We start from the raw sequence: 132,585 nt of genomic DNA, 5'->3' as shown, positions 1-132,585 counted from the left end.
AAGGCATAAAAAGCCCCAAAAACGAAAACAAAGCCATGTAAGAGAAAAACTAAAACTGTCCCTAAAACATTAAATTAAATATTGGTTCAGAATCACCACACGAAGCCTAGACGTATGTGTTACAAAGTCGGTGGACACTTCCGCATTACTCCAGAACCTGGCTCTCAAAACAAAGGCTCATGTGAGTAAGAGGTTGTGTTTGAACTCATGGTTCTCAAAGTGGGGTTCATTTTGAAACGTTTTAACAACACAAATCTTCTCTTATGAGGGTCACCTGGCACAAAATCTTTTAGGATGGGGGTCCGGGCTCCTTCACATGAAAATGTTTGAGAACCACTGCTCTATCCAACTGAGCCACCACATTCTGCTGCCCTCTGGATGCAAACACTTTCAGTTAGCTTGTAAGTTGCAACATGTAAGTAAACCCATTCAATACGCATCTGTGTAATTTTAGATTTTAGCATTAACCATTATTTTATACTTTGGCTATTCAAAAATAGCAGATATACAAGCTCATATGAGCTCATCTATGAGTTTTTTTGCTCAATTGATTTATTCTGTGATTCTGCTAGACCTAAGTTTTCTGAAAAAACTCAAATATTGATAAAATAAAAGTTGCTATATACTGCACATAGCAACAATTACCCCAAAAGGGGTCCCGGATTGAAAGTTATAGTTGCGTATAGGGGTTCCCGGTCTAAATGGGTTAAATGCAAAGGGGGTCCCCCGCTAAATAAGTTAATATAGCGTCACAATCATTTTAACCACTTCAACCATATTAAAATAGCAGATATACAAGTGCTTGAGCTTGTAGATCTGCTATTTTTGAAAAATCCCTGGCACAAATATTTTTTAGATGACCGGGGGTCCGCAGCCAAGTACATATCATTTTGGGGGTCCTTGACATGAAAAGGTTTGAGAACCCCTGACTTTATGGGACCTGAACCTTGTCACAGCCCTTTGGCCTGCATAGTATACTCCCCTGCGTGTGTTTCTCCCACAGAGGCTATAGGCGTCGGCCAACCTGGGTGCACTCAATTAGGTGCATTGGGAGCACCTGATCAATGCTCCCTGGAGCCCTATAAAACAGTGGGTGCCAGCCATTTCCGGTGTTCCTCTCCAGACGACAGCACCCTTTTGTTTGCCTTATGATTGAGTTGACACACTCTACAACACCCCACACTACAGTTATCATACAGCCACACATTGCCGACATTACTGATCTACACACCTCACACCTTATTGTAAGCATTATTTAAGTTCTTTGTTAATAAATTATTGTTACTTTTAAGCACTACCACTGTGTCCTCCTCAATTTGTCATGGCCCCACGTGCCGGGTTGTGACAACCTGCAAACATGGACACCACACAGCCTACGAGTGTGCATGAAAATACCAATGCACAACGACAACATCTAACCAATAACGCATATAAATAGTGGTTGTAGGCTAGCTAGCTAACTGTAGCCTATATGCCTTCTCTGCTCTCCCAGGGCAAAAGTTACATAGAGAAAGTTCACAAAAGTTGGAATGTTTATTAGTGGTGTCATTGTTTACAGCCTTAAACTGTCTCTAAACTGGACCATCAGTTTGATATGCAAAGCCCATACAAGCCCCCATTTCATAGATACAAATGTTTCCATCTCTGGAACCCCAATCTCTACTGTACAGTGTACACATGGAACCAAATGGGCAAGGGTCCATTTGGTTCCATTTGTACACTTGTCAGAATTACAGACCCGTATTAGGGTCCACGTGGACCCCTGGTGGTCCCCGGACCCGATGTTGAGGAACAATGTGATAGACAAATAAATACAGAGAGACAGAGAAGATTCACAAGTGAGAGTGTTTGGAGAAACAGTGAGTCAGTATAGAATCATTGACAATGTCCCAAGACACTTGCATTGCAAACAGGAAAAAATCATTACGCAAAAAGAAACGATATAAAGAGGATATAACACTATCAATGCATCAATGGTGAAGCTCATGTGAAATGTAAATGTAACACATTCATAACTTCCGACTCCCTTCATTCATTCATGTGCCACATGAGCATGTAGGCTCATGTTATCACTACCAAAGGGCACGTATTTAATCACAATTCTCCTTAATCACAATTCTCCTAGCATTAACCATTATTTTATACTTTGGCTATTCAAAAATAGCAGATATACAAGCTCATATGAGCTCATCTATGAGTTTTTTTGCTCAATCAAAGTTTTCTGAAAAAACTCAAATATTGATAAAAGAAATTACTACAAATATATGTTGCTATATACTGCACATAGCAACAATTACCCCAAAAGGGGTCCCGGATTGAAAGTTATAGTTGCGTATAGGGGTTCCCGGTCTAAATGGGTTAAATGCAAAGGGGGTCCCCCGCTAAATAAGTTAATATAGCGTCACAATCATTTTAACCACTTCAACCATATTTTATACTTTGGCTATTAAAAAATAGCAGATATACAAGTGCCGCGCTATGAGCTTGTAGATCTGCTATTTTTGAAAAATCCCTGGCACAAATATTTTTTAGATGGCCTGGGGTCCGCAGCCAAGTACATATCATTTTGGGGGTCCTTGACATGAAAATGAGAACCCCTGACTTTATGGGACCTGAACCTTGTCACAGCCCTTTGGCTTGGCCTGTGCTGTCTGTGCCTAGGATGCTCCCCTGCGTGTGTTTCTCCCACAGAGCCTATAGGCGTCGGCCAACCTGGGTGCACTCAATTAGGTGCATTGGGAGCACCTGATCAATGCTCCCTGGAGCCCTATAAAACAGTGGGTGCCAGCCATTTCCAGTGTTCCTCTCCAGATGACAGCACCCTTTTGTTTGCCTTATGATTGAGTTTACACACTCGACAACACCCCACACTACAGTTATCATACAGCCACACATTGCCGACATTACTGATTTACACACCTCACACCTTATTGTAAGCATTATTTAAGTTCTTTGTTAATAAATTATTGTTACTTTTAAGCACTACCACTGTGTCCTCCTCAATTTGTCATGGCCCCACGGGCCGGGTTGTGACAACCTGCAAACATGGACACCACACAGCCTACGAGTGTGCATGAAAATACCAATGCACAACGACAACATCTAACCAATAACGCATATAAATAGTGGTTGTAGGCTAGCTAGCTAACTGTAGCCTATATGCCTTCCCTGCTCTCCCAGGGCAAAAGTTACATAGAGAAAGTTCACAAAAGTTGGAATGTTTATTAGTGTGGTGTCATTGTTTACAGCCTTAAACTGTCTCTAAACTGGACCATCAGTTTGATATGCAAAGCCCATACAAGCCCCCATTTGATAGATACAAATGTTTCCATCTCTGGAACCCTAATATCTCTACTGTACAGTGTACACATGGAACCAAATGGGCAAGGGTCCATTTGGTTCCATTTGTACACTTGTCAGAATTACAGACCCGTATTAGGGTCCACGTGGACCCCTGGTGGTCCCCGGACCCGATGTTGAGGAACAATGTGATAGACAAATAAATACAGAGAGACAGAGAAGATTCACAAGTGAGAGTGTTTGGAGAAACAGTGAGTCAGTATAGAATCATTGACAATGTCCCAAGACACTTGCATAGCAAACAGGAAAAAATCATTACGCAAAAAGAAACGATATAAAGAGGACATAACACTATCTGCATCAATGGTGAAGCTCATGTGAAATGTAAATGTAACACATTCATAACTTCCGACTCCCTTTATTCATTCATGTGCCACATGAGCATGTAGGCTCATCTTATCACTACCAAAGGGCACGTATTTAATCACAATTCTCCTGTATAGGCCCCCAGAATATTGTGCTTCAAAAGGATCTCACTTGGAATTAATAAATACATACATACATACATAAAAACATTAATTTATTACAAAGCTAATACACAGATGCCTCCTCACCCCCACATACACTAGCAAAGACAGAGGCCTGTACGAAAATGCTCAGTAACAGATTGTTTACCATCCACCATGCCCCCCCCCCCCCCCCCCCCCGCATACCGCATGCCCTGACTGCCTGCATGCATGTCTTATAAGGTGATCGTACGGCCCACAGACCTATATATCCATCCAGCCTATAATAAATAACGCACGATGAATTGAATACGCACACATACGCAGGACCCCCAATGCAAACAAGCCATACGCGCTTTCTTGGGTTTTTAATCCTTATAGCATTGTAATTGTATTAAACTGTACTTTCTGTGCTTTTTTTTTTTTTTTTTGCAAACTGTTCCAAAAAAGTATTCAATCGATCAAACGAACGCACGACGGAACAGACGAACATCGTTTGATCCACGACGATAGCACATTATGCACAACAATGCCTGTGCCTTTTGCAGCAAAAAAAAAAAACAATAATAAAAAAGATGCTCACCTGCAGAAATGGGGGAAACTAGGTGCTCGGCATCATGGTGATCGGCGGCCCTCCCTGAGTTATTATTTCACATCTAGCCGACGATCAGAGGGATTGGATGGATGCTGGAGGGTTTGCAGACAGTCAGTCCAAATACCAATACCGACAGATGTCTGGTCCTTTGGAGCCCAAACCCCCCTCCTAAAAGCAGCAGGACCCGGGTCTGTGTGGAGCTGTTGATGCTTGCGGTGTTATTAATGGGCGTTGCACCCTGTGCTGCTGCTGCTGCCTCCTCCTCCTCCTCCTCGCTGTGGATGGATGGATGTTTTTCTGCTGCTGTTGCTGCTGATGTGGCTTCATGCACGACCATATGACAATACCAAAACAACAATAGGGGAAAAAAAACTGATGGAGGAAAAAATGTATATGTATTTATTTATTTTTTCACTCGAACTGGAAATGCAATCTGGAGAGAGAGAGAGAGAGAAAAAAACAAGGAAAAGAAAAAAGAAAAGCAAGGAGGTGTGAAAGAAGAAGAAGAAAGGTGGTGGTGATGCTGCTGCTGCAGAGCGCTCAGAGAGAGAGAGAGAGAGAGAGAGAGAGAGAGAGAGAGAGAGAGAGAGAGAGAGAGAGAGAGAGAGAGAGAGAGAGAGCAGCGTTGCCATATCTTGTGAGAGAAATAAGCAACCAGGTCTAGGAAAACAAGCCCAAAAAGAAGCATTTTTGGCCACATGAGCACTTTTAAACCTATATGCGAAAGCCTATATGCGAAAGCCGATCTACGTGCTTGATCTCCTATTTTCAAAAACTCTTGTTAAAATGGGGAATATTTGGAATATATATTTTTGAAACATTCTAACAACACAAATGCTCCCCTGGGCACAAAACTGAAAAAATGAACATATTTGAGAACCACTGGTTTATAAAATAGTATTTTTGGGGGGGAACAGAGCCTAAAAAAAAGCAACCCGCAACTAACCAATATTTACGAGCAACTTTACAGAAAAAGAAGGCCAACGTCGCTTATAATAAGCCGACATGGCAACGCTAAGAGCGAGCGAGCGAGAGAGATGGAACGTCGGGGTACGTACCACGTCGTGATGACGTCGTGGTGACGTAGCGCCACGCTGCTCGCGCTGATGCTGCAGTTGCTAGGGCGCGTGGAGCAGATGGTGGAGAGGACCACTCTACACACAAACATGATGGCAATTTGGTGTAACAGCGCCCTCCATAGGCCTATCGGTGTGGGCCATTTATATATTGTGGTATTTAAATAAATAAAAAACACTGGGCTCATTTGGAGGATGAATGAAGCACAGGACAATGGCGCTCTCCTGTGGTGATGTTGAGCACAGCATGTTACAGTGGTTGTGTCCCAAGTAACCAAACCATCTCCAAACCTCTCCATCATGTGATCGTGAGTCGTGACCCATATTAAGTGGGGTCTGGGGACATCCAGGTGTCCTTGAGGGTTCCCCAGCAAAATAATTGATAGTTGGGGGGAAATATTTTGTAAAAAAATACCATTACAACACAGTCAGACAGGCCTACAGCAAATCACCAACATTTATGTCCTGTTTGTAGGCCTATCTATGATTCTGAAAGCCAAAGACAATATTTTGGAGAAATAAAATTTACAAATCATTGATATCCAAATAGAGAACACTTTTTCAGTTTCCGTATGCATTGTACAAGTCACTAGCAATGTACCTGGCGTTGCATGAGTTAAATAAGCACAAAGCAATGTTTGAGTATATATATATATATTATATAGGGTGCGTTCAGATATATAGCACTGAGCGCACTGGCCAATACAAACTAATACGTGAGTGCGCTCCCGGTGTGCATATGCGAATATATATATTCTCAAATGAAATCTCACACGTGTGAAGAATGCACATATAGCAGGTCTCTCTTGTGTTATTTGTTTGTTATTTACTGACTTAAAGCTGGAGCAACTCATTGATAGCATGGCCTGGGTTTTGACCTGCCCATTACCTTCCTCAGATCCTAACATAACGCTATGGACATTTTCATTGTTCAGCGTTCATCATCGAACACATACACAAACAACTTTTTATTATAAAGACCTTTTATTATAAAGATGTACACAATCAACCACATCTATAGACACATCTTAAAGCTTTTTGGAGAACATTTCTACATTTCAATACTTTTGAACAGTATGTTTAACGCATGTACTTTTGAATAGTTTAGTATTTTGAAAAGCAACTACTTGTAGTGGACTATTGGACTGTCTTCTGTGAACTCAGGAGGTCCATGGTTCTCAAGTTGTACTAAAAAGAATAAACACACACACACACACACACACACACACACACACACACAGAGTTGAGTGTCGCAAAGCATATGATGTACAGTACAACTAAAACACTGTAAAGCAAGCTACACAGTGAAAGATCAGCAACAGAGATGGAGGGAAAAGATGAGACAAATACAGAAATAGAATCAGAGAAAGAGAGAGGAACAAAGGTGTATGTAAACAAAGAGAGAACAAATATGTATTTAAAAAGAGGGAGAGAGAGAGAAGAAAAATGGATGTTAACAGAGAGAGAGAGAAGAAGATGGATGCAAATAGAGAACGAGAAAAAGGATTACTAACTGTAGTCGTCATCCTCTGGAACAAGTACTTCTGGTTCTGTGTAGTTGACAACATTGGTCCGATTTCGGAGCTTTCTGACACTGGTAGACGCTGCTTCGGTCTCCATTACCTGATGATCTGACACACAGACACACACACAGACACACACACACACACACACACACACACACACACACACACACACACACACACACACACACACACACACACACACACACACACACACACACACACACACACACACACACACACACACACACACACACACACACACACACACACACACACACACACACACACACACACACACACACTTTAGGGGTGCGGCAATTGGTAAATTCTTGGCCAGATGCAATTGTAGCCCCTAGAGGGAGGCATAGATTATATGATGTCATAAGTGACACAGGTATATAAGGCCTTTCTGAACAGGCAGGTACGAGGCTGCCAATCTGTGGGTCCTCACAACACCATGCCGGTTACTGTGTTGTGAGAGGAGGAGGTTTTGTTTGAGTGCCAACTTGAAGAGTGGTAAGCCTGTTTGGTGTTTTATTGTTTTTACAGTGTGTTGGTTTACTTTTGTTGTTATACATGGAAAATGTTTATTATATCATCAGGTGTGTACCATTCATGTGTTTGAGACATGCAAGGAGTGTTTTATCTCCAGGGAATTGTGCATGTAAACTGGATATGAAATGTGAGTATAATTCTATGTACATGGAAAAGAGCTTTATACATTTCTGCATGTGATGTGTGATTCTGTGTAACATTCTACATGTTTGTGCTGACATTCAGTGTACAGCTGCAGTTGATGAAGTGTGGCAATTGTGAACCAAGTCACTCATGCAACCTTACAGAGTCACATGGTAATGTAGTTTGTTTTATCTGTACTTTTAATATCACATGTTATTTGGATACAGTATGTGTGTATTATGAGTTAACTGTGTTTGGTATTTGTTTGTAGGGTCATGTGGAGTGAGCGGCCTAGGTTTGACCGCTGTTCCTTTTTCTTGATAGTGTTTCCTTTGTAGTTTCAGTACATGGCACAAATCAGCTGGCCGGCAACCGCAATCGAGCATGGTTTTGCTCCTAGAGTTAGACTTATGGTGATAAGTAGAGTGTGGAGCTGGTTGGCTGGTTTGACCAAATTTCTATTTGTTTATTTGTTGTTTGAGAAACCATCTTCCCCATCGTAGCTAACACACGTAACCCAGCTCTGCTTGAACTCCCTTTGTATTAGGCTGCCATACAGGTGAGGGGCTTTGTACACTATTTGGACTGCCGTGTGCAAAGAGGGCATTGGGCCTTTTCGTTTGTTGTGCTCTATAGAGTTGCAGTGTTGGCCTTGAGGTCAAGTGTAAGGTGCTGTGTTATCGTGTGATTTCACCCATTTGATTCCCCTCTCTAAGCCTGCAGCCATCAGGAGTGGAGCACAAGCAAGCTGGTTTTTGTGGGAAGCATTTGGGGAAATGTTATGTTGTATGTCATTGCTCACTTCAGATTTTAAATGAATTTGGAATAAAACTATGTTTTATTGAAATTCCTTATTTTTACTAAATGCTAATAAAGATTGTATATTTTTCTATTATACTTGAGTCCTGCCTGTTGATCATTATAGCGGGGTAACAATGTTTAAAATAACAATTTGGCCGATAGCCCAATGACGGTTTATTTTTTCATTTGTCAGGCTGGTATTAAAGATGAGCTGAAATGGCTTTCCACAAGTGTCTAACTCCCGTGTTGTGACGTATTTCCATGTGAAACACCATTGTAGGGCCAATGTGACAATCTTCGCCAGAATACGTCTAAACGCGCTCACAACACTTGGACTTGGGCTGTCTCTTGTTACTCACTGTTTGATGTTGATTGTTGTATCTTCATGGATTCGAACAGGTTGATTTTATGGCCGGAGTTGTGTAAAAGTTTCAAATGGGGGCGGGGTGCAAACAACGAAAACAAGAAACAGGCTCCAGACTTTAACTAAAAGGGTTTCAAAACAAACAGGCGCAGCATAAAGGTTCAAAATAAACTCAAAGTGATTCAATTCAAAGTCTTTCTTTCATGATCTGCGCTGTGTGTGTGATAGAGTTAATCTCTTATCTTGATTGATCCTAATTTGTCTAGGGTCCATTAACCTGGTTAAAATGTCCTATTAATAATGGTGTTATATGGGCCTAAATCAGTCATGTTTAATATTGCTTCTGTACTCTTATTCTGCCTGTGTCTATGCAAGCCAAGGTCAAACTAGCTGCAGGCTTTTTCTGTGGCTATCTATGTTTTGAGAACACTATATCGGTGTTCTTTTCCACGCTAATCCTTTCTTCAGTGTCACCAAATCATCACTGACCAGTGACAGGTCAGAGCCGGTGTCAATGTGTTGACCCAGACATGGGGACGCTGTTTTTCCAAAGAAACTGTCACACCATCATCATCATCTACCATCATCATCCTCATCTGACGACGACGTAATCATCGCTCTCATCCAATCCAAGAAGTCCACCTTCGCCCGGAACCTCATCTATGTCACATCCTATGATGTCATATGTTTATGTTACTGGACACTGTTAAAGCCCAGTGCTTTCTCTGTTAAGCACAGAGAGACGCCGACCGATGATGCGGACCATACCTGTGACACTGTAACCTTCCTATTCTCTCTGTCTGAATACAAGATCTTTTATTATACCCATGGCTGCCTTGTGTTCTAAGTCTGGTTTTTCCTTTGTCGCCTCTTTATGAAGTATCTGGTACTTTGTGTGAGTCATAGGGAGAAAACAACTCTTATTAGAGTGCGAACGAGCGAGCGGTTGAAATTCTGTTTCTCCACTGGCGTCCTGCTACACACAGCTGTGGCCTGATTAATAGGGAACCATGGTGCCATTTTCCAAGGCGACCAGTGGGGGTGCCATTTAGTCAAAAAACTATGAAATCAAATGAAATGGCTCCTACAACCATAGTATTAGTGTATACTGTTGTTCTGTATTTATGGTGCTTATCGTTATATCTTGCCTTTGTATTGCTGTGTAAAACAGTACTTTCCTAACTCTGTACCTGTAACAGTAGCCAATTTTAACATAGGATGGAAATAAGGTACAGATTATTACCACTTCCAATGTTGGAACATCCAACATAGCAGTGAGCATGTTGTGACATTGAGGTTTATGGGTCTGGGTTTTGGTGTGGTCTTGGCATGCAGTTTTAGTACATGGCATTTTAGGGGGGCTTCACTTTTATGCCAGTATGGCCTGGGTCTTGACCTGCCCATGACCTTCCTCAGATCCTAACATATCGCTATGGACATTTTCATTGTTCAGCGTTCATCAAAGACACACAAACATAGACACACACTTAAAACTTTTTGTTGGGGAAAATGTATACATTTCACTACATTTCAATACTTCAGTATGTTTAAAGCATCTACTTTTGAATAGTTTAGTATTTCGAAAAGCAACTACTATTGTACACTTGTAGTGGAGTAATATTTTGACCAGGAGCATCTTTACTTTGACTCAAGTACTGGTGTTGAGAACTCTTCACACATCTGAAAGCACCATTCTTAGAGAGAGAGAGAGAGAGAGAAGAAAGATTGAGGAAGAAAGATTGATGAAAACAGAGAACGAGAAGAAGGATCACTAACAGTGGTAGTGGTCATCCTCTGGTACTTACTTGGTTCTGTGTAGTTGGCAGCATTGGTCCGATTTCGAAGCCTTCTGTCACTGGTAGACACTGCTACTGTCTTCTTTACCGGAGTAACCGGATGATCTGGAACACACACGCACACAGTGAATATAAAATATCGATGTTGTTTATAAAATAAGTACAATAGATAATAATACATTTAGGGATGCGCCAATTGGTGAATTCTTGGCCGGATGCAATGTTTAAAATAACAATTTGATGATTATTTTCTTCTTTCTTTTAATTTTTGTCAGGTTGGTATTAAAGATAAGTGACTTATTTCCATGTGAATAAAATGTGTTAAACTTGTATTTGAACATTGTGTGTGTATTTCTCTTTGAGACAAGCAGAGAAAAGGAGTTGGAATACCAGACTCCTCGTCAGAAGGAATCCAGTCCTCATCTTCATTCTCCTCTCCTCTCCTCTCCTTCTTCCTTGGCTGAGGTGCGGATGTCCCCTGATCAGTACCGTCTGTCTTCATAAAGTGTGGAGCTCTAGACTTCAGACCTGATATGGGGGGGGGGGGGGGGCAACCCCACAGACAAAAGAACATTTAAGGGATATATAGCGAGGAAGACAGAATTAGACACAGATCAACATATTCCTGGGACACTGTTCCAACACTTATTATCAGATTTTTAGGGAGTGTTGAACATCTTATCTAAACTAACTATTATAGTTAAAACGGCCAAGCCATTGTGTTCGTCAGGGGGTCTGCCAGCACACAAGCACTCTAACTGGCTCAAAACTTGGCACACAATGTGGTCTGGCTATTGGGTAGGCTTCTTTCCCCACATTGAATGTACTTACACGTTGTACAGTTTACATTTTAATATAATTGTTTTTGCCCCATATATTGCCTAGTAGGTGGTACGCATGCACAGTACATAGAAACATCACTTCAGTAGTGTTTGTGCTTCTCAAGTGTAGCCACAATGCAATAACCTTTTTTTTATTATTCTACCAAATAATATCCTATAAATAACAATATTTAGAATTAGTCATGTTGAACAAGCACAAACTATGTCACAGTTCAATCCTTTTTTCCTAGTGCTACATTGTTACGTATTACATTACCAACAGAGAGCTTGAACAGATGGTTGCTCTTTTGGTTTAAGTATATTATCTTCTCCACGTCCTTCAGCTTGTTCCACTGCCTGTCAGAAAAATGAACCCTCAGGTCCTCAAAGTCCTGTAATGGACGGAGACACAGCGAGGAGGGAATATCAATTATTGCTATCCACTGTTACCTTACAATAATGTATACCTATATAATAATACTAATAAACTGGTTCATTAGTATTTCATATGGTAACTGGAAGAGTGGGCATCTAAACATTGCGGGCCTCAATGTTAAATTCTTTATTTTTTTCAAAATGTAAAAAAGAAATGAAAGAATTTGGAGTAATGATGATTTGAACATGCTTGAACATTTGACATTTAAGGCCTAAAACTTATACAGTTTCTACAAGCCATTCATGTTGGGCATAAAACGAGAAGTTGAAGGGTAAATTTAGGAAAAAAACAGCCATTAATCATAAGCCTTCAATGTTTAGGTGCCCACTCTTCCTGAATCCTTGCAAACAATGAATGTAGACTAATTTATTCAATCAGTCCTTTACAAAAATACATGAGTTCATCTCTATCAAACACCAAGCAGATTCATGTTAATACTGAACAGTGGTGGAAAAAGTACTACATTTCTTTGCTTATGTAAAAGAACCAATACTGCAACGTAGAAATACAAAGTATTGGCGTAAGAATATACTTAAATTACCAAAAGTATAAGTACTCATTATGCAGAAGGTCCCATTTCACAAGTTTTCAAATGTATACAAATCCTTTGAAAATAGCAGATCTCGTCGCTTGAGCTTGTAGATTAATTGAGCTCGTGAGCTTGTAGATCAAATTTTCTGATTTCCAAAGATTTCCAAAGGTCTGAAGTGGTTTTGTAATAATAATCAAAATCAACAAAGTAACTAATAACTAAAGTTGTAAAATAATTGTAGTGGAGTAAAAAGTACAATATTTGCCTCTGAGATGTAGTGGAGTAGAAGTAGAAGTACTTTGAAAATACTCCAAAAAAGTAAAAGTACCTCAAAATTACAGTACTTGAGTACATGTACTTAGTTACTTTCCACCACTGATACTGAATAACTTTACAGACACTATAAATTGTTCTGTCTCACCTTTTCTTCTAGACAACTCATTCTGACTGCAGTCGTCTCTGTCACCACTCACCAGTGAGAAACGAAAAAGGTTTTAACTTTTTTTTCTTCCCCCGATATCGTTTAGTTCCTGTTTACATTGAGTGCAATTTCGTCTTTCACCGGATGCGCCCCGTCACTACTGAACTTCCTACTGACAGAATCGGCCACAGACGGGATTAAAACACTTCTTTATTGAAACATATGGACTAATACGTTGCACAAAGACTGCGCTGCGCTTGTTAACATTTGGGGCAACCGGGTAAGCACCGTATATTTAGCATTTGTACATGTTCGGAGAAATATGGGCTTTACTGGTGAAAGTCCAGGGCGCACTGGGTGGATGGTCGCTAAGACTCGTAGATATAAAAATGTCAAAATCGAAACAAACATATACGATAGTCTTCTTGATCTAAGGCTAGTTCAACTCTGGTCCATAGCGTTGGAAGAAGGATCGAGTTCTCCTTAATTGATTGATTGATTGATTGATTGATTGAATGAATACTTTATTTAGAAGTTTGCAGAGGAAAAAGCACATAGAAGTACAGTTTACAATACAAGGTCAACTAAAATGGATTGCCCAGGAAAGCCGCAATAGACCATATTCACACGGCGGCCATGTTTCTATGAAGTCAATGAAAGTAGCCACCCCGGGTGGCGGCACTTTCAATGTTAAATTCCAATATGGCCGCCGTGTGAATATGGTCTATGGCTTGACGCTATGTGACTTTTTAGGGCATTGCCCACATACCCCATAGAGGTGGCATACCCCCAGTAGCACAGCCTCTCGGATGTAGTCAAAATAAAAAATACACTTTCGCTACTCACCAAAACAAAGACGGTTTTAAGCAAGGGATAATGTATGGGGGAGGTATTCATTATTGAAATGTAAAGCCCGACAGGGTGATTATCCACCGACGCAATAGCGGAGGTGGATAATCACCCTGAAGGGCTTTAATATGTTTTAAATTACACTTTTTGGCCAGAAAATAAAATATTCCACCGGATGGAGAAAAAAAATGTGTTGCTCCACTGCGCCCCCTACAGATCTGGTCAATGGACATTTTGTATTGACCAGATCTGTAGGGGGCGCAGTGGAGTAACTAACACATCCGGTGGAACATTTTCTTTTCTGGCCAAAACGTGTATTTTAGACCTGAGGTGGGGGCCCCGAGTGTTTCCACTAAGGAGAGTAGGCTTTCAACATATTAAAACCGTCTTTGTTTTGGTAAGTAGAGTTGCGAAAGGCCGGTAGCTCACCTGGAGTGCTCTCTCCAAAGTTGCCTATATTTTACTTATTTGCAGTTATTTTTTTATAGTACAGAACAATGCTAGCCATGGTTCACATGACGTCATGTGAACCATGTCATGGTATGACAGTCATGTTTCAGGGCTAAGAACACTGCAAGACATAAAATGACAGAAAAATAAGATTAGTACATACAGAAAAAAAAACCTACTTGACAAAAAGGAACAAAAGACACAAAAAAGGACACATGGGTGGGATAGATGACCATCAGAAAGCAAAGAGTCCACAATGTGAAGGATGCACAGTATTTGCAGTTATTGTTGACATATCTTTCTATCTTTCTATGTTGTTATTAAGTAGCCTACAGCATATGATATATATATATATATATATATATATATATATATATATATATATATATATATATATATATATATATATATATATATATATATATATATATATATATATATATATATTATACAGCATCAACAGGATATTTAAAAAATATATTGACAAGGTTTGGGAACTTTCTGGCCAATTTCTCATAAGTTCACCTTATGACCTAAATCTGTCACAGAGGTAGAAGGGCAGAATCATTATCATCACCATTGTATGATTTATTGTAAAATTTCCCTTCACTGAACCATGGGCCCCAGAGTCCCAGACCATTATTCCTCCTCCACAAGACGATTTAAGTGCTATTTTATATTTAGTTGTAAATAGCCGATTTACAAGTGGGCTTATTACATCTGCCATTTCCGCAATCAAAAAAAAAAAGATTAGCAAAACTTTCACTTAGGGACGCCAGGTTGAAAGTGGTTAACAGGCATTCGGGCTGTAACATTCACACAAGACACACATGAAGACTCTTCCTGTGTGTCAGAGTAGCATCTTGGCTGAAACTTTGTTCATGTACTGTACAGGCAAGAGTTTTTCCCTGTATGAGTTCCCATGTGTCTCTTCAGCTTTTTATTTTGACTGAATCTTTGTTCACATACTGTACACGCAAATGTATGAGTCCTCATGTGCTTCTTCAGGTGTCCATTTAGACTGAATCTTTGTTCACAAACTTTACAAGCAAAGGGTGTAGAGTCCTCATGTGTGTCTTCAGATCTCCAGTTCGACTGAATCTTCGCTTACAAACTTTACACGCAAAGGGTTTTTCCCCTGTATGAGTCCTCATGTGTCTCTTCAGAATTCCAGTATTACTGAATCTTTGTTCACAAACTTTACACGCAAAGGGTTTTTCCCCTGTATGAGTCCTCATGTGTGTCTTCAGACTTCCATTTTGACTGAATCTTTGTTTACAAACTTTACACGCAAAGGGTTTTTCCCCTGTATGAGTCCTCATGTGTGTCTTCAGACTTCCAGTTCGACTGAATCTTTGTTTACAAACTTTACACGCAAAGGGTTTTTCCCCTGTATGAGTGCTCATGTGTCTCTTCAGAATTCCAGTATTACTGAATCTTTGTTCACAAACTTTACACGCAAAGGGTTTTTCCCCTGTATGAGTCCTCATGTGTGTCTTCAGACTTCCAGTTCGACTGAATCTTTGTTTACAAACTTTACACGCAAAGGGTTTTTCCCCTGTATGAGTCCTCATGTGTGTCTTCAGACTTCCATTTTGACTGAATCTTTGTTTACAAACTTTACACGCAAAGGGTTTTTCCCCTGTATGAGTCCTCATGTGTGTCTTCAGACTTCCAGTTCGACTGAATCTTTGTTTACAAACTTTACACGCAAAGGGTTTTTCCCCTGTATGAGTCCTCATGTGTCTCTTCAGACTTCCAGTTTGACTGAATCTTAAATCACAGACTGTACATGCAAAGGGTTTTCCCCCTGTATGAGTCCTCATGTGTGTTTTCAGAGCAGCATTGTGGCTGAAGTTCCTTTCACCAACTGTAAAAGTAAATGTTTTTTCTCCTGCATGTGTCGCCATGACCTTTTCCAGATCATCCTTTTGACCACAGACGTTGCCATTTTGTGTCTTGTGTGATTTCAGTGTGTCATGTGATGGACCTTCCCTGGTCTCCTCCCAGTCCCAATCATCACTGTCTTCAGTGATGTCAGATTCAGAACAATGTGAAGAGAGGGGCTGGACATCACTAGTTGGTTGTGATGTTCCACAGTCCTCTATATCAGCTTGTGTTTTCATGTGTTCAGTTGATGTGCTGGCTAGAGGCTTTGTGTCTCTATTTTCACAACCGTCTGACCCAATAGCCTCCTCTGGTCTTTTAAGTTGGTCCTCCTGTTCCTCTTCAATCTGAGGTTCTAGTTTCACCTGGACCTCACTGGGGCACTTCTCCTGCTGTTCCTCTTTAATCTGTGGAGGTTCTAGTTTCACCTGAACCATTCTGGGACCCCTCTCCTGCTGTCCCTCTTTAATCTGTGGAGGTTCTAGTTTCACCTGGACCTCACTGGGACTCCTCCTCTGCTGTTCTTCTTTAATCTGTGGAGGTTCTAGTTTCACCTGGACTATACTGGGACTCCTCTCCTGCTGTTTCTCTTTTATCTGTGGAGGTTCTAGTTTCACCTGGACCTCACTGGGACTCCTCCTCTGCTGTTCTTCTTTAATCTGTGGAGGTTCTAGTTTCACCTGGACTATACTGGGACTCCTCTCCTGCTGTTTCTCTTTTATCTGTGGAGGTTCTAGTTTCACCTGAACCATTCTGGGACTCCTCTCCTGCTGTTCCTCTTTAATCTGTGGAGGTTCTAGTTTACAAACTTTACACGCAAAGGGTTTTTCCCCTGTATGAGTGCTCATGTGTCTCTTCAGAATTCCAGTATTACTGAATCTTTGTTCACAAACTTTACACGCAAAGGGTTTTTCCCCTGTATGAGTCCTCATGTGTGTCTTCAGACTTCCAGTTCGACTGAATCTTTGTTTACAAACTTTACACGCAAAGGGTTTTTCCCCTGTATGAGTCCTCATGTGTGTCTTCAGACTTCCATTTTGACTGAATCTTTGTTTACAAACTTTACACGCAAAGGGTTTTTCCCCTGTATGAGTCCTCATGTGTGTCTTCAGACTTCCAGTTCGACTGAATCTTTGTTTACAAACTTTACACGCAAAGGGTTTTTCCCCTGTATGAGTCCTCATGTGTCTCTTCAGACTTCCAGTTTGACTGAATCTTAAATCACAGACTGTACATGCAAAGGGTTTTCCCCCTGTATGAGTCCTCATGTGTGTTTTCAGAGCAGCATTGTGGCTGAAGTTCCTTTCACCAACTGTAAAAGTAAATGTTTTTTCTCCTGCATGTGTCGCCATGACCTTTTCCAGATCATCCTTTTGACCACAGACGTTGCCATTTTGTGTATTGTGTGATTTCAGTGTGTCATGTGATGGACCTTCCCTGGTCTCCTCCCAGTCCCAATCATCACTGTCTTCAGTGATGTCAGATTCAGAACAATGTGAAGAGAGGGGCTGGACATCACTAGTTGGTTGTGATGTTCCACAGTCCTCTATATCAGCTTGTGTTTTCATGTGTTCAGTTGATGTGCTGGCTAGAGGCTTTGTGTCTCTATTTTCACAACCGTCTGACCCAATAGCCTCCTCTGGTCTTTTAAGTTGGTCCTCCTGTTCCTCTTCAATCTGAGGTTCTAGTTTCACCTGGACCTCACTGGGGCACTTCTCCTGCTGTTCCTCTTTAATCTGTGGAGGTTCTAGTTTCACCTGAACCATTCTGGGACCCCTCTCCTGCTGTCCCTCTTTAATCTGTGGAGGTTCTAGTTTCACCTGGACCTCACTGGGACTCCTCCTCTGCTGTTCTTCTTTAATCTGTGGAGGTTCTAGTTTCACCTGGACTATACTGGGACTCCTCTCCTGCTGTTTCTCTTTTATCTGTGGAGGTTCTAGTTTCACCTGAACCATTCTGGGACTCCTCTCCTGCTGTTCCTCTTTAATCTGTGGAGGTTCTAGTTTCACCTGGACCATACTGGGACTCCTCTCCTGCTGTTTGTCTTTAATCTGTGGAGGTTCTAGTTTCACCTGGACCTCACTGGGACTCCTCTCCTGCTGTTCCTCTTTAATCTGTGGAGGTTCTAGTTTCACCTGGACCATACTGGGACTCATCTCCTGCTGTTCCTCTTTAATCTGTGGAGGTTCTAGTTTCACCTGGACCTCACTGGGACTCCTCTCCTGCTGTTCTTCTTTAATCTGTGGAGGTTCTAGTTTCACCTGGACCTCACTGGGACTCCTCTCCTGCTGTTCTTCTTTAATCTGTGGAGGTTCTAGTTTCACCTGGACCTCACTGGGGCTCCTCGCCTGCTGTTCAGAGGAGACCTTCACTTGACACACTGTAAGGAGTGGAAGATCTAGGATGAGAGAGGAAGTAACATCAGTAGAGAGCAACTCATTGTGTTTTCTGATTGGATCAAATTAATTTCTTTCTTGTTTTTTCATTTACAATCTTGTTTTGAAACAATCTGTTTTGTTTTTATATCATTTATATTGTTTTCACTGTGCTGATCTTGTTCGCTCAACGTCCTGCTGTACTGTATGTGCAAGGGTGTATATTAGACACAGCGGGAATTGCAAGCAGCAATTGCAAGGCCATGCATATGTTGTACACTCTATAAAGTACTCCCACGCCAATTGCTCGATGTTTGCACTATCCTAGTTAGCAAGCCACAGCACAGTGGACGGAATAGGTTATCACATGAACCAAAACAAGCAATCCCTCCGCACATCCTGGGGAACAGTAGGCCTAGTCGTACTCTCTCTCTTATCTCTGCGGTCCGCCCTGCACTCTGAAAGCACTTGAACTTGAACCTTTGAAAGGGGTAGGCTACGCAGACGTCACCAGCTATAGCATATAAGTGCAAAGGCGGGATTACTGTAGTTTCACAGACTAAGAAGAGTAAGGTGCAGTAGCCTACAGTGCATGAGTTGATCATTTAATTTGATTGCTTCATTGATGAGGCGCCAGTGGAGAGTGTGTGTGGGTGTGTGGGGGGGTGTGTGTGTGTGTGCGCACGCTCGTGCGTGCATTACTCACTGTGTGTGTGTGTGTGTGTGTGTGTGTGTGTGTGTGTGTGTGCGAGCATTACTCACAGCCTGCCTTATTCTCAGTGCACTTGTTGTCGTCCTCCAGGGGGAAGAGGGGCATTGAGGGTGGGCAGTGCAGAGGAGAGTTCATCTCCTGACTCAGGGCTGCTGAGTCATAGGAATGCATGTGGTCCTGTGCGGTCATGTTGTGACTGGATAGACGGCTGTCACTGTTGGGCATCTGCTTTATAAGCACACGCACACACGCGCACGCACACGCGCACGCACACGCACACACACGCACGCGCACGCACGCACGCACGCACGCACGCACGCACGCACGCACACACACACACACACACACACACACACACACACACACACACACACACACACACACACACACACACACACACACACACACACACACACACACACACACACACACACACACACACACACACACACACATACGTGCGCAGTTGGTTCAAGGGACAGCTGAGTGGGGAGAGGCCACCTGGGAATCGGAAGGTAGCTGGTTGGGGGGGGGGGGGGGCATCACTGATAATTCCCAGACTGCATATTTTTAATTACCTGGTACTGTTGGTAGTTGTAGAGGTTTGTGTAGTAGGCAGAGGAGTGGGAGGACTGGTATAAGTTGTTGTAGGAGGTACCCATCATCAGCAGGTCTGCAGATGACTCAGTTTGACTCTGGCTGCTGGTAGAGGGGCTGGAGGTCAGGTTGGAGCATCCCCCTGAACGCAAGACGACATGATGTTTAGCAACACAAACTCTTCTACAGTCCCATTCACTTCCCAAGAGATATGGTGATGTCCGAGAATCAGTGGTTCTCAACATGTTCATGTCGAGGCCCCCCACATTTATATGTACAACAGTATTTGGCCGCAGACCCCCATCTGAAAGGATTTTGTGCCAGGGACCCCCATAAGAGAAGATTTATAAACATTATTTAGATCTCTAATTAGCCAGAAATATGGTTCTTCATTTTGATGGGGACCCCTTTACTTCATTTTTAACCGACTGTACAGCACTTTTTTTTATAAATAGAGTTGGATTGGACTTACTTTCTATTGATGCTGAATATTACCCAGCCTCATACACAGCACCAACCTTGCTGCATCACACATTGTAACAAAACCCTGCTGTTCAAATGAACATTATTAATCAGCCACGGTGCTTTCCACATCAGCAAGGCCACATAGTTCTCAGACAGCTCCCTGATCCGGTTTTCGTCTTAACTGAGATAACAAGGCCCTTTGGACAGAAACTGACATTCTTATCCTTGTCCTTGATACTCTGTCACAAGTTCAGATGCCAAAGCTCAAACACACACAAATCAAGTGACCTTTATTCACATTAAATAGTCATCTTTATTAGATGTGCAACGATGAACGACCTTCATCAGGTAACCATACTTGATGAAGGTCCAAGCAACCGAAACGTTGTACCTCTAATTAACCTCTTTTGGCTGAAGACATCGTGCAGGATTCCCCCCCTGCTCCGACGCACCTGTCCATTGAAGAAGATGTGCAAAAGGATTTTTTAAATCTGGTTCTAACTAATCTAAAATCAGCCTAAATATAACGTCAGTATCTTTATGAAAAAGTCTACTCTTTTTCAAAAACTATTTTTCACTGCATGGAAAGTCCAGTCTGCTATCATCAGCCTTGACTGTTCTCAGTGACAGTTTCTCGCACACACACACACACACACACACACACACACACACACACACACACACACACACACACACACACACACACACACACACACACACACACACACACACACACACACACACACACACAGATGATGTTATTGTCAGTATTTCATCTCCTGATGTTGCTGTATCTAAGCTGCAGGCAACAAGGTGTCCCTCGCTCCATGCCGGCTGTGCCAAGAAGCAATCACCTGACCACGGGACTGTAAGGCCTTCACAATCTTACACTGTTCAAATTCTTTCAAAAAAGGCAGATCCACAAGCTTTTTCAAATATCTAAAGTATACTGTATAACAACAACGGCTTAACAACTTGAACTCTATAGCGTCCCTATTGTGGGGCAAACATTCGGCGAAACTAGCAGATCTACAGGCTCACAACACGTTGTGCTGTGACGCATTGTGAGCTTGTAGATCAAGTTGAGACATTTGGTGTTGAGAGAAATACTAGCTCACCCTGCATGGGGGAAGTATGGGCTTTAGGATTTAAGTGGTTAAATCCTAAATACCAATCATTTTCAACATTGTTTTCACATGTCTTTAATACACCTTAGAGCTGTTGTGTGGAAACAAGAAAAAAGTCCCCCCCGCCTTCTATGTTGCCTAGAACTGGATAATTGATTGAGGTCATGTGATCAGTGACATACGCAGGGTGTACTTTTGGTTCCGCCAAAATGGTATTTTGGCTGAGGTTTGAAATGGCATTTCAAAATGTCTGTTCTTTTACTTCAACTCCACTATATCTCAGAGGCAAATATTGTACTTTTACTCCACTACAATTATTTGAAAACTTTAGTTACTAGTAACTTTGTAGATTTTGATTATCATTACAAAACATACATTATCCACTACAGCCCTATATACATTTCGGCCATTTGAAAATAGCCGATCTACAAGCTCACAATGCGTCGCGATGTGACGCATTGTAAGCTTGTAGATCTGCTATTTTCAAAAGATTATTATACATTTTATACATTTGAAAACTTTTGAAATGGGATATTCTGCATAATGATTACTTTCTACTTTTGGTACTTAAAGTACATTTTTATACCAATACTTTTATACTTTTACTCAAGTACATTTTTAATTCCGGACTTAATAATTTTTTTACTTAAGTAAAACATTTGAGTAGCCTACTATGTCCACCACTGGTGAGTGAGTGAGTGAGTGAGTGAGTGAGTGAGTGAGTGAGGGAGTGCTCACCTGAGACAGAGGTAGAAGAGCTGGTGGTGCTGGGTGTTGTTGAGGAGTGTCCCACCGCAGACAACTGGCAGTGTGTGCCCTCATTCTTCACCAGCACATCGGGGCCAGTCAGAGCCACAGGGTTAAACAAGCCCATCTCGTTCTCCTGAGCCTGCTGTTGGCGGACGGCAGCCTGGCATGATGATGGGAGTTCAAGAAAGATCACATGCCATTTACAATTTAGGAATTTATAATTTGGCCATTTATCCACATTGATTGATTGAATACTTTATTAGCCAACACAAATGCAAACAGCACAGCGGTACAGTAAAACATTTAGGCTGCATAACACAAAAACGTCCTGGGGACTTGTCTCCATTGTGGTCCTATTTACAAGTGTGTGATCAGAGTTGCCCAGGAGGTGGAGCGGCCGGTTCGATCACCGTCTCCCCCCTGTGTTACTATCGAGTCCTTGAGCAAGAGACTGCACCCCTAACTGCTACTGATGAGCAGGTCTGTTCATTGCATGGTTTCCTCCGCAGTCTGTGTGTGAATGTGTGAGATAATGGGGGAATGTAATGCACATTGTAAAGCACTTTGGATAAAGGCACTATATAAATATAGCATCTATCCAAAATAGGTGACAATAAGATGAAGGCAATGAGTAATGGCAAGCTATGTGGTGATGTGAAATGTGTTCTGAGTTTTTGGACTGCAGGGGAAAACAAGGAATTAAGTCTGTATTCCTGACTGGGGGGGGGGGGGCGTTATTTCACAGCTTAGGAGCCAGCAGGGAGAACAGTCTACGTCACATGGAGCGTTGACCACACAAGAAGGAGGAGAGGTGAACATTTTTGGGAGGTTGAAGACCAGGCCAGCTACAAAATTCTGGACCTTTTTAGGAGTGTTTTACATGTCAACAACATGGAGGATGGGAAATCACAAATGAATAACCAATATGCCAATATGAGTGTCTGACTGTCTGGATTTCAATTTAGTATGAAAACCTGCTAAATGCAGACTGGCATATAAGCAATTGAATGTCACTCAAAGACACTATACCTTGCTTCATACAAGGTAAGACCATGTAAGGTAAACTTTATATTATTATCCTGGATTGGGAAAATCTGGTGGGCAAGGTGCCGAAAGATCACAAAACAATCACCAAACAGATATAAATACGCATACACACAGCATGCAGTCCCCTCGCCTTCCACTAAACACACACACACACACACACACACACACACACACACACACACACACACACACACACACACACACACACACACACACACACACACACACACACACACACACACACACACACACACACACACACACACACACACACACACACACAGACAGAGAAAGAGAGAGATCAGCATCATTGCTCTAGCAACCACTGACACACATTTTAATATAAAAATAGGTCAATCAATGCTATACATTGCATTAGGATTTTAGGATTAACCATTGCATATATGGCCCAGACCGTAAAACCATCAGATCCTGTGTAGTGCTGTCCATCTCCATTAAACAATCTAATGGCTGAAGTGACAAAATGCTTGCTACTGTAAACATGTCTGTTATTTTCATTTCTAGAAAAGTAACACAATATACACTAAATATGTTTCAATCCAAAACTAGGTACATTTTACCTTTGCTGCCATAACTCTGTATCGCTCTGAAAGCAGGTTGCATTTCAGACACTGGCAGTCTCTCCATCTGCAGCAATGTTTGTGTCCCTTCGACAGTGACACGACGCCGTGGTTCCTGCATCGGGAACATTTTGGCATTCTCGGGGGCTTCTTGCCTTCTTGAGCAGACGAGGGTCCAGGGTAGTCCATCTGCTGCAGCTTCTGGCACTACTGACATACACTTGATACTTGGCCCTGAACGCCGTCGAAAGACAAAGGTCTTATACGGTCCACGGTCAAACAGAATACTTGAGTTACTTCCTTGCTCTCTCTGGTCATTCTGTGAGTGTGAGAAGTCACAAACTGGATGTGGGAGAGGCTTCTCCTCTGGTAGTGCACTAGCCTCTAAACTTCCTGCGCCCACACACATACACAAGACACATTGTTGCATAAAGGCCAATAGATAACATTTTGGGCCTGTACTCTGTAGGCTACCTGTTGTTGAAAACTAATTAAAACACACGCACGCACACACGCACACGCACACACACACACACACACACACACACACACACACATAGGACTAAGGGGGGGCCTGATGCAGTTTCCTGTTTTTGGAAAGAAACAAGAAAACCTTGAATAAACTATCGCAGTTTTAGTCCCCCTTGTTTGTCCAAACCAGTGGTTCTTAAAGTGGGGCCCGGGCGGGGCCCCCCAGGGGTCCTTGAGGGGGTTCGAGGGGGCCCCAGCTAAATTATTGATAGTTATGAGCCAAAATGTACCCTTACAGATCTGTAACTCAACTCGAGTGTACAAATGGAACCAAATTTAAACCCTAGCTATGTTTTGTGTGTGTGTGTGTGTGTGTGTGTGTGTGTGTGTGTGTGTGTGTGTGTGTGTGTGTGTGTGTGTGTGTGTGTGTGTGTGTGTGTGTGTGTGTGTGTGTGTGTGTGTGTGTGTGTGTGTGTGTGTGTGTGTGTGTGTGTGTGTGTGTCAACCCTGTGAAATGGAACTGTGGCCTACAAAGGAGAGGATGAGGCCATTCTTATAGTCTCTTATATTCAGTAGAATTAGGTCAAATATGAACATGCAGAATTTACATACAAAATTAATGGTTTGAAGGTCAAACGTGTATGACAAGAAGTATTAGCAGCATTCACTTGTAAAACCAGTGTCAGTGTTTGTAAAAACAACAGTTTACACCAACAGATGGAGCTAGTCACAAGTAAATGGTCAGTCAGGACAGTAGATCACAGATTCTGGGACATAGGATATTAATGATACAATAAGTTTGAGGAGAATATTAATTTGTTTCAGATTTTAAAATGTTACACCACTGCTTTGAAGAGTTTGGCCTGTATTTATAAATGTGAGGTGCAACAGAGCTTGACTTGCCCTCCACAATGAATGCACCATGAAGTCCTTTCCTGGAAAGAAGGCCTGTGACATGAGCTACAATGATTTTCTGCAAATTAGTTTTTGAGAAAACACATCACTGATATGAATGAGTAAGCTAGGCCTACTTAACTACTTTGATTGATTGATTGACTACTTTATTAGCAGTTTACAAAAAAAGCACAGGAAAGTACAGTTCAATACAAGGTCTGCTATTTAAAGAGGATTTTAAACCCAAGAAAGCCTATGGCTTGTTTCCATTGGGGTCCTTTGTACTCAATTCATTGAAACATTTAATGACAGACAAATATACAATACTATGCAAAACATGGGGGGGGGGGGGGGGGGGTTGGCATTGACTTTTTACAGGGGCCAGTTTCGAATTGCAGCCACCTGTTAGTGCAGTTTTGATGAAGAGTGGGGATTTACGCTCCTTTATGACTGTTGGTAGGGCGTTCCACATTTTTGTGGCATAGCAGGAGAACGAATTTAACCCCTTGTTTGAGCCAAATCTGGGTTGAACCTGATTAGTGGAGCTCCCTCTGGTGTTGTGCTTGTGGACGCTATTGACGTTTTGGAAGTGGTTTGACAGGTACATGGGTGTCTTTGTGCTGTAGCATATCTTGTAGACCAGGCCCATTGCAAGTTACTGTACTCTGTCCTCTACCCTGAGGCCTGAGCCATCCGACCCTATAGCAAAATGAGCAAGGGGTTAAATTAGTTGTAGATGTAAGGCCAAGCAGTAGCCTGACCAGTTTGTTTTGGGATGTCTGGAGCCTTGTTTTTAAGGCCTTTGTGGTGCTGTGATGGCCACATGTGATGCCCACACCAGCAGCCACACAAAGTTGGTAAAACATGGTGGACACTTGTCTTTTTTGGTTAATTCATTTAGTTTATATTTATTTTCAGCAATACATTCTACAAACATAAAGGACTACACACACACACACACACACACACACACACACACACACACACACACACACACACACACACACACACACACACACACACACACACACACACACACACACACACACACACACACCGGTTAAAGGACATAGTGTTTATTGCTATATAAGTTTGACTTTGATGATAAAGTTACTGACTGGAGTGCACATCCATTAAGTTCTTTTGCTAGGGTAAAGTTGTTTTATCAGGAGTAATTTAATTTGTATTAAAGTTTATTTTGTTTTTGTTAAGTTTATCAGTTTGGATGAGTGCTGGAGTTTAGATGGCTGGCCTTAGAAAGGACCAGCTGCTTCAGAGGTGCTTAAAGGGAACCGATTGAGTAATTGGACTGCACCATGTCCCCTGTGCATATGGGGAAGGGCAGGGGTTTAATATAAGTTGAATTTATTATTACAATTGTGAATAAATCTATTTTGATATTTCAGTTGTATGCAATGTATTTATTTAATATGAGTTAGTGCTGTAGTGAATTATGTCGTAGTTATGTGTAGTCTGTTTAAATGTAATTTTTTGTCTTCCCCTTTGTGTTAAGAGTGGTTTGATCACGCACTATATTTGTTCCCCTCATGTCTAAGTTTGGTTAAGTTAGTCTTGATGTGAAGTTCAGTTTGTCCACGTTTGTTTTGGGCCTAGGATTACTGTCATGTTTTTATTGGAGAAACAAAAGACAGAAAATGCAATTTTTAAGAAACTACACAAGTCTCCTGGTGTCTCTCTTGCCAACCAACTCTGGTCCCTGACAGGTGCTATGGTACCATGAGGTGCATGCATAGTCGAAGTGACTTTGGATGAGTGCTCCTGTTAGGAGTCCTTATTCAATGTATTCTTACTGACCAGTGAGGAGATCCTGTACAAAAATCTTGTGATAAAGCCCTACTTAGTTCATTGTTAAACGAATAGTGAAAATAGCTGCTCTTCAATCTGTAGATAGGCTAATTTAGCTTTTTCTTTTAAAAGTTCTTGACTATTTTTGACAACGTAATGAAAAAAAGGGATGCCAGGTAACAGGAAAGTGGTTGATGTAAGTGATCTTTCTGTTAACTCTTCACTTGGTACACTAATGGCTTGTTTATACTTTGTCAAATGACCTTGTATGACATTAGGTTTCTCAGTTTTTTTGGTTGAAAATCAGATGGCAGTTAAAATGAGACAGGGTTGTTCTGCTTCAATGAAACTAGACATCTGTGTTTTCATCCTGTTCGTCTCTTCTGCGTAGTGGTCTGATCTTCATACTGATAAGACTTAAAGGGAATACGTGTAATCTTCCCATGAATACCACATATACACCACCAATATAACCACGTATGTCATCATTTGCATAAAGATAATGTCCATCGGGATTTGAACTAGTACGACCGCCGTACCAGTACCCACCCCCCCCCCCCACAACAGTTTCTGCATATTGTAAGGTGAGATTACAGTGAAATAAAGATACATGCATCCTGCAGGACACTGAAATATTCGTACTGTCCATTTCCCTCCATCAGTGTCCACGTCACAGTAGACATCTACAGCAGTATCATCATCAACAGGATATAGATGTTGTGGACTCCACTGGGACCACTGCTGTTCAGGGAGTAAACATCATGACAGTCCAGGGGCAGCAAACTCACAACCACCGAGGTAAGGAGAGACAGCACGAACACTACTTGATATAATGACTAGGATAACAAATATACATATATCTCCTCAAATGAAATCTCACACGTGTGAAGAATGCACATATAGCAGGTCTCTCTGGTGTAATTTGTTTGATATTTACTGACTTTACCAGCTGTACCAAATCATGTAACAACTTCAAGCTTCCAGCCAGAAAAATGTGAGAGAAGAGAGAATGTGGTGACATTGAGGTTTATGGGACAAAGTGCAGGTTTTGGCATGATCTTGGCATGAAGTTTTAGTGCATGGTGTTTTAGGAGCTTGACTTTTTGACCTGCCCATGACCTTCCTCAGATCCTAACATACCGCTAGGGCCATTTTCATTGTTCAGTGTTCATCATCAAAGACACACAAACAAAGACATGCAGACTTTTTATTATATTATAGATGTACACAATCAACCACATCTATAGACAAATCCTAACACTTTTTGGGGAAAATGTCTACATTTCAATACTTTTGAACAGTATATTTAAAGCATGTACTTTTGAATAGTTTAGTATTTTGAAAAGCAACTACTTGTAGTGGAGTCATATTTGAACAGGAGCATCATTACTTTGACTCAAGCACTGGAGTTGAGAACTTTATCCACCACTGACTGCTCTTCACACATCTGAAAGCACCAGGCTTAGTTTCAGTCCAAGGATGTAGACTCAACATGAACGTATGAACATAACATCTGTGGCAAATGAAAAAGGCCTTAAGTGTGGTGAAACAACACAGACAGATTTACATTATATTTAAATCGACATTAATGTCATTAACATTGCTTCGCTTAGCGACGTTCCCAAGAAACATCAGTTGATACTATGGCAGTCCCCAGACAAGCATAATCGAACACTAGGGGAACAAACATTCATGGTGTATTGGTTTCTGTTGCGTCTCCAGCAGCTATTGGACTGTGGGAGGTCCATGGTTCATCTAAATCATCTAAAAACACACACACACACACACACACACACACACACACACACACACACACACACACACACACACAGACAGAGAGTTGAGTGTCGCAAAGCATACTGCATGATGTACAGAACAACTAAAACATTGTAAAGCAAGCTACACAGTGAAAGATCAGCAACAGAGATGGAGGGAAAAGATGACACATACAGAAATAGAATCAGAGAAAGAGAGAGGAACAAAGATGTATGTAAACAAAGAGATGACAAATATGGATTTAAACAGAGAGAGGGGAACAAACATGTATATAAACAAAGAGAGAACAAATATGTATCTAAGATATGTTTTGGGGCTTTTTCTGCATTTATTTATAGTTTATAGTGGAGATGGACAGGAAACAGGGAGAGATGGGGAGAGACATGCAGTAAAGATAGTCGGGAACAGGACTCAAACCCACGATGCACTGTCAGTGCCCAGAGAGAGAGAGAGAGGAAAAATGGATGATAACAGAGGGAGAATGCAAAGGTGGATGCAAACAGAGAACGAGAAAAAGTATCACTAACAGTAGTGGTACCATTCCTCTGGTACTTCTGGTTCTGTGTAGTTGACAGCATTGGTCTGATTTCGGAGACTTTTGTAACTGGTAGATGTTGCTTCTGTCTTCATTGCCTGATGATCTGGAACACACGCACACACACAGTGAATATAGGTTTTTATAAAATAAGCACAATAAATAATTAAAGCTGCAAGCAGCGATGACCGGGCCCTGGCACCTCTGTCCACGTTAGGGGCAAATATCGAGCGATCAGTGAAACCGTATTGTTCAAGAGACCTTTTTGTAAGTCGGGACATGATACAGGCCTCAGCTCTAAATGGATTAGTAGTAAATATTAAAGTGAACACTACCTCTAGGTGAGTACAACTTCAGGAACACTATTAAGTACTGTAGTATGGTAATAGTGTTGGAATACCATACGGAGAAGGAATCCAGTCCTCAATCTCCTCATCTTCACTCTCCTGTCCCTTATAGAAAAACGTCTTCTTCCTTGGCTTCCTTGGAGGTGCGGATGTCCCCTGATCAGTACCGTCTCTAGCTCTAGACTTCCGACGTGATGGGGGGCATAGGGGATTTTTGAATCTGCCACCTGGGGGGGCAAAGAAAATATATGAACATATATGTTTTTATATATGCAACATGTATGTTTATCATATGTGACATATAAGAAATTGGCCGCCTGCATATATGTCTCTATATATATGTATGTATATGTACATATATATATCCATATATGTGGACATAGAAGAGACATATATTTCCTATATATCCACATATATGCACTGTACAGTCAACGAGCATTGACCTTTTCTTTCACCTGAATATGGCATATATGCAGCATATATTCTGCATATACTTGACATATATTGGCCTCCCATGCCCCCCCCCCTAAAATGGTGATGATGGGGGGGTAAACCCCTAACACAAAATAAAATTAAAACGATATATACAGTAGCGAGGAAGACAGAATAAGACACAGATCAACATATTCCTGGGACACTGTTCCAAAACTGATTATCAGATTTTTAGGGAGTGATGAAAAACCTTTGGGGGAAAATGTCAAAATTGTAATACATTTGAACAGTATGTTAAATACATGTACTTTTGAATAGTTTAGTATTTCAAAAAGTAACTAGAGAGAGAGAGAGAGAGAGAGAGAGAGAGAGAGAGAGAGAGGGAGTGAGTGAGAGAGAGAATTAAGATGGCTGCTAACAGAGAAAAAAGAAGAAAGATGGAGGAAGAAAGATTGAGGTAAACAGAGAACGAGAAGAAGGATCACTAACAGTAGTAGTGGTCATCCTCGGTGCTTACTGTGTAGTTCTGTGTAGTTGACAACATTGGTCCGATTTCGGAGCCTTCTGTCACTGGCAGACACTGCTACTGTCTTCCTTACCCGATGATCTGGAAAACGCATACACACACACAAGCACGCAGCCACGCACACACAATATATAAACTTTATGTCGTTTATAAAATAAGTACAATAAATAATAAAACATTTAGGGATGCGGCAATTGGTAAATTCTTGGCCGGATGCAATGTTTAAAGTCTGATAGCCCGATGACGATTTTTTTCCCCCTCATTTTTGTCAGGCTGGTATTTAAGATGAGTGACGTATTTCAATTTTTTTAATTTGTTTTTGAACATTGTGTGTGTATTTCTCTGTGAGACAAGCAGAGAAAAGTGAGATCATCCTATTTTATATATTATCTTTATCCCATATACAGTTATTAGCACCTTCAATCAGGACAGCATCCGAGTCATTTTAGATTAGGTTTATCAGACAACTGTAAGGCGTTTTTAGAATCAGCTTCAGGTCGAAATGGCTTAGTAGTAAATAGTAACAGTAAAGTGAACACTACCTTTAGGTGAGCGCAACTTCTCCCCCTCCTCTACCTCACTTGGCTGAGGTACGGCTGTCCCCTGATCAGTGCTGTCTGTCCTCATAAAGTGTGGAGCTCTAGACCTCAGACCTGATGATAGATAGATAGATACCTTTATTGATCCCGTGGGGGGGGATTTCAGTCGCCCAGAGGCAGCACAGCAGTTAAGAGTTACAAAGCTACAGGTACAGAGTAAGGAAAATACTGTAGTATACAGCAATACAAAGGAAAGATACAGTATGTATAATAAGAAGCGCCATCAATACAGAACAGTATACACCTATACATCTATCCTGCACTATGCAGAATAACAACAACACCAGGTTACAGTGTCCTCACAGTGTCCCGCCCCAAACTAGTTAAGTGCCGGTGTCAACCGTGCAACCATTACAATCAGTGCAATCAATGCAAAAGGAAAGTGACAGTGTCCACAGTGCAATAAGTACAATATCCAAAGAAGCCTGAAGTGTCATTAGAGGTCAGAGTGCTTGGTACATCTTTTATTCCAAGTCATGTGACAGTTAGCCTCGGAAACCCATGCCTTTTTTTTTGTTACAAAAGAAAAAAAGTCTGCGGGAACCATGCGGGAACGGTGGTTTATATAACAATATTTAGAATTAGTCGCGTTGAACAAGCACATACTGTCGCAAATTTTGTTTAAATCTCATTAAAAACAATGTCACAGTTCACTCCTTTTTTCAAAGTGTTACATGAATGTTTTATTGTATTGTTAAGTATAAATGATAGTATTTATCTACTGTCACAACATATTACAACCACATGAAGCCCTAAGATTCACTCTGTCGTGTGTGGATTCTAACCATACAGCAGTAGAAAAATATCTAATATATGTTTACGTTTTTTAAATGCGGTCTATGTCATTATTCTCTTATTTCATGTCATTACTGTGTTACCATGTTACGTATTGCATTACCTAAGGAGAGCTTGAACAGATGGTTGCTCTTTTGGTTCAAGTATATTATCTTCTCCACCTCCTTCAGCTCGTTCCACTGCGTGTCAGAAAAATGAACCCTCACGTCCTCAAAGTCCTGTAATTGACGGAGACACAGCGAGGAGGGAATATCAATTATCGCTATCCACTGTTACCTTACAATAATGTCAGCTATATAATAATACTAATACACGGGTTTATTGGTATTTCATATGGTAACTGGAAGAGTGGGCATATAAACATTGCGGGCCTCAATGTTAAATTCTTTATTTTTTATAAAATGTAAAAAATAAATGTAAGAATTTGAAGTAATGATTTGAACATGCTTGTTGCTACAAAACCTTTGGATAGCCATTCATGTCAAGAAGTTGAAGGGTAAATTTTGGTCTGATAATGATGTACCGTGCATGTTCAAATCATGCATATTTTACATTACTTCAGACCATTTTAAAATTCTATTTTTTTTTTACATTTAGGTTAAAAATATATGCCAATAATCATTGAGGTGCCCACAATGTTTAGGTGCCCACTCTTCCTGAATCCTTTCAAACAATGAATGTAGACGTATTTATTCAATCAGTCCTTTACAAAAAGACATGAGTTCATCTCTATCAAACACCAAGCTAACAGACTCATGGTAATACTGAATAAATTTACACCCGATAGTGTAAGCTTAGTTACTAGTTACTTTGCAGATTTGGATTATTATCACAAAACATACAGTGACCACTTCAGCCCTATATACATTTCGGCCATTTGAAAATAGCCGATCTACAAGCTCACAATGCGTCATGATGCATGCATTGTGAGCTTGTCTGCTATTTTCTAAATATTTTTTTGAACACTTGTGAAAATGGGACATTCTGCATGATGTGTACTTTCTACCTTTTGGTACTTTAAGTACATTTTGATGACAATACTTTTGTACTTTTACTCAAGTCAATTTTGAGAAGGCCTATTGATATTTGAGTATTGATACTTTAACTTGGAGAAATGTGAGTACCGGTACTTTTCCACCACTGTGAGTTTATCTCTATCAAACACCAAGCCAACTGACTGGTGTTATTTAATACTGAATAACTTTACACCCACTGTAAATTGTTATGTGACTCTCACCTTTTCTTCTAGAGAACTCATTCTGACTGCAGTCTCTCTGTCACCTAGCGAGAAAAAAAAAGGTTTTAACTTTGGTTCAACTAGCAGCAATCAGAGCCTTGTATTAGTATAGACCAGTGGTTCTCAACCAGTGGTCCTTGAGGGGGTTCCAGGGGGTCCCCAGACAAATTAATAGTTAGGAACCAAATTGACCCCTTGTGTGTGCAACTCTGAGAGTGTACAAATGTCCATTTGTACACTCTCAGAGTTAAATGAACACTAATGATGATGACACAGTGTAGATTGGGACCCCCCAAGAAATCAAAATGGTTGAGTCCCTGGCATATCTTTTCAAATTGGGGTCAGTGGGCTAATATGTGTCAATTTGGGGGTCCTTGACACGACAAAAGGTTGACTCTATGGGGTCTGGCATTTAATTATAATAATGAAAGGTAATATAAGTTTAGCTTAAAGACTATGGATTAGCTGGAGGTAGCACTAGCATGATAACATAAACATTCACTTCATTACTAAGACAAGATGAAGTATTTTGATTGTGTTTTCTGGGCACCACTGGACAAGAGGGCTGTCTCAACCCTCACCCCCTCAGAATTAAACAAAGGTTTAAATAAATATAGAAATATTTTATCTAATGATATGTTAAAATTGATAGTTTTCAAATAAATCTTTTAACAAAGTTAGAAACTCTACCTGCACCACTTGTCTCTGGCTTCAGTCACACTTGTCTTCTTCTAACACAACCTTCAGCGTTGCCAGATTGTGTGAGAGAAATAAGCAACCAGGTCTATGAAAACAAGCCCAAAATAAGCCACATGAGCAATTTAAATCTATATCCATCCAAAATAATAATAATAATACAATTTTAAACATTCTAACAACACAAATTTGGTATGGGAGTCCCTGGCACAAAACATTTTCAGATGGGGGTTTGGGGACAAATACATTAATTAATTCGGGGGTCCTTGACATGAAAATATTTGAGAACCACTGGTTTGAATCATAATACATTTTAGAATTGTTTTAAAGTTTAGAAACAAGCTCCAAAAACCGCAAACCCGCGATTACACATTTTTACAAGCAACTTGACATAAAAACAAGCCCAATGTCGCTTATAATATGTGGACATGGCAACACCTTGTAGATGCAGAGGGGCGTGTCCCACCTAGATCTTAAATTAACCTATTAGGTTCCCCCCTTCTCTCTCTCTCGTCAACATCTGTGTGTGTGTGTGTGTGTGTGTGTGTGTGTGTGTGTGTGTGTGTGTGTGTGTGTGTGTGTGTGTGTGTGTGTGTGTGTGTGTGTGTGTGTGTGTGTGTGTGTGTGTGTGTGTGTGTGTGTGTGTGTGTGTGTGTGTGTGTGTGTGTGTGTGTGTGTGTGTGTGTGTGTGTGTGTGTGTGTGTGAGAGAGGTTATACCAAGTGAATGCAAACCATTGAAATACTGCTGTCAACTTGCAAAAGTTAAACTACTAATTCTGACAGAAAATGCACCATTTTTATAGTTAAAGATAGTCTTCCCTCAAAGTTGCAATGTAACACAGCTCTGTTTACACTTTTATTTTATTCCTATTTATATTAAATATTTATTTTTACATAGATTGCTTTGTTTTGATTCTTATGTTTTCTCATAATGAGAGAGAGAGAGACAGACAGACAGACAGACAGACAGACAGAGAGACAGAGAGAGAGAATCCTGTGCTGGTTTGTTTTGGATTTGGTGCCCTCTACTGCTAAGACTTTGCATGACTGCCTTCTACTGATGAGACACTGTATGATACCTTTGTGTGACTGCATGCAGTGCCTGCAGTGATGGAAGAAGTACTCACATGTTTTACTTAACATGGGTAAAAGTATCAATACCCTATGCAGTGGGGGGGGGGGTCTCTAAAAATAACGAGGCGTTGTGAGCTTGTAGATCTGCTATTTTCACAATATTTATCTGTGGAACTCCTACAATTCCAAGTGTTTGTCAGGGTGGGGAGTCTCCAGTTCAAATATATTCGCTGCCTGAAAAGATTGAGAACTACTGCCCTATTGTAGTGACCTTTTGTCCTTGTGGTGGTTGATTGAGAGTATTCCTTTTTGCACTGACTTCAAATATGATTATTTTGGGGGGTCACGGTCTGAAAAGGTCAAGAACTACTGCTGTAGAGGGTGACAAAGCACACTGACAGGGACATTAGACATGGCGTGTGCATGTGTTTTGTGTGTGTGTGATGAAAACAGCCGAGTGATGTTGTCCTGGAAAAATGCACACGCACACGCACACACACACACACACACACACACACACACACACACACACACACACACACACACACACACACACACACACACACACACACACACGCGTCAAGAAACACAGGCGGATCCATACATGTGCACACTTTGAAAAAGCCTCTCTCTCCCTCTCCCTCTCTCAGCTGCTTAACTGATACATGTAGTACAGTAATCCCTCTTAAGCAAATGGGATTAATATTGAATTCAAGAAGAGCCTTTTATCAATACAGTACTTTGCTCTGCGTCCATTGTTCGCTGTTGAGGGTGGCTTTAACCAACTCCCGGCTAAACGAGGAATGGAGAGAATACTGATGTGTTTTTATTCGGGTTACAATGAAGAAATCACCTTTCTAACTTCTTGAATCCTAGCATCCCTATTCTGGGGCTAACATTCAGCAGAAATGGCAAATATACAAGCTCATTGACGTATCGCAACGCGACAGGTTGTGATCTTGTAGATGGGCTATCTTTGGTGAAGATATTTATTAGAGTGGAGCGCAAACAGGCGTATTGAAAAGGGGATTGACACCCTCAGTCGATACTGACAATAAGCCACTCCAACCTACTTACTTACTTAAACGGATATTTCACTTTCAAACCTGCCTGGGGTCATTAACGTCTACTCAGGCTTTTGTGAGCCTCCCAGACAGTTTTTAGTTACTTTTTGCATTAATTATTTACATTTTTTTTCTTTTTTACCAATAATTTTTAATAAATAAAAGAAAAAAAGTAATGGAAAAAAACAACCCCCTCACGTAAGGACAATTATCTGTGACCAGAACCAAGGACGGGTGTTTTCAATTAATCTAACACGGTTGGAAATGGAGTTTAAAGTTACAATGGTTTTGGGGTGCTCACAAAAGCCAGAGTAGACGTTAAAATGACCCCAATCATGTTTGAAAGTGAAATATCCCTTTAAGTGAGGCGTTACAACAATAGGTCAACTTCTGAGATAGGCTATGCAAGAGAGTAAAAGTAGGTTTTAAGATGAGTTTTTAAAAGGTTAACAGTAGCTGATGTGATAGGTTCAGGGAGACTATTCTACCATCTCATGGCTGGTACAGAGAATGCCCTGTCGCCACGGCAACCCTATGGGCTGGCTAGTGGCCTATCAGAAATACAGCAAGGGGATGAGATCAACAAACAAGACTATTACAACATGAACCCTAGCATCCTTCTTCTGAGCATGTCATGATGGACAAACAGGTGAAAACAGGTGAAAATAGGCCAACATTCACCGATCTAAGCTTGTGGATCGGCTATTTTAGGCAAAGAGATTTGGGGTAGAGGGGAAAAAGGAGGGGTCCAACTAATAGACCAATGGTGTATACAGGGTTTAAAGCGCCATTCCCACCGCGCACGATAACTATAAAGATAACTATAACTATATCGTTCACCATTGTAATTTTTTTTTGTCTGTGTGAACACTGCCATCCACTACTTGTATAGTCATAGTTATAGTTATAGTTCTCAGTGTGAATGGCCCTTTAGTGCTTAAAGTTTATTTTTGTGTGTGTAAAGTTATGTTCTCTCTTCAAGGGATTATCAATTATCAAGCACCTCTCAAACCACCATTGGGTTTGAGAGAGAGAGAGACAAGTGTTGCAATATGCCTGCTCGGTATGAAATACTTGGAAAACGAATAGCCGTTAGTGGCGGTTGCATTATTAATGTGTATATACAGCACGCAGTAGATGTCTACACTCTGCTACTGCAGGGCAACTCACAATCACTACTGTAGCACAAGTTCATAACAGTGAATGTACACCACCAGTGGTGTCTGATCATGTACAACGGCCTACTAAGAGCTGGGAAATCTACGACAGCAGCTCTTTTCACAAATTAGGAAGCTCCATGCAGTTGTGTAAATTAACTAAGTATATGTACTCAAGTAGCACTGTACTTCACTACGTCTCAGAGACAAATATTGTACTTTTACTCCACCACAATGACTTGAAAACTTAGTTATAGTTATTTTGTAGATTTTGATTATTATTACAAAACATACATTAATCACTTCAGCCCTGTTTAAACCTTCATGCTCACGTTGTGAGATTGTAGATATACTATTTTCAAAAGAGTTTTACACATTTTAGACATGATAATGATATGATAGACATGACAACTTGTGAAATGGGACATTCTGCATAATGAGTAATTTTACTTGGTACTTTAAGTATATTTTGATGCCAATACTTTTGTACTTTTACTCAAGCAAATTTTGATTACCGGACTTTTACTTTACTATACATTGCAGTATTGATACTTTTACTTAAGTAAGAAATGTGAGTACCAAAATGAGAAGATATTGGGTGTAGAGGGAAAACAGGAGCTGATCAATGAAGAAAATGGGGTTAGGGTTAGGGTTAGGGTAAGGGTTCTAAAACCAGGAAAAGCATCTGTGTCCTTTTAGATTTTAACCACTTTAACCATTATTTTACACTTTGGCTATTCAAAAATAGCAGATATACAAGCTCATAGCGCGTCACTTCGTGCCGCACTATGAGCTTGTAGATCTGCTATTTTTGAACAATTGTGAAAATGTGTGCAAATCTTTTAATATATATATATTTTTTAAAGCAAGTTTTTTTTATTGATTGATTGATGTACTTTATTTAGTAAGAAAACAGTACATGGAAGTACAATTCACAATACAAAGGTCTACTAAACTGGATAACTCATAAAAGCAATAAGCTTGTTTAAAACGAGTTCCCACGCACACAAATCATAATGACATACTGTATAAGAGACACAGATATACACTACCTTTTTACACTACGACAGAGTACAGCAAGTTGCTGTACTCTGTCCTCAACCCTGAGCCATCCAACCCTAGCAAAATGAGCAGGGGTTAGATGGGTTGTGTGTTTGAGGCCAAGAAGTAGCCTTACTAGTTTGTTTTGGGATGTTTGGAGCCTTGTTTTTAAGGCCTTGGTGGTGTCGTGATACCACGAGGAGCATGCATAATCGAAATGACCTTGTATGAGGGCCCCTGCAAGAATCTTCAAAGTATTCTGTACTGACTAGAGGGGAGATCCTATACAATCCTATACAATCCTATATAATTTGAACTCAAATCTTTGCTTCTGGGGGTCCCTGGAACAAATTATTTCGAGAATACATATGGGGGTCCTTCCTTGACATGAAAAAGTTTGAGCACCACTGATATGGCAAAATTTTTCAGAAAACTGTTAAGATTTAGAAGACATTGTAGAATCGGCCTCAGGTCTTAATGGGTTAAGTGTATAAAAGCGAGGAGCACCAATGGCTGTCTACATACATTCATACAGAATAGAAACAAGCCCTTAGGGCTTTTAGTGTTATCCATTTCCTTAGCATCATTGTATAATCGTACAACTGTATTATTTGCAAACTGTTAATAAAGTATTCAATCAGATGCAACACAGACAACAAGATTCAAACTAGAGTTCTTCCCCAGGCAGCATCGCTTGCCAGTAACCTCAGACCCTAGAAATAAGAACACAAAATAAATGATGAGGAAAGGACAGAGCGATGCCAAAAATAAATAAATGAATATATCGTTGCGGAAACCTCTTATCTCCAACTTTTTGTGTTTTTTCGTAAATGAACGCCCTACTTCATCATACTACAGCGGCACACAAAGGTATCAAAAGTATAGCAGATATACAAGCTGGAGCTTGTAGATCTGCTACTTTTGCTGTTTTTGGATTTGAATCCTGAAAAGTAACAGTTTTGGACACATCCACCCGTCAGAGACGATATACACATACTGTATGTCAATCAACCCGAACACCGACCCCAGTAATATCATAAACACAGCAAAACCATACAACAAGTCATAATCACTATATGGCGGTTACAAAAACTAAATATAAGGACAAAAGATATAGGAAAAAATACACAGTCCTTCCCGAGCACATGATAAATATGTTGTGTGTCGGTCGTGTGTGACAGTATTTATACAATAATTATAGAAATCAGTCAATACATAATATGAAGAGTTGGAGACATGAGAGCAACACAGAGCACAAGGCAAACAATAATGATATTGCACAGATCTGATTACTGAAATTTGGCAGCGGACCCCCACCCCGTCTGAAAACATTTTGTGCCAGAGACCCCCATAAGAGAAGATAATGTGTTCAAAATGTTTAAAAATAGCACATCTACAGTTGCTCGCCAAAGGCTTCTGTGAGCTTGGAGCCACGATATCCACAATGGATAGATCCTCAGTCTGCAGACATGATTATATTAGGGTTGGATTTGCGGGGGGGGGGGGAACATGGGCCTAAACCTTAAACAACTGAACAAAAGAAAAGATCTTTGGCGCTCCCCCTATAGAGCGTCGCAGTTCCCGCCCACTTCCTGTTTTTTTTGGTGCCGGAAGAAAAAACTCAATGCATTTTTCCATTGACATTTCCAAAAATATTTATATCTATTAATTTAAGCCTCGAATCAAGCCATCATGAGATGACATGAATCATGACCATAAAACGTTTTTTTCTGTGATTTTTTTTTATTTTATATTTAATTATATGATATACTATATTTAATAAATACCCTTTGTTTTGCCGTTTTCACAAAAAAAAAATCACAGAATCAAACGTTTTATGGTCATGATTCATGTCATGTCATGATGGCTTGATTCGAGGCTTAAATTAATAGATATAAATATTTTTGGAAATGTCAATGGAAAAATGCATTGAGTTTTTTCTTCCGGCACCAAAAAAAACAGGAAGTGGGCGGGAACTGCGACGCTCTATAGGCAAGGGTGCCGAGCTATGAGCTTGTAGATCTGCTATCTCGTGAACATTTGTGCAAATCTTTGAATATATATACATTTTATTTTCTTAAGCGGACATTTTCAACTCAAATCTTTGCTTCTGGAGGACCCTGGCACAACATATTTTTGAGATGGGGGTCTGCAGCCAAATGCATAATAATCTTGGGGGTCTTTGACATGAAAAAGTTTGAGAACCACTGCCTTAAACTGCTGAACAAAAAAAAAGAACACAACCAAGAACCAAATGTAGTTGAGCTCTATTGTGATACTAAATTAGTTGCTGAATTAGAGTGTTATACGAAGGCCTAGGCTACAGTAGAAGCGACAGGCAGTGGTGTAAAGTAACTAAGTACATTTACTCAAGTACTGTACTTAAGTAAAAAATGTTGGTACTTTACTTGAGTATTTCCAATTTCCAATACTTTTATTTCTCCATTACATCTCAGAGGCAAATATTGTACTTTTACTCCACTACAATTATTTGAAAACTTTCATTACTACAGTAGTTACTTTTCAGATACAAAATATTATATTATAAAACCATACATTTACCACTTCAGCCCTATTTTATACCTAGGCTATTTGAAAATAGCAGATCTACAAGCTCACAACATGTCGCCATGCGACGCGTTGTGAGCTTGTAGATCGGCTATTTTCAAACATTTTTGTACTTTTACTTTTGGTACTTTAAGTAAATTTTGATGCCAATACTTTTGTAATGTTAATCAAGTACATTTTTATTTCTGGACATTTACTTGTAACAGAGTACTTCTACATTGCAGTATTGATACTTTTACTTAAGTGAAATATCTGAGTACTTTTTCCACCACTGGTGACAGCAGGTAATATGGAGACAAAGTAATTACAATCTGTGTGCGTGAAATTGGGCCCCGAGTGTACATGCAGTGACACCACCTCCTACAACCCCAAACATCCAATAATGAAAACGTGTAATTACGCTCTACCTGGTTATACTACACTGACACCCGCTAAACAAAACGCCCTCCCAATAACCATATGAGTTACAGGCAGTAACACTTAATTAGCAAGGGACTGGAAAAAGGAGAACAGTAATCACATACACAAGGCTCTGTTACTATACACTGTGTGTGTGTGTGTGTGTGTGTGCGTGCGTGCGTGTGTGTGTGAGATATATAGAGGGGGAAGTACATTATGCATGCATACTGCACATACGTAAAGAGTCCAGCAGAGGGCGAGAAATGCCCAACAATTACATGATATAGTGCTGTTGAGCTGAATAGGCTCATTGTGCAACCAGCATTCTCCCTTATTCTTCCTGCAGCCCCTGTCGTCATTGCTCACTCAACAAGCAAGCACTAAGATTTTAATGAAAATATACTGTAACATTATTTTATTATTTTAAATAAGGATTTTTCTCCCTTTAAAAACAGAACAAACAGCGGCCACACATTCAAAACACTGTGCAGATATCAGAGTCTAATGCAAGCTTTGGGTCGTGTGACCTTCTTCAGGCATACAAGGACTAAGTGAATGCAGCAGCAGTACATAAGGTTTCGAACAGTGTCATCACCTGAAGACACATGTGTCCAACACATTCCAGTGACTAGATAGACATCAAGGGAATTGTAGTCCCAAATGTAGTGTGCACTACTGAGGCCATACTCAACATCAAGGTAATTGTAGTCCTAGACCTAGTAACTACAACAACAGCCTTAGACACAAGTGTCTACTGAGGCCGGAAACACCAATACATTGAAATTGTTTACAATACATATATATTTTTAAAGCACAAACACACAATAGAGAAATGCTACAATATCTATGCAGACATCAGGTAGTAGATATCATATAGCAGAGCATAGAACCTTTTGTAATTTGTTTAAAGTAGTCTACAACACTCATGTCATCACCCCAATCCTCATTAAGTTTTAGGTCTTAATGAGGATTTTGACATGAGTGCCCAAATATAGGGATAATGTGGTTAACATACATAACATTTTGTATTTAATTGTTGAATTGTGATATTATCAAACATAAATATCAAACATATCAGTCTACATTTCCTAAAAGGAAATATTTTAATTCAGTCTGAACAGAGGCAGAGATAAAACATAATTCCCACCTGCAAATCATCTCTGTCGGGTGGAAATGTCATTATGTCCAAAACAGTTACCTTTCAGGATTAAAATTCAAAAATAGCAAAAGTAGCAGATCTGCAAGCTCTAAACTTTCAAGCTTGTGGATCTGCTACTTTTGATACTTTTGTGTGGCACTGTAGTATGATCAAGTAGGGCATCAATGTACGAAAAAAACACAAAAGGTTTAGAATATGAAGATACAAGGTTTCTGCCGCACAGCAACGAAATAAACAGTGTGTAAAAAAAAGTGTCAGCGACCCCCAGAACTGAGTCTTCAAACGTATATGTCACAGGGAAATTGGCATTCCAGGGAAATTGAAAGGGGAGCGCTTGTTTTTAGGCGCGGGGCTGCGAGACGGGGCTTTGATGCGAGGACGAGAACGACAACAACAACATAGCAAACAGGAAGCCTCAGTGGCGCACTTCGATAATCATTGGACTCCTCATCCACCACCATTGAGAGTCTGGGTTTGACTCCCGCTTGGGACATTACTTTTTCAAACAACTGCGGACTACTTTTTTTCGCCGATAAAGTATAGTTTTGGACCATGACGGAGGCGCGCCGACTCAGCAGACCTTGAGGCCGAGGAGTCGTGCCCGAGCGCCTCCAGGCGCGAGGTGCCTGCGACGACCGGCCGATGGTCTGCTAGTCGACTAAGCGCCGTCCGAGTTATGTACCGATAGGCACAGAATCGTAAATGATGTTGTGGGGACTGCGTTTGCCCCAACTGCCACTCACTGCACTAACCCGCCAGCCCCGCCCCCTCGCCCCCTTGTGCTTCAACTGCATGGAATAAGGCTGTTTGCGCGCGTGCGTGTGTGTGTGCGTGCTCGTTTGTGCGCGTGTGCATGCGTGCGTGTGTGGTGTGGGCCCGGGGCTCATGTCTGGCTTGCATTGCCCTCTAGCGTTGATTCTACAGAATTGCCTGGGGGGCGGTGAAAACAAGCGCTCCCCTTTCAATTTCCCTGGAATGCCAATTTCCCTGTAACATATATACTGCTCTACTGCTCAGTCTGAGCAAAAGAAAGCCTTTTCTATAAAGATATCCTCTTAACACTTACAGTACATGTCTTCACCTTCACACCTGTACACATGCTGTTTATACAACGCACGCACGCACGCAAACACATACACTCCCTATAGCATCTGTGCAACATATGAAAGCTGGCTTTGAAGGTGTAACCAACCACCCCCTCATAAGCATCTATAGGCGCACACTCAGAACTCTGATCTGATTGACGTGGTGTGTCGGACAGATGGAGGCGCAGTAGCCTCACAAATTGCTTTCTTCGTGTCAGGAAGTTGATGATCCACAATGACAGGTTGTTGTTTTGGAGGTTGGCTATTATACAGCTACTGTATCTTCACGGCTTGTTGCGTTGAAGGCGGAGCTGTAATCCACCAACTTGACCCCAGGAGGATGTGAGGTGAAAAAACACCAGTATTATCACTGAATCCTTCACTGAGCGCCTTGCTCTATAAGCAAACGAGGGGGTCGGTGATGGACTTATATCTTTGAACCCTATCTTTTAACTCTCAGTGAAGAGATTTGGTGTTCAAAAAAGAATGATCCTTGTAGAGCACGGGGGTTACCGGTCAAGTAAGTATGGATTGACCGGAGTCCCTCAGGGCTCTATGCTAGTGTATTTTCTGTTATTGTGGGGAAAGCTTTTGCAGGAAAATAGTCGATATTTTCTGCGAAAGCTTTCCCCACAATACGGATGCTGGGGTTTATTTTTTATCTTTATTTTTTATTTTTTGGGGGGCTTTTTGCCCTTGATAGATTACATAGGCTGACAGGAAATGGGGGAGAGACAGGGGGGGGTGACACGCAGCAAAGGTCGTCGGGATCGGGAGTCGAAACCCGCGACACACTGTTAGGCTGGATTACCAGCCTATAGGTGCCCAGATGGCTACACCAACCGTCCGGGCCCAGAGGCTGGGGTTTAAGTGGTTAAGTTTTTAGTTTTTTTTACCAACCACCGATGTCAGAGCTAGTGACAGTCCTGATGTATTCAGGCATGTGACCTTGTCCTTCTCGGAGACTGGGGCGTTGGTGTACAGGGGCCAGTTGCACCAAACCTCACACTAAGTTCAAACTTAGCCTAGTTATAGCTTAAATGGCTTTTAAAAAAGCCATTTAACCCATTTAGCCGGGAAAGTATGTGTCATTTTTAGATTTCTTTGGCTATTCAAAAATAGCAGATATACAAGCTCATAGCGCGCACCGAGTGCCGCGCTATGAGCTTGTAGATCTGCTATATTTTGTTTTTTTATGTGAAAATGTGTGCAAATCTTTAAATATATATATATTTTTTTAATATATATATTCAAAGATTTGCACTCATTTTCACGATTTTTCAAAAAATACCAGATCTACAAGCTCATAGCGCTGGCACTCGGTGCCACGCTATGAGCTTGTATATCTGCTATTTTTGAATAGCCAAAGAAATCTAAAATGACAGAGATGCGTCCCCGGATTGAATGTGTTGGGTTGAGCTATAACTAGGCTAAGTTTGGATTTAGTGTGAGGTGGTGCAACTGGCCCCTGGTGTACAGGTGTGTAGCTGGTACTGTAGCTCTACACACTCTGAAGCACTCTAAGACTAAAGCATTTTCTTTCACCCTCTCTGTCTCGCTTTGTCTTTCACACACACACACACACATGTACACGTACGTATACCACACGCACGCACTCGCACACGTACGCACGCACACACACACACTCTCACAAGCACCTGCGAAGACAGACGCAGAGGGCTAGGGAGACAAATGAACAAACAAGCGCTTTAAATGATGTAATGACTTGACTTCACTGCAGTTATTGACTGTCTTGTTCTGCGCTTCTGTTCTGCGCTCTCGCTTTTGTTTCAGCGCTCTGGTTGTTTTCCTGTGGCTTTACAGTATGATTGGCATTATTATAGCTGTGAGATCAATTGGATGCAGGTTGAGTCCCATGTGGTGTTGTGTTGTGTTGAGGTGCAGGGAGGGATGGATGTTCCAGGTTCTGTTTAACGATGCCACAGCGCCATTAGAGTCGCGGGTTAACCTTTTGGAGATGTGTGATGGTGACATACAGACCATAGATACTCTCTCTATATATTCTCTCTCTCTCTCTCTCTCTCTCTCTCTCTCTCTCTCTCTCTCTCTCTCTCTGTGGCAGCTGCAGCTCACTTTGTTCTCCTCATACTCGTGTCAATTGTGGATAGATGAGAGGACAAGAAAGCATCTCTCTCTCTCTCTCTCTCTCTCTCTCTCTCTCTCTCTCAGAACAATAGATTCTATATGCGCTGCTATACCTGCTGTAGACTGTGATATTCTGCCTCTTTTTTGTGTGTGTCTAATTTGACCATGCACCTTATAGTGTTTATCGTTGCTGTTGGGCACCTCTTATCTCCATAGTTAAGAATCAAAAACATTTGAATCCTAACAGTTTTGGACATAATGGTTCGCACCCGACAGAGACGATATTTGAAGATGTGTTAATTGAACAGGTGCCAGGCAGCAATCATCTATAACCCAGTCGGTTTAAATGGGCATTCAACAAAAGTGACCTGCGATATTTTAAGATCTTTTGCCACGGGGGAAAATGTAGATCACCCCATTAGCAGGCTTTCCCCCTGATTTTTTTTAAAGAAACGTGATGTTGTAAGAGTGAACACAGTACATGGAGCTGTATGAAGCAGATGGAGTGGATTGTGGGCTAATTGGGTTCAATGCTAGAGGGCTTCTGGTGCCACGGTGGACATTGGGGCCAGCCTGAATATTTTGTGGAATATTTTTATGCCCAATTACATGGAAATTCCCCAAAGCAGACCCAAATATATTATCATTTTATTTAACTTTAACTATGCTTTAAAGCGGCACAATGTCACTTTTTTAAATGAATACAATGTAAAATGTGTCCAATCTGTATGGTAGAGTATGTTATACAATATAACTTACAATACAATTGGGGTGGTTGTATTTTGTCTCCCTGCTCTTCTATTGAGACATTTAGATCCTTGTCAAAGTCAATTTTGACCTGATGGTCAAGATTCAATTCATCCCCCTGAGCAAGCGGCCAGGCTCTATTAGCTCAGTGATAAATATTTCAGCACTTGCGCAGAAACCGGGTTCAAATCCGGGGTAGAAGAGGAAAGTTACATATAGTGCAGCTTTAATATGCTGCAGGGCTTTCCCTCTGATTGTGTTCAGACATATAGTAGCCTCATTAACACAGCTTTACGTTTTAAAAATGTCCTTGAAATAGATATAAAGGAGCTGTCTAAACATTTATGAATGTTGCAATACCAGCCCAAATATCCATATGTTAGCAGTAACAAAAAATAAATAAAAACTAGAAAAAGTGCTCCTCGGAGCACAGGTCTCCGCCAGGTTAGGTAGGTTATTGTGGCCTCCTGGTGGCGCTATAATAGGCCAATGTGAAAAGGGTGCCATTTATTCTTAGGCCTTTCACGGCAATCAGACCTTGCATTCATGATTTGAGGCATTTTGTTCTAAAAATGTGTTTTGCTAAATTAGACCTGCTGGTGGCGCTATAACAGGCCAATGTGAAAAGGCTGGCATTTCTTCCTGGCCTAATGGGAATTTGCGTGTGAAATTGCACGGAAAGCGTTCATGATTTGAGGCATTTTGTTCAAAACGGACCAATCCTGCAAATTTTGGAAGCCAACCTTAGCCAATGAGGATGGAATATGGACAATCGGACAGATCCGTGTTGATCACATGACTATAGAGATACTGTGTACCGATTTGCATGACGTTTGGATACAATCTGTAGGAGTAAAAGGGTTTTGCACAAATCGGCCTCCTGGTGGTGCTATAACAGGCCCATGTGAAAAATTTGGGGCAGAGGTTCTGAATTGGCATCCAGGGAGTGTGCGTGCACAGTTTCACAGCGACCGGGCCAACGGTGCCTGAGATTAGCTGTTCACAGACAGATGGACGGACACACAAACGGACACACAAACGGACGGACGGACAGGGGGTAAAACATACTCTCTCGCCATGCCTTTCGGCCTGGCGGAGACATGCCTTTCGGCCTGGCGGAGACAATAAATAAATCATTCTTATTGTCTACAGCAGTGGTTCTCTTCCCATTTTCATCCCAAAATGATATGTATTTGGCCGTGGACACCCATCTAAAAATATTTTGTGCCAGGGACACAATTATTCAACATGTTCCAATATACTTTTAACATTTAGTTTTTAGTTAGCGTTCATTTCCAGCTTAGACTTTTGTGACTAAATAGTAACCAGATTGGATCCATTGGGACGCAGGTTCTTTTTCCCATTCCCTGAAAAGCAGTTTAGGACATACTATACAAGGTTTCCACCCGACAGTGACGTGACGTCATGCTTCCTTTCATCTTCTTTTGCTTCCTTTCCACTTTCCCATGCTGTCAAAACCTTTCATTCACAAATTACATTAAGCATGAGCACTCCTAGCCAATCAGACTCTTTTGATTTGCGGTCAGCCAATCAGGCGAGGGTCTCCATTCCACAAGTAGGCTACCCTTGCCCCCTGCCTCTCCATGTGTATCTATACTGTATACCAGAAAGCCTTAATAAGCAGTGGTGGAAGAATTACTCAATTTTTTTTACTTGAGTAAAAGTATCAATACCACAATGTAGAAATAGTCAGTTACAAGTAAAAGTTTGATATTCAAAATTTACTTGAGTAAAAGTACAAAAGCATTAGCATTAAAATATACTTAATGTACCAAAAGTAAAAGTACCAATGTCCCATTTCACAGGTTTAAAATGTGTAAAGATCTTTTGTATAATAGCCGATCTACAAGCTCACATGTGATGCAAGGTGAGCTTGTAGATCGGCTATTTTCAAATAGACAAAGTTTAAATAGGGCTGAAGTGGTTAATGTATGTTTTGTAATAATCAAAATCTATAAAGTAGTTGTCAAATAATTCTAGTGGAGTAAAAATATAATATTTGCATCTGAGATGTAGTGAAGTAGAAGTAAAGGTACTAAAAATTGGAAATACTCCAGTAAAGTAAAAACATATCTTAAAATTGTTCTTAAGTACAGTACTTGAGTAAATGTACTTTACATCAATGTTAATAATCCCTTCCATTTGACAGAGCAAAACTGTTCAAGATTCCATCTAACCACTATCAACCTGGTGTCCCTCAAAAATGTAAAAAAAAAAAAGGAAAAAAAAGCTGATCTACAAGCTCACAACTGTTCAAGATGCGATGCACGCTGAGCCTGCAGATCGGCTATTTTCACCGCAGGGCCACCATCGCACGACAACGTGCAAAATAGAGCTTAAGTGGTTCATCAAGCTCCAATAAAGAACCCAGTGTTCCTTGATGCTCATCTCAGTGGATGTGTGGTGAGATACGAGCCACTGGTTTCTAGGTCATAAATAATGGGGTGTGAGCTTATCCTCCACAGCATTGAACACTTGGGGGAAATGCTCCCAACGTTTTGAAAAGGTTACCGTTTATTTTACCATTTGTATTTAGTCAAGTACAATTTTCAGGTACTTTTACTTTACTTGGGTATCTCCATTTTGCAATACTTAGTTTATATACTTCCACCCCACTACATCTCGGGGGGCAAATATTGTACTTTTTACTCCGCTATACAATTCTTTGACAGCTTCAGTTACTAGTTACTTTGCAAATTAGGTTATTATTACAAACATACAGTTAAGCCTCTATTCTTCAGCTATTCGAAAATAGCCTATCTACAAGCTCACAAAGTGCTGTGAGTTTGTAGATATTGTTATTGATGGAGCTATATTTTCAAAAACGTTTGACTCATGTTAAACATTGGAGTCACTTTTTTTTATTTATTGTGGTACTGTAGCTTTACTGCAAGTATATTTTGATACCAATACTTTGTAGTCTTACTCAAATACAATTTGGTATTCAGGACTTTTACTGGTAAAAGACAATGAATGGTGTAAAGTAAAGTAAAGTACATTTACTCAAGTACTGTACTTAAGTACAATTTTGAGGTACTTTTACTTTACTGGAGTATTTCCAATTGTCTATACTTTTACTTCTACTCCACTACATCTCAGATGCAAATATTGTACTTTTACTCCACTACAATTATTTGAAAACCTTAGTTACTAGTTACTTTGCAGACATAAATTATTACATTATAAAACATACATTAACCAGTTCAGCCCTATTTTATACCTAGGCTATTTGAAAATAGCCGATCTGCTATTTTCAAACATTTTAGTACTTTCACTTCTGGTACTTTGGTAAATGTTTAATTCCAGACTTTTACTTGTAAAAGAGTACTTCCACATTGTTGCAGTATTGATATTTTTTACTTAAGTAAAACATGTGAGTACTTCTTCCACCACTGGTAAAAGAGCAGTTTTCTATATTGTTTTACTGTTACTTTTACTCGAGTAAAACAAACGGGAGTACTTCTCCCACCACTCCAAGTGATGAGCCATTACCACTGAAAGCCCCTTGAATACTGAGCCTGCCAGCTGCTATAAGGATGAGTGTGTGTCATCCGGTATGAAAGGCAGGTTATAATGAGAGACAAGAGAGAACATGTACAGTACATACAGTATATAGTAGGATACATGCCGTGCTCTGGATGATGCGAGCCGGGGGGGGGGGGGGGGGTAGACAGAGAGATACGTACAGTATGGAGATAAAGGAACGGGAGGGCAAAAGATTGACACAGTTTATTAAGGTATGGAGGTGAGGGGAGGGGGGTGGGGGGGCAGTGGTGGAAAGTAACTAAGTACATTTACTCAAGTACTGTACTTGAGTACAATTTTGAGGTCTTTTTTTTTAATATTTCCAATTTTTAATACTTCAGTACTTCTACTCCACTTAAGTTAAAAATGAGTATTTCTTCCATCACTGGTGGGGGGGGGGGGCAGACAAACCACAGAAAAGGGAGCAGGAGAGAGGCAGAGAGAGGCAGAGAGAGAGAGAAAGAGAGTCTCAGCTAAGGGCCTGCTGCTGTTGTGTGTCAGTAAGTTAATAAAACAGAAAGGCCTCATCAAAAAGCACATTGAAAAGTCAATGTATTCCCCTCAGTCTCCAAGGGAGCGCCTTTTGATGGTGAAACAGATTTCTCTGTGTCTCTCTCTCTCTCTCTCTCTCTCTCTCTCTCTCTCTCCCTCTCCCACGCTCCCTCCATTGCCGAATTATAAGAAAAGTGTGTCAGTTGGCATCACTTGGCAGGCAAGGATGGGAACGGAGGAAGTAAAGACATCAGAAGGAATTCATTCAGTGAGTTTCCTCACAGAACCGCACAGTGCAGACATTATTTTTTTTCACGGGCCGGCGCTGGTATTAGCAAGTTGTGTGAAATGAATGACATTTCAGGGGCTAGAGCCATTGAATAATTGGGTCAACGGCGATACTGTAACAAGGCCAAATGTATTGATTATCAGAGCGCATGTGTGACTCCCAGACACCTTGTGCTGAATTTTCAGCTTCCCTTTCTTCCCAGGGATCGATAGAGTTAGCCAAATATACTGTACATAGCCTCTGGCTGGGTGATCTGCGAAATGGCTTAAAGGAGTAGTTCACCCAAAAATGACTTATTTTCTATCAATTACACACCTCATGAAAGCCTTGAATTCATTGAGATGTTTTTGGTTTTGTCGTATATTCCTAAGCCAATAATTTGATGACTGGTGGAGTCTCCGGTAGAAGACTTGCAGAGTCTTCTACTGAGTCTCCTATTGACCGATGGCCGGGTCATCAAATTATTGGCTTATAGGAATGCGAACAAAAAAAAAAAAATCCATGAATTTAAGACTTCATGGGGTGTGTAATTGATAGAAAATTTGTAATTTTTTGTGTTTTTTTCCTGTAACCTTTTGAGTTTTCATGATTTATTTCATTTTTGGAGGATTTCGTGTGCAAGCTTGCAGGAGAGAAAAGACACAGAGACAAAGACACACAGACAGAGAGAGAGAGAGAGAGAAAGAAAGAGGGAGGAGACCAGCAAAAGAAGGAGCTTGTTTATTTGTTTGTAGTTCCAATAAAACCGTGTGTCTGCTTATGGTTTATTGCCCTCTCGAGTGCTTTTTATTAGTGACACGGCATCCTTTTAAAAGCTTGGTGGTCATCCATCACAGTCTGTCAGCAGTCCTCTCTCAGCGACACTCTTGATCCAAGGCTCTGGGACCAAACTACGAAACCCCACAGTTGTTTTTATTTCGTTTCATCCTCTTGGACACTAGTGTTGATTTTGACAGCAAATTTTGATTTAGTTTCAGTCATAGTCTTTTGAATAAAATTCCAATTAGTTTTAGTCATATTTTAGTCATCTAAAAAGTTTTACTTGACTAAATATCATAAGATTTTAGTCGACCAAATCTACAGTTGAATTTGTCGACTAAAATGTATTTTGGCAGGCCTTGATGGCGTCGTAATGCCTGATTTTACACTTGTTTGCATGCTGAAAATAGCCGATCTACAAGCTCACAACGCGTCGCGCTGAGACGCGTTGTGAGCTTGTAGATCGGCTATTTTCAGAGCGCAACACCCGAGCGCAACAAACATAAAATGACTCGTCTTAGTTCAACTGGATCTCTTCTCCATTAGTCTCTCCCTAACATTTTAGTCTAGTGTTTATTTGTTGACGAAATTGTCAGTATATTTAGTCATAGTTTTAGGCATCATGGCTTAGTTTTTATTTAGTTTTCATCAGTGAAAAAAGGTAGTCGACAAACATTTTTCGTCATAGTTTCAGTCGACGAAATCAACACTGCTTGACACTCACAGCCGTTTCTGACACAGCAAACATGACATGACAATGTGTGCAGGGGGACGATGAAGTGTTTCCCCCGACTCATGGTGAACATTATAGGGTGACCTTTGAGCTAAAGTTGAGGTCAGTCGGTCTCTGAGCTAAACACCCACTGTAAACATGTTAATACATCGTGCAACTTTATTCGGTGCTTTCCTGGAAGGGGTTGATTGTTTGAGGGGAGAGTTAGCCCCCGACCGACACAGTCATGGCATATATGGCCTCTCACCTATAGGGCCTGGTTCTGCTCGAGGTCCTTGCCACGGTCGTCAAATGCTTGCTCTGGAGGGAAAACGTCAGGTCTCTGCTTTATATGTGCTGTGAGACAACGTTTTGTGATTTGGCACTATAATAAAATGTAATGTAATGTAAATGAAGTGTATACAGTAAAGTATACTACCTGTCTATCTACCATAAGTAAGTAGTTAGTTTGCTATGTAAGCAAACTAGTATCTACTTATATATGTACTGTAGGTGCTAGGCGGCACAAAGTTAAGATAGATCAATCTAGGAGTGAATGGGCCTTGGCTGGGCTCACATGCCTTGGCTGGCTCCTTCATTTGTGCCTGTCACACAGAGACACCACTGCCCAGATGTTTCTCAATTTAGGAATCAGTGACTTCACCGGCACAAGCCCCCACTTTAACCAATATCAACTTGGCGTAAAACGGCGTCACGCCACCTTGTGAGCTTGTAGATTGGCTATTTTTGTATATTTCTTTACTACAAGCCCCCCCCCCGCGCATACACACACACACACACACACACACACACACACACACACACACACACACACACACACACACACACACACACACACACACACACACACACACACACTGCACTGCACTGCCACGATAAATTCAAAAACACTCAATAAAGCCCTTCTAGGGATAAAACAGTGCGTGTGTCTGATTCTCAATGCAGGATTGAAGCAGAAGGAAAAAGCAACCTGGCCTTCTGTTATCAGCAGCCCCCCCTCCTCAAACTGCTGAACAGTGATATTCTTTAACGATTACCTTGATGATAAACTGTAGGCTCTACCTCAGGGTTGGGCCCCTATATCGTCTCTGTTGGCTGGAAACCTTGCATCTCCATATTTAAAATTATGTTTGTTCGTAAATTAATGCTCTACGGCTTCATCGTATGACAGCGTTGTACAAAAGTAGCAAAATAGCCCAGATACGAGTTCACAACTTGTGAGTTTGCAGATCTGCTATTTTCCCTATGTTGTATTACTTTTTTTTTTAATAGTGAAAATGGTTAAGAGTGTCTGTTGGTTTTAAACATATTTAACCAATGAAAAGTATTAAAGGTTGTGTAAGTGATATTGGTTAAAACAACGTTTTTGTGAAAAGGTTAAAGCTCTATATTCTGACAGTAATTGCTATAGTGTTTGTTCAGTAACAGGAGTCTCCTTGTCTCTCTAACAGGAGTCTCCTCGTCTGTCTAACAGGGGTCTCCTTGTCTCTCTAAAAGGGGTCTCCTTGTCTCTCTAACAGGGGTCTCCTCGTCTCTCTAACAGGGGTCTCCTCGTCTCTCTAACAGGAGTCTCCTCGTCTCTCTAACAGGGGTCTCCTCGTCTCTCTAACAGGGGTCTCCTCGTCTCTCTAACAGGGGTCTCCTCGTCTCTCTAACAGGGGTCTCCTCGTCTGTCTAACAGGAGTCTCCTCGTCTCTCTAACAGGGGTCTCCTCGTCTGTCTAACAGGGGTCTCCTCGTCTCTCTAACAGGGGTCTCCTCGTCTCTCTAACAGGAGTCTCCTCGTCTCTCTAACAGGGGTCTCCTCGTCTCTCTAACAGGGGTCTCCTCGTCTCTCTAACAGGAGTCTCCTCGTCTCTCTAACAGGGGTCTCCTCGTCTCTCTAACAGGGGTCTCCTCGTCTCTCTAACAGGGGTCTCCTCGTCTCTCTAACAGGGGTCTCCTCGTCTGTCTAACAGGAGTCTCCTCGTCTCTCTAACAGGGGTCTCCTCGTCTCTCTAACAGGGGTCTCCTCGTCTGTCTAACAGGAGTCTCCTCGTCTCTCTAACAGGGGTCTCCTCGTCTGTCTAACAGGGGTCTCCTCGTCTCTCTAACAGGGGTCTCCTCGTCTCTCTAACAGGAGTCTCCTCGTCTCTCTAACAGGGGTCTCCTCGTCTCTCTAACAGGGGTCTCCTCGTCTCTCTAACAGGGGTCTCCTCGTCTCTCTAACAGGGGTCTCCTCGTCTCTCTAACAGGGGTCTCCTTGTCTCTCTAACAGGGGTCTCCTTGTCTCTCTAACAGGGGTCTCCTTGTCTCTCTAACAGGGGTCTCCTCGTCTCTCTAACAGGGGTCTCCTTGTCTCTCTAACAGGGGTCTCCTTGTCTCTCTAACAGGGGTCTCCTTGTCTCTCTAACAGGGGTCTCCTTGTCTCTCTAACAGGGGTCTCCTTGTCTCTCTAACAGGGGTCTCTCTAACAGGGGTCTCCTTGTCTGTCTAACAGGGGTCTCCTCGTCTGTCTAACAGGGGTCTCCTCGTCTCTCTAACAGGAGTCTCCTCGTCTCTGTAACAGGGGTCTCCTTGTCTCTCTAGCAGGGGTCTCCTCGTCTCTCTAACAGGGGTCTCCTCGTCTGTCTAACAGGGGTCTCCTCGTCTGTCTAACAGGGGTCTCCTCGTCTCTCTAACAGGAGTCTCCTTGTCTCTCTAACAGGAGTCTCCTTGTCTCTCTAACAGGAGTCTCCTTGTCTGTCTAACAGGAGTCTCCTTGTCTCTCTAACAGGAGTCTCCTTGTCTGTCTAACAGGAGTCTCCTCGTCTCTCTAACAGGGGTCTCCTCGTCTGTCTAACAGGGGTCTCCTCGTCTGTCTAACAGGAGTCTCCTCGTCTCTCTAACAGGGGTCTCCTCGTCTGTCTAACAGGAGTCTCCTCGTCTCTCTAACAGGGGTCTCCTCGTCTCTCTAACAGGGGTCTCCTTGTCTCTCTAACAGGGGTCTCCTTGTCTGTCTAACAGGGGTCTCCTCGTCTCTCTAACAGGAGTCTCCTCGTCTCTCTAACAGGGGTCTCCTTGTCTCTCTAACAGGAGTCTCCTTGTCTGTCTAACAGGGGTCTCCTCGTCTCTCTAACAGGGGTCTCCTTGTCTCTCTAACAGGGGTCTCCTTGTCTCTCTAACAGGGGTCTCCTTGTCTCTCTAACAGGGGTCTCTCTAACAGGGGTCTCCTTGTCTCTCTAACAGGAGTCTCCTTGTCTCTCTAACAGGAGTCTCCTCGTCTCTCTAACAGGGGTCTCCTTGTCTCTCTAACAGGGGTCTCTCTAACAGGGGTCTCCTTGTCTCTCTAACAGGGGTCTCCTTGTCTCTCTAACAGGGGTCTCCTTGTCTCTCTAACAGGGGTCTCTCTAACAGGGGTCTCCTTGTCTCTCTAACAGGGGTCTCCTTGTCTCTCTAACAGGAGTCTCCTTGTCTGTCTAACAGGGGTCTCCTCGTCTCTCTAACAGGGGTCTCCTCGTATCTCTAACAGGAGTCTCCTCGTCTCTGTAACAGGGGTCTCCTTGTCTCTCTAGCAGGGGTCTCCTCGTCTGTCTAACAGGGGTCTCCTCGTCTGTCTAACAGGGGTCTCCTCGTCTGTCTAACAGGGGTCTCCTCGTCTGTCTAACAGGGGTCTCCTCGTCTCTCTAACAGGAGTCTCCTCGTCTCTCTAACAGGGGTCTCCTCGTCTCTCTAACAGGAGTCTCCTTGTCTGTCTAACAGGGGTCTCCTCGTCTCTCTAACAGGGGTCTCCTTGTCTCTCTAACAGGGGTCTCCTTGTCTCTCTAACAGGGGTCTCCTCGTCTCTCTAACAGGGGTCTCCTCGTCTGTCTAACAGGGGTCTCCTCGTCTCTCTAGCAGGAGTCTCCTCGTCTCTCACGCAAAACACATTTTCAAGGGGGGTCACCAATTTCACCCAATCAGGAGAAAGTGCCCATTTATCAGCTTAAATTGCATAGTGTTCCGAATGCAAATTTGTCTGCTCATGTATTTATTTCACCACTTCCAATTTACAGTTTATTCTGTATGCTGATCTCTCTCCTGTTTCGGTGAAATTGGTATCCTGACCTTTTCACTAAAGAGCTGGAGAGACGGAGAGACCCCTGTTACTGAACAAACACTCTATAGCCAACTACTATCATACTAAAGACCTTACTTTCTCACTTATATCACTTACTTTAACAAACAAACAACACATACAGAAAGTACCTTTAATAATAGCATGGGACTAAATAATAACTACATTGGATCCATCCAAAACAGGATTTTTTCCTTCCCATTTCTTGGAAAGCAACCGTTTTGGACATGCAAGGTTTACACGCGACAGTGACGATATATTCTAAAGACTCAGAGTAGGGAGAGATTAAAAATCCATCACAGCACCCTCCGGGGGCTCATATAATATGGAGGTATGGGGGGGCTATTGGAGGGGTGGGGTGGGGGTGGGCGGTAGCCAAGCTCAGCATTTTCCTAAGTCATTATGCACAGCGTGGGATTTTTTCCCCCTTTTCTTTTTCTTTACCTGAAAAGGGGGGAAAAAGTCTTATGCACACCTGATCGGCTCAGAGACGGGTGCCTAGGCAGGGATCAACGTATGAGAATAAAATGAAATGACCCGCACACCGTCTGCACTTGCACAATAGGAACACTTTTATTATGTAACAAGCAACGTTTCGGTCACATAGATCTTCTTCAGGCATCTGAGAGAGATGCCTGGAGAAGAACATTTCTCAAATAATAAAAGTGTTCCTATTGTGCAAGTGCAGACGGTGACGTGCAGTCATTTCATTTAATTATAGTTTTTTTAACCTGAAACAGAGTGCAGAAGCATCCTGTTCTGATGGTGTGCGCGCGTGCGCGTGTGCGTGTGTGTGTGTGTGCGTGCGAGTCAGAAAGAGAGAGAGAGAGATTTATCACTATTGATTTTAGAACCATATAACTTTTAATGATAGCAGAGTCAATGTGTTTTTTGTTTTCTACCCGCCCTGTTACAGTAATGTCAGCTTCTAGGCTGAGTGGACGTACATAGCTATAAAGTGGAGGAGGACAGTAATAAAGTACATTTACTTGAGTACTGTACTTAAGTCAATGGTTTGAGTATCTATACTTTACTTTACCAGTTCAAATATGATTATTTTGGGGGGTCCCCAGTTTAAATATGATTATTCTGAGGGGTCACGGCCTGAAAAGGTTGAGAACCACTGCAATAAAGGGACACGTCTTTTTTAGCTTCCAAATAAGGGAGAGATTTCCTCATTTGGAGGGACGGTTGACAAACCCTAGTTGCATCGGCACAATCAGAAATAGTTCAGCGTTATTATACGGCGTCCCTCCGGCGCCTCTGACCCTCTTCCAATGGCCTAATTAGAATCATTATCTCCCAAGCAGGAACCTCCCTTTGTAAACATACATTACACTTTGGCTGCAGAGTGAGAGAGCTCTGTGGGGAAACGGAGCACAGTGGCTTTCCCTCTTTGATCCGCGTCTGCAGGGATCCCTCAGGGCCTCTATGTGAGATCGCACACTTCATCAAAAGAGATCCCCATGATATCACTTCAAAAAAATGCTCAACTTTAATCAGAGTAGCTAACCACAGTTATTCTATAGTTGTAGAACAGCTAGCTATAGTGTATTGTTAGTGATCATTACGGCTTTAAACCACTGTTTCAACATCTGGTACAGGGCCCACCAAGGGTCCAAATGGGCCTGTAACATTGAGAGCGTACAAATGGAATTAATAATCTTTGGTCTTGAAGGATGTTTTAGCCTTTCAGGACAGTCAACTACGATTGTCACAGTAGCCCATTTGAATGTTGTTGTTTGCGATATCAAACTCCATTCACACAAGGTACAATGTATATAATTTATTTGATGGTATAACATGATAAACTATTGAAAAGGGGAAGAGGAACATACATGGATTATACAGTATAAATCTAAAGTCAGATACATTTTGTGGCAGCACAGAACATTTTCACATTCCATAATGGGACCAAGGCCAAGCGACACCTGAAGTCATCGATGAAATTGTGACTCTTTTATGACTTTATTTTATTTTATTGGAGGGTAGGCTCATTTGGTGTGATGTCATTCTTTTACACGAGAGGTTGGCAACTTTCAGAGTTAATAGTTCCAAAGTAGTATTTTTTTAAACATTATTTCCAGTCATAGAATGCATGCATGACACACATAAGTACCTACAGTACGGTATAGATGTCTCCATGTAGCTGTCTATCTAGTTCTTTCTTCTCCTTTTTCGTTTTGCTTTTGGAAGCTGCACACGTGTGGTTTTAATAGGGAAAGAAATCGGACTCTGCAGACTTATTTCAAATCACACACGGTATCCAAAGGAAAAAAAAACTTGAGTATGCACATTTGCGTAGTAAGTAGTAAGTATGAGGATAGAATCACCCATTAAGTTAGTCTCTGGCCTCAAACAGGGATCCGGTTTTTCCTCTTGGAATGTTTCACTGAGCGAGAATGAGCCTCCCTGACGTGTCAGAGAGCCAACATTTTCTTTCCCTAGAACTACACAGGGCAGCTTTCACGTCCTCTTTCGGAGGAAACTGGTTCTCTGTCCACGGTAATAACATCACACCTATAAATTCTACCTCGAACGCATGAGATCACGCAATGGCGCTTTGTGCCGCTAAACCAAGATGGCATCCCAAAGCATAGACAACCTGTCTCCTGAAATAGATACAGCATCACACAGGCTTATCCAAAGAAAAGACTTGGGATTGATAGAAACTACTGTATTTCATTGGTAACTGACCCACGTGGTGTACCTAGAAATGTTTTACACTTCAGATCCAGGACAAACCCCCTCTTCAACCCTTATCTTCCCAGTAGAAAGGAGGACTTGTGGTCACCTCAATTGGGAACAAACCAGCGGCCCATATATTCCATTTCCAGCCAACGGGTTTCAGAGAGTAAACTGCATAACAACAGTCAAAATGCAATACATTCAGTTCCTGGTCATTTGTCAGACAGGGGATATGAGAAGCATTCTAATGTCATAGAACTTTACAATTTCACAAAGTTTCAGTTTCACAATAAAGGTTCTAACTTCCAGAATGGAAAGATTTCCAGGTGAATTGATCCCAGCTCTGACCATTATTAGCTCTTGTATATAGATAGACTGTATAGACTAGACAGCCAATGCAGTCAAAAACCGAAGCGCATTGTCATCAAGTAGCAAAATATTTTCCCACACGCATAACGTTGCTATATGAAATGGCTTGTATGTATTATTTTGTCCATGCATGGATGGTGGAATGTAGGCTATGTTACACATCTATGACGGAGCAACGAAACGCTGTACATTTACATCCCTTGTCCACGGTTGATTGCTCTGCGACCTACGCATGTGGTGGAATGGCACAAGTTATGGCGATACTGAGTCAGTGGAGGACGAGACAACAACTTTTCACATGACGTTATTGTAGGTTTGACATTTTGTCCATGGTACTGTAGTTGACCAGGCAACACAGAAAATACATGATGGTCTACTATCTCAATCTCAGTCACTCCATATCAGTCTCCTCATCTCTCTCGCTCTCTCACACACACACACACACACACACACACACACTCTGACACACACTTCACCACTGCCCATTTCTCCCTCTCTCTCTCGTCCATTAAGCGTCACTCTGAGCACAAGAATGAGCATGTTACATTCTAACTGCGATGGAGAATTGATGGCCATGGCTCGTGCTCCTCTCCCTGAAGAATGGAACTCATACATTCAATGTTTAGTAGTGTGCTTATCGGTCAACAGGACCAGCAGAGTGCGCTGTCACGCGCTGTCTGTCGCGATATCGCTAGCGAACTCGTAATTACTGCATCGTTTGTTGTCACTCCATTACAGTTCTTCTGGAATGCAGCGTGACTAGTATACAGGATCTAAGATGATCTCAAGTTGGTGTGATGTTTTTTTGAAGAAATGTATTCAGTGCTCCGCAAATACTGGAAAAGAAAAAACATTACCTAAGTTGGCATGATTATGGTTGAATCGTATGCTTGGTTAGTTTGTTTCATTCTCTTTTTTTTCTTTTTCTTTTTTTGCATGTAATGACGATCACGAAATGCTGAATATGCCATCCTTTTTTTTTTTTGGTTGTACACACAGAGTATAGTATATACATCTATGTACTTATGTACAAACAGTTCCAGTCATCCCTCCAAAACGCCATCGTAACGGCGTAACAGAGTTCCAATGCATGGCCTCTCCAATAGTGTTGAGCATAAATATGTTTTTGTGAGACAGGATAGGGAATTAAATCAATATCTAAAAGACACAGAATACAAAAATATTATTCCACAGACAGAGTAACGGTATCGCCCACAAGGCCCTTGGCAGTTGTCTCAAAAGAAAAGCAAGACAGGTTTTTAGAACAATTTCTGATAAATTTGAGATAGAGTGCAATATTGTCATGCTATCACTTGAAGAACAAGAAAATGGCAGTACAGTTCAGGTTTTGTGCTTTTTGCTTTTGTTCCGTAACAAATTACCAAAAGGATACTTCTCTGACACTTTGCTCTGTCAGGAAAAAGCCAAACAGCAAAATTCTGAACCTGAGACACAATCATCCTGAATGGAGGAGCAAATCCTCGACTTTAAATAAATAATGTTCTTTTTTGATAAAGATTTTTTACCAGATCGATATGTGTTACAGTCCATAACAAATATAATATCAATACTATACACAAGAACACATCAATGTCATTTCAAAAGTTTCTTCTGTAGTTTGAAAATGCTATTCAACCCAAGGCAAAAAAGAGATCAGTTTTGTTTACTATGGCTGATCATTTCATGCATCAAATACTGCATAGGGTACCAGTCAAACATACATCGGTTTGCAAGAAATGTCTGCACTTATCTGACCGCCTGTTTATTATATAATCTAGAAAATAAAAATAAAATGAATCTAGTTTTTAACCGTTTTGATATTTTGCAAATTGTATCTTCAACTGCTGCTGGCTGTGCATCGTCCTATTTACAACTTACTGAGAGGGCAAATGTTGGGAAATGACAAATTACAAGTCCCAATTACAGTACATACATCTGAGAGAAAAAGAAATATGTCATAGTTTGATACAAAGGATTGTGAAACTGAAAATATATAAAAAGAATTCAACAAGAGGTCGGTCCTAACTTCGGCAGTTGTCAGTCCTTTTGTTTCTCAACATTGTTTTTGGTCAATATTGCAGTCTTTTTCTTTCATTCGATTCCTATCACGTAAAAAAGAAAGAAAAAAAACAACAGAAAAGGGAAATAAATACAGAAAACAAATCAAATCGATCAAATAAACAACATCAAACACTTAAAACAAAACAAAACAGAACAGAACAAAAAGAACAACAACAACCCGGTCTGATCAGACGTAGTAGAGCCAATAGACGAGGTTGAACAGCGAGAAGACGGACGGGAAAATGACCCGAGACCAGCGGTCGATGGCGTTCACGTCCGTCAGGTCGGGGATTTTGATCCTGAGCTGCGACGACCGCCTCCGCAGGCGGCTGCGCTTCATCTGCGCCGCGCGGTCCAGGGAGTGGCGGCTTTGGGAGCGCGGTCCGATCCCTCCGCTATGCTTGCGGTACTGGACGTGCGACGCGGCGCTGTCCAGCTGCCCCATGGACTGAGAGTTCCTAATGTCTGCCAAGCTGGTGGTGATCTCGTTGCCCGCCACCTCGTTGTGGATCTCCAAGGTGGTCAGCAGGATGTTACCGTGGGTGTGGGGTTCCGCCTGCAAGAGGAGAGGTGGACGAGAGTGAAGAAGACGCAAGATCTACTGCAAGTGATATTGTTTGTGAAAATCCTTCTCAAAGAAAATCCTCAACCTCAGGATTCAAGCTATACCATGGTAAATTTCATTGTATTATCCTCAAGTGTAACAGTATCTTTCAAGGTACCATGGCCATCCTTAAGTTTCATGGTTCAAGTTGTACCATCCGCATTTTTTACCCGCCTCAAGTTTCAAGTTACTATCAAGTTTCAAGCTACCATCCTTAAGTTTCATGGTACCATCCTCAAGTTCCAAAGTATAATTCCCAAGTTTCAAGCTTTTATAGCTACCATCCTCAAGTTTGATGGTACCATTCTCAAATAATAATAACATATTCTTTTATTGGAAGAATTATTTCAGGATGGGGACATGAAAGGCACTCTTACTTGATTTGACTCATCTTCTGAGACAAATGCCCCTTTGAGGTATACATTGCTGCATTAAAGCCTTGTGTGTCTTTGATTCTGACACTGTGGCTTTTCACAGGATTCTGTCAAACTAGACCATACCTGAGGATGTGTGCACAGAGCTGAGATTTGGCACTGCAACTGGCACTACAGATCCACCCAAAGAAGTTCACAGAAATGCTAGTAAACAGATTAAATTTGGGGACAGTGAAGAATGGGCTTCATCATCATATATCAGTGGTCCATGCACATGTGCAAGTTCAGATAGATTGGTCAACCCACTGAGGAGAAACATGGGTAAGGGCTGAAGCAAGGGCAGACAGAGGTTTCCTCATTTTAGGATATGGAGGATAGGATAGTAGGAAAGTAGGATTTATTGTAAGACATGAGGATTTATAATAGGACACTGCAACAGACGTAGTGTTGAGGAAAACACATTTGTAGAACAGGATGTGGAACACCTTGTCTCATGCTTTCATTCAATGCAGAAACGAAATGCAATTGACTCACAATGACGTAATGTTAAGACACAAGTCAGACTGAATGTTCCTGATGTCATGACGACATTATGGTGATGTCTGCTGTCATTTCATTCCATGGAGAAACAAATGTTTCGAGAGGTGAAAAAAATTAATAAAACATGCCATGTTGGCGGATGGCGATGTAGGAGTTCACATAAAAAAATATGAAGGCGTCTGGACGATTGAATAACAAAACTCACCGAGCGTGAGTGGCGAAGACCTTTAACCTGATTGGACCGTTTTAGGGATGCAGTCCTACTACCTGCCTCCTGAGGAGATTAATTAATTAATTAATTCAATCATTCATTCCAGCCATTCATTCATTCATTCATTCATCCATCCATCCATCCATCCATTCATTCATTCATTCATTCATTCATTCATTCATTCATTCGTACTTCTGACCGTATTGGTCTGTTTGTGTGAGTTGACATTTAAAAGAACAACCCACTTTGGACTCATATGCTCACATCACAGATATATATATGTCAAACATATTAAGTATACCTTTAAAAACAAACAAAAAATCTAACTTAAAACTACAAATCCCATCTTCCCCCAGCTCACCCTGGCAGAGTCATATTTGGCCCTCTCGTTGTTGGCCTTCTCCGCTTTCTCGGCGAGCTTCTTCTGCATCTGGGGCCCCCGGCCGAAGAAGATGTAGTTGACGAAGGCGTACTCCAGCAGGGCCAGGAAGACCATGACGAAGCAGCCCATCAGGTACATGTCGATGGCCTTGACGTAGGGGATCTTGGGCAGCGTCTCTCTCAGGTGGGTGTTGATGGTGGTCATCGTGAGCACCGTGGTGATGCCTTTGGGGGGTGGGGGCGGGGGTAGGGTGAGAGGGGTCGGTTGAAACAGCAAAGAGATTGTCGTTAGTATGTTTTTATTACAAACTCCATGTCTAGTTTAACCCATTTAGACCGGGGAAGAATCTGCGTAATTTTTTTGATTTCTTTGGCTATTCAAAAATAGCAGATCTACAGGCTCATAGAGCGACACTCTGTGCCACACTATGAGCTTGTAGATCTGCTATTTTAGAAAAATCGTCAAAATTTGTGCAAATCTTTGAATATATATTTTTTTAAGTAACTGTCAAATGTCTCAATAAATGTCTATATCAGTGGTGCTCAAACTTTTTAATGTCAAGGACCCCCAAAAGTATGTCTTTGGCCACCGATCCTCATAAAAATATGTTGTTCCAGGGACCCCCAGAAGCAAAGATTTGAGTTAAAAATATATGTATTCAACACAAATGTTCAAGATTTTTCAAAAATAGCAGATCTACAAGCTCGTAGCGTGGCACTCGGTGCCACGCTATGAGCTTGTAGCTCTGCTATTTTTGAATAGCCAAAGTGTAAAAACAATGGTTATAGCTACAATCTAAAATGACACAGATGCGTTCCCAAATTGAATGGGTTAATAATCATGTATCCTTAACTTGATGTCTTTCTTTCTCTCTCTCTGTGCATGATACCTTGACTGTTAGAAGAAAAACATGTTTAGTATCACCGGAAAGCCATGGGATTTTCATGTGACATAACTGACTGTCCTGTCCACACATAGGATGCTGTGTAACTTTATTAAAAGCACATGTTGTGAACACTATGAATACAAATCTTATTGTACAACTTAGAATGAAATGTAAAGTTGACTAGGTTTGCGTGAGTGAAACGTACTGTAACCCTATGTACAGATGTTAGTTGGAACTCGCCCCAGACCGGTCTGACAATAAACTGAACACGGAGAAGTACTTCTTGACTTTCTATTTATTTTATCAGTGCCACACTATTAAGGAATTATATTTTCAACTGTGCTTTTATGAATGTCATGCTGGTCATTACTGCTATTTACAAAGAACAAAGAACACTGTCTGCAGCTGTTCAGGTTGGCGGTGAGGACATTTATTGAGAAGAAAGTTGGAAAGAAAGAAAGGAAGTTTACTAAACACTCACTGTGGTATAACAATCACTAAACTGGTTATAATATCTTCCTGTTTTTACACATTTATTACTGAATTGCTACCTTGGTGTTGAACGAACCAAGCTTTTCAGAAGACCTTGGAGGGAGTTTGAAGGGAAGTGATCATCATTTCTTGTCAAAACTGCCATTACAATTACAAACCTTAGTTCTTACTCACTCTCTTAGTGTGTTGCTACTTTTTTGTTTTGTTTTTGCTACATTAGCCTCTTTGCAGGCCCCCCTTTGAAAACCCTGCATTTGTTTAGAAGATAAGGCTCGGGTGAAACTTGCTCGGTGCCGCTTTTTCCTCCGAGGGCTTCTGACTCCTCCTGATCTCGGAGGATTTATCTGGGATGGTAAATTGGTCGCTTAATTAGCTCAAAACTGTCTGGCAGTATATAAGCCTGTCCTAAAGCGGGCCATTTTCGGTGGAAAACGAGATGACAACTGTGTGTCAAGCCAACCTGGGGGTCACGTCAGTGACAACAACCAACTCTTACATTATCCATCGTCGCTGCCGTTACTATAGAAACAAGAATCTCTCTTTTTTTGAGTCAGGCGTCTTTTGCTGTCGCTGGTTATTTCTCCTGACGGTTCAAAGCAGACCCCTTGACAACGCGTTCCCTTGTTTGTTCAATGTTTGACTTGTCAAATACGTGTGTGTGTGTGTGTTTTATGGCTGCAACTATGGATTATTTTCTTACCGATTATTGTATCAATTACTTTTCGATTAATCAAATAATCTTGAAGCGAGTTTTAGTAGAGAGACAGGAAATGGGGAGAGAGTCGGGTAGTGACATGCAGCGAATCCGCCGCTGGGCTCGGGAATCGAACCTGGGACACGCTGTCAGCCTTGACCACTTGTTGTCTATTGGCGCCCATTGAAGAGCGTTTTGTTATTAATTGTATAATACCAAAAAGTAAGTAGTATAATTCACTAAATCTATTAGTCTGATTGAATGGTAAATGTTTCATTTATGTGATGCTTTATCCAAAGCGCTTTACAATGTTCACATGCGCGCACACACGCACACGCACACGCACACGCACACACACACACACACACATCACATACAGATGGCAGAGGAAACCATGCACTGCACCATCGGGGGCAGTTAGGGGTTCAGTGTCTTGCTCAAGGACACTTTGACAGTGAACATAGGGGATCGAACCAGGAACCTTCCGATTCCCAAGTGGAAGCTCTTGATTAATTGATGAATTGATTAGTTCGATTAACTGTTACACCCCTAATGCATTGTGTGTGTGTGTGTGTGTGTGTGTGTGTGTGTGTGTGTGTGTGTGTGTGTGTGTGTGTGTGTGTGTGTGTGTGTGTGTGTGTGTGTGTGTGTGTGTGTGTGTGTGTGTGTGTGTGTGTGTGTGTGTGTGTGTGTGTGTGTGTGTGTGTGTGTGTGTGTGTGAGAGAGAGAAAGCAAATTAGAAAAAGACATACACAAGTCATGTGTTCCCCTCCCTCCCAATTATTGCTCATATATCCATGCTTCCATCTCTTGCCCCGGCGCTCACAAGGATCTTGCGCGTGCCTGCATGCCATGCACGTCTGCAGCAGAACCTCCTCCCCCTCATTGAGATTCAAAGGCCCGCCTTCAAAACAATCCCACGACCGCCCCTGTGGTCGCCAGGCAGAAATAACTAATTAGAATAGCGGTGTGTGTGCCGGTATCTAGCCTCCAGCGCCTAGTAACCTTACCTTCACTACGGCGAAGCCAGGAATCCCGAGTGTTCATTTACCTCTGAGACTGTGAAAATGGACCCTTAAGGGTCACTCAGGATTCTGCAGGTGTGTCAGCAGCGCGACAGAATATGGCATATTTTCATGTCAACGACTACCCAAGTTGATAGCATTGCTGTCGGGTGGAAACCTTGTACATCCAAAACCGTTCCTTTTTTAAATATGATGGTATTCATTTGCAACAAAAAAGACCCCCATTTGAAAAGATGTTGCACCAGGGACCCATAAGACAATTTTTCAATATTTGTTTCAATATTTCAAAAATAACCTAAGTGAATTAAAGCGTTTAACCCATTAAAACCGGGAAAGCGTCTGTGTTATTCTAGATTTCTTTGCGTTGGCTATTAAAAAATAGCAGATATACAAGCTCACAGCGCGTCACTTCGTGCCGCGCTGCGAGCTTGTACATCTGCAATTTTTTTTTACATTTTAGAAAAATCTTGAAAGTGTGAGAACTACTGATTTAGAAGGAATTTGTAGAATCGGCTGCACCAGATTCGATGCTATATTAACTCACTCCGGCGGTAACCCCGTGGAACGACATCAAGGACCCCCTGAGGGTCCCTGGACCCCACTTTGAGAACCACTGGAGGACAGTATAATATAGACGGCAGCACAGTGACAGAGACAAAGTGACGAGGGGAAAGTGAAACAGGCGACGGTTTGACATACAGTATGTCACGTTGAGGCCCGTTTGCCGGCGATAAACACACGCCTTGGCCGAGCGTAAACGAGTATAAACCTTGACCCTCCCTTTGCGTCACCATAACCCCGCTTTCTTCTCCCATATAACGGATAAATAATACCACAGATGTATTTCTGCTAGCATGACCCTCCCTCACTGCAGAAGAAACGGAGCCTATCAGTGGCTGGGTTGGTCTTCTATAACACACAAACACACACACACGTACCCACACACACCCACATGTGATTGTGTGTGAGGTTTGTGCACATGCTTGTGTGTGTGTGTGTGTGTGTGTGTGTGTGTGTGTGTGTGTGTGTGTGTGTGTGTGTGTGTGTGTGTGTTGAAAGAGCTGAGGTCAATTTCACTCTTACTGTGATTTATTGGCACATTATTTGGCGTGCGCGCGCACACACACACACACACGCGCAAACACACACACACACACACACACACACACACACACACACACACACACACACACACACACACACACACACACACACACACACACGCGCGCGCACACGTTTCTGTATGCACACTCACATGCATGCATTTGCGTAAATTGTGGCCATTTAACTGAGAGGCATGTAGCTGAGAGAGAGACAGAGACAGAGACAGGGGGAGAGAGAGAGAGAGGCAGTATATGGTGTGAGAGTACATGTTCATACATGCAAATGATGCACATGGTGTGAATGAGATTCCGTGCACGTAGTGCAGTCTCTCTCTCCCTCCCTCCCTCCCTCTCTCTCTCTCTCTCTCTCTCTCTCTCGTCCCTTTTCTATTGGCCAGTGGGATCTCTGAGGGTTTTTCTTCTTCTTGTCGTTTAACGGCAGGCCCTGTTTTTTTATGGCTGTTCTTTCAGCCTCTCCATTACTCACTGTCCTTCAACACCAGCATCCCTCTACTCCCCCTCTCTCCCTCTTTTTCTCTCCCTCTCTTTTCCTTTATCCCTCTCTCTCTCTATCCCTCTCCCTCTGTCTCTAGCCATATTTCTCTCTCCCTCTTTCTCTCTTCCTATATCCCTCTCTCTCTCTCTCTCTCTCCCCATTGTTCTCCCTCTCTCCCCATCTCTCCCTCTCTCTCTCTTTATCCCTGCGTCTCCCTCCGTCCCTCTCTCTCTCTCCATCCCTCTCTCTCTCTCTCTCTCTCTCTCTCCATTCCTCTCTCTCTATCTCTCTCTCTCCCCCTCCCCTCTGTCCAGACAATTTAATCTAAGGGTCCAGTGCCTATGGGCCCCCTCCTTTTCCATCACACTGCTGCATTCTCTCGGGAGAAATATCGTTTTTATGGGGGCTTCTCTCTCGCCTGCCTGCCTGCTCTCCCTCCCTCTGTCACTCTCCATCTCTCTCTCTTTCTCTCTCTCTCTCTCTCTCTCTCTCTCTCTCCCCACATCCCGTTCTCGTGCCTCTCTCCCTCTTTATCCCTCCTTCTCTCCAGGTTGGTTCCTCACGTCCCGTGTTTTCCTTCCTTCCTTCCTTCATCCATCCATCCATCCATCCATCCATCCATCCCATGCCTTAGTTTCATTCCATTGCAGTCTCTACCTCTCCAACTACCTCCCTCCTCTCTCCCTTTTTTAATGTCTCCTCTTCGCTCCCTCTATCCATCATTTCACTCCTGCTCACACTGCACCCCCCTTCTCTCTCTGTCTCTCTCTCTCTCTCTCTCTCTCTGTCTCTCTCTCTCTCTCTCTCATCATCCCACCTCCCCCCTCTCTCATCCTGTGTTCCCAAAACCCATTCTACTTAAATTGTCACAACAAAAGGCAAAGCACTAAAACAGCCAGTGACCATAAACCGACGGCTCATTAACATGGCCCAAGTTATATATATATATATAAAAATAAATAAAAATAGAATCCATCACGGAGCATGAAGCTCATTAAAAACTCTCAATGAATGTAAACTCAGTGAGTGGGAGTGGGAGGCTAAAAATGGCCTGTTGTGTGGCAACAGTAATGGCACCAAAGTGGCGGTTCAGAGCACAGCGTCGTAAGGGTACCGGCGTGTAATCCCCGCACTACAACTTTGTATCATCTATCACCGGCAGACAGCCCTGAACGGCTACAGCTCTCTGGGTTAGCACGAGCAGCGATTCAGATATATTCGCTTGATTTAGAAGTCAGAGGGTTGGCACTGGCAGGGTTTTACGGCAATTTTTGAGGACCGTCGAAGGGCTTGATTTCCACTATTGCGCGGTGAACTCGCACCTGTGTGTCTCTCCAGACAGACTGTTGTTGGCTCACACAGTATTCAAATGCTTCCACCATACCAGTGTCTTTTCCCGGTGTTCGTGGTTTTGAGGTTAGGTTTAGGCATAGTTTCTGTGAGGTTAGGGTTAAGGTTAGGTTTAGGCATAGATTTTGTGAGGTTAAGGTTAAGTTTAGGCATAGTTTTTGTGAGGTTAGGGTTAGGTTTAGGCATAGTTTCTGTGAGGTTAGGGTTAAGGTTAGGTTTAGGCATAGTTTATGTGAAGTTAAAGGTTAGGTTTAGGCACCACCTGGGCGACACACACACGCACACACACACACACACACACACACACACACACACACACACACACACACACACACACACACACACACACACACACACACACACTTCCGTTTCGTATTTGCAGTCGCGTAGAGTATCGCCTGCTGTTTAGCAGCAATGGTAGTTCATTTCTTTTTTTAATATATAAAAAATATTTTTGTAAACGGAAATTACGAAAAGATGACAGCTTCCATTCTTTCAGGAGGTGTAGTTACAGACTCTGTGTAGCATTCTTAGATTGTGGAACAGTTGGCTTTAGGGACTATACTGTTACACTAACACGGGCGCTGCCTTGCCCATTATATTACATTCATACACCTTCACAGTTTGTGTAACATGATTATGAGCAGAGGGTGCAGCTGGTGAAAATGTGTTTTAATGCGATTAAGAGCCAACGTAACTTTGCAGTGCCTTGGAATTGCTCTGGAAAATCAGGTTCTCCTTCAAAACAATTCAATTGTTTGCCCGCTGCCTCCTTGAATTGATTTCCCACTGATCATTACATTGCTCTTACTGGCAAGTGCACACACATGCACACAGTCACACATGTACGCACGCACACGCACACACAATTCCCCTTCTAGGTAGCTACTGAAAGCTTGTAATGATCCATCAGGGGCAGTGAATGGTCCTCCGGTGAAGCATTGCAGACCGGATATTTGCAGCTAGCAGACCTACACACACACACACACACACACACACACACACACACACACACACACACACACACACACACACACACACACACACACACACACACGTACAGGCTAATGACCGGATATTACAGCCAGCATGCCTTAACTCTACTCTTCCCGAAGGAAAACGACCACGGATAGGATACGCTGCAGCCCACGTACACACAGCTGTGGTCTTGCCCTTCAGCCGTACGGCGCGTACCTACAGACGCCGGTTTGCTTGCCTGTGTGTGCGCTGTTGCAGAAGGGCATTGTACGCCTACAGCTTGCTGGTGGCAACCAAGGGAAAAAACAACAGCGCTTCTGAAAACACCTGCATTTTGTGCACCTTTCCACCTTTGCGTGGATGGGTGGGTGTGTGTGGGTGGATGTGTGGGCGAGTAGGTGGGTGGTGGTGGTGGGGGGGGTGGGGGGGGGGGGGTAGATGCAATGCATGCCGGAACAAGTTTTTTTTCAAACAGGATAAACTTAAAGCGCAATGGCACTGAGGTACAGCTACTGTATGGGTTGTGTAAGTGTAGTTATTGTCTCCGCCAGGCCGAAGGCATGGCCGAGACTTGCGCCCTGTCTGTCTGTCCGTCCGTGTGTGTGTCCGTCTGTGAACAGCTAATCTCCGGCACTGTTGGCCCGATCGCAGCGATTTCAGATCGGCCAGTTATAGCGCCAGCAGGAGGCAGATTTTTGCTAAACATTATTTTTTATTACCCCCTCAGATTTTGCCCAAACATCATGCAAATCGGTACACAGTACCTATAGTCATTTAACCAAACAGGTCTTTCAGATTTTTCATATTCCATCCTGATTGGCTTCCAGGTCCGTTTTGAACAAAAATGCCTCAAATCATGAACACATTACCGTGAAACCTTGCTCGCACATTGCCACTAGGCGAAGGAAGAAATGACACTTTTCAAATCAGCCTCATGGTGGCCAGTGGCGGAACAACTCAAAGCCGGGCCGGGAGGCACAGCACAGTGATCAGGCCCCCCCTGCGCATGCACGCATGCGTGCGTGCGCAAAATCTTGCGGGTTTTCGGCGGATTCGGTCACTTTTTGGGGGGCTTTTTGTCACTTTATTTCGGTTTTAGGGGTAGGGTTAGGTTAGGGTTATGTTGTTTAATTCTTATTTTTGCCTGATTTTAATGATTTATTATCTGACGGCCCGGGCCCTCCAGGGTCGCTCCGCCACTGATGGTGGCGCTATAACAGGCCGATTCATGCTTTTACCTGTAACTGGGCCGATCGGCATGAAACTTTGCACGCACACTCCTAGAGGCCAAGGAAAAACCTCTGCTCTTCATTGTTCACATCAGCCTTTTATAGCGACACTTCCGCTCCGGTAGGAGACACAAAGAGTCTCCATTGAGTCTCCTACTGGAGAGTCTGCCGGTTATCAAATTATTGGCTTAGGAATGCAACAAAAACAAAAAAAAACTCCAAGAATTCAAGGCTTCATGGGGTGTGTAATTGATAGAAAACAAGTCATTTTTTGGGTAAACTACTCCGTTATATTAGGTATGGTATATTGTATGTTGCATTTTGTTGTGTATGTGGGCCTACGGATGGAAATTAGCTTCTAGCTACATCCGGCATGTTTACGTGAGATCCTGTTCAATTGATTGAATTCTCGCACACGTATTGAACGTTCATCAACGTGCGCTGTCCCGTAAATAAACAAATAAAGTAAGTAAAGTGAGTAAAGTAACAAGGCTGGAGGGAGAGCTGGAAGGAGGCGATGATGATGATACTTAACTCGAGGCTGTGTGCATGTGTGGTGGTGGATGATAAAGGAGAGATGGAGGAGGAGGCGCGGGGAGGTGAAAGGGAGGTGATGAATGTCGCGGTCAGGTAATTGATCAAGGCCAGTGCTGTGATGCGGTTAGGGTCATCCGACGCGTATAGGTCATCCGCGGTCCCACGACAAAGCTGTTCGGGCCGAGCGCCGAGACAAATGAAGCCAGCATCGTCCTGCCACCTTAGATCAGTGATTCTCAAACGATTTCTTTCTTTAAAACCCTGAATGAAAGTGTTTTCGTTCTGATACTGATAAATAGGAGCTAAAAAAGTATACAATGATAGTTCCATTGATCCAAGCCTGAACACAATCGATTGATTGATCGTTAAATCAACCCATTAAAACTGGGGAAAGCAGCTGTGTCATTTTAGATTTTAGCCTTGGCTATTTGAAAATAGCAGATATACAAGCTCGCAGCGCGTCACTTGTACATCTGCTATTTTTGAAAATTTTTGAAAAATCTTGAAAGTGTGAGAACTACTGATTTAGAAGGCAATTGTAGAATCGGTCTCAGGTCTTAGGGCACGGCCACACCGCACTTTTATTTTACCTCTGGGGCGGAATCTGCCAATGCTTTGTCAATGCAAATGCGTGGATTCTTGGAAAAGATCCGCAAGACCATGAATGCACGCATTTGCATTGACAAAGCATTGGCAGATTCCGCCCCATAGGTAAAATAAAAGTGCAATGTGGCCGTGCCCTTAATGGGTTAAACATGCTCTGAAAATGCTGCCTGTTGGGTGCCGTGTTAAGTGGCCAGATGGGTGGGCCGCGAAATACTTTTGAGATTTTCGAGATAGGGCCCTGATCCAGAAAAAGGGTTGAGAACCACACAATGAAACTCAAGCGTTCTAATAAGGGGATAATAGCAGCTGGCAGAAAGAATGTACTTACTATTTTAAATGTGTTCGAAGAAATATATATATATAAAAAAAACGGATCGCTTGATTTATGGCCCTGCTGTCCAATTATTCACAGGGAGCCATAAATAATGGAGGCACGTTTCCGTTTGAGCCAAACAAAACACTACACCAGCTGATTTGACTAATTAGTCCCCTCTCTCTCGTTGAAGGTGTGTTAATTAGTGAAATCAGCTGGTGTGGTGTTTGATGGGAATGAAAAACCTGCACTCGCTGGGGCCCTCGCGGGACATCATTGGAGGTCAGCCGTTTAAAGGTTTGCCTCCACCTTATGTTTGATAAAAGAAAATCCATGAAGCTGTGCAATATTTAGCGCCCCAAAAAAGTTTTTGTGCTACCCTGCCGTGAAGCCCTGTTTCTTCTTCCCCTTTGGTTGTGACACCTAATGCAACAGCAAGAAGACAAATCCCGTTTAGAGCGCATCTGTGTCATTTTAGATTTCTTTGGGTATTAAAAAATAGCAGATATACAAGCTCATAGCGCGGCACCGAGCCGCACATGAGCTCTGAAAAATCATAAAAATTTGTGCAAATCTTTACAAATGTCTTCTAAAACCCTAACAGATTTTTGAAAAAACTTGTTGTTATATCAGTGGTTCTCAAACTTTATCATTTGAAGGACACCCAAAATTATATTTGGCTGGCGATCCCCATCAAAATATGTTGTTCCAGGGACCCCCAGAAGCAATAAGATTTGAGTTAAAAATGTTCGCTTTAAAAAACATATATTCAAAGATTTGCACAAATATTAAAGATTTTTCTAAAATAGCAGATCTACAAGCTCATAGCTTCACTCGTAGCTTGTAGATCTGCTATCTGCTAAAAGTATAAAATAATAGTTATAGCTCAAATCTAAAATGACACAGATGCGGTTCCAGGATTTAATGGGTTAAGCAAACCAGATCTATGTGTAATGACGTTGACAAGTAAAATCCAGAGATGTCGTGATATAAACAATAATTTCTATGATCATCAATAATGATTATGATTATCAGGCATTATCTCTTCGTGCTGTCAGAAACCTTGAAATTAAATCCACCCTAAGATTAACTGTTGTGCATGATTTTCTGTTGAAAAGAAAAAACAACATCAATCAGTTTAATATAAAATAATAAGTTATGTCAAAAATATTTTTATGCAAACAAATGCATACTGAACTTTCCCTGACATTTCAATACGCTTCGTGCCTCTCTTTTACGGCGCTAGCAGGCCATAAGTGATTTGTTGTGCCCGTGATCTTAGAAATCAATATATAGTATAAACCCCTCTCCAGGTGATAAATAATCGTAATTTATTACACCACCGCTCTGAGCAATCATAAATTCAGTTTCTCTTGGCCTGAGGAATCAATCATTGTCCACATTTATCATCATGTCCTTAGCACTGAATAGTTTGATATGCAACGTGTGACCGTGAGCATGTCGTCTTGCAAACGCACAGTATACAGAAAGGTATTACTTGCGCCAAGACACCAAGGCTGTTGCTCTTTTTTTGAGATTTGCATTTGGACTGAGTTGTCTCCGAGGAAACGAACACTTGTGATTTTGCAATCCTAGTTACCGGAGCCATTTCATCTTGGCTGGAGAGACGGAGCTACTGCTGGTGCGGTGAGATTAACCACATGAACCTAATATTATAGTAGGCGGCGGTGGTGGAAAAAAGTACTCAAATGTTTTACTCAAGTAAAAGTATCAATACAGCAATGTAGGAATACTCTTGTTACAAGTGAAAGTCCAGAATTCAAAATGTACTTCAGTAAAAGTACACAAGTATTGGTATAAAAATGTACTTAAAGTACCAAAAGTAAAAGTAGTCATTATGCAGAATGTCCCATTTCACAAGTTTTCAAATGTATAAAAATCTTTAGAAAATAGCCGATCTACAAGCTCGCGACGCATTGTGAGCTTGTAGATCGGCTATTTTCAAATAGCCAATGGTTAAAAAGGGTTAATGTATCTTTTGTAATGATAATCCAAATCTACAAAGTAACTAGTAAGTAAAGTTTTCAAATAATTGTAGTGGAGTAAAAGTACAATATTTGACTCTGAGATGACTGCTTCAGTAAAGTAAAAGTACCTCAACATTTTACCTAAGTACAGTACTTGAGTACTTGTATTTTACACCACTGGTAGGCGGTCGCCATCCAGCCAAAATAGGTGATCTACATTGCGATGCGATGTGAGCTTGTAGAGCCGCAATTTTTTGATGAAGCTATTTGGTGTTGAGGGGAATAAACTTAGCGGGCCCAGTATGGATCCCAGCGGGACACCACCAGTTAATGAACTATATATAGGGGTTTAGGTGGCTAAGTGAGAGATTATACACCTCAGAGTGCTGGGGACACAATGACATGTTTAATCTCTCTCTTTGGGACTTAGCATGTTGCAAGGCATTAACATGTCACTTAAGGCTGCATTGAATATAAAGAGATCTTAACCCTTTAAGGCCTGAGGCCCATTCTACCAATGTTGTCTACATCCTAACAGTTTTGTGAAACACTTACGTTTCTATATCAGTGGTGCTGGTGCACAAACTTTTTCATGTCAAGGACCCCCAAAATGTATTTGGCCGCCGACCCTCATCTCAGAATATTTTGTTCCAGGGACCCCCAGAAGCAAAGGTTTGAATTTAAAAAATCGCTTTAAAGGAATAAATATATACAAAGATTTGCACAAATTGTCACAATTAAAAAAAAATAGATCTGCAAGCTCATAGTGCGGCTATGAGATTTTTGCATCTTTACTTTTACCTCGGGAACCTTAGCATCGCTATTTTGGGAGCAACCAGTCGTTGAAAAATAGCCGATCTGCAAGGTCACAACTCGATGCAATGCAACACGTTGTGACCCTGTATAGATCGGCTATTTTCGGTGGAGAGATTTGGTGTAGAGGGACTTACTATACTGGCCCTAAAGTCCTGGGGGACCCCAGTCAACTAAGTATATAGGGTTTTAAGGGATTAAGATGCTTCACACAATGGCCCCTGGTACCTTTAAGTACTACAGTATGTGTCCATACATCAAGAAATACATTCCCCGTTTCCCAATATACAATACATAATGGACACTGCTATATGGAAGCAAATACTATTCATTTTGAGTCACCAAAATATATCTAAAATATATATATTTGAAAATATATTTATAGATATATTATCTTCCAAAACAATTTGTAAAACCTATTCAATCCGGGAACGCATCTGTGTCATTTTAGATTTGAGCTATAACCATTATTTTATACTTTGGCCATTCAGAAATAGCAGATATACAAGCTCATAGCTCTATGAGCTTGCAGATCCGCTATTTTTTGAAAGATCTTGAAAATGTGTGCAAATCTTTGAATATATATATTTAAAGCAAACAATTGTAACTCAAATCTTTGCTTCTGGGTGTCCCTGGAACTAAATATGTTGAGATGGGGGTCGGTGGCCAAATACATATCATTTTGGGTGGTCCTTGACATGAGAGAGTTTGAGCGCCACTGATAAAGCAACATACGTTTTTCAGAAACCTGATTTAGAAGACGATTTGTAGATGCGTTCGCGGATTGAATGGGTTAACACATGTTTTAGTTCGTTATTTTTTATTACTGTTATTATACATGTTTTGGCTCAAGTGGGAAGCAAACCTGCTAATGCGATTGCCTTTACTGCTGTGCTGTACCCATCAGTCTGCATGCAGTATGGCAGAGATGAGCCTGTAGCTCACTTTGGTTCTTCTCATGGATTAAAGCTGAATAAAATCTCACAACTGAAAATGTTTGAATGACCAAGTCCTAATGTGTGATTAGGACTTGGTCCTAATCACCCACTAGCGCTGTTTCCCAAACAATTAGCACAATATGTAAAATGATGATGTTTTAGTAATATTGCTCCAGCTGTTCTACATACTGCCAACCAGGTGAAGAAATCAGAGATCGAGGCTTTAACCTTTGCTTTTATGAAACATCCCAGACCATTAGGGTTTTATGGAAGACTCCTCTGAACGTATTGCTATACTGTAGTTTGACCATTTGAAATGCTCTAATCTTAAAATAATGACCGGAAATAGCCGATCAAAAATGCTGCCGATCTACAAGCTCTCAATGCGTCGCAGATCGTCTATTTCCGGTGCGTGCAACATTGCTTCCATAGAAGACTGGCTTTTATGGAATCCAAACGACATGAAATCAGCCGTGGCGACTGAGAACTTCATGGCTCCTCTCCATAGAGTCCTAGAGGTGTCATGGTGTAAACTATGGCCTGCTTGTCATTCCCTCTCTCTGTATAACTTGTTTCTCTCACTGTGTGGAAATGCCCCGAGGAAATGCCCAGAGGAAATGCCCCGAAGGGAAATGCCCCGAAGGGAAATGCCCCTGAGCATCGGGCAGAAAGATGGACAGCTATAACTGACTGACTGCCTAGCGGACTGGGTCGTACCTAGGGCCACTCGGGCCGCAGAGGCGTCGTAGTTGATCCAGAAGGAGACCCAGGAGAGGATGGTGATCAGGATGGATGGCATGTAGGTCTGCAGGATGAAGTAGCCGATATTTCTCTTCAGCTTGAAGCTCAGAGACAGCCGAGGGTAAGCTCCTGTGGGACGAGGGAGAAAGGGAGAGAGAGAGAATAGTCAATGTTGATCCGGAATCCTACAGTGGCTGGAGCGGTATATAATTATAGATGTGGGTGACAAAATAGGATTCAATTTGCCGGGTATAGGGCATGGGGGAGGCAAGCCAACATGCCTCTGCTTTTGATATCCCTTCCTCTGGTCATTTTTTTTTTTTTTACGGCCGGTGGGGATTATGATTTATCCTTTGCTTTTCTGGTCAGACTGAATTAAATACTTAGGCATTTCCTTTTGGGAAATGTAGATATGTTTGATATTCGTGTGTGATAATATCAGAATTTATATTAACCACATGGCATCCCTGTTTTGGGCAAATTACAAACATTGGTAAAAGTTGGTAAAATGAAGAAGTCTAAAGTCAGCGGTTCTCAAACTTTTTCATGTCAAGGACCCCCAAATTGACATGTATTTGGCCGCGGACCCCAACCTAAAAATATGTTGACCCCCAGAAGCAAAGATTTGTATAAAAAATGTTTGCCTTTTAAAACAATAATTAAAAGATTTGCACACAGTTTCAAGATTTTTTCAAAAATAGCAGACCTACAAGCTCATAGCGCGGCACTCGGTGCCGCGCTATGAGCTTGTATATCTGCTATTTTTGAATAGCCAAAGTACAACAACATACGGATAAAGGGGTTAAAATGATTGTGATGCTTTATTAAGTCATTTTGCTGGGGACCCCCTGGTACCCCCTCAAGGACCCCTGGGGGTCCCCGGACCCCACTTTGAGAACCAATGGTCTAAGTAAGAAAATGCCCACCCTTGTTTTTTGTTGTTGTTTTTTTCGAACACTGGATATGGGAGTAGGGTGAGCAGATTTTAAAGATCTACACATCTGTCAGGAGCTTGGGAAGGGGAGGCCGAGGAACGAGCCCGGAGCTCCTGCTTTAGAAAGGAGGTGAAAAACAAGCAATGAAACCCTCACACAGCGTTTGTTACGGAGAATCCCCCTTATTTGGGCATCTCCTTCATTTGTTCAGTAAGAAATCAGAGATATCGATACTTAACACTTTGACCCGAAGACCCTATTACCACGACGAAGATAGGAACACTTTGTCACAAAGTGACCCTATTACCTCGACTGACTCAATTCTGTGCCGCTGATTACTCAGGCACCCATTAAACTACCTCTAAGACGTTAATTGAACTCCTTAAAGAAGACACGAGAATAATAGACCCTGACCAGCGATACTTGGGAATGTTTGCTACCAGTGCTAATAACATATTAGTCCTCCCGCAACAGCTGATTGAATAATAATAAACGATACAGTGGTGGAAAAAGTACTCAAATGTTTTACTTAAGTAAAAGTATCAATACTGAAATGTAGAAGTACAAGTAAAAGTCCGGAATTAAACATTTACTTGAGTAAAAGTATAAAAGTATTGGCATCAAAATATACTTAAAGTACCAAAAGTAAAAGGACTCATTGTGCAGAATGTCCCATTTCAAGTTTTCAAATGTATAACAATCTTTGGAAAATAGCAGATCTCCAAGCTCACAATGCGTCGCATTCATAGACTGTATAAAATGAATGGACAGCGTTACGCCCCTATAGACTCTACAGACCGTAAATGAAGCCATTATTGGTTGGGTAGCTTGTCAATCAAAAGCGGGGGCGGGGAATGAATGCTATTGGTTGTGTAGCTTGTCAATCAAATCATCCCGCCCCTCCCAGAGCATAACCTACTTTATCGTCAATTTTTAAATAGTTTACCAAAACGTATATCATGATGATTGAAAGGAGACTTTAAACTAGCGACTGTCTGGAAGCATATAGTATTTATGACAATTTGTATTAAGGTAAGAAAATCTAGTCTAAAGTTTGTCAAAAACCCATCCGCTTGCGTTAAAATAAATTATTTCTGAAACCCGCAAGGGTAAAACAGCGAAACTACAGGCCATTCATATGAACTATCTCTTCCGTATTGGCGTCAATGTAAAAATCTCAGGCTGGCCCCTTGGTCGCATTGCGACGCATTGTGAGCTTGTAGATCGGCTATTTTCTAATGGCCGAAATGTACAGTATAGGGCTGAAGTGGTTAATGTATGTTTTGTAATAATACTCAAAATCTACAAAGTAACTAGTAACTAAAGTTTTCAAATAATTGTAGTTGAGTAAAAGTACAATATTTGCCTCTGAGATGTAGTGTAGTATAAGTAATTGTACTTAAGTACAGTACTTTAGTAAATGTACTTAGTTAATGTACTTTACACCACTGCGATACAAACGATACAATACAAATGACATGAGACAAAATAAATGATTTTGGGGGAAATTTTGAAATTTTAAATTGTTTTCAAAAAGTGAAATTAGCCAATCTACAAGCTCACATAGGGTTTAAGTGATCGATTTAGAATTACCCCCCCCCCCCCCCCCCCAAAAAAAGCATTTCTGTCAATTCGCAGATATATAAACTTAAAAACGTGCTTCTCGACCATTCGATTAATCAAAAAAGTAAGTAGTGTGCGTTGTTTTCACGCCTTGCGACTATCAAAATGTTGCGTTACAAAGGCCTTGAACAGGAGCGAAGAGGGAGCAAGCAGGGACATCTTGTGTTTTCTTTCAGTTTCCATGACTACGCCAGCAGCATGGGTCGGATTTATTACCATGGTAACAAGTATCCCCTCACGTGCACACACATTTGCCCCGCACGCACGCCACACACGCAACTCAAGCTCACAATTACACACGCACACGCACACGCACACGCACGCACACACACACACACACACACACACACACACACACACACACGCACACACACAACGCACACACAACGCACCCATACCCATAAAAACCCTATTTCATGATGATTTGACACGATACGTAAGTGAATGTACATCACCCCATTTTTTTATGATGACAGATCAATTTCTGTGACCTATCCCACCCATCCATCCACCTACATGGCTCACTCAATGGGTTTGAGCATTAATGGCGTGTATAAATGCATGTAAAAAAAAACATCATTCGATAAGCATGGTATTTAGCATTATAGTCCTTGCGGTAATCTGCTATGAGGAAGCATTGTGCGATTACTACCGTGAGCTGGCAGGAGAAATTCTCCCTGCATTTGTGTGAGTGTGTGTGAGTGTGTGTACAGTACGTGTGATCTGTTATAAGAAAAGGGCACGGCGTGATTTATCCTGTATCTCCCAGTGTACGTGTCTGTATGGATTGAATGTATGGCTCATTACTCGTTCTATCCCTGGCTATTTATCATGTTCCTTTTTGTACTGGGGGATAAGTGGAGGCCATCGCGCCGATATTTCCAGTCCGTGGGCGGTAAGTGGGTGTTTTTGTGTTTCAGCCAAGGCTGCTTGTGGCGAGCGCCGGTCCAAATTGACTCGGCATTAGCATGCGTAGATGGATAGATAAGACAGTACCCCCCCTTTGGAAGAACAAAAAAAAAAGGCTTGTCATGGCGGTGGCTCAGTAGGGGGTGGAGGAGCAGCCGCTTGGCGATCGGAAGGTTGCCGGTTCGATCCCCGGCTCTCACTGCGTTAGTGTCCTTGTCCTTACAAGACACTGAACCCTTAATCCATTTAGACCTGATTCTACATACATTCTCAAACTTTTTCATGTCAAGGACCTCCACAATTATATGTATTTGGCCGTGGACCCCCCATCTCAAAATATTTTGTTCCAGGGACCCCCAGAAGCAAAGATTTGAGTTAAGAATGTTCGCTTTAACCCATACCCTAGGTGGGGTTGGCGAAAGGGCCTTTCTGTGTGGAGTTTGCATGTTCTCCCCGTGTCTCCTAGGGTAGTTAATACCCTCACAAAAACATGCAGTGATCCTGGTCACTATACTGCCTCCCCCTGGTCAGCCAGGGCGCCTGATGGAGGGGAAAGGAAATGGTTGGAATAACGTGTTCCTTCCACGCGCTACGTCTAACCAGGGAACCTCCCCCCTGTCGGGTGATAAGAAGCGGCCTGCTTGCTCCTCATGCATTGAAGGAGGCATGAGCTTCAGCTTGGGCTCTCCCTAGGCTGGCAGAGGGTAGAGAGTAGCGCCCAGGATTACATAGGCAATTGGCACTGGGTGAAAAAATATGGGTTACAAAAATCGTGAAAAAAAAAAAAAAAAAAAAATAAGAATGTTCGCTTTAAAAATATATATATATATTCAAATATTTGCACAAATTTTCAAGATTTTTCAAAAATAGCAGATTGAGAAGCTCATAGCACGGCATGAAGTGACGCACTATGAGCTTGTATATCTGCTATTTTTGAATAGCCAAAGTATAAAACATGGCTAAAATTTTAAATGGCACAGATGCTTTCCCGGATTGAATGGCTTAATCGTTCCCGATGAGCAGGCTGCTGCCTTTTGCATGGTTTCCTCCACCGTTGGTGTGTGCGGATGTGTGTGTGAATGGCTGAATGTAAAATGCTAATTGCAAAGCGTATTTGGAGAGAGGCGCGATATGAAAGCACCATTTATGTTTGCAGGGGGAAATTCCCAGCATCTTGTTTATTATGTTTCTGCAAGCAGTGACACAAAAACCTACACACACACGCACACACACACACACACACACACACACACACACACACACACACACACACACACACACACACACACACACACACACACACACACACACACACACACACACACACACACACAAATGCAGATTCAACAAACCGTGTTTGTCGCCGAGAAAACCAACACGAGGTTGGATAAAAAGAAACAACAAACGGAGCTGCCTGGGATTCTTGACATAGAACAATGTATTATTTAAGCGATTAAGCGCTATTTCAAAAACCGCGGAAATAGCCCTTAGTCTGTATAAGCTCACAACATGCACGCCATGCGACACATTTTGAAGCTTGTAGCACGTCGAGAACCAGGTCCTGTCACAGCTGCTGCTGAGACATAATCAGACAATAAATTCAAACAAACAAAAAACGAATCATACTTTGGAAGCCCTTCTAGGCCCCCCTCCCGCCTACCCAAAAAAAAAAAAAAAAAAAGAAATGAAAACATGGATTGAGACGCACTTGCAGCATGCAGTGTTTGTCCACAGTGTAAGTGTAAAGTGTGAAAAACGGCCCTGCATAGACTCTTTTCACACTCTCAGAGTTAACCCATTCAATCCGGCAACACATCTGTGTCACTTTAAGATTCCTTTGGCTATTCACTGAGTGCCGCGCTATGAGCTTGTACTGTAGATCTGCTATTTTTTGAAAAATCTTGAAAATGTGTGCAAATCTTTGAATATATATATTTTTAAACTCAAATATTTGCTCCTGGGGGATTCGAATATCTTCTAAATCCTAACAGTTTTTTCTTTAAAAAAAAAAAACGTATGTCGCTATAATATCAGTGGTTCTCAAACTTTTTCATGTCAAGGACCCCCAAAATTATATGTATTTGGTTGGGGACCCCCATCTCAAAATATGTTGTTCCAGGGACCGCCAGAAGCAAAGATTTGAGTTACAAATGCTCGCTTTAGAATACATTGAAAGATTTGCACAAATTGTCAAGATTTTTTAAAAATAGCAGATCTACAAGCTCATAAAGGAAATCTTAAAATGACAAAGGTCTTAAAGGGTTAAATTAACAACGAGGATTTGACGGTGCGCGTGTGCTCAGAGGAGAATAATTGATGCTGTGGGTCTCATTGCACATGAATATATGATGCCCTGAATCCTACGTTGTTTTTCTGCTGGAGCGCCGGAAGAAACAGCACGGTAATTGGCACCGCACCATCCCTCGCTCTACCCCGAGAACTAAGATGGAGAGAGGGGCAGAGAGAGAGAGAGAGAGAGAGAGAGGGGGGGGAGACAGAGGAGGGTGGGAAAAAGAGTGAGAGGAGAAACCAGGAGGAGGACGAGAAATAAAGGGATGTAAGAAACGAGGACAAAGTGGTTTGAACGAGACGGGAAAAGGATAGAGGGAGAATATAGATGGGAGAAAAGATCAGACGAGGGAAGAGAAAGAGGGGATAAACTGAAGAGAGAAGAAGAGATGGGGAGGGAGGTGGGAGGGATGGAATGGAGAGAACGGCAGATTAGAGAGGCAGAAAGACGGACAGGAAAGACGGAGAGAAGGATACAGTGAAGGAAAGAGCAAGAATGAGAGAGAGCAGTCTGTAGTTGTTCATTCGAAAATAGCTGATCTACAAATTGACACATTTTGAAAACTTTAAAATGGGACATTCTGTATAAATACTTAGTACTTTCACTTTTGGTGTTTTAAGTATGCTTTGACGCCAATACTTTAGTACTTTTACTCAAGTAAAATGTTGAAATTATAGGCATTTTACTGGTAACAGAGTGTTTCTACATTGTGGTATTGCTTTTGCTACTTCTACTGAAGTGAAAAATCAGAGTGCTTCTTCCTCCAGTGAGAGGGAGAGAGAAAGAGCGAGAGTGAGAGAGAGAGATACAGAGAGAGTGAGAGTGAGAGAGAGATTAAAGGCAGTGGCATGTGTAATGGAGGAGACCTGGTCATTAGACAGCCCTGCGGGGAGCCTTTGATGTGCTCCACACTTCCTGCCAGGCGCGCCGCAGCAGACCACTGGACACTAAACTTTAATGGCCGCCACCCACGGGGGACGTGCTGTTGCTCGCAAACAAGCGCGCTGCTGCGCGCTCGCCCGAGCGTGTCCGTCCGGTACCGCGATGCAGATACGAGGGCACGCAACTATGTATCGTCGTCGCTGTCGGGGGCAGAAACCTCGTATCTCCTTTTTATGTTATTTCGCAAATTAAAGCCCTACTTTTTCATACTACAGTGTCACACAAAAGTAGCAAAAAATAGCCGATCTGCAAGCTCACAACACGTCACTATGCTAGCTATTTTAGCTTCTTTTAGATTCTTTCTTTAAAGTGAAAGTGTTTAAATCAGGACCACAATGGAAACCAGCCTTCCGTGCTTATAACTGTACCTCTGTACCTTTTGCAAACTGTTAAAGTAAAGTATTCAATCAATCAAGCAATGTGCCTGTGGGTTTTATGACTATAGTTTGAGATTAAATAATAACTACATTGGATCAATTGGAGCTGAGGTTCCTTTTCCCATTTCCTGAAAAGTAGCGGTTTTGGACACACAAAGGTTTCCACCTGGCATGGCGGCGATATAGTGCATGCAAAAGTGAGCACACGCTCATGTACTGTATGAGTGCACGTGCGCACACACACACACACACACACACACACACACACACACACACACACACACACACACACACACACACACACACACACACACACACACACACAAAAGGGGAAATGGGGCGTAAAGCAAAGGATGCAGCAGTAAACACTGTTATACGGGGGTGTAGTTATTGGTGTTTCCTCTGAAGACAGTTGCGCGTTTCACGGCTTTTCTTTGGCCTCTGTTGCTCTTGAAATTACTAGAGCGGTGCATAGAGGCTGTGACTGTAATGGTCTCTGCTGGCCATGTTATTATGGTGCCTGTTAGGGGTCGTCTATAACTGCGGGCTCTGTGCGATGATGTGGAAAGTCCATCTGCAGAACGCTATTTGTCTTTTTTTGCAAGAGGAAAGTAAACATTCCTGACTACATACGGATATTTAAAATTACAGGCTCTTATATAATGCCACCACAATGAAAACAAGACTAGGACTCTAAAAGTCCTGTGCTTCACCATAACACCCATGTTTTGGCCTAAGGTTGGCGCCAGTGAAAATGTCTTAGGGACTCTCAGTAGGTTAGGGTTCATCCTCCAGGGAACATGATGTATTCAGCAAGTTTTATGGCAATTTGCCTCATCGATTTTGAGATATCTAGTCTGCATTAGAACATTTGGCCTACGGGTGACACTAGACGAATGGCCAAGGGGTCACCAGAATCAGTAGGGACTAGGGAGCATGACGGTACAATTTTAATGCAGAAATAAAATCGGGTTCGGGAGGGGTCCCCGACCCGATTTTATTTCGGCACTAAAAGTGAAGTGTGCGTCGGCCTTCAGTGGCCTAATGTGGAAAAGAGGCCCAGATAACAGCACTACCGCGGGAAGACCTTTTAGGTTAAGGGTGCGGTATGCGCGTGCGTGAGCGCGCACGAAAAATTTTCGCGGTTTTGGTCGGGTTTTGGTTTTTTTTTGTCACCTAAATTCGGTTTATTCGGTTCACCTAAATTTGGTACCTGGTGGGAGGGGGGGCGGCCGCACCCCCCGCACCCATGCTTATGGAATTAGGGAGATCAATGCAGCTACGCTGGTCCATAACACATATGTATGAAGTGGGATTAGTAACAGGGTGGTTATATCCCCTCTCACTCACCCTTCATTACCCCTGAACATACGTTCCATGTAATTAATTACGTGCCATGTTATATACAGTATACAGCATATTATTATTTTTTATTATATCAGCCTGCTTTACAGTCTATTGGCCTTGGTGATGATCTCCTTTAAAGGGAGTGCAGGAATCTATAAATAACTCTTGATTGACGTGTTCCAGTACAGCCGTTAATGACTGCAATCTTGGCGCGAGGTGATAACATCATGTGTGCCTCTCTCTCATCTTGACGTTTATTGACCATTGCTGCTTCAGCTGTGGTCAATAAACTGCCATTACAGGCTTTGGGGGAATATGTAGTTATTCTATCACGTCTATCCCTTAAAAATTAAAGATATAATGAGTAATTGACCCCAGCTGAAACACTGTCAATCAGCTATATTGTCTTTGTTTGGGAAAGGAAGGCCTTTCGGTTAGTCCCGCAGGAGAAATTCTGTTTCTGCTTCACCCAGCTGATGGCTATATGGGGGGGGGGGGGGTAGGTGTTAGGCGAACTGGAGACCTTCTACGGTCTCTATAACCACTGTTGAATCACTACGGCCACCCTAGTGTCGCACAATCCATAACACTGCTGGATAAACACTATCCAATCAAGACGGTAGATTGTCATTCCCACATTCCCACACAAGTTCTATGGTGTTTGTATGGTGTCTGTGTTCCCACATTAGATGACTATTATGGGTTCAGGCAGACCCCCCCCCACCCCCCACAGGATATATACGAAAATCCTAAGGAGCCTAACAGTACGTTTGGGCGACATTTATTTTAAAGACATCTATCTTTTGGACATCGTCCAAAAGATAAAGAAAATCCATCTTTCATCGCCCCCCCGCCCACTTCGCCCTATCGCCAGTAGTTGCCGGCTCTCATAGACATATAATGCACTTCCGGAAAATACTATCTTGAATCGCCCGCTGTTAAAACGCACCGTAAGGAGTTAAGGCTGAACGGAACATCAAGGACACTCACCATCCCCAGCCACAACCTATTCATGCTGCTGCGGCCACGGCCAGGCAAGTGATACCTAGTATGTAGGCCTACCAAAAGCCATTCCACCAGACTATGGAGCAGGAGCAGTTCCCACCTGTCTACCACCAGGCTGTTGAACAAGTGCTGAGCACCCTGTCACCATGTCAGTGTGGACGACAGGCACAGTCGCACAGTCATTATCACTTTATGTATATGACTATGATTATACGCTATGCTAATGCACTCTGACTGACTGGCACCATCACCTGCAAAAGAGACTGTGCTTCTATATCTGGTGCTATTCATATCTACTGCAAATTGTTCTCTACTTGCATTTCTGTCTCGTTTTATTACTATTCTGTCCATGCACTGTATGTAAATTTGACATTGTGCCTTCTTGCCTATTCTTTACCCTTACACTGTAACTCTTTTCTGAAAACTGGAAAAAACGCTGGGAGCTTGTACCGAAAAGGAATTTCACCCACTCTTACCCCCGTAAACTTTCAAAGTGACAATACATTTTAAGTTGGAAGTCATGCTTGCAGGGGATGTGTCTAAAAGCACACGAGACTTAAGGCAACAAAGCTCGAGACTAACAAGTCCTGTCGTCGATAAAATATGTATTTGGGACGAATAGAAACCCTCCTTGGGATGAAGTCGAGACAAAAGAGGATTGTTGATTCAATTTTTAATACTGCTACGGTAGATGGAAGACGTCAACTGAGCCGACTATCAGTGTGCATATCACTGTCACTGGCAAACAGTGTGCGTCTGAGTGTTAGCCATGGCTCACTGGCATCTTGTCTGTGTAGCCCCAGGAAATGCCAACGTCAAAGTTGAAAGAAACTTAAACCACTTAAAACCCTTCACTTGATTGACCCTCAGGGCTCTTATACTAGTGACTCTTCAGTTTTTGCTCTAAACTAAATATCTTCGCTGAAATAGCTGATCTACAAGCTCACAATGCATCGTGACGCCTGGTTGTGATGTTGCCTCTCTACCCGAACAATGTGAGCTGGTAGTTCGGCACCACGGCCAGCTCTACCATACCAAATTATGATCTGGTTCTATAGCACCAAGGCCGGTGCCACAGGGTTCCCTTTAGTAGAGTGGGAAGAAGGGGGTATCATGCACCCCCCCGAAATATACTTATAATCAGTTATTCTCGATTGGAAAACACGTGTACAAAATGATGAGCTATGTTAAAAGTTGTTAAAATGTCCCATATACCATTTATATGCAAATTGGTGCCGCCATTATAGAAACATATATTTTCACTATAAATCAGCCAATATTGCACCTAACTGAAGAAATAAGGTGTCTAGACCTATGTTTTGAGGGTCAAGGATCACAATGAAGCTATTCTTAAAGTGATCACATGTACCTGTGGCATGCTGGTATGCAAAAATTTCAATATCATCAAATCTTTACCAATTATTATTATGCCAACTTTTTTAGCCATCTGCAAAATAATTGCTCACCAATAGCTTTCTTCACCAATGTGTTCAACCTCTCAAGACGGCCAGGACACCATGACCCAGGACCCATTCAAATTGCATTATAAAACAAAATGTGACAGAGGGTTAAGGTGTCTTCTAACACCTCTCGATTACTTCCAACCGAACTCCTCTGAGAGCCAATCAAAGTTGAGAATTACTTCCAACCCAACTTTTGCGGTCCGTCTTTCAGCAGCGGGTCTGAAAGAGGGCTCAACTCGGCGGGCAGCTGCCCGCGTTGCCCAGCGCTGACGCTTCTGCTCTGGGAAACTTCGTGGGAGCCAATCAAAGTTGAGAAGACCTGGTGTGAAAAACTGGAAAAATATAAATTGGCCAATATGAGCTTGTGGGACGTCTAACTAGGGGGTGCTGAATCCATTACATACCTGCAAGGACACCTACCTACTTCATAATTGGTGTGGGGAACAAGAAACGGATAATCAGTATGCACTTGGTAAGGGGATGGCTGCACCATGGTAATAGATGCATTGCTGTTGTTTCTGTGGTTCTGATCACAAACATGGACACAGACTCTTAGATTACCTTTCAAAGTTAATGCCAAATTATACCCATTTCCATTTGACTTTATAGGAACCTCAATAATCTAAATATACCACTCAACAAAAAATGACAAGTGAAAATTATGGCCACCACAATTTGATGGATAGGCCCCCTGAAGCATGGCCAATTATCTGGCCAGGGAGTCATTCTTAATAAAAACTAATGGTTGGAATGGATTCCATTCCACCCCCGCAAAACCCTATAGTTAGACGTCCCACAAGCTCATATTGGCCAATTTATATTTGTCAATGTTTTCACATCATGTCTTCTCAACTTTGATTGGCTCCCACAAAGTTTCCCTGAGAAGAAGCATCAGCACAGGCAACGCGGGTAGCTGGCCGCCCAGTTGAGCCCTTTGCCCGCTGCTGAAAGACGGACCGAAAAAAGTTGGATTGGAAGTAATTCTCAACTTTGATTGGCTCCCACGAAGTTTCCCAGAGGAAGTTCGGTTGGAAGTAATTGAGAGGTGTTAGAAGACACCTTTATGAACACATTGGTGAAGAAAGCTGTTATTTTGCAGATGGATAAAAAAAGTAGGCATGATAATAATTGGTAAAAATGGGATTATGACGCTTGGGTGGCGCAGTGGTAAAGAAGTCCCTGCCTACCACCATGGAGGTTGTGGGTTCGAATCCACCGTGGTGCATCCGGCTTTGTCTGGCGTCTATGTGAACACAATTGGCCCGTGTTCGGGGGAGGGAAGCCGGCCGGGGAGGGTGATATTGGTCATTGCACGTACTCCTACGGGCTGGGGCGGCACCTGTCAGCAGGGAGTGGCCTAAAGTCCTCCTGGTGGGGGCTCCTCACTGGCAGGTGAGTCAGTAACATACAACAGCAGTGACAACACAGAATGCCGGCACCAATTTGCATATAAATGGTATATGGGCCTTTCGACAACTTTTAAACATTGCTCATCATTTTGTAAAAAACAAATCCCGATCTAGAATAACTGAAGTATAAGTATATTTCTGGGGGGCACATGATACCCCCTTCTTCCCACTCTACTAGGTACCTTTTTCACAAACACAGCCAACATCCCTCGCTTCAACTTTTTTTTCTCACCGTTGGCAGACAATCCTATTTTCAGCTTCACTTTATTTTGCCACGTCACAAGTTTACAGGTGTAAAAGAGAGGGTGAAATTATATTATTATTATAAATTATATATTTATCGCAAGCTCCCCACGAATTTCAGCTACCTTTCCAATCAAATAAGAATAAAGTAAAAATATAAAAAAAAATATATATAAAATGTAGATAAAGTGTGTAGTAGAGACAGAATCTCTTTGGTCTCTACACAGTCATATACATAAAGTACCAATGTAACGGGAGCATACAGACAATCCTGTTTTTTCAGTTCTCAGAAACCGACTTCCCACTCGCCATATGGGACACACACGCAGAGTTCGAGGCCATTCGTGGACGGTGCCCGAGTTATACCCGGGACAGACGGGGCAGACAAATAGACACACGTTTTCGTGAATTCATAGATAGATATGCTGCCTGGAGAATGACACTTCTCATGACCCTGAAGGGTTTTTACGGCATTCTCCTTCATAAATATGGAGAATTTGAAAAACTATTTGCAAGTGAAATCACTTGCAAATAGTTTCTAATAGTTTGTCTTCTTCATTGATTGATATGTGAAATAAACAAACAACAAACTTGAGTTTAGCATACAATTTGAATATACTAGCGTAATATATAGCGTTCTCAATAAATGAGAATTTGCATCCTTTATTCTTCAGTGCCGCTTTTTCCACTTCGGTGGTATTTGATTTAAATGTGAATATACTGTATATCTGATTACAGATCTAATGATTTGAAAGGTTCCAAAAACATTATTTTCTATAACGAATTCAAAATCTTAAAGGACATAAAAAATATGTCCTTGAAGATGAAAGTTTTGGCTCCATTAGCATATTATGCCAACATCTAAACAAAATAAAATACAGTAATAATACATAAAAATAAATTTAAAAAAAGCACTGTATTTGTATTTGTAAGATACCGCCAGAGGACCAGTGTTGGAAAAGTTACTAAAACATAGTAATATGTTACTTATTACATATTACTTGTTTAAAAAGTAATGTAGTTACTTTACTTATTACTCCCTGCCAAAAGTAATTAGTTACATATTACTTTAAGTTACTTTTTCTTTCTCGCCCCCAATAATTGCATCCTTTCTCCCCAAAAGTCTGACTTTGCATTTTCAACATTAGCAGTTGTTTTTTTTCTCTTTTCTGCAGCCTACATTGTAAAATCCTCATTGTTGATTTAACTCTGAAAAGTGTTCTGTACACATGACAGGTCCATTTGGTTCCATTTGTACACTCATTTTAATTATATTAACACTAAGACTTTTACTGTGTATGAATTCATAACTTACAGACTAAATGAAATCCATTTGACTATGAATTGAATACTAAGGACCTCAATGGAAACAAGACCGCAAGGACTTTTTTGGAAGTATTTTAAATGTATTTAATTTTTTGCCTAATAAAATATTCAAATTCAAACACCTGGGCTCAAACAGATAGTGACTCATCATGAGACACAATCTTTGAACAACTTCTGTTGTTTATTAAAGCTCCAAACAGTGCTAGGCCAATAAGGCTACATGTGCCAGTGCATTTCAATTCCAAAAATGTAGAAAAACTAACATTTCTATATGACTGACTGGCCATCAAAACTGAAAGCATCAAGAGGACTCAGTCAGGAGCTCAGGACACAAAACACATTCAAACTGAAAATAATCAAATCAAAAGTGTGTGCATACAGCAGCAACCAGTTAAATACAAAAATAAAAAGGCTCCCATAGCAACACATATCATCGTGGGTTTCTGACAGAATGTAGGAGCAAATGCAAGTTAAAAAAAAATCAATCATTCTGTATGACTGCTGAAAATTTCAAAGAAAGTCAAAAGTGTGCTAACAGCCTACAGCTAGGCCTATGTACTAGGCCTACAGTTAAGTGGGCATTGGACAATATGTTGTCAGCTGATAATTCACACATAGACAAGTGCGCAACGTTTCCGTATCCGCTCTAGACCGGATCAGCAAGCAGCCTGCATAGCAACTCGATCCCAACCAGTCTACCATTATATCAATGGACCAAAAACAACACAGGATCAAATAAACACACTCAAACCCAGAGTACCACCAAGGCTCGTGAAAAAAAAGTAATAAATTACTTTTTGAAAAAAAGTAAAGGTAATATTATTACTCAAAACATGAAAGTAATTAGTTACGTTACTAGTTACTGGGAAAAATTAATAATATTACTTTAAAGGAGCTACACCATGAATTTAAAAAATATATTTGATATTTAATATCATATGGTGTATGTCCCTCAAACCTTTTTCAAAAGGTTTGAGCCTAAATCATCACTCAGATATACTCATCCCAAGTCAATTGTCTCTGGCTTATACAGCACTTTCAGCTGCAATACCAAAACGTCCTCTTGGGCAGGGGGGGGCTACTGAGCAATTCTGTTAATACAAAATTCTGTTAATAAAAAAAAATATATTAAAAAAAAAAAAAGAAATGGAAAAATTCTGCATAAAAAGAAGCATCTAAGAAAAATACAAAATCGGAAAAAAAACACTTTGAACATTTTTGAACAATTCCACCAAGTGTTTGAGGTGCCTGTTTCACCCACTTCCGGGGGGCGGAGCCAAAATCCGAGCCCGAAGTATTTGTTCGTAGACCCCCACTTAGGGGGGGTAGAAAAAGTTTCGGAGCGATTCGGGCACTTTTCATTTAACATTGGGTTTGCCATCAAAAATGTTTATGACCTCATAAACATTGCCATTCTGAGATCGCCTGTTCAGACACGCCCATTCTGGAAATCCATGAAATGAGAAGGAATGACTGAATTTTAAAAAAAAATTTTTTTGGGGTACAAGAGACACTGGGGACCCCAAAAAATACAAAAAACCAAGAAAAAAGTGATTTTCATGGTGTAGACTCTTTAAGTTATATATTACTTTAGTTACTTTCCAACACTGCAGAGGACTGAACCATGCGTCCCAATCGTATTCAGTTCTATAGATTATGGTCTCAAAAGCTGTCCCAAAAAAAAATATTGTTCTTGGCATATTATACGAATATATTTTGCTTTCTAAATCACAGCAGTGATGCAAGATTCGGTATGAAATGTCGAGTCATTTTAGAGTGCCAAGTGCCGTTTTGCGAGGGGCACTTCAAAGGCAGCACAGTTTCCCTCCTCTACCCAATTAGAGGCACTGACAAACACTCTGCTGTCGGGCAGAAACCTTGTATCTCCATTTTCCATGTTTTTTTCGTAAAATAATACCCTACTTCGTCATACCACAGTGTCCCACAAAAGTAGCGAAAGTAGCCGATCGACAAGCTCACACGCTTGTAGATCGGCTACAAGCTCTCATTCCATTTTTGGATTTGAATCCTGAAAAGTAACAGTTTTTGGACATAGTACGAGGTTTTCTGCCCGACAGGCCATGTGGATTTCACATTTAAAGCTTTTGGCACAGACCTGCTTGCAGCAAAACATTGATTTACGCAATTATAAAGACCCCAAAAAAATGAGGTCTGAAAACATCAGCCTCTTCGAGTCTGAACAGGACCATACTGGGGACAAACATGTTTGTCTCCATACTGGGGACAAACATGTTTGTCTCCATACTGGGGACAAACATGTTTGTCTCCATACTGGGGACAAACATGTTTGTCTCCACTCTCCATACTGGGGACAAACATGTTTGTCTCCATACTGGGGACAAACATGTCCCAGTAAAATGAGGGAGGAGCCACAGGGTGTTCTCATTTCCGGAAGTGTTCACAGCACTGTACACACGCGTGACTCACACGTGCATAAGCACAATCGTCCATAACCTTTTTTATTAGGAGAAAACCTATTGAAATAGTGAAAATAGACGATCTACAAGCTCGCGACGGGTTGTGAGCTTGTAGAACTGCTTATTTTCACTACTTTTTGAGCGACACGCTTGTATGATGAAGTAGAGCGTTCATTTATAATAAAAGAAAAAAACTGAAAAAGTTTAAATATGGAGATATGAGGTTTCTGCACGACAGCAATGATACGAGCAGTATAATATAACTCATTCACCTTTTAATTAAAATTACAGTGGTGTCCACACTGCTGCTATATATTTCACATACTGTACTGTATGCTTCAAAACCAACGCCATACATTTTCACAAATACTGTATGTTCGTTCGATATACCCCCCCCCCAAAAAAAACAAATACAAATAACATACTGTATGTACAATAAATCTGTGTACATTTTGAGAAAATGGAGAGATGCATGAACAACTGTTTGCCATGCAAGTTAAAGGACCATACCGGGGTCAATACGGTACATGTCAGTGTATGTTCATATCTTCGGCTATAAATAAACATAGTTAATTTTCCTGTTAATGGCTTTATTTTTAGATTGTACATTTGTTTAGATTTTCAGTACAATCAATTTGTGTTTCGCCTTCTTCCATTTAATCATACATTGCTCAGAATCCGATTAACATTATGGTAATTAATACTTAATTAACATTACTGTGAATCATCCACAGTCACTAAAACATCACAGAATGTACCGGTGTCACAGTCACACACTTTTGTCTCATTGATTGTAGTGTCTAGGTCTTGTATTTCTACACATTTTGTTCCCTATGTCTAGTTTTCTTGGCTCTATGTTTTTGTTTGCCACAGCTGTATCTCATTTGTAATCAACCCTCATGTGTATATCAGTCTTGTTCCCCAATCAGTCCGTGTTGAGTCACTGTCTTGTGTCACAAGTTTCAGTTTGTCTGAGATGTTCTTGTCTTTGTTCACCTGTGTCTGTATTTAAAAGCCAGTCTAGGGTTTTGATCCACTACCTGCCTTGCTGTCCAGCATGGGTTCTTCTCACCACATCAGCACGTGAAAACCTGAACATTGGCTAAACCTCATTGCGTGGTCAACAAGTTATGGATGTTTGAATTTCCTTCCGTAAATCAATCTTTTCTCCTGGGACTATTTTTGGGCTAGACCTTCAAATCAATCCATGCTTTAAAAATGCATCAATAACATACGTCGTTCTACCCTGTTCCACACTAAAGTAAAAGGCTCCAATCATCCAAGCAATGGTGTAAAAAGTACTATCATCTTTTACTTAAGTAAAAGTATCAATACTGCAGTGTAAAAATAATCTGTTACAAGTAAAAGTCTGGTAATACAAATTTACTTGAGTAAAAGTACAAAAGTATTGGCATCAAAATGTACTTAAAGTACCAAAAGTAAAGTACTCATTGTGCAGAATGTGCCATTTCGCGAGTTCATAATGTATACAAATCTTTTGAAAATAGCAAATCTACAAGCTCACAATTGTGAGCTTGTAGATCGGCTATTTTCAAATGGCCAAAATATATATACCTGAAGGAGTTAATGTATGTTTTGTGATAATACTCTAAATCTGCAAAGTAACTAGTAACTAAAGCTGTCAAGTAATTGTAGTGGAGTAAAAGTACAATATTTGCCTCTGAGAGGTAGTGGAGTAGAAATGGGAAATACTCCAGTAAAGTAAAAATTCCTCAAAAGTGTACTTACAGTAAGTACAGTACTTGAGTAAATGTACTTAGTTACTTTACACCACTGCATCCGAGTTGCTCCAGTGCCTTCTTTATTCAACATCAATAACATAGCTTTGACAAAACAAAATAAAGATGCCATGAAGTTCACGGTGTTGAATTACGATGTCAAGCCAGTTTCAAGGCTCTGCAGGACGATTTTCACAACCGCGCTGAAATGAGTGGAATCTAATAGGCTTCCTTTGAAAAGCTAACAAACCATGGCATGTTTTGGAAAACAGTTGGCAGTAATGTCATGAATACTGTGTGAGTCATGGTCAGTGGGGTAAACGAGCCAGAGCAACAGTATGGTCCTGCCACAACACGAGCCCTAGGGTCCCTATTAATAGGCAAACAAACACACGGCAAAAATAGACCAACCGGAGAGATTTGGTGTAGAGGGGAAAAGGAGGGGGGGCCAAGGACAGAAGCCTGGGGGACCCCAGTCAACCAAGTGTATGTGCATGTGGTATTGTGATATGTGTGTATATGTATATTGCACAGCTGTGCAATGTGTATATATGTTTACAGTATGTAGATATCTTTGACATTCTAGTTTATTTTCAGTTTTTCTATTTTTTTCTCCTGACAACAAAAAGCACAAAAAGGAATTTCACCCCCTTCTTTACACCTGCAAACCTGTGACAATAATGATTCTGATTAAGGACCACAGGCTTTCTTGTGTTTTTATTCATTTTGAATAACGTACCCAATCAATCGATTCAGAGTGCGATTCAGTGGGTTTTTACCTGTAGAGAAGACCACGTTTCTGGAGACCAGCTTGTAGTCGACGATGGAGAACTGCGGCAGCTCGATGCGCGTCACCCCTGTCACTGCTGTCTCTCCTCCCTTCCAGTAGAACTCGATGTCATCTGTGGTGTAGCCATCTGTAGCCACACACACACACACACACACACACACACACACACACACACACACACACACACACACACACACACACACACACACACACACACACACACACACACACACACACACACACATAAAATGAAATATAACCATCTGCCATAATCATCATTGGAGACTTTTAGACATGTAGTGTTGCTGATCAACCAACTGGTGCGTCATTAGGGATGGGAAGAGGAAAAAAAAACATGTTTGAAGTTTCTTCCAAGAGAGAGAGAGAGAGAGAAAGAGGGATGTTGCTTTGAAAATCAAGTCACTTAACAGATTTACTGAGTTCACTCAAATGTTAAGAAACAGTGCCTCATGCACAAAAGACGCCTGCGCCTGGGCGCTAGCGTGCATGTGAACCAGCTCCGGTTGAACCCTACGGGCCGTGCATGCTTATTCACATGCGTGCTATAGCGCCCGGGCTCACGCGTCTTTCATGCATGAGCCAGTTTAGCTGTTGTTAATTTGGGTCTCGGATTAATTCCATTCATCAAGTTTTTTCGTAATTTTGGAATTCTTCATTCACCGTTAAGAAAGTTTTACAAATGTAAATTCTCTGTGACTGAAAGACAGCACCGGGTAGGTAAACGATAGAAATAAAGTAATTTCTTGGGTGAACTACCCCTTTAACTTTTAGTCTAGTTTTAGTTGACTAAATACAGTAGCATTCAATTTTAGTCTACTAAATGTACAGTTGATTTAATCTGCAAAACAAAATTTTGGCAGGCCTTGATGGAGTCATAATGCCTGATTTCTACCGAAAATAGCCGATCGACAAGCTACGTGTTGTGACCCCTACGCGCAACCAAGAATAAAATGACATGTCCTAGTTCTACTGGATCTCTTCTCCACGAGTCCCTCGCTCACATTTTCGTCCAGTTTTTTATTTGTTGACGGAATTCTCAATATATGTAGTCATAGTTTTAGTCACCATAGCTTAGTTTTTGTTTAGTTTTCGTCAGTGAGAAAAAGGTATAGTCAACGAACATCTTTCGTCATAGTTTCGGTCGCCAAAATGAACGCCGTTTCCAAGTACCCTTGGAAAGATGGCTCTTGGAGATGGTAATGGTGGATGTTTTATGGTGGATGGCGCACACAGGCCCTAAAGGCATTAAGAGACCCCTCTACTCACAGCTCTCGATCTCCAGAGTGCAGTTCTGCTCATCCAGGGGATACCTCCGCAGGTCCATCATGCACGCTGCCGTCGTGGTGATCCTGAGAGAAGCGGAGGGAGAGAGAGAAAGAAAGTACATTACGGTTGATGTATTGAGATGATACTATCGAGGGGATGAGAGAGAGAGAGAGAAAGGGGGAAAGTGGGGAATTTCATTTTCCTTCTGGGAAGGGGAAGAAGGAAGTCAGGATGATCAATTACAAACCTGTCATGATTTGTCTTTTTTACCCATTAAGACCTGAGGCCGATTGCAAATGCCTTCTAAATCAGTAGTTCTCAAACTGTTTTCGTTCCAAGGACCCCCAAATTGATATATATTTGGCCGCGGACCCTCATCTGAATTTTTTTTGTGCCAGGGACCCCCAGAAGAGAAGATTTGTGTTAAAAAATGCAATATTATTCCAAAAATGACAAACACTTTCAAGATTTTTCAAGGTTCTCAAAAATAGCAGATGTACAAGCTTGCATATTAGGGGTTTGCCGATATATTGTCAATCATATATCGTGATATGAAACTGGGACGATATGTATCGTCGTGACGTCATACTGTATCGGGGAAAAAAGAAGGAAAAAGAGAGGAGTTAGAGGAGTTCTTAGTGTATGGTGTGTGTTATATGAAATGTGAGCTTACCATAGGCAGATGTGTGTGTGTCTGTGTCCAGCTGACACTCGTTAATGACACGCGTTAATGTTACATACATCGAGGCAATGTTTCTGCACTGCCAAATAGGCCTGCATCTAATCTATAGCATCAAAGTCATGGATTTTTTTTTACAAGCAACCCTCTATGGCTTATAGATATTCTGTTCAAGCTGTTAATAACTAGGCTACACTTGGTTGGTAAAGTCCAGCTGACAAGAATATGACTATGATTTTTGTGGAATGTTTATGCAGCATTTATATTATATGTGTTATTAGTGTCCATATGTCCTCTGAAACAAAGGGGTTTACAATGAGAACTTTCTTCACTTGTTCCTTAAGCTTGTATAATTGTATTTCTCTTTGTGTGTAAAACCACTGTTCTAAACCATTGTTTTAAAAAGAGTTTTCTGAAAAACTTGACACAGATATACTTTAAGCAGGAAGCTGTTGTTATACAGTACTTAAAAACAGGAAGGCCTTTCAGATGCCATTAACTGGGTAACGCATTACGGTGAGGCCATTCAGCATTAAAGGCATCGTGTGCACCTTTGGGGAAAGAGCTAAATGCCCATTAGTCTTCCCTCCAAGGTCTGAATGATATCAGATTACTGGAGATGAGGCTATTGGCCTCGTAATATGATACTCTCCCCCAGGTAAAGGTGAAATGCAGACCGTGTAATAACTAAGTTCGTTTCTTCATGCATTATGAATCAGAAAAAATTGCGTGGGAAAAAATAAATCTAACGCACATGTATCTTAACTTCCGTAACTAGATAGCTTTATTTTTTCCATATTGCTCAGCTCTCCCCGATGCACGGTTATGTAATAATTCACATCACTGTCATATAGTATCTGCCTCTTATATTCTTTCTGATCTCTCAATTGCGTTACTCCCACTTGCTAGTCATACCAAAGGAAAGGTCTACACGACCTCTTATAGATCTTTACTGCCTGTGCGATGTATGCACACAGGCATTTTTTTTTTTTTACATGTGTGCGCGCAAATACATCCTTCACACACAAGAGAGCGCGCGTGCACACACACACACACACACAGAGGAGTTTTGCTATGCAATCTAATAATTCATAGCGACCATATCCATATTCATGATTCACGCTTACTCTTCTGAACCGTTCTGACTCGAACATCAATGGAGATTCAAAACAAGGTCATCATGAAACAAAAATCATAACCACTGCTGCCAGCTACAACTGCACTGTATGCACGCACATCATACATTCATCTTCAAGTGCTGGTATACACAGTGCACTTTGTAGCCAGTGGTGGAGGAAGTACTCGGATTTTATTAAGACCTGAGGCCGATTCTACAAATGCCTTCAAACTTTTTCATGCCAAGGACCACCCCAATTGATATATGGTCACAGCCCCCCCCCCCCAACCCATCTGAAAATGTTTTGTGCCAGGGACCCCCAGAAGAGAAGATTTGTGCCCCCAAAAAAAAGGGTGCTGAAATGTGGATTTGAGTACGATATTCCTACTCCCTGAATATCTTTTTATGTGTGTATATATTCTCTGCCTTTATTTTTGATAGTAAGAGACAGACAGGAAGCAGGGAGAGAGAGAGTTGGGGGGAGTGACACGCACAGAGAGATCCGCCGGTCTTCTGCAGACCGCCTCAGAAGACACACATGAACATCCACGCGACCGGGATGGTTTACCAGGCTATTACATCAGTGCAGTGAGTGACTGATTGAGCATTGGAGCACTCACTGTCTGGTGGTATATATTAAGAGCTGTGTGAGATCAGTGTGATTCCTGTTAGGTGTGTGTTTGCGTGCGTGCGTGTGTGTGTGTGTGTGCGTGCGTGCGTGCGTGCATGTGCTCGCTCCAGTTGGTGTACAGTCACCTCGACTATACACTAAGTGGTGTGTAGTCGAGTGTATAGTCACCTCGAGGTGATTGTGTGTTACCAGAGGAGTTAGGTTAACTGCTCTCCGTCTCAGTGTTTTACTTTGACCAAATCTTTCAATACGTCCGTTAAGTGATCGCTTCAGTTTGAAGTAGTTTTCTAGTTCTTTATTCGATCCTTGGTTTCTATTTAGTTGGTTGTTAATAACATTCATTGGAGATATGTTTCTGTTATTGTGTAGTAGAGCCTATTTTGGCTCTTTGCTGTTCATTTTGCTTTTGTGAATAAAATATTTAGTTTGAATGTAATCTTTGTTATCATTCTTCTTTTTCCCTGGTTTTAATATCGTCTCTGTCGGGTGGAAACCTCATAAGTCCAAAACTGTTACTTTTCAGGATTCAGATTCAGAAGCATCAAAAGTAGCAGATCAACAAGCTCGAGCTTGCGGATCTGCTACTTTTGATGCTTTTGTGTAATGCTGTAGTATGATCAAGTAGGGCGCTAATTTATGAAAAAAAACAAAACGTTTGAATATGGAGAATTGGAGATGAGAGGTTTCTGCCCGACAGCGACGATATGTTACTACCACCACCCCTATAGCTGGTACAACCTGGGGTCGTAAACTAGGAACACATGGGAACCAGGAGCACTGGGAAATGAAGCTGGGAACACAGCTGTCACCTGAGGCCGTAGAGGACCGTGCCGTCCGGATGCAGCCGGATCATGCGGTTCTTGACGGTGACGCCGTGGACGAAGGACTTCTTGTCGTTGAGGAAGTAGGTGTCGGGCACCCAGAGCTGGTCGGCCACCCGGTTGTCCAGCGTCAGGTTGAGGGGAATGCCGGTGTACGCCAGACGCTTGTCCCTCCAGTACTGCTGGAAGTACATGGTCAACGTGTAGTCCTAGAGAGAGAGGAGGGGTTCAGAATCAGAATCAGTTTGACTGTTACTTCCATAATACACACTTGGCATACATGGGAGCAAAATACCGTTTCTCCGCAACTCATGGTGCTTGTCACATTTGATTTAACCCACTCAATCCGGGACCGCATCTAAAAAAGTTTTTCTGAAAACCCATATGTTGCTTTATATCAGTGGTGCTCAAACTTTTTCATGTCAAGGACCAATGCAGACCCTAATCTCAAAATATTTTGTTCCAGGGACCCTCCAGAAGCAAAGATTTGAGTTAGAAATTCAAAATACATACTGTATATTCAAAGATCTGCACACATTTTCAAGATTTTTCTAAAATAGCAGATCTAAAAGCTCATAGCGCTATGAGCTTGTATATTTGCTATTTTTGAATAGCCAAAGTATAAAGTAATGGTTATAGCTAAAATGTAAAATGACACAGATGCGTTCCCGGATTTAATGGGTTAAAAACAACAGACGCACTAAGAAGAGGCAAAGGCATTAAAAACATTAAAAAGTAGAACGAGGTGGGCACGGTGGCACAGTCGGTAGTGCTGTCGCCTCACAGCTAGAAGGTCCTGGGTTCGATTCCCGCAGGGGACGCTGGGGGCGTGTTCTCTCCTCCGCGTCATCAGTGCCCATACCCTAGGTGGGGTTGGCGAAAGGGCCTTTCTGTGTGGAGTTTGCATGTTCTCCCCGTGTCTCCTAGGGTAGGTACCCTCACAAAAACATGCAGTAATCCTGGTCACTATACTGCCTCCCCCTGGCCAGCCGGGGCGCCTGATGGAGGGGAAGGGAACTGGTTGGAATAACGCGCTACGTCCAACCAGGGAAACTCTCCCCTGTCAGGTGACAAGAAGGTTAGTTGGCTCTCATGCATTGAAGGAGGCATGAGCTCGGCCCTGGCCTCCCTAGGTTGGCAGAGGGAAGGTAGTGCCCAGGATTACATAGACAATTGGCACTGGGTGTAAAAAATAGGGTTACAAAAAATCGTGGGATAAAAAGTGCTGATGCATTCAAAGTGCAATATAGATACAGTTCTAGATACAAAGATCCAGGGTGCTTCAGCCAGTTGAAGGCAGAAGGGCTTGTCGGTGCTCAACAGGGAAAACTTGAATCAGAGAGAATAGTAACATGGGTACTTCAGGAGAGAGACTACTGTATACCCAAATAAAAAACTGGAGCACTCGACTGGTCTGGTTCCTCAGAGTCAAAAATGTTCCCTTTGACTCTGAGGAAGAACATCCAAACGTCAGTCACCCTGCAAAATAATAAATACGTGCAGACCAGTCGAGTGCTCCAGTATTTTATTTGGGTAGTCTCTCCTGAAGTGCCCATGTATTATTCTCTTAGATACACTACTAGTTGGTTTTGGGGACAGTATATGGCGAGCGTTCAGGGTTCTGATGGTTTGGGGGAAGAAGCTGTCGGACAGCCTGCTGGTGCTTGTTGCCCCGGTGCTCTTGAACCTCCTACCAGATGGCAGGAGTTTAAAGAGATAGTGGGAACGGTGGGATGAGTCAGTCATTATGTGTATGGCCTTTCTGACACATCGGTCTGTGTGTGTGTGTCAGATATGGGAGGGAGAGGGACACCTGTGATCTTTGTTGATGGGGGGGAGAGAGAGCGAGAGAGAGAGAGAGAGAAGTGTATCATGTAGTCCTTTGTCATGGATGAATAGATAGATAGATGTTGCTAGCCCCTACAACATTTAAGCTAAACTTCCATGTCTCAACTATTTTACTCATCAACCCAGTTCTTTTTTTCTATGTCATCACAGCACATCCTGCTAGTATAGAGTTCAGGCCAACTGTTTCACACAGCGCAGCCACATTATGTGAATAACTGTTGCTCTCAATTCCTGGTATACAGTGTTCCCTAACGCTACAGTGATGTGGCACTGAGCCGGCTGACTCACAACAAGGCCCCAGAGAGACAAAATGTGTGCTTATCACACAACTCCCAATAACAAGCGAAGGGGGTCGCACTCAGACAAACAGGTCGCCTTACATGACGAACATTTCCGCTATTCAGCCTTCGTCACCGACTAAGGCTGGATAGCCGAAACGTTTGTCATGTAGGGCAAGCGTTCCCAAACTTTTCAGGCCGCGACCCGCCAACATAATCAGATTTGAACTGGGGAGCCCCCACCCTGACAAGCACTTGGAATTGTAGGCATATTACATTTAGTTTGCCTCGGTTCCACAGATAAATATTGTGAAAATAGCCGAACTACAAGAACACAACACCTCGCACTGCGAGCTTGTAGATCGGCTATTTTCACAATGTTTGCCTCTTTCTTACGTAATATTTGACAATTTGGTATTAAAAAGGTCTTAAAAGTCATTCAATTGTAACTTTGGAAATGTGCAAATACCACTTATACTGTATGTTAGTTTGCTTACTGATGAGTGAGAAAACAATGTTGCATATTAAGCCAATCATATCGCATATTAGCCAAGCATGTTAAGAGAAATACAATTAAAAAATGATTATTGTTTGTTGATATGTTTGATGAGGACAACACACCAGAAGGGTCAGAGCGCGCCGGTTAACAGGAACAAGTCGATTATCACACAACTCCAAAAGGTTAACTCGCTGACACTAATGGAGACGTGGCATTATCAAACAGACCCAGGAACAGTTTATTAAACAGATCCGAGTCAACCCCCTGCCTCACTGCACATAACAAGACAATTAAGGGACTGAAATTGAATCAAGCGAATCAAGAATCAAAAGATAATTGATTTGCCACTCATCCATACAGGTACAGGCAGGGAAATGTCGGAATATAATCTTATGTAGACGAAAGCCATAGATAATAATAATACATCCAATTTATTTAACGCTTTTCTCGGTAGGCTAGTCGCTTTACATAGACAGAATAAAAGAAACAACTTTATTAAGAGAATAGTTAAAAAGCTAAAAACTAAGCAAACACAAACATTAAAATAAAAAGGCAAATGGGGGGATTAGAATGGGTAATGAGAGTCTGACGAGGTGTGTTTTGAGGGAGGTTTTGAACAGGGCAAGGGTGGGGACGGCTTTGATGTGAGCTGGGAGTGAGTTCCAAAGGGAGGGGGCTGCAACTGAGATAGATGGATAGATCATATAATCTAAACTTCCATCTGTTTTCCTCATCCACCCTGTTTATTTCTTTAAGTGACATCACACACCATCCCGCTAGCTGAATAGAGTGCAAGCCAACACTGATTCACACAGCACAGCCAAATTATGTGAAGAACTGTTGCTCTCACTTCCTGGTATAGCGTAAGCCTAACAGTGATGTGGCACCGGGCCTTGCTGACTCACCCAGCCCCACTGAGACAAATTGGTGGTAAATTTGCACCCAATGTTCTGCACAACTTTCGATTCCCTTTACTCTATACCTCATTTCCAGTAAAACCTCTCTTCCAGACAAAAAGAACAGAGACAGACGCTGATGAAGACCTTCTAGGTCGATACGCGTTGGTCATAATTTGCTGCCTTGCCTTTCATCAAAAACGGAGTGCCTTGGAATTCTTTTCTATGCAAGTCTATATAGTCCACACCATTTGGGAGTTAAGCAGTACTTCTTTGAAAAGCCTTTTTTGTTCATAAAAAGAACAATATTTGCCTCTGAGGTGGTGTGGAGTAAAAGTATAAAGCTTTGATTCTCAAAGTGGGCTCCGGGGACACCCAGGGGTACCGAGCTTGTACATCTGCTATTTTTGAAATGTTTGGAACATTTTGAATAATTTATATATATATATATTTTTAACACAAATCTTCTCTTCTGGGGGTCCCTGGCACAAAACATTGTCAGATGGGGTCCGTCGCCAAATACATATCAATTTGGGGGCACAAAAACGTTTGAGAACCACTGGTATAAAGGATCCAGAAATGGAAATAATCATGTAAAGTACCTAAAAATTATACCCAAATACAGAACTTGAGTAAATGTACTTAGTTTACATTCCACCGCTGGGAATCCACCGCTGTGGCAACCAGGAGGTCGACTCGTCGTTTCTCACGAAAGTGATGTGAAGTGAAAGTGAGCACAGCGACATCGCAGAGCAGAGTTTACTCTCCGCCGCGCTCACGTATATAAAATCTAATCAAACCCCAAACGACAGCAACTAGATGTGACAGCAAACTAGCCAGTCACACGACATCTCAGAGCTGCGGTCGGGTTACATACGGATATAGGCACAGAAGGTTGTGCCTTACTGTTCATCTGTACATCTGTACATCTTGTGTACAGGTACTTAAGTCTTAAGAGTAAAACTTATTTTTGATCGGCTTCCTTCAGACAATGCAACAGCATAGGTAATAATAACAATAACATTAATAACAACAAAACCGTCAAAAAAAAAGAAAAAAGAAAGAGAGAGTGCAAAAAAGAGCAAAAAAAAAGCTTGGTATATTATATACATCGACAGCTTTTTTTCCCCCAGTAGCTGCCATGTTACGTTATGTAAACAACTTCACAGTATCTTCTATATACAGCAGTTTAGGTAGGAACAGTTCCAGCACAAACATGCGCTGTGATTGGCCAGTAGTCACTTTGAGCGGCACTGGCAGTTGGGGCAAACGCTCACAAAACATGATTTACGATTCTGTCCCTATCGGTACATAATTCGGACAGCGCTGATTAGGCTCAAGCAAACTTCGCAACGTTCGGCACGGCAACTCGCTCGCTTTAGCTCACTCGGTGGTGCCTCTCGTGGCTCAAGTTTGCTTGAGACTGTGCACCTCCGTCGCGGTCCAAAACTATACTTTATTGGCCCAAAAAAATAGTCTGCGGTTGTCGGAAAAAGAGAGCCAGCAGGTTGATTCGATTCACGGGGGCTTGGATTGGCAGTCCAATGCTCAGCGAGGCACACCACCAGACCAGTTAAAGGAATAGGGTTTTGAGCAGTATTAGAATGTGACAACGCCCCCACCGTCCCCTCTGAGGGCGGAGTCCTTGTTTTCTCGTTTTTGCATTCAGCCAATCGCAAGGCGGCAGGGCGGGTCTTGGCTGAGGTGCGCTGCATTTCACTATCACGCGGTAGGGTGGGGTAGAGTAGCAAAGGGAAGGGAGCAGTCGAACCGCAAGTGAATCCCAGGGCCTTCCTTCCACACCACATAATCCACTTACCCCAAATAACAGTCCCACTGCCATCCCTCCCTCTTTATCTGTCTCGCTCATTCACGCTCTCGCTCTCTCTCTCTCTATCTCTCTCTCCGTCTTTCTTTCTTGGTCTGACTGTGTGCTGACCTATCCACACACGCGCGCGCACACACACACACACACACCCCCCCCCCCCCCCGCCCTTCCTCTTCCTTCCTCTCTATATCTCTCTCTCGGGGCCAAGCCATGATCCCCCCCTCCTCCTCTCTTCCCACTGTGGTGTTGAGCTGGAAGCGGACCATGCGAGGCTGTCACTGGCGGTGGTACAGATGACTGTTGGCGCCGCGTTTTTCACACTTAGGCTTTTTCACACTTAGGCCAATGAAACCGGGATTAACAGGAAAAAGGACAAGAAAATGGCCACCGAGATGAGATGAGCACAGATACCCCGAAACGTTGGCGCCTGTTGATGCCGTTGCATAACTAAGCTCGTTGTTTTGTTCTCATCGCACGCCTCTCGGGGAGGCGATGCCAACGAGAGTGAAATGGCATTGAGAGCGGCTGATTTTGCAAAAAAGACATGATGGGAGAGGGAGCTAAACAAGACATTTAGCCTCTGTGGATGTGGGATTTGACCGTGTGCTTCTCAACATTGGCTGCTTGCATTGATTGTCTAGAGTAGATAATTATAACCACTTAAGCCCCTATATACTCCGTAGCGAAAATAGCCGATCTACAAGCCCACAATGCATCTCATGGCGACACATTGTGAGCATGCAGATTGGCTATTGGCTATAAACATTTTTGACACATTTTCCCAAAATAGGGATGTGATTAACATCCTTTTTGTTTTTGGTTAAAATTGTGATGTTATCTAACATATCAGACATTCTACACAATTACATTTCCCAAAAGCAAAGGCATGTATTTACTCTGACCAGAAGCAAGGAGAAAACAGATTTCCCCATCGGCAATAAAAGATTTATGATCAGAGCTGGGATATCAAAAACAGAGGATCCCTCTACATAGCCCCCAAACAAATCCAACCCTGACTATGATCTATCTCCATCTCTAGGTTCACTATTTCATATTAATGCACCTTAATTCTATTTCCCCTCAAATTACACCTCACGTGTGTGTCCTCGAGGAACGGACGCTGTTCCGCATCTCAAGTCAATGTATTGATCTACAATCTACTCAACAAAGGCTGTGCGGCTTCTCGTCTCTCCCAGATAACTACTCAAACCACGGAAGCCATCAGCGCAAATGCAACACAACGACATCCATTTTCATTTTGTGAGCTCAAAATTCCCAGCACATTAATTTCTTCAATTAGCATTTGAAGGCCGGTGATGAACCTCTCCCAAGAGCCAGGGTCAGATATTTGATGAATATTTAATTTAGCGCCTGAGGCACTTGAAGGCGCTTCAAGTCTCCCAGGCCAAGCTCAAGCACAGTGCTTTTTTCTTCTTATTCCTTGCCACGCATACAAATCAGCCAAGGAGCATTGTCGCGCATTGACACTAAAACCCTACTCAGGGATCTTCAACAGGGAGTCCGGGACCCTAGGGTGTCCTCTGAGTTATTACAGGGTGGCTGCCAAATCTTTTTTTTAAAACCCTAGTATCCTTATTCTGAGGGGAACATTAGCCAAAAATAGCTCACAAGCTTGTAGATCGGCTATTTTCGGCAAAGAGGTTTAGTGTAGAAGGGAAAAAGAGCGGACCAAGTAGAGAGTGAAAGGTCAAGTTTACTAAGTATTGACGGTTTAAGTGATTAAATACACATTAACATGAATCCAACAAATATGAAATCTATGAAAAAGTTTAAACTGCAACACAAATTGTATACAATTTGTAGTGGGGGTCCCTGCTTCATTTCTCTCTCTGCTAAGGGGTCCTTGGGCTGAAAAACATTGAAGACCCCTGCCCTATATAATTCATTGACCGGGGTCCCCGGGCCCAGGGCTCTACACTATAGGTTGACATGTGAAAACTATTAGGTCCACTACTTTTTTCCCTCTACACCAAATCTATTGCGTCTCTTAGGGACGATAGGGTTCATGTGGTAAAGACTAACAATTCAGTCAGATCCTTTCGTCAAGATAAACTATGTATTGCAATAATATTGCATTACATTTAGCGGTGTGACTCTGCTCCTGTGATACGCCTACTACAGATTGATCTGCGCAAGCATGACACAGAATCAGAGATCACAAACCCCCCCTGAAGTAGAGCCTAAAGATACAGAGATATTTACATGGACAACGCTTCAAGAGCATAACTTAAGACACACAGATATAACATCATACAACCACATAAATCCATACAATTAACATACTAACATAGTTGAAGAGCTAAATGCCACGAGGGGGAGGCTGGAGGAGGTGGAGGGAGTTTGATCACTGACAAGCTGACAGAAGAGGTGCTGTGACCCATGCTGAGCGTGTAGAGAGAAGAGTGAACTGCTTAAAATGCGCCGCCTAGAAGGAACCATTAGGATTGAGGGCGTGTGAGTTAGCTTGTTAGCGAACGAGATCGGTGGGTGACTGAGCGTGGGGAACAGCCTGACTGCTGTGACTCCTGAACTATATCGCGATGCTCCATTCAAGGTATCCAACCAATCCAACCTATACCAATCTTTTTTCCATAATATACAAGTTCCAAATACTGTGTTTTCCCCTGTCTAGAACAGGGTTCTTCAACGATTTTCAGGCCAATAATTAGCCAATTAGCTGAGAGAGAGATGAACCACCACTTATATTACTTACAGATTAAACTTTTTCATAGATTTTTTTTTTTCATGTTTGACTGCACAGCTGTTTTGTCATCAGTGTTGTGTAAAGTTTTGTGTTTAATTGTTTACACATTATCTTTTCTATTATTATGTTGGATTTGTGTAATCCATGAATGAATGTTCAGACATTTAACCACTTAAACCCTAAATACTTAAGTAAAATTGACCTTTTGGCTCCGTACTTGGTCTGCTCTTTTTTCCATCTACATCTACATCCACCTACAAGGTCACAACGCCTCACGCTGCGAGGCGTTGTGACCTTGTAGATCGGCTATTTTCGTCTAATGTTCCTCTCAGAATAGGGATGCTAAGGTTCAAGTGGTTAATGTAAAATAAAAAAGGTTCCTATCACACAAACAGTAACTCTGAGGACCCCCTAGGGGTCCCGGACCCCCTGTTGAAGACCCATGGTCTAGAAGATGGCACACAGTTATGTGAACGGGGAAAGACCTTGGCCAGCGCGGCACACAGACTGGCGTCACAGCGAGGAGGGGAAAACAACATGGCATGGTACCATTAATATGGTGGCAGCAGAGACCAGGTGACCTTGGACATTACTGGAGCCCGCGGCCCCCAAGGTCAAAGCACCGACTAACGAGGGAGGTCGGGGTCTGACACGACTCTAATTATTAAAACGATATATCATCCAACATTATGATTATGATCTAATGTCGTGGTCTCATTGCTGCATGCTCAGCATAATTTATCATAATTTTCCCCTCTCGAGACGGTTTGCAGTCATTAATTGAAAACCTCATGTATTTAGTGTTTTTTGTTTAAGAATTTCCCCAAAGGTAGCAGCGTACAGTAAAAAGGAAATTGTGATAATTAATGTGGTCCCCAAGTCTCTCTCCTTCTTCCTGCTGATTGTCCCACTGGACCAAATATTCGTATTTATATCTGTGAAAACGCCAATACACTGTAGATCAACATCGACCACATATTATCAAACACCAACAATGTTTATCATCTCTAAAAAAGATTTTAAAAAGATTTAAAAACTAAAATCTGTGTTATACTGTAACCCTAAGACTTACACATACTGTACAATAACATTTGACAGACACTCAAAGAGAGGGACACTAGGAAAATACAGTCGTTTTCAGGGTGCCTCCACTAGATACAAAAATAAACAAGAAAATACCATCAGTCTCAATCCCGTTGACCAACCACTATGGATTGCTCACAGCATGTGGGAAATTAATTGGCATTAAGAAGAAAGTGATTGCACTGAAATGGGAAGAGCTCCCTCAGAGCCAATCAATCCAAATGACCCAGCTCTGTGGCAGTGCATTATCTTGACCCCATCAAGCTGCTTGTCAACCAACCAGTCCCCCCCCCTCCTCACCCCATCTCTCTCTCTCTCTCTCTCTCTCTCTCTCTCTCTCTCTCTCTCTCTCTCTCTCTCTCTCTCTCTCTCTCTCTCTCTCTCTCTCTCTCTCTCTCTCTCTCCCTGTTGTCTTTCTCTCTTTCATGACCATGCCATGACCCCCAACCACTGATCCATGTGTCTGTCTTCTCTGCTTCTCGCCTTCTGTCTGTCCAATTCCCCTGGCAGCTTCTCAATCGGTCCCTCTCCTCTCCTCTCCTCTCCTCTCCTCTCCTCTCCTCTCCTAGCCCCCAGTTTCAACTGTCCGCTTGGGCTTGTTTTTCCTGTAAAGTCGCTTGTAAATATTGGTACTAGTTGCGGGTTGACATTTTTTTGGGCTTGTTTCTAAAGTGTAGTTTCTTATTTGGGGCTTGCTTCCTAAATGTCGTTTAAACCAGTGGTTCTCAAACATTTTCATGTCAAGGACCCCCCAAATTAATATGTATTTGTCCACCGACTCCCATCTGTAAAATATTTTGTACCAGGGAAAAAAAAAAAAAAAGCCAATCTACAAGCTCACGACGCGTCGCATCGCGGCACGTGGTGAGCTTGTAGATCAGCTATTTTCAAATAGCCAATGTATATGTTTAAAGTGCTCATGTGGCCTACAGTATACTGTAGTGTATAGTCTCTTCTTTGGGGCTTGTTTTCACACAGACCTCGTTGCTTATTTCTCTCTGTCCAGTATTCTCTCAGTTCGGTCAGTGATGACGTCAAACAGATTAGCTCTGGGGTTCCTCTATGTCCCGCGGCTATGTTACCAGCGGGTGGTGGGGTGGGATAATAACACACCTAGAGAGGGGGGGGGGCATAAATGATTCACATCAGCTGTGTCGACTGAGGCTCGCTGTACCAACACGGAGCCAACGGATATCTCATCAATCTTGCATGCGGACAATCAAAATGAATTCCTGATGAGGTGGAGGCTCGCGCTGCTGGCCCTGCGTTGCACCGGGCGTCGTCGGGCTGCGGGACTTCTCTATGTGTTTTTATTTTATTCATACTTTAAGGGGGTGTTGGATATACTGTAGGCCATGAATTATTGACAACTTCTGCCTTTCGCACAATATGCAAATTCCCAATGTATACACAATTCTAGAACACTGCATTCTATGCATTCTATAGTGCGTTGATAGGAGGGCAGGCGCTGCAGAACAATTTGCCGGTTGATTTGGGTCAACAACGCCTTCGTGATGACACAAAATGAGCCCCCATCGTTCAAGTGAATAGGCTGGTCCGGGGTTCTATTAAATAAGAAAAAGAGATGAAAGACAGAGCGGGGACCAGCAAATCCAACCCTACACTGGTCAATCATAGGTCAGTAATATTCACTTAGAGTTTGTCAGAATCCAGTCATATCTCTCGTCTCTCTTGTTCTCTCGTTCTTACACCTACATGTATACTTTCATATCGCTTGATGAAAATGAGTGGGTATTATTATTCTCTCTCTCGTTGTCAGTGTGTGTGATGGTATCTTTACCACCTGCGGTGTTAAGTAATACCTCCAGCATCTAGGAAATGCCCTGCTAGCATGTTTGTCATGTGGCATATGTTCTCTCTCTCGCTCGCATATGCCGCTGTCGTTTACTATCAGCCAGCTATGGGTGTGTGTGCGTGCGTGCGTGCATGCGTGCGTGTGTGTGTGTGTGTGTGTGTGTGTGTGTGTGTGTGTCTAAGAGAGAGAGAGAGAGAGAGAGAGAATCAAACACAGTAACAGAAACAGTATGTGTATGTGTATTTTAAAGTGAAAAATAGAATAGAATATTGCATTAGACTTGAATTGAACAGAACAGCATAACGTGCATGGAAGAATGTCGTTATGACCTGGAAAATATCTTTGCTCAGATCCAATCTCTGACGCTTTTCAAAACAAAACCAGTTTTTTTTTCTTCTACTTCTCCTTTCCTTTCTAATTCACCCAATCCTCATAACTGGTGCAAATCATATCAAAGAGGTCTCTGCGCACCAGTGGCGATGAAAAATAAATGATTACAGCCTTGTTAGTTAGTTTGGCATAACATTGCTGGGGTATAAAAATGGGGAGTGCGTGGGACTGTTGGGTGTTTGGAGGGGGGGGTTCATCGATACAATGTGTACTCACTGTGTACTGCTTATGAACCCACGCCATGAAGCAATTTGAGTCACTTCAATGTAATTTCGGCGCTCCCCCCGGGACAGGCCCGTGGCGGTATAGCTCCACACTGCAGTGTGGCAGGGAGCGGGGGGGAATCCCTCTGTGAGAGAGCCCTTATCCGCACAGAATGGGTAAAAATAGCATGGTCCCTTATTGAGAGCAAATAGAGGGGAGGTGATTGAATCGAAGCAGGGCTACTCGTTCCTGCAAATCACGGCAGCGGTGTTCAGTGTACAATATAGCACACTGCAATATACCGAGTGTTATTTGGACTCCTAGAGTGTGAAAATGGTCCCTTACAGGTCTGTTTGGACATTGTCTGAGTTAAATTGACGCTCAGGAGTTTGCAGCGTATTGCAAAAGCCTTCCCTGGATATCTAATCGTTTATGATGTATTGCCTAATAACGAGAAATGAGGGAGGAAAGACACACAATCATTATTGTAGAAATCAAATAGAATTTCTCCTTGCAGAGAACAGTACCGTTATAGGCTATTAGATTTGTTTACTTGCCTCGGATGGGGATTGAAGTCACACGGGAAAGCATACACAATTATCAATCTGTTCATTGCTGCATTGTAGTAATGTGAGTAATTTTTCTTCGTTTTTTAAGGATTTATTTTTTAATTAAATTTTTACACTGATTTATTTAGAAAAGTAGAGGGAGGCATGTCTCACACTTCGGCAGGGAATCAGACATGTGGAATAGTTACAGTTATAACCACATGAACCTTTTCTAGGCATGTCGAAAACATAGTCACGAAAATAGCCAATCAACAAGGTTGTAGATCAGCTAGGCGAATAGTTTTGGTATAGAGGGAAAGAAGCCCATTACAGACCCCTGGGGGAACCTGGTTGGTTAATGAGGTTTAATGATGGTTTAAGTAGGGCCAGCTTATAAAAATCTTTTATGAGCCACCGTTTTGTCCTTAAGCTCCAAAATGTGCGCTTGAAAACCATTTTTCAAAAAGAAAAACCCCAGCTTTGTGTCAAATAATAATCCATGCAAACTTCACTTGAGCGGCGCCTTTCATACACAGAATGTAGCTCAAAGTACTAAGTAGTAAAATATCAGAGAAAACTGAGGTGACAGAGGAAGGGCTGATAGGTATAAACAGGTTCCAAGGGCCTTTTGTGTGGGAGGTCCCCGAGGGGCCGACGGCCAGGTACGCAAGGGCAGACCGTGATGAAATAGAAGATAGATGGTAAGAAGCTGATAGGTTGCAAACACCATTCATTCATTCCTGGAAAAGATAGGCGCTATTGTTGTGTGCGTGCATGCGTGCGTTTCTCTCTCTCTCTCCCTCTCTCTTAAGAATCAAGAATCAACATGATAAGAATCAACATTGATTCAGTCAAATCTTGCGAGACGCTCTTGAAATTGGACACAATAGGACGGCACAGGAAGGTCACCTGAATGTGCTTTGGTGCCTTTCTTTACCAATACACATGGATTGTGATGTGATGTGACGAGACTGTCTCTCCTGGTGTCAAGTGTTCTATCAAGCTGTAAGTCTCCCTCGGAGTTTCCCTCCGTGTCCAGTATTTACTCAAATGCATGTTAAGCGACCGTGTAGTGGGTTGCACTACAACTGCATAATGACAAAAAGCACCGCAGCAGCCCAGCCCACTATTGAAGCGGCTCAGCCATCAATCTTCTCTTAAACCACTTGACCCCTATAGCATCCCTGTTCGTGGCTTGCGACGCATTGTGAGCTTGTAGATCTGTGATTTTTTTGGTGTACATATTTGGTGTAGAGGTGCAAAAACTACGGAGGCAACTCATGTCCAATTTTCTAAGTAAAGACTGGGTTTAACCCATTCAGACCTGAAGCCGATTCTACAAATGTCTTCTAAACCCCCAAAGTATTCTGAAAAACGTATGTTTCTATATCAGTGGTGCTCAAACTTTTTCATGTCAAGGACCCCCAAAATGATGTATTTGGCTGCAGACCCCATCTCAAAATATGTTGTTCCAGGCCCGGGACCCCCAGAAGCTTTAAAAGAATAAATATATTCAAAGATTTGCACACATTTTCACGATTTTTCAAAAATAGCAGATCTACAAGCTCATAGCGCGGCACTCTGAGCTTGTATATCTGCTATTTTTGAATAGCCAAAGTGTAAAACAATGCTTTTTAGCTCAAATAAAAAAATTACACAGATGCGTTCCAGGTCTTAATGGGTTTAAGTGGTTAACACAGCAGTGACTCTTAATTGGCCAGCTGTTTCAATCTACTATAGCGGCCCCTAGAGGACGTGCTTCTCCTTACACCCACTGGCGATCAAATAAATCAAATAAAAACATACATCAAAACCTACATCAAAACAGGACAGAAGGGGTAAAGCTCGCATCTTGCTTGATTTGATTTCTGCTGCCCGGGCCAAGTGTGACATTTATGAGAAGCGCGACTGCACGGGGTCGGATTCTAACGGGTCTTCGCTCTCACAAGGACCATATGGCGTGTGCAATAACTGGCTTAGCTACCAAGGCACCCCCTGAGATATCTTTTTTGGGATCAAAGTGTCGGGAATGGACAGATAGGCCAACCAGCTGACCACATCACAACACAACATTACGACCTTACAGCCATATATAAGGTATACTGTATGTGTTTGTATATATCAATCACATACAGTGTTTGATATATACACCGAGTGCCGCGCTACGAGCTTGTAGATCTGCTATTTTTGAAAAATCTTGAAAATGTGTGCAAATCTTTGAATATATATAGTTTTAAAGCGTTTTTAACTAAAATCTTTGCTTCTGGTGGTCCCTGGAACAAAACATTTTGAGATGGGGTCGGCGGCCAAATACATATAATTTTTTAGGGTCCTTGACATGAAAATGTTTGAGAACCACTGATATAGAAACATATGTTTTTTCAGAAAACTGTTGGGATTTAGAAGACATTTGTAGAATAGGCTTCAGGTCTCAATGGGTTAAACAAATACATAAAATGTATTCATCAACAAATGTTTGAATAGGGAAAATATATACCATGTCACATACTGTACGTAAACACCCCCCAAACCTCTATATACAGTGAGATTGGATTGAAGACTGTCAACTATCACATTCACCGGCAGGCCAACGCGGTTGGCAGTGCTGCAACACAACAACATGCGTTAGCAGCACCTGGTGCAAAGCCATTATCATGCAACAGCGACCGCAGCAATAAAAAAGAAGCTGTGTAAACGACATAGAAGTAGAATTTCCAGAGGCTGCATAGTATAGCCCTTCGTAGAACCCGCAGCCCTCTAAGTGGTAAGTTGGCGGGGTGCGACAGCACGCCAGAAGGTATAGCCCGCTCTGCTCCATCTACATCTCAGCGCTGATCACTTCATCCTCCTGCATACTATCTCCTGGGGCCAATTACATTCCATCAGGCAGGAAGCCGGATACCGGATAAAAGATATGAGGGTGTATTCATCCATCCACACTCGCAGCACACACACAGTTAGAGAGAGAGAGAGGGAGAGAGAGAGAAACACAAAAAACGCAACCCAAGAAAGACAAAGCTTTTTCATTGCTGGGGACCTACATATAAGATAATTATGATGATGATACCGTATAATATGAGTACAGTGGCAAGACAGGGAACTGAACATGAAGACAAATGTTGTCTCATGAAGGATGCATGTGTGGACATTGTTAGCAGGATCGAATATGACATTTCTGGGGCCCAGAGTTGAGACGACCAGAGAATGTTTTGTAAACAGCTTCAGATGCTAAACTTGCCACCCGTGGTCAACTTGTTTAATGTGCTCGGCAGAAGAATAAGGTTTCACGCCATTAAGCGCCTCACTCATTTTCAGTATAGTCAAAGAAATAATGAGTAACCCTGATTAGTCATTAGATACATTTTAAAACCTTCAGTTTCAAAAGTGTATTTTTGTTGCGGTCACACATACGCTTATATCGTTTGGTCATCAATGCACAATTGATTTTGTTATCTTCTTAAATTGCAAAAGACAGCAGGAATGTTGGAGTGTGAAAGAAGCATGACAGATAATTCCCTCTCTCTCTCTCTCTCTCTCTCTCTCTCCTCTCTCTCTCTCTCTCTCTCTCTCTCTCTCTCCCCCAACACCCACATACATCTGTGGGAGTAATGGATGACTAGTTCAACTCAGTCTGTTGCAGACACATACATGCCTAACATTAAGACCATTTTAGTCCGTTTATAGCCAAAGTGATCCCATGACACTTTACATATTAGGACTGCAACTGTCCTAATATGTATGTATGTATGTATGTATGTATGTATGTATGTATGTATGTATGTATGTATGTATGTATGTATGTATGTATGTATGTATGTATGTATGTATGTATGTATGTATGTATGTATGTATCAGACTAAGAAAAAGGTTTATTGTTTATAATCAATCACTTTTGGGCATGTCATCATAGACGAAAAGTTTCCCAGAAAATGCTAATAAATCCAAAAGTAGTGAAAATAGCCAATCTGTTATTTTCACTATACCATTGTGTGCCGAAGTATAAATTGTCGATTATTCTATGAACTAAAAAAGGAATCGATAGAATAATCGCTAAGAAAATGATGGATAGTTGCAGCCCTGTTACATATAGAGCAGGTCACCTTGATTTACAGAGACCCAACAGTTCCCCGATGAGAAGGCCCTTGGCGACTGGTGGCAAGGAAACTCCCATTGTCCCCATGTGATAGTCTCTCGGTGCACAGTCTCTACAGGATAGTGTGTGTTCATAATAATACTGCGTCATATGAGGGACTCCAGCCACAATGTACAAACATTTAGCCACATAAAGCCACCTAGTGTCTCTATTCTACGGGCGAAGAGATTTGGTGTAGAGGGAAAAGAGGAGGGCCGGGGCCTAGTATAATAGGAGTCCAGTTAAAGTGGAGACCCACTCCACCAAAAATCATGTTTTTGTGTGGTTAATATGTTTTTGAACCATAAAAAAAACTATTATATGTATCCGAACAAATTCTGATGAGCACTCACTGAAAACTGGATTGACTCAGGGCACAACTGAATCACTCACACTTGATATGTGGCTGTCCAACGTTGGACTCCAATCAGAGGCTGAGTGGCTTAATATGCATGCATAGCAGGTGTTTATGTTTGTCTTTGATGAGGCTTTGATTGTCTGACATCATTCACACCCTCTGTTAGTGTGCCCCGAGTCAAACCAATTTTCAGTGAAGTGCTCATCTGAAAAACTGATTTTGATTGTAAAACAACATAATTATTGCTTTAGAGATGTGCAGAGTGCAAGAAATCTTGTGTTTTCTTGGTGAAGCTTCAAAGAACACATTAATCATGTAACAGGATTTGTGGTGGAGTGGATCATTAATGCAATGTTTTTCACATTACAGGTGATAGGCCAGCGTTGAGAAGGTGATAAAAAGGTGATAGGCCAGCAGTGAGAAGATGATAAAAGGTGATAGGCCAGCAGTGAGAAGGTGATAAAAGGTGATAGGCCAACACCAACAGTGGGAAGGTGATGAAAGGACCGACAGGGTGATAAGCTTGTGCTGATTGGGTCAGCTGCTGTATCCGTGCAAGTAGTGATATGATAGTTAACCAATCCCCAGGGCCCAAGAATTCAAAACCTTTGGATTTTGCGTAGTTCAAAACAAAAACAAAAAACAGCATTGGGATCACTTTGATATCTGATCTAAGACTGTGATCATAGATTCATCTCAGCAAACATTGTGTCAATAAGAAATATAAGTAAGTATAATATAAGTTTGATTAATCAAATAATATCTTTAACACCGAAAATTCTAATCTGATCCACTCGGAGAGGTATTAAAAAGTTTTGAGGTTTACTTGGGTGCAAAGGACACCAACTGAAAACACTAGGGCTGTAACTATTGATTGTTTTCTTGGCGATTATTCTATCGATTACATTTTCGATAAAATTGATTAATTGAGAAGCACGTTTAAAAAATATTTATATTTGTATTATTTATTTATTATATATCAGCAAATATAGAAAAATTATAATCTAATAATCAGATTTTTTTAAACTGACTAAATCAATTAGTCAGATTAACCACTTAAGCCCTACTTTAAACTTTGTCATACAATGATGTCATGATCTGCTACTACCCAAAGTAGCAGATCTGCAAGCTCTGCTATCCTACTATATAATTGGAGTAACCTCTGTCTGTCTGTCTTGGTGTCTTGGTGTCTTGGGTCGACCGGGTATGGGCTAGTTTTTGTAAATTTGGATTATTATCTATTTTTATATTCACCTTGAAAGTGGTCAACTGTTGCAAATCAACCAGCTTAGTTGCCTTGTGGTTAGAGTAAACCGCCCTGAGATTGGGAGGTCATGGTCATGGTCATGGTTCAGTCCCTGGCATCAAGGGTTGGATTGGGGGGTAAATCCCTGTGACATACAGTACTAGTGTCATGTCCAGGGGGGTATACTTGTACATCAAGCTGCTGCCTCACGCTAAGGAAACAGGATATAGGCTCCTGACCTATGAGCCACATGGCTCGAGAACCGTTGGTTCCCAAGGCTTCTTACTTACTTACTTATTTAACCCATTAAAATCGGGAAAACATCTGTATCATCTTAGATTTTAGCTAAGATTTAAGTTTTTCAGAAAACGTACAAAAAAAGCTCTACAAGCTCACAGCGGGTCACTCCGTGCCGCGCTGCAAGCCTTGTACATCTGCTATTTTTGAACATTTTTGAAAATCTTGAAAGTCAGTGTTTGAAAACGTTTTAATAATTTTGATTTCTTTAAACACAATCTTCTCTTCTGGGGGTCCCTGGCACAAAAAAAATTCAGATGGGGGGTCCGCAGCCAAATACATATCATTTTGGGGTTCCTTGGCACGGAAAAGTTTGAGAACTACTGATTTAGAAGGCATTTGTACCGCCCAACCCATCGATTAATTCTATTAAAAACATTTGTTTCTATAATGATTAGACTGATTAGTTGCACCCCTAGAAAATGACGAGCATGGACTTGTTGACAGAGCAGGTCGTGCACCAGGGTCAGCAGCGACCTGCCACGTTCTCAGCCAGCTCCCTCCCCACACTGTCAGGGAATCCCAGTGAGACTGAAGCCTCTGCCTCAGAGAGAGAGAGAGAGAGCCTCTGAGAGAGAAAAAATAAAGGACTAGCATTCTCCCCCCTGGGCACTTCCTGGTTGACACTAATGTTAATCTCTTTGTTAATAAAATCACTCTATGGGTCATGTGATGTGTAAATTATAACCCGGCACTCATCGCTGCCCTCATTATCTGACCTCAGTTGGATAGCCTCGTGCAGCGACTGGAGGCCTGGACGATTATACACGCACACGCACACGCACACACACACACACACACACACACACACACACACACACACACACACACACACATATATATATGTGTGCTGTACTGTACTGGTCTCCATCCTTTCATTTATTTTCTTACCCTAAGAATAACCCGGTCCCTAAGGAGAACTACTGTAGGAGACACTTCTCACAACTGACAAGTGACTTTTCCAGGTTATCTATTCTTGTGGGGACAGCGCTGGTCACAAGATCATAGCAGGAACATCGATCTCTCTCACACATTCAGTGACACACACGCACACGCACACCACACACACACACACACCACACACACACACACACACACACACACACACACACACACACACACACATAACCTATTATATCCAGCTCTGATGTTGTCCTCGTACATGTTTGATTCGGGCCCTGGCAAGCCGAAAACAAGACTCAGTGGTAATTAGCATGTCTTCTACAGACACCTCGACAGCTGCTGCCATGGGGGGGGGGGGAGAGAGAAGAGATGAGAGAGAGAGAGAGAGAGAGAGAGAGAGATGAGAGAGAGAGAGAGGAGAGAGAGAAGAGAGAAGATGAGACGAGAGAGAGAGAGGAGAAGAGAGGAGAGAGAAGAGAGAGAGAGAGAGAGAGAGATGAGAGAGAGAGAGAGAGAGGAGAGAGAGAGAGAGAGAGAGAGAGAGAGAGAGAGAGAGAGAGAGAGGTGTGCAGAAGCACGTCCACCCTGCAACAGTAGTGTTCAATCATGTGTCATGGAGGGCCAAGTGTGTGCAGGATTTCATTCCAAAACCCAGAATTACACCAGCTGATTTCTCTAATTAGTACCCCCCCCCCCACACACACACATACCAGCTATTTGATATATTATATATTGAATTGTTGTGTTTTGTGTGATTACAAAAAAGAAGAAAAAAACCCACTCAAATAATACGTCTTCCTTGGCGAGTGATCGGACATTGCCGCCGTAGAAGGATTGCAGAGAGGATGACTTACTGCACTGTTTCTCACTGTCAGATCCGGGGGTCACCAGAGGGTGGAAATGGACCCTTGCACGACTTCTGAGAGGGTACAAATGGCACAATCTCTTTCTAATCTTTGGAAACCCTAATGAAATTTACATAGTGTTAATTTAACTCACAAATGGAATGTACAAATGGTCTGAGTTACAGACCCCTTGGCGGCCCGTGGACCCGACTTTGGAAACCACTGGCTTCCTGTAATGTCTAACCTGGCCCAGTGCCAGGTGACAACGCTTGATGTCACGCACGGTTCTTGTGCTCAGCTGGACATTTCGATGACGTGTGCCGTATCCTTTAATACTTTGTTATCGTTCCTTTAGTTACACCTGCCATAATTTTCTCCCTATCTTTCTCTCACCACATCTCTGTTTTGCTTTGCATCACTTAGCTACCCTCTTCTCCCATTCATTTCTCACTCAATCTCTTCAACACATTGCCACACTGTATACCCCCTACACACCCCCTAAAACAAATGTCTACACAATACACACATCTATATGTCATCTCACCCGTGACATTGCATTGACGTACGATCATTCACAGCTCTTTGACCCCTAACCTTAACTCTTGCTATAGCTTAACCTTAACCTGCTTAACCTTAACCGTAGCCCCGTCTAGCCCCTCACCCCCAGATAAACGCTTGATACGGAACATTTGGTTCTGACAACAGCAGCCTCTCTTTCATTCACACACTCTCTCTCTCTCTCTCTCTCTCTCTCTCTCTCTCTCTCTCTCTCATATACACAAACATGCACGCACACACACAGTGGTGGAAGAAGTACTCGGATATTTTACTTTAAGTAAACGTAACAATACCACAATGTAGAAATACTTTGTTACAAGTAAAAGGCCTGTGTTCAAAATGTTACTTGAGTAAAAGTACAAATACCAAAAGTTAAAATCCAAAAATGTTTGAAAATAGCCTATGTATACAATATGGCTAAAGTGGTAAATGTATGTTTTTTTTTTATATAATAATGTATATCTGCAAAGTAAATAGTAACTGAAGTTTTCAAATAATTGCAGTGGAGTAAAAGTACAACATTTGCCTCTGAGATAGTGGAGTAGAAGTAAAAATATTGAAAACTGGAAATACTCCAGTAAAGTCAAAAAGACCTAAAGATTTTACTTAAGTAAAGGTACTTAGTTACTTTACACCACTGCGCGCACACACACACACACACACACACACACACACACACACACACACACACACACACACACACACACACACACACACACACACACACACACACACACATTGCACCCCAGTCACCCACCCACGCACGCATCAGGAAGAGAGGGTGGTAATATGCAGGGGTACATACTGTAACTTCAGGACCCTCCTGTGGTGCATATTATAGTACTTGAGGAACAGAAGTGTTTGGTTGTGGGGGCAGCTCAGTGGGGAGACAGATGATGCTGTGCTACTGCTTCCACATTCACAGGAGGAGGGGAGGCATCACTTCCTACAACTCTACGCTCCCTGAATATTATTATTACACAGGGTGAAAACCATCTATTAAGCCATTAAGACCGGGAACGCATCTGTGTAACCACTTTAACCGTTATTTCATACTTTGGCTATTCAAAAATAGCAGATCTACAAGCACAGAGTGCCGCGCTATGAGCTTGTAGATCTGCTATTTTGGAAATATCTTGAACATTTGTGCAAATCTTTGAATATAAATATTTTTTTAAGCGAACATTTGTAACTCAAATCTTTGCTTCTGGGGGGTCCCTGGAACAACATATTTTGAGATGGGGGTCCGTGGCCAAATACATATCATTTTGGGGGTCCTTGACATGAAAAGGATTGAGAACCACTGATTAAAGCAACAAAAAACTAGGATTTAGGATTTAGAAGACTTGAAGAAGATTTGTAGAATCCCCCAGAAGCAACCATTTGAGTTACAAATGTTCGCTTAAAAAAATATATATTCAAAGATTTGCACACATTTTCATGATTTTTCAAAAAACAGTGCTCTGTGCCGCGCTATGAGCTTGTATATCTGCTATTTTTGAATAGCCAAAGAAATCTAAAATGACACGGATGCGATCCCGGTCTTAAAAGGTTAAACACCCGGTGACAAAAACAGAACCAAAATGACGCTGGTTCGGGGGCACTGGATGGATAGCGCTCAACACCTTGTGTAAAGACACCGGCGGTCTTCACATGCACTGATAGTCATGATGCTTGAATCTACAGTGGCAGTGGCCTATGGAGGCTCTTTGAGTAAAAGTATTAATAGTCTGCTATACCTTGTGTGGGAGGCTTGTGATGCACGGTACAGTAAGGCTTGGCAATTAACCGGAAATACATCGAAACCGGAATGTGGAACATCTAAACGAGTCAAACCGACTTAATCTCGCGAATGTAAGTCAATAGAATAATGGAGACGCAGGGTTTTTTGTGAGAATGTTTTAAATGTTCTTACATCAACGAATTGACATGAAAAAATGCGAATAGTTTTTTTTAATACAACCAACTAAATCAATGTGTCAAACCACACAGCAACGTATTATACTTCTTTACACCATGGTGGCATGCAAAATAGAGTGAAAATCGCCGATCATTAATCGTAATCGAGGCAAAAGTTTTATATAATCGTGATATTGATTTGAAGTCATATCGCCCCAGCCCTACTCTGAAGGCTATACCGGTGCGGGTTCATTCATACCCCCAGCATGTTTAACCAAGCCGGAAAGGCTTCTGGAGGCTGGACAGAAAGCAGCACCTGGCCATCTAGGTTTGGATGGTTGGGCGTGGGGCTAACAAATCCATCCCGTAAAACACCATCTTGTTACAGAAACTGCTTAAAATTCTACAACCATGGGCCCAACAGTAGACTCTAGCACTGGCTAGAGTCTACTTCTCTCTCTGGCATAGAGATAATGAAGACGGTTGACTCAATTGCAGCTGTCAGCATCTGTATAGGAGGCATCTGTTATAAGTGTTACAATGACAGTAACTCAGTCCTGAGGCAAAATAGCCATCCTGAGCAATCGCAAGGAAACACTCATGGTTATGGAACCACAGGCTAATGGTATTTACCACACAAACCACTGAATCCACTCATGAATGCTCAATATGAAGAAGTCAACCAACTTCCATGAAAGATCGCTCGCCCCGGCCCGGACGGCTGGCGTAGCGGTCCGGGCACCTAGGCTGCTAATGCTAATGCAAATCCGGCAACCTCGGAACGGTCGCCACCAGGTATTTCTAAATGTAACCTCAGTAAAACTATGCGTAAACCTAACCTTATTCCCAAACGTAACCGCAGTAAAACTATGCCTAAACCTAACCTTATTCCTTGACTTAACCTCAGTATAACTATGCGTAAACCTAACCTTATTCCCAAACGTAACCTCAGTATAACTATGCCTAAACCTAACCTTATTCCTTGACTTAACCTCAGTATAACTATGCCTAACCCTAAAGGTATTCCTAACCTTAACCTCAGCAAAGCTAATACAAGAATACAAGAACTGCTGGGGTTGAGCGGTCCGAAAAAAATGGGGGCGAGTGTTTTTTGGGGCGAGCGTTCCGGTTACCCCTAGATCATGACATTCATAAATGGGAATTTGACTTCTTGTTGATGGTTTATCAATTAGCTGAATTTAATATTCTATGGTCCACCTATTAGATCCATAGACCTGCATGCAGGCTAAATGTCCTACTACAGGGTTGAATCTCACTGTGTCCTCCTTCCACTGTCTCCCTCCTGCGTTTCTAATCCCATCTAAATAAAGAAGAGATACAAAGGGCTGACTTCCACGATTCACCTTTTTTAAAGTAAGCGTGCTTGGGCGGATCTAAAGCGCATTAAGTGTTTCCATGCTCTTGATTACATAATTACGGTATCTAATGAGTCGATTAACTAATGTCTGCCTGAATGAGTCACTCACCAATCTGGAAACTCACCACTTTAGACTCCATGAGCATTCTCCTTGTTTCATTGTCTGCATGTTTTGCATAATTAGATAGATCCTAGTTATTTACATAGATGTATGTTTGTTTGTTCACAGATGCGATGTATGTTATTTAGATGATATTATTTACATAGATGCTCAGCTTGATACCTGCTGTCGTCTTTTGTCGCTCACAGCTGTTTCCTTAGTAGCTACTAGCTAACTCGAATGGGTATACAGTAAGTATAAGTATGGGTATAATGTCATGCCTATGTTCCCTCAGCCCTATGTTCCCTCAGTTTAGGATTAGGCTTGGGGTTAGGATTTGGTGGGGTTAGGGTTAGGGTTGGTGTTATAGCGCCGACATTGCATTTGCCCAAATCAGAGTTAAATTAACACTAACAATGTTACAGTGCCAGGAAAATGTCATGTTATGTGCCAGGCAGATGGACAATACCAGCGGAAAGTCAAAGTACATTCAGGGTTTCTTTTCAACCAAACACTACGTCATCAGCTGATTTCACTGATTGCCTTCAATGACAGAGGAGGAACCGATTAGTGAAATCAACATGGTGTGGCGTGAAATCAGAGAGGAGGAAGTGATTACAGCCTAACTGATGCCAGTATTTGGGTCTGATCTCGATCCTGAATTTGGAGAGTCCTCGACCACCGATTACAGATGTTTTGAACCATATTTTGTTAAAAAATAGTCATATTTATATTCTAATCAATTAGATTTTGACATATTTAATAATAAATAAATAAAAATCATTACGCATGGTACACCAATGTCATCAAAAAAGTCAAATGTCTCTAGAACTGATTAGTGAGATCCGCTGATTTCACAGATTCCCTTCAATCAGGGAGGCGGAACTGATCAGTGAAATAATCTCAGAATGGAAATCCATCAACACTTTGACCTCTGTGAGACACAACTGAATCATTCTTTATACACAGTATTTGAGGCTGTGGCAAAATCCACCATGGTCTTGGAGGTGCAAACAAACAACACAGCATTATATCAGCATTGCATCCTTTTCTGTTCCGGTGCAAAACTATGGTTAGGTATCATAGTGCAGGAACCTGCAACAACCACCATCTTATGAAAAATGGATACAGGACCTCCTAATATTCACTTATCAAGCTCCGGAGCCACGAAAATGAGCCAAATTGACACAAGAAGCACCTTTGTTTGCACCGTCAACACGCTCACGTGATGTCGAGGCCCTTCCCCTATTCACACGTATTAGAGAAAGATGTCACTGTAACTAAAGGAATATGCCATCATAAAAAATATAAAGGGTTTTCACTGGCCAGTCCACTCAGGGTTTTACTGATCATGCAGTTCCTTGGAGAACCAATCAAACGTAGACTAACCGTGTTTTATATGCATTTCACAAGATATGTTAAACATTTAGGCCTATGTTGCCATCAGTTAGTAACTGGGTGAAGATGAATGCCCTGGGGACATCCAAAGCTTGCACCATTGTTTTGTTTACACCCGCCTTCCCAGTTTACATACCTGTGACCATGCACTAGCCTTTTTAGTCCAGTTGTTCTCAATGTGGTTCAGGGGGTCCCCAGCTAATGACCGATAGTTTGGAACCAAATGGACACTTACGAGTCTGTAACTCCAAGAGTGTACAAATGGAACCAAATGGACCCTTATGGGCCCATTTTACTGTGTAGATTGGGGTCCCAGAGAACAAAAATGTATATGAAATAGGGGTCCGTGGCCTAATGTGCATGTCAAACTGGGAGTCCTTGACATTAAAATGTTTAAGAATCACTGCCTTAATTTTATACTCTTCTAGGCAATTAATTGCATTCACCTTTCACTGTTACCGTCCTGAAAACCAGCAGTAGCCTATATAAGGTCTCCAATGACTTGTGCTGGGAACCAGCTGTCTAACTCTGGACTGGAGTTTGATCGCTTTAACATTTACAGGGAAGCCTGTCCTGATTGCAATGCCAGCTCCCCTGCTATGGTGAGCCCAGGGGAATCCCATGCACCGAGGAACCCCAGGCCGACCCCTGTTCCAACAAATGCAATGCTTACCTATACCAATACCAATTTCTGGTGTCAACATCAATTTGTATAGGGCCTCTGTATGTGTGTGTGTGTGTGCGCTCGCGTGTGCGTGTGTGTAAGTGACAGAGATTGCAGCGAGAGAAGAAGGGAGGGGAAGAGCGAGTGTGTGTGTGTGTGTGTGTGTGTGTGTGCGTGTGCGTGTGTGTGTGTGCGTGTGTGTGTGTATGCGTGCAGAGATTGCAGTGAGAGAACAAGGGAGAGGAAGAGCAAGTGTGTGTGTGTGTGTGTGCGTGCGCGCGTGTGTGTGCGTGCTCCCGTGCACGTGATTCCATTCCATGCATTATTGTGTAAACACTGCACTGCACCCCATTGAAGGTGTAGTTTACTCACCATATTGACTTCTGAGACCATGTCTATGCTCGCCACGTCTATGCTCATCCCAACTGCAACCGGGTCACCTGGAATGAATGGGGCAAGACAAGTACCCTATGATTATTCATAGGCCCATGCATTCACCTGACCACCGCAATGGATGGCGCCAAAAATAAAACTGCCCCTAACAGCGTGGATGAAGATTAGCCTAATCTTCATCCACGCTGTTAGGGGCAGTTTTATGGGTCCATGACCCCCTGTTGAAGACCTGTGTAGACCTAATCTGATTAGGTCTACACAGGTCTTCAACAGGGGGTCCACCAAATCTTTGTGTGATGGGGAACATTAGTCGAAAATAGCAGATCTACAAGCTTGTAGATCGGCTATTTTCTGAGAGTTTTTGTAGAGGGAAAAAAGAGATGACCAAGTACAGAGCCAACGGCCAAGTTGACTAAATATTGAAGGTTTAAAAGGTCTGATACACATTAGCTTAAATCCAACTATCTATGAAATCTAAGAAAAAGTTTAATCTGCAACACAGTTCTATACAATATGGGGGGTCCCTGCTTCATCTCTCTCTCAGCCAGGGGTCCTTATTGGCCTGAAAAACGTTGAAGACCCCTGCTACATACCTCCAAAGTCCGGCCGTAGTCGAATATCATAGCCCTTCAGTAGTTTATCCACCGTCTCCTTCACAAAAGACATATTCCCCGGTTCATTGACGCTGAAATGACAATGACAACAACCCAAATCTCACGTCAAAAATCTTCAAAAACAAACCATCCCAGTCGCACCTTTTTTTGGTTGATCAGCCAAAAAACACAACTCACCTTTTCGCGCAACAGACAATCGAACCGATAACCAGCGCAGACAGCGCGCGAAATTGACGCGCTCTCCGCATCATAGCCAACATTCCCTTTGCCTTCGATCGTTGTTTACATAAAAAAAAAAATACAAATCAACGAGAAAAGGGGTAAAAGGAGAGGAAAAAAACAACCGTCAAGACGATCCTCGATCCGGACGGTTTGTAAATCAGAGTAGCCTAATAATCCATTGAGAAAAAAAAGTCACCTGCTGGGATCAGTCAGATAATGTCAAATGTGAGACGTTGTGAGCTTGTAGATCAGCTATTTTGTCATCAGCCCTTGTTATTTGAATAGCTCTAGTTGTCCTTTATTTCTGCTTGTCTTCCATTCGCGGGAGCTGTCCGCATATTGATGAGCAGGGGGTCCGCGGGGCTGCTGCTGGTGGCGGTGAAGGCACTCAGTTGTTCAAATGGGAAACGAGAGCTCCTCATCACTCTTCTACCTAACACCATCTATAGCCTACGCCAGTGGTTCTCAACCAGTGGTCCGGGACCCATTTGAGGGTCAAGGACACATTTTTATGGGTCACGCGTAAATTTCAAAACATACAAAATAATGATAATAAAATGTTCATGAATTTAAAAAAATCAATGATTTTTCAAAATAATTTCATGTATACAAAAACAAGGAAATTCCATAAATTAGAAAACAAATGAACAGTGAAAAATAGCCGATCTATAAGCTCACAACCCCGCGCAAAGTGTTGCTTGTGAACTTGTAGATCGGCTATTTGCTCTAGTTTGGGTACCGTCTAATTTCTCTTTTGGGTCTTGAGCTAAAACGTTTGGGAACCATTGATCTATTCTAGCCAATCCCCTTTCCCTCCGTTGGTGGTCCAGGTGGCTGGTGGTCCGGGGACCACCAGTGGCCGTTGAGGGGGGTTCCAGGTGGTCCCCAGCTAAATGATGGAGAGTTGGTAACCAAATGGACCCTTATTTAGGTAGATCTTTAACTCTTGAGAGTGTGAATTAAACCAAATGGACCCGTATACGCTCTCAGTTAAATCATTGTTAAACATCTGCATTAGGCCTACTTAATTAAAGAATTGTTATTTTGGATTGACGTTTTGCCTGTTAGTTATCTCTCATATGGTAGGCCTACCAACATCAATACAGCATGGAATTGTGGACAAAATCTCATCAAACGACAAAGTCTTGGGTCTGACTGAGACTCACTAAATCTCATCAAATGGTGAATCCGTGGCTCAAATGCCGAATAAATAATGGACCTTGATATGAAAAGGGTTGAAAACTACTGATTCTACGCCAATCCAATCCCCCAATTCCCCTCCGTTCCCACCACACTAAACATGGCGCGGGACGTTAACAATGTCACGCGGGAAAGGGACTATTGTGTTTATTAGCCCAATAATCAGTTGTTTTGATTGATTGATTGATTGATTGGGGCCACCCTCGGGCTGATCGCTTAAAATCGCATCTTTTCAATTAGAAAAAGATGCGGAAAAGACGCAGAAAAATGTGCATGCGTGTGTATGCGTGTGCGTGCGTGCGTGCGTGCGTGCGTGCGTGCGTGTGTGTGTGTGTGTGTGTGTGTGTGTGTGTGTAGCATGCTTACATTGCTGTGTCATAGATAGCGAACAGCTTCTTGTTCCCATCAACAGCATTCCTGCAAAACAAACAAGTGGGGGTGACACTGGTGTTGGTGACTGACAGTTATGATGATAATGTTTCTTCTCATTATAGGCCTGTTATACAAACAACAGCACGCTGGAATCTAACACCATTTCATAACTTTTGTCTTTCGTATGTATCTTTCTATAAATTATTGCTGGAAATGCTGTACATTTTTACTTCATTGCCACTGGCACTCTCGTACACGCACGCTTGTGCGCGCTTGCACGCACAAACACACGCGATGCTAAGCATTGTGAGCTTGCAGATCTGATTTGCTATTTTCAAAAGAATGTTGTACATTTGAAAACTTGAAATGGGACATTCTGTATAATGAGTACTTTTACTTTTGGTACTTGTACTTGTACATTTTGATACCAATACTTTTGTACTTTTACAATTTTATCCCGGACTTTTACTTGTAACAGAGTATTTCTACATTGCAATATTGCTACTTTTACTCAAGTAAAAAAATTGAGTACTTTTTCCACCTCTGAGACACACGCACACGCACACGCACACACACACACACACACACACACACACACACACACACACACACACACACCAATGGGTTCAATAATTAGTCAATAATGCAGTTGCAGTGGCCACATACAGCATGAACGCTGCAGCACCACTGCAACTTGTGGGGAGCTGTCCATTCCAGGCATAGCAGGCCGGGCGCTGAAACAGGGAGCTGTTCGCTCCGGGCAGGGTGCTGAAACAGGCTCGTTGACCCTGGACAGCGTTGCCAGATATTGCGAGAGAAATACGCAACTAGGTCTATGAAAACAAGCCCAAAATAAGAAACAAGCCCCAAAAAGAAATACGCAACCACCAATATTTACAAGCAACTTTACAGAAAAAGAAGCCCAAAGTCGCTTATAAAAAGGCGGACATGGCAACACTGCTCCTGGACCACCGACTGGTGACGACGACCGCCTTATTGGAGTATAGAGGCTGAGTGAGTTGTGAACCGTCCACATAGCCTACATTTCAAAGGGATTTACGGCGGAGTTAAATCAGACACCAATTACAGTCTATAGGAAATGTGGAACTCGGGTACCCTCTTATGGCAATCTGTAGGATAACGATAACCATGTTTTTTTCTTTTCTTCCAAGAATTAATAAGCAGAACTCGCTTTAATAGCAACACAATTATAGTGCGGTCTTTAAAAAATATAGGCTATATTAACAACTATTTAAAAAAGATGGAAGAGCCAAACTAAAATAAGACTATGGTTAATTGGGTGACTTTTAAAAATAAAGAAGATTAGCCTCATAACACATTTTCCATTTAGACAATTAACATTAAATATATCAACAGTGGACTAATATTAGCCATTTTGAGAATCACTCTATTTATTTACAGACATACAGCGCCACGATTTCATTCCATTGAGGCAATTAATTAATTAATCAACCGGGGCTTCAAGGTGAAGTGATTTTCGCAAATTCGATTCTCCCCCATGCAGCATCTCTCACTTCATGTTATGCACGAGTTACCCTGCTGCTAGAGTATAGAGCACCGCTGTCTGCGACCCACGGGATTACCTATTACAATTATTGTTGCAGTGTTCTCTCTCTCTCTCTCTCTCTCTCTCTCTCTCTCTCTCTCTCTCTCTCTCTCTCTCTCTCTCTCTACCTATTCAAAGGTTTGCAAAAATGTTCACGATTTTTCAAAAATAGCAGATCTACAAGCTCACAGCCTGCATGAAGCGATGCTGCATGTGCGCTTGTAGATCTACTATGTTTGAATAGCCAACGTATAATATATGGACAAAGTGGATACAATGATTTCTCTCTCTCTCTCTCTCTCTCTCTCTCTCTCTCTCTCTCTCTCTCTCTCTCTCTCTCTCTTCAAGCAGCAGCGGCACAGTGCAGGCATCAGGCCAGATGTGCATGCAGGAGAGTGAACCAATCTTAGGTGAAATCGCAGCCAGGCTGCCAAGGCAACGGACGTGTACTATGATGATGATGATGATGAAGAGGATGATGGTGCTGCTGATGCTTGCTGCTGTGCTCAACAACACCCCGAGAAACCATTAGCGGGACGTGCTGCTAGTCTGGAGACGGAAAGGTGGTAGACACTACTAGACTCTTCTATACGTCGCATGATGTTGTGGACTCATTGAAAGGAACGCAGCCAGACAGACGGTCGACATCAGTGACTCGGGGGGGAACAATAACCACAGCAGCCTTGCCAGACTGGATCGAGAATAAGAGGACCTGAACCACCACGAGATCGGGGGGGCAATTGAAATTAACAAAAAGGTGCAAAGACAAGACACACTCCGGCCGTTGTTGCTTTTTAGGGGGATCGGAATCTGATGGCGTCGGATCGTCATTTAGGTAACCCCATTTTCTTCTTCTTACTATGGCTGTGCTTCAATTCAGAGCTATATGGGGGCTACAGATTCTTTTTTTCTTTTTTTCTTCTCTTATGGGGGGGGGGGGGGGGGGGTCGTGGTCTGGGGGGCAACGATTGAGGAGGGGGTACAGGTTTGAATGGTAATTCCTGATGTGTGCTGGTTGTCTGTTGTGAAGCTCTGCGATCACAAATGCAGGAAACTGTTATGTATTTGTCAAATCATGTAGTCTCTGTAAATCTCTTTAAAGGTATTACCTAAAATGTGATGTTTATTAATTATTACAATTATTATATATTATTTTACGAAGATGCTCATAACATTTGGATTTGAAGCACAACTGTATGAGTATATACTGCATCTGTCATAATATAATGTGCTCTGTGAATGAACTTGACTTAGTTGAGACTTGATGTGTGGTGGTGGGCTGGTAAGAGTTTGAGACCGCATGCAGGCAGCCTTATTGAGCACACTGATTGTCCTGTCAATTGATGGACGGATTAATGGGCTGCCTCCACATGCAAATGAGATAAAGAGTTCCTGCGTGTCACTCTGGGTCGCTTATCAGCCTGGCACTTTCATT

The 132,585-nt window shown here is 42.0% G+C and overlaps 1 protein-coding gene across 1 annotated transcript; it reads right to left on the bottom strand.

The window, feature by feature from the left end:
• Positions 1-60,845: 60,845 nt before the first annotated feature.
• On the bottom strand, positions 60,846-128,321 carry LOC308080861 (gamma-aminobutyric acid receptor subunit beta-3-like). The gene is made up of 10 exons (XM_080422909.1): positions 127,967-128,321; positions 127,769-127,860; positions 127,155-127,222; positions 100,878-101,098; positions 97,642-97,724; positions 96,344-96,481; positions 77,495-77,647; positions 63,309-63,553; positions 62,942-63,010; positions 60,846-61,774 (listed from the first exon to the last, which is right to left on the bottom strand). Exons 1-10 carry the CDS (start codon positions 128,047-128,049, stop codon positions 61,406-61,408), a joined length of 1,521 nt encoding a protein of 506 aa, XP_080279035.1. The 5' UTR covers positions 128,050-128,321; the 3' UTR covers positions 60,846-61,405.
• Between the last annotated feature and the right edge of the window lie 4,264 nt (positions 128,322-132,585).

Source organism: Gymnoscopelus braueri (genome assembly GCF_963280865.1).
Source record: "Gymnoscopelus braueri genome assembly, chromosome: 24".
NCBI lineage: Eukaryota > Metazoa > Chordata > Actinopteri > Myctophiformes > Myctophidae > Gymnoscopelus > Gymnoscopelus braueri.
The sequence above is the reverse complement of the archived record's forward strand: the minus strand, read 5'-3'. Positions and strand labels throughout refer to the sequence as shown.

What these genes read in the sequence shown, in the direction of transcription:
- LOC308080861 (XM_080422909.1), bottom strand. Translation starts at nt 128,049, where the DNA reads ATGTTGGCTATGATGCGGAGAGCGCGTCAATTTCGCGCGCTGTCTGCG. An exon ending in ACGGTCCTCTACGGCCTCAG is followed by an intron (nt 97,725 to 100,877) that starts GTGACAGCTGTG and finishes CGCTTCTCTCAG; the next exon opens with GATCACCACGACGGCAGCGT. An exon ending in CACTCTGGAGATCGAGAGCT is followed by an intron (nt 96,482 to 97,641) that starts GTGAGTAGAGGG and finishes GTGTGGCTACAG; the next exon opens with ATGGCTACACCACAGATGAC.